Source organism: Meriones unguiculatus (assembly GCF_030254825.1).
Source record: "Meriones unguiculatus strain TT.TT164.6M chromosome X unlocalized genomic scaffold, Bangor_MerUng_6.1 ChrX_unordered_Scaffold_31, whole genome shotgun sequence".
In the NCBI taxonomy this organism is placed as follows: domain Eukaryota; kingdom Metazoa; phylum Chordata; class Mammalia; order Rodentia; family Muridae; genus Meriones; species Meriones unguiculatus.
In genome coordinates, this window is record NW_026843707.1 from 610,129 (window position 1) to 754,307 (window position 144,179).

The 144,179-nt window shown below is 39.0% G+C and overlaps 3 protein-coding genes and 2 pseudogenes across 15 annotated transcripts; 4 read left to right on the forward strand and 1 right to left on the reverse strand.

Moving 5' to 3' along the window:
- The first annotated feature begins 27,050 nt into the window (after positions 1-27,050).
- Positions 27,051-29,759, forward strand: LOC110540584 (large ribosomal subunit protein uL10-like; annotated as a pseudogene).
- A 1,656-nt stretch (positions 29,760-31,415) lies between these two features.
- On the forward strand, positions 31,416-41,130 carry LOC110540581 (zinc finger protein 182-like). 4 transcript variants are annotated; one of them, XM_060376789.1, is made up of 5 exons: positions 31,416-31,877; positions 32,196-32,336; positions 36,880-37,006; positions 37,239-37,331; positions 37,902-41,130. In XM_060376789.1, exons 2-5 carry the CDS (start codon positions 32,322-32,324, stop codon positions 39,545-39,547), a joined length of 1,881 nt encoding a protein of 626 aa, XP_060232772.1. In that variant the 5' UTR covers positions 31,416-31,877; positions 32,196-32,321; the 3' UTR covers positions 39,548-41,130. The 4 variants fall into 4 exon arrangements, with proteins under 4 accessions (XP_060232772.1, XP_021483013.1, XP_060232770.1 ...); XM_021627338.2 differs by having other exon boundaries at positions 31,418-31,877; positions 36,867-37,006; positions 37,899-41,130; XM_060376787.1 differs by having other exon boundaries at positions 31,419-31,877; positions 37,899-41,130.
- A 362-nt stretch (positions 41,131-41,492) lies between these two features.
- Positions 41,493-44,535, reverse strand: LOC110540583 (sperm acrosome-associated protein 5-like). The gene is made up of 4 exons (XM_021627340.1): positions 44,391-44,535; positions 43,826-43,984; positions 41,694-41,772; positions 41,493-41,589 (listed from the first exon to the last, which is right to left on the reverse strand). The coding sequence occupies exons 1-4, from the start codon at positions 44,533-44,535 to the stop codon at positions 41,493-41,495; spliced, it is 480 nt and encodes a 159-aa protein (XP_021483015.1).
- A 1,349-nt stretch (positions 44,536-45,884) lies between these two features.
- On the forward strand, positions 45,885-48,525 carry LOC110540582 (TBC1 domain family member 20-like; annotated as a pseudogene).
- A 3,680-nt stretch (positions 48,526-52,205) lies between these two features.
- Znf182 (zinc finger protein 182) lies at positions 52,206-109,425 on the forward strand. Of its 10 annotated transcripts, none has more exons than XM_021627337.2 (6): positions 52,206-52,382; positions 52,626-52,742; positions 53,688-53,713; positions 94,734-94,878; positions 95,029-95,163; positions 103,639-109,425. In XM_021627337.2, the coding sequence occupies exons 3-6, from the start codon at positions 53,699-53,701 to the stop codon at positions 105,264-105,266; spliced, it is 1,923 nt and encodes a 640-aa protein (XP_021483012.1). In that variant the 5' UTR covers positions 52,206-52,382; positions 52,626-52,742; positions 53,688-53,698; the 3' UTR covers positions 105,267-109,425. The 10 variants fall into 10 exon arrangements, with proteins under 10 accessions (XP_021483012.1, XP_060232785.1, XP_060232787.1 ...); XM_060376802.1 differs by having other exon boundaries at positions 53,696-53,713; XM_060376804.1 differs by having other exon boundaries at positions 52,626-52,738.
- The last annotated feature ends 34,754 nt before the right edge of the window (positions 109,426-144,179 follow it).

Consider the following 144,179-nt stretch of genomic DNA (forward strand, 5'->3'; position numbering starts at 1 on the left):
TCAGTCTAGCTCATGTAAAGTCAACAACAGAAAAACTGACTGGCACATGGCTACAAAGCAAACTCCAACATAGCCTTATCTACATAGTAGAAACCTGAATAAAAAGCACATCCCCCAACCATCCTTATAGAACCTAACAAAAACAAATTCTGAAGTGGACATAGTACCATGAGTGTGTGCACATGCACATGTAAGAATACACACAAAGAGAGACAGAGAGACAAGGAGAGAGAGAGAGTCCTATAATTCCCAGTTCATGGTAAGCAGATGGGAAATGTCAGTCTCAGCAATTTAAGGAGACCAGGCCTAAAAATGAAAATGTATATGAATATATATATATGTACATATATGTTTGTGGGTATTTACTGTAAATTTATTTTCACTGTAAACTTGATGAGATTCAGAAAGGCCCAGGAGATTAGTATAGGCATATACTCTGTGTGTATATATAAAGGCTTTTCCAGAGGTAATGAGATTTTTGAGGACTTGGGCCTAATTAATACATGAATATCCTGATGGTTCATAAAATGAAGGCATTATTGAGAGGTAGTAATAGGTAAATAATGGAACCTTTGAAGGAAAATAGTCACTATGTGATTTACATGGGACCAGATCTTGCCATGACTCTTTCATGTTCTTTTTTTCCTTAACCTTCTTGAAACACTGAAGAAAATTCTCTGGAATTTCCATCTGTTACATTCTGTGCAGCTCATGTTTATGGCAAATGCAAGCTTGAACTGAGTCATCTTAAACTGTGAGCTGCAAATGAGGCTTTTCCCTCAAAACTGTTTTCCACACGTTTTGTCAGAGTGAAAAGGACACTATCTGATGGAGTGTAGCTGAATATTAGAACACTGGTGTGTGGCATATAGGAGACCATGAGTTAGATCTCCAGAGGCACACACATACACACACACAACACACGCACACACTATTACCAAATAAACTAAACCTAGAAGGCAAAAAAAAAAAAAATAGCCAGTAATCTATCATACATTACTTCTGTCCACAGTAGGCCACAGTGAGAGCAGGAATGCTAAGTGTAGGGACATGTAAATCCTGGATCCCCAAAATCAGTGAATTTGCATCTGCCGCCTGGGAAGAGGTAGTAAAGGAACAATAAGGAAGGGAAAGGGAGAATTGAATCGGGACAGGAATCTCCAGCTACTAGAAAGAACATTGTAAAAACATATTTTCTGTGCCTGGCAAAAATGTCTCAGTAGAAAAAGGCACTGGCTACCAAGCCTGCCAACCTGAGCTCAATTCCCTGGAGTCACTTGGTGGAAGAAGTAAACTGATGGCATTAAAATGTCTTCTCACCTCCCCTCATGTATGCCTTCAAATTGTTTTTTTTTTTCATTTCATTTATTATTTAGTACAATTTATTCACTTTCTTTCTTGGGTATATTCCTCTCCCTCATCTCCTTCCAGTCCCACCCTCACTCCCTGTTCTCCTCCTACACACTTCCCTTAGTCTACTGATAGAGGCAGTCTTCCTCCCCTACTATCTGACCCTAGTCTATCAGCTCTCATTAAGACTGGCTACATAGTTTTCCTCTGTGGCCTGGCAAAGCTGCACCCCTCTCTTCCTGGGAGAGGTGACCAAACAACTAGCCACTGAGTCCATGTCAGAGGCAGTATCTGCTCCCCTTACTAGTTAAGGCACATTGAGACTGAGCTGCCTATGAGCTACATCTGAGCAGGGGCTCTTGGTCCTCTCCATGCATGGTCCTTTGTTGAAGCATTGGTCTCTGCAGGGCCCCCTGGACCCAGATTTCATGGCTCTGTTGGTCTTCAAAATAAGTTTTCTGTCATGAATCAGTAACTCTGAGGCACACTTCCTGTGGCTGCCTCATGTGTCAGACAATCTGAATTTCTTGTTTTCAAGGAAAAGTAAAAGCAAATCTTCACTGTGTCTTTTCTATGTGGTCTGTTTGTATTCTCACGGAGAAAAAAAAATGGCACTTGATTTCTTCTCTGCCAACTCTCTTCTGCATACTTTACCTAGCTTTCTCTCTCTACTACCCCACTTCTAACAGGACTCTTAAGCCTCTTTTCCTATATTCCCTCTCAGTGAGGTCACCTTACCTTGGAAAGTCAACCCAAACCAGATATCAGCAGCATAACCTAGACACATTAAATTATACCTTGCCTATCATTCATACTTCTTTATATCCTTCTTATCATCCCAGTGAAACTGAATCTCAACCCCACTACAGATGCTAAAAAGTTCCAGAAGCTGTGGCAAGGAGTTTCAGATCTCTCTGGGTCTCCAGCTCCCATCTAAGGTAGGATGAGAGATATGCTAGGTACCACCTCCACTTGGGCAGGGATATTTGTCTAGAGCACCACATTCCCATTTCTCTTCCAGCCCTTGGGAATCACTCCACAGATTAGGTGTTGGTTGAAAAGAATGGCAGTACAGCAACTGTGTCTCTAAAATGCATCCTTCCATCTTCAACAGGTCCACATAAGTGTAAGAGTTGTCAATAGTTGAAATGTCTGTTAAATCCTTAACTATCAGTGACCCTCCAGTTTTACAGTAAACTCTGTCAAGGTTAAATATTCAATCATCAATTTGTCCATTTTCTAGAACTTAGTTAACTTTTCTAACACCAGTTGTCTGTGACTTTCATATATTGTCTTGGACTAGTGCTCAGCTTCTACCAAAGTCCTATTTTTCATGCTATTGATTCTGATCTCATACAAAATGTCAGGCCATCATTCATGCTTCTTTGATTTGAATTCAAACTTCATTTTCCATTGTAGTCTTCCCTTGTGAATACTGTCAGCACTAAGCATCTCCTACCATCATTGCCCTTTTGCTTTGTCTTCAAAATTGTGCATTGTAGTAAACAGAATAATGTCTTCCTGAAAAATTTCCATGTCCCAAAACCTAGAATCTGTGGAAATATTACCTGACATGGCAAAAGTTTCAGCTTTATTGGAAGAGTTTTAAGAAGGGAGATTTTTTTTTCCCCAGATCATCTGGATGGTCACAGTTTAATGAAGGATCCTTATAAGAGGGAACAATAGTCAAAGGACTTAAGAAAATTATTAGTAATTCCTCCAGGAAAATCTTTCACTTATGTGCTCCCATCTGGATTTGTATTAACTCTTCTAACTTAAATCTGCCTATGATTTTTTTTCAGCTAAGGCACATTTTGTCTATTTCTTTATAGTAAAGCCTACACTCTTTACGACAGATTCTAGGATTTTAAGTGTGGAAAACTAACAACAGTTTTGAAGTTTATCCCTCACATTTGTAAAGATCTGTTCACTTTTTCATCATCAAGACAATTTGCATGTAAAACACTTCTTATATTTCTGAACTCTTCCCACCAATGATTTCAGGTCTGTGTATCTGCTGCAGGCATCAGTTAAGTGTTCCTTGTTAGAACACAGGTCTGCATCATTAGGCCAGAAACCATAACATGAATCATACCATCTTCTTGCAAATCTCTCTGGGACAGAAAGTTTAGGAACAGTCAATGTTATAACATGTATGACTTTATATCTCTCAAATTATCTATAACTGGCTCCCCCATGCTCTTTATCATGTATGCTATTTGGAGCCAAATCATATTATATGAAACCTCCCAGCACACCTAAAACAGTATAAAAAGCAAGGCTTTTCCTTTGTTCTGTCTGGAGATTCCTTAAGGATCAAAGGATCCTGTTTGAGCATGCTCCTCTGAATTCCTCCCAACAACCTTCTCATGATCACCTACCCTTTTTCAATAATATTTCTGTCTGGGTTTTAAAAAGAAGCTTCACCTTCCCATTAAGGTCTCATTGTGCTTAGATCTTCTTATATTGTGTTATTTAAATCTACTGCTTTGCTTCCCACCTCAAGGCTCAACACTGGAACTGAGGCCTCTAATTTTTAATAAAAATCACCCCAGAAGGACAATAAAAATTATGTGTTAGCTTCATTTCAGAGCAGCCCACTGTGGTTTTACTAAAGACTCCACATCTATGCTGTATGTAAAAAAAAAAAAAAAATTCAAACTTATGCCAACTGTCTTGCCCTTTGTGCCCCTTCTCCTGTGTGTACCAGCTCCTGTCATCAGTTAAGGATTGCATCCTGAATGTTCATTTGCTTCCATCTGAGAGCAGGCCTTGGTCAACTCTTCAAACATCATTTCCCCTTTGGTATATTTTGTGAATTGTGGAATATTGTTAACTATATCATTAACAGGTTTCTAATCTGTAGTTCAGATTTGGATCTAAGACAACATTTCACTCAAAACTTCTCTGAAATGACTTTAGAACTGATACATTCCATATTAGTGTTCCTCTGGTTTGAGTGTCTCTCTTTGTCTCTGGTATTTTTGACATACATTCTTTTGGGGTTTGAGTCCCAGAAATTTATAACATCATTAGAATTATACTGTTTTGTGGATATATATACCCAACCTTTTAAACTGTTATCTCACTCCAGGTTCACCTCCAATCTTTCTTCTTGGGTGAAAAATCAAATCCAGGGCCTTGTTCATGCTAAGCAAAGTACCCCACCATTTAGTTACACCTCTGGACCACAACTTTTTATTAAGTCTTCTAAAATATGTGCTACTTAGAATTTACCTAGAATCTCTGCCTCTTTTGACTCATTTAGCTTTGATAGAGGCTGCAGAAGAGCAAAATGCATACTTTAAGGTGGGCAGAAAGCCTTAGCTCTGAGTGACAAAGAGGAGTGGATCCTTTGGGGAATAGTGCTTCTGAGCCCCATAGTCCTTAGGTAAGCACATTCCATACAGTGTACCTGGGCTACATTACAAGGTTAGGGAATTTTATTTTGTACTTGTATTGAACCAAGTTCCTTATGATTACAAACTCTCTGCTGTAATGTTCAACTATACCCCCAGCTCTGAATGCTTTCAATTGGAATATGAACAAAGAAGGGGATTCACTGACTCCCTCTTTGTACTTGCCAGCTAAAAATATTATAAAATGACTGGGTGTATTGTTTTATCTATCTTTTAACCCCACACATTCCTGTCATCTAACCATTCTCTTATTAATATTTTTAGAACTTACGCTATTATACTCCTGAGACACATTAACCTCTAGATTTCGTATTATTTTGCCAAATTGTGACATCACACTATATTAGGATTATATAACAAGTTGGTACTTAACACGTAGAAAAGTTAGGGTAAGATTTGTAAGATCCTTAAGTGTTTGCAAGGATTCTTCACTGAAGCCATTGGGATGTGTAAGTTCCCTTGGGAGGAAGTTCTAAGTTTAGTTTAGTTTAAAATGCATAGCATAATTCAGTTATAGCATTTATTTTTATATTGGCTTTGATAAGTTGTGATTTTGAAGTTGATTGTCAAATTCACAGGAAAAAGATGTCAACAAACTTTTTCTGTACAGGGCCATTTAGTTTCTGTGGCAATTAGTCAGATCTGCTCACTTAGAGTAAAAACAGGTATGGACAATATGTTAACAAATGAGTATGACTTGTCCCAGTGAAATTCTATAGACACCAAAAGGTATATAATTATAATTAGTCACAAATTCTGATTTTTTTTCTTGCTTTTTATTTTCAAACAGTCTTACTCTATAACACAAAGCTGACCTGGAACTCATTATGTAGCCCAGGTTGGCCTCAAACTCACTAGAGTCCTCATGTCTCAGTCACCTGAGTCTTAAAATAATAATCACATGAGAAGGCTATCACTTGAATAAATAGGAAGTGTAGAGCAAGCTGCTTCTAAAACTATAGAAAAGACAGAGATAGTTGGCTTCCTGGACAGTGCCCCAAATTTTCTCTATAATGTTGGAGCACCACCTTCTGGCTCAAACATATCTGACAGAGTTTTCTGTGAAGTGTTAAAGGGACACCACAGATCCCTATAGTTAGCACCCCCTGCTAAACCACAGGCTGTGCCTGCCAGAAAACTATGTAGGCTGCCCACAGTCCTCTTCTTTCTCTGTTCCCCTAGACTCACTCATTCAGTCTCATCCCTAGCACTGCAAGAGATCACCAGTGTTTTATTTAGGATTTCTACTGCTGTGAAGAGGCACCATGACCATGGCAACACTTATGAAGGAAAATATTTAACTGGAGCTATCGAGGAGAAGTTTAGTCCATGGTAGGAGATGTGGCACCATGCAGGCAGACATGGTGCATAAATAGCTGAAAATTCTATATCTTAATCCACAGGCAACAGAAGACTGAGTGCCATACTGGACATAGCTTGCTCATATATGAGACGTGAAAGCCTCCTTCCATAGTGACACACATCCTTCAACAAGGCCCCACTTCCTAATAATGCCACTCCCTATGGGCCAAGCATTCAAACAGATGTGTCTATGGAGGCTATTACTATTCAAATCACCATAACCAACTAGTGTTTCCTTTACCCCCTGACCACATCTCCTGTGGATCCACAGACCATCCCCCAAGCTACCCCCCCACACACACTCATCAGAATCTTAGCCTCCAACATCAGCAGGAATTCCCTGTGAACACACAAACTGAACAGGAAAGTAAAACAGGAAATATACAGCCATCATACTCTCCAAAAATCCAGAGAGGAAAAAGAAACCAAGGGATAAAACACTCACCCAACAAAAAACAAACCCAGAAATCAGCACGTAGACCTATGATTATCAAAATCCCAGATAATTTAAACAACTCCCTTCATCCTATCAGAACACCATGGATTAAACCTGGATTTCAACAACAAAAATAACAGAAGGCCTACAAATTCATAGAAACTAAGCTCTACTCGACTGAACTACTGGGTTAAGATAAAAATAAAGAAAGTAATTATATTTTCCAGAACTCAATGAATGGATACACAGCATTCACATCAAAAAGATCATGCATTATGATCAAGTAGGCTTCATTCCAGAGATGCAGAGTTGTTTCCATATTCAAAATATGATAATTGTAATCCATCACATAAACAAACTGAAAGGAAATAAAAATAAATAATGATATCACCAGATGTAGAAAATGCCTAATACAAAATCCAACATCCCTTCATGATGAAAGTTTTCAAGAGATAAGGAATACAAATAACATACCTCAACATAATAGGGTCAGTTTACAACAAGCCCATAGCCAACATCAACTTCCTGGAAACTCAAAGCAATTCCACTAAAACTAAGAAGAAAGCAGGGTTGTCCACTCTCTCAAAACCTATTTTTTAAAAAAAGTACTTAAAGTCTTAGCTAGAGCAATAAAACAACTGAAGGAGATCTAGGGGATACAACTGGAAAGACATAAGTCAACTATCATTATTTGTGGATGATATAATAACATACATAAGTGACCCTAAATAATTCAGCTGGGAAGTTCTACAGCTGATAAGCACTTTTAGAAGAGTGATGGGATACACGACTTACAAAAAGTAAATCAGTAGTCCTTCTACATACAAATGACAAATTGAGAAAGAAACCAGGGAAATGGCACCTTTCAAACTAGCTTTTCAAATAATATAAAATATATTGGGGTACCTCTAATCAACAAGTAAAAGACTTGTATGATAAAAACAGCAAGTCTTTGAAGAAAGAAAACTGAAGGAGATATCAGAAGATGGAACAATCTCCCATGTTCATAGGTTGGTAGGATTAACATAGTAAAAAATGGCCATCCTACCAAAAACAATCAGATTCATTGCAATCCCCATCAAAATCCCAACAGAATTCTTTACCTACCTTGAAAGGCCAATACTCAATTACATATGGTAAAACAAAAAACCCAAGATAGTTAAAGAATCCACAACAATAGGAAAAAACCTTCAGGTAACATCAAACCTAATTTCAAGTAGTACTCCAGAGCTATAATAATATAAACCAAATGATATTGGCATAAAAACAGACATATTGTTCAATGGAATCAAGTTGAAGACCCACCCATAAATCTAAACACATATGGACACCTGATTTTTTTAATAAAGAAGTCAGAAATACACAATGGAAGAAAGCATCTTCAAGAAATGGTGCTAATGTAACTGATTATCTGCATGTAAAAGAATGAAAATTAATCTATAACCTGTCACCATGTACAAAAAACAATTCCAAGTGGATTAAAGACCTCAACATAAAACCAGATACACTGAACCTGATAGAAATGAAAGTGAGGAATATCCTTGACCACATTGGCATAGAAGACAACTTTCTGAACAGAATACCAATGGTTCAGGCAAGATCAACAATTAATAAATGGGACTCAAAGAAACTGAAAAGCTTCTGTTAGGCAAAGGACACTCAGTCAAATCAAACAAAGCAACAGCCTACAAAAATAGGGAAAGATTTTTATCAAGTCCACATTTGGTAGAGGAAAAATATCCAAAATATATAAAAACTTTTAAAAAGATATAAAAAAAACCCGAACTATCTAATTAAAAAAATAGAGTCATATCTAAATAGAATTCTGAATAGAGAAATCTCAAATTTCTGAGAAACACTTAAATGCTCAATATCTTTAGCCATCAGGGAAATGTGAATCAAAATGACTCTGAGTCCATCTTACAGGTGCCCGAATGACTAAGATCAATAACACAAATGATGTTGCATACTGGTGAGTATGTGTAACAAAGGGAACACTCCTCCATTGCTGGTGGAAGTGCAAACTTGCACAGCCATTATGAAAACTGTTATTGATGTTCCACATAAACATGGGAATCAATCTACCACAAAATCCAGCTATACTTAGGAGTGGTATAGCTGGATCTTGAGAAAGAACTATTCCTAATTGTCTGAGAAAGTGACAGATTGATTTCACAGTGGTTGCACAAGTTTACAATCCCACCAGCAATGGAGAAAGGTTCCTCTTTCTCCACATCCTCTCCAGCATGTGCTGTCACTTGAGGTTTTATCTTAGCCATTCTGATGGTTGTAAGGTGAAATTTCAGGAATGATTTGATATGCATTTCCCTAATGATTAAGGATATTGAGCATTTCAGTGTTTCACTGCTATTTGATGTTCCTCTAATGCGAATTCTCTGTTTAGCTCTGTATCCCAGTTTTAAATTGGATTTCTTGATTTGTTGCTGTTTAATTTCTTAAGTTCTTTATATAGTCTGTATATTAGCCCTCTGTCAGATAAAGGGTTGGTGAAGATCCTTTCCCAATTTGTAGGCTGTAGTTTTGTTCTGATGATAATGTCCTTTGCTTTACAGAAGCTTTTTAGTTTTATGATGTCTCATTTGTTAATTTTAGAACCTGTGCTGTTGGTGTTCTGTTCAGGAAGTTGTATCCTGTGCCAATGAGTTCTAGGCTCTTCTCCAATTTTTCTTCTAACTGATTTAATGGGTCTGGTATTATGTTGAGATCATTGATGTACTTGGACTTTAGTTTTGTGCAGGGTGAAAAATATGGATCTATTTTCATTTTTCTGCATGTAGATATCCAGTTGGATGAGCAACATTTGTTGAAGATGCTATCTTTTTTCCTTTGAATGGTTTTGGCTTCTTTGTAAAAAAAAAAAAAAGTATCCATAGGTGTGTGGGTTTATTTTTCTGGGTCTTCTTTTTGGTTCCATTGATCCACCATTCTGTTTCTATGCCAATACCATGCTATTTTAAATGCTATTTCTCTGTAGTACAGCTTGAGATTAGGGATGGAGATACCTCCAGACAATCTGTTGTTGTACAGGATCATTTTGGAAATCCTGGGTTTTTTTTGTTTTTTTCCATGTGAAGTTGAGAATTTTTCTTTCAAGGTCTGTAAAGAATTGTGTTTGTATTTTGGTGGGAATTGCATTGAATCTGTAAATTGCTTTTGGCAGATGGCCATTTTCACTATGTTAACCTTACCGATCCATGAGCATGGGTGATCGTTCCATCTTCTGATATCTTCTTCAATTTCTTTCTTGAGAGACTTTAATTTTTTTTCTTTTTTTTAATCTTTTAAAAATATTATTTGCATACTCTATGAAATATTCAATATAGTGAGATAAATAACTGATATTCTTGCTCACAAACACACCTATACATGACAAAGATGTACATATATTTTGCACAATGTAATAAACAAATGGAATGAGAAAGAATTTCTTTATCTATGGTATGTCTTCTTTTCAACTTTTATGGTTAATTCATTTTTTTATTTTTGATTATTATAATTTAATCATTTTGTATTCCAGCTGTAGCCCCCTCCATTTTACCCTCTCACTCCTGTCTTCACTCTCTCTTTTCCTCCCATGCCCTTGCCCAAGTCTACTGTTAAGGGAGGTCCTCCTCCCCTTCCCTCTGACCCTTGCCTATCATGTCTCATCAGGACTGGTTGCACTGTCTTCCTCTGTGGCCTTGCAAGGCTGCTCCCCCATCCAGGGGAAGTGAGCAAAGCGCCAGCCATTGATTTCACATCAGAGACAGTCCCTGTTCCCCTTACTAGGAAACCCACTTGGAGACTGAGCTGCCATGGGCTACACCTGTGCAGGGGTTCTAGGTTATCTCCATGCATGGTCCTTTGTTGAAGTATCAGTCTCAGAAAAGACACCTGGGCCCAGATTTTTTTGGTTCTGTTGCTCTCCTTGTGGAGCTCCTGTCCCTTCCAGGTCTTTCTAATTCATGCTCTAAGAATGAGTGGCAAGATCATTCTAATTATTTAGGGGGGTAACCCTTATCAGTCTTACCCTAGAAATGGTATGCCAAAATTCAATCTATTATATTTAACTATTATTTATCTTTTTTCAAACAGGTCTTTTACTTGCTGGTTAGAGTCACACCAAAGTACTTTATGTTTTTAGTGGCTATTGTGAAAGGTGTTGTTTCCCTAATTTCTTTCTCGGCCCTTTTGTCTTTGATATATAGGAGGGCTTCTGATTTTTTTTTTGAGATATCCAAAATATGATCAAGTACACAACAAAGACATTCATTCAACCATGTTCATAGCAGCTTTATTTGTAATAGCCAGAAACTGAAAACAACCCAGATGTACCTCAACAGAGGAATGGATACAGAAACTATGGTACATTTACACAACAGAATACTACTCAATAATTAAAAACAAGGAAATAGTGAAATTTTCAGGCAAATGGTGGAATCTAGAAAAGATCATCCTGAGTGAGGTATGGTAAAAGCAGAAAGACACAAACAATATATATTCACTTATAAGTAGATACTAGACCTATGAGATAGGATAAACATAGTAAAATCTGTACAGCTAAAGAAGCTAAACAAGGAGGACCCTGGGTAATATGATTAATCCTCACTTAGAAAGACAAATGGAATAGACACTGTAAGTAGGAGAAAACAAGGAACAGGACAGGAGCCTACCATAGAGGGCCTCTGAAAGACTCTAACTAGCAGTGTATCAAAGCAGATGCTTAGACTCATAACCAAACTTTGGGCAGAGTGCAGAGAATCATATGAAAGAAGGGGGAGTTAGTAAAACCTGGAGAGGACAGGAACTCCACAAGGACCAAATATATCTGGGCACAGGGGTCTTTTTTGAGACTGATTTTTCCAACCAAGGACCATGCATGGATATAACCTAGAACCCCTGCTCATATGTAACCCATGGCAACTCAGTATCCAAGTGGGTTTCTTTAGTAGGGGGAACAGAGACTGTCTCTGACAAGAACTCAGTGGCTGGATCTTTAACACCTCCCCTCCATGAGGGAGTATCAGCCTTGCTAGGCCACAGAGGAGGACACTGCAGACAGTCCTGATGAGACCAGATAAACTAGGGTCAGTTGGAAGGGGAGGAGGACCTTCCCTATCCTATCAGTGGACTGAGGGGCAGGGAGGAGATGAAGGAGGCAGGGTAGGATTGGGAGGGAATGAACAAGGGGGCTACAGATGGGATACGAAGTGAATAAACTGTAATTAATGCAAAAAATAAAAAATTATTTAAAAAAATGCAGCTATACCATCCTACCACAAGGACACTTGTTCAACAATGTTTATTGTGGTTTCGTTTATAATAAGCAGAAATTAGAAAAACAACAAAATAGATAAAGAAAATATGGCACATTTACACAATGGAATATTACTCAGCAGTTTAAAAAAATGGCATCATGAAATTTGCAGGTAAATGGATAGATCTAGAAAAAAATCATTGAGTAAAGTAACCTAGACCCAGAAAGTTAAATATATTATGTATTCACACTTATAAGAGGATCTTAACTGTTAACTAAATGATAACCAAGCTACAATCTGAAGAGCAAGAGAAGTTAGGCAAAAAGGAAGGGTCTAGGTGGTGCATAGGGATCTCCCTGGAAAAGGGAAATAAAATAGATTTTTATAGATGAACTAGGGGCAGGTAGGGACAGGAGAGAAAGGCATCAGGTGTGGGGGGGTTGGCTGGAGGACAAGATTAGGAAGAGACATGGCTGGAGTCAGGGGGCATTTGGAGGGTGGTGTGAAAGTTTCCACTCAATGCATAGGAAACTTCCTGGAATATGTGAAGATGATCCTAGAAATGGGGGATATTGAATCTCAACTGGCCATCTCTTGTAGCCAAGTAAAACTTCCAGTGGAGGGACTGGGTTGCATTTCATTGAGTTGTTGGCCAAGGGTGTCTGCGTAAATTCTCAAACAACCCAGACTTAGGCAAATAAAAAGGTTTTCTCTCCAAAAACCGATAGCGGGTCCCCATTGTGTGTGGGGACAGCATCCACACAACTCACTGAACATGGAAAAGTTGATCTGATGTCTTCAAGAAGCCTTTACCCCTATGTTCTAGTCTCTCATGCAGGAAGATACACTGTAGGCTGCTGAAAGAAAAATGTGGCCACTAACCCAGCCACAAAACCTTTGACATACAGTCTGTCCTGCCTAAAAATATGCTAGGGCAATAATGGCACCGAACTTGAGAGAGTAGCCAACAAATGTCTGATTTGACTTATGCCCTACTCCACTGGAAAGAACACATTCCCAACACCGCTTGAGTAACAAAGAACCAGAGGATAGATAGCCCAGAGACCTAGGTTAAACCAAATATAACTTGTCTTAAAAAAAAAGGATTAATGATATTCTGCTATACTCATAGATCAGTGCCTTATCCAGTCATCATCAGAGAGGCTTCTTCTACCAGTACATGGGAACAGATGCAGAAACCCACAGGTGGACACTATGATGACAGAGAGTCTAAGTTAGATGCAGCTCATCAAATCCCTCCCTTCAAGGCTCAGAGAAGCCTGTGAAATAGAAGGCGGATAGATTGTAAGTGTCAGAGGGGATGGAGGACACCAGGAGAACACAGTCATATGAGCAGACAGAGACTGAAGCAGCAAGCACAGGGACTACACAGGTCTGCAGCAAGTCCTTTGCATATATATTATTGCTCTTAGCTTAGTATTTTATGGGACTCCTGAGTATGAGAATGAATGGGTTTTTGACTCTTCTGGATGCTCTTGGGACTCTTTTACTACTATTGGATTTGCATGTTCAACATTGATTATGAACATTTTGCTTCATTTACTACATATTATCTTGTCATGTTTGGTTGCTCGTTTTTATTTCCTATTCTTTTTTAATGAAACAGAAAAAAAGTGGTTCAGGAGGGGAGGAGAGAAGGGGAAGGAAGGTGAGAGAGGGGAAACTATAATCAAAATGAAAAAAATCTATTTTCAATAAAAATACAAAACGAATGAACATATATTCCACATAGCTAAAGAAAGAAAAGACAGCCAGTTCCCCAAATTTAGACTAGTATAGATGATAGTATTTTTTAGAATGAATATTTTTGTAATTTTTTTTATTAATTACACTTTATTTAATTTGTATGTACCCTGTGGTTCCCTCCCTCATCCCCTCCCAATCCCTCCCTTCCTTCTTCTTCTCCACACATGCCCCTATCCAAGTCCACTAGTAGTGGAGGTCTTCTTTTCCTTCCTTCTGATCCTATTCTGTTAGGTCTCATCAGGAGTGGCTGCATTGTCTTCCTCTGTAGCCTGGTAAGGCTGCTCCCCCCTCAGGGGGAGGTGATCAAAGAACAGGCCAATCAGTTCATGTCAGAGACATTCCCTGTTGCCATTACTATGGAACCCACTAGAAGACTGAAATGTCATGGGGTACCTCTGTGCAGGGGTTATGGGTTATCTCCATGCATGCTACTTAGTTGGAGTATCAGTCTCAGGGAAGACCCTTGTGCTCAGATGTTTTGGTTCTGTTGTTCTCCTTGTGGGACTTCTGTCTCTCCAGATCTGACTATTTCCCACTTCTTTCATAAGTTTCCCTGTGCTATGCCCAAAGGTTGGCCATAAGTCACAGCATCTGCTTTGATAGTCTGCAGGGCAGAGCCTTTCAGAGGCCCTCTGTGGCAGGCTCCTAATTTGTTCCCTGTTTTCTCCTTCTGATATCCATCCTCATTTACTTTCTGGATGTGGATTGAACATTTTAGCCAGAGTCCTCCCTCTTGATTAGTTTCTTTAGGCGTACAGATTTCAGTAGGTTTGTCTATTATTATTTGTCTATATGAGTGAGTATATACTATGTGTGTTTTTCTGCTTCTGGGATAGCTCACTCAGGATGATCTTTTCCAGTTCCCACCATTTACCTGCAAATTTGGTGATTTCCTTGTTTTTTTTATTGATGATTAGTATTCCATTGAGTAGATGTACCATACTTTCTGTATCCATTCCTCAGTTGAAGGGCATCTTGGTTGTTTCCAGCTTATGGCTATTACAAATAAAGCTGCCGCAAACACGGTTGAGCATCCTTATTGTGTACTTGAGCCTCTTTTGGGTAAATGCCTAGAAATGGTATAGCTGGATCTTGAGGAAGAGCTATTCCTAATTGTCTGAGAAAGTGCCAGATTGATTTCCAGAGTGGTTGTACATGTTTACATTCCCACCAGCAATGGAGGAAGGTTCCCATTTCTCCACAACCTCTCCAGCATGTGCTGTCACTTGAGTTTTTATCTTAGCCATTCATTGGTGTAAGGTGAAATCTCAGGGTCATTTTGATTTGCATTTCCACGATGACTAATGATGTTGAAAATTTCTTTAAATGTTTCTTTCCCATTCAATATTCCCCTATCAAGAATTCTCTGTTTACCTCTGTTCCCCATTTTTTAATTGGATTACTTGATTTGTTGCTTTTCAACTTCTTTAGTTCTTTATATATACTGAATATTAGCCGTCTGTCAGATGTAGAATTGACGAAGTTTGTTTCCCAATCTGTAGGTAGTCATTTTGTTTGGAAGAGAGTGTCCTTTGCTTTACAGAAGCTTTTCAGTTTCATGAGGTCCCATTTATTGATTGTTGTTCTGTGAGCCTGTGCTGTTGTTATTCTGTTAAGGAAGTTATCTCCTGAACCAATGATTTCAAGGCTCTTCCCCAATTTTTCTTTTAACAGGTTTAGTGTGTCTGGTTTTATGTTTTATGTGGATCACATTGATTGATTTCTATACATTAAACCACTGTTGCATACCTGGAATGAAGCTTACTTGGTCATATTGGATGATATTTTTGATGTGTTCTTGTATTCGGTTTGCAAATATTTTGTTGTGTATATTTGCATCAATGTTCATAAAGAAGATTGGCCTGAAATTCTCTTTCTTTGTTGGGTCTTTGTGAGGTTTAGGTACCAAGGTGACTGTGGCTTCATAGAATGAGTTTGGTAGTGCTCCTTCTGTTTCTATTTTGTGGAATAGTTTGAAGAGTATTGGTGTTAGCTCTTCTTTGAAGGTCTGGTAGAATTCTGCACCAAAACCATCTGGTCCTGGGTTTTTTTTGGATGGGAGACTTTTGATGAATGCTTCTATTTCCTTGGGGGATATAGCACTATTTAATTGAATAACCTGGTATTGATTCAACATTGTTAAGCAGAATCGATCAAGATAATTGTCCATTTCATTTAGATTTTTAATGGGATTTGTGGCATATAGGCTTTTGAATTAAGACCTAATGATTGTTTGGATAGCCTCATTGTCTGTTGTAATGTCCCCCTTTTCATTTCTGATTTTGTTGATTTGGATAGTGTCTCTTTGCCTTTTAGTTAGTTTGGTTAAGGGTTTGTCTATCTTGTTGGTTTTCTCAAAGAACCAGCTCTTGGTTTCATTGATTCTTTGAATAGTTTTATGTGTTTCTAATTGATTGATTTCAGGTCTGAGTTTGATTATTTCCAGCTGTCTACTCCTTTTTGATGTATCTGCTTTTTTTTCTAGAGTTTTTAGGTGAGCAATTAAGTTGCTTGAAGAAGATGTCTTGAATTTCTTCTTGAAGGCACTTAGTGCTATGAACTTTCCTCTTAGCACTGCTTTCATTGTGTCCCACAAGTTTGGGTATGTTGTGTCTTCATTTACATTGAGTTCTAGAAAGACTTTAATTTCTTTCTTTATTTCTTCCCTGACCCAGCTGTCATTGAATAACAAGTTGTTCAGTTTCCGTGTGTTTAGGCTTTTTGTTATTTCTGTTGTTGTTGAAGTACAGCTTTAGTCCATGGCGATCAGATAAGATAAAGGGCATTGTTTCAATCTTCTTGTATCTGTTGAGGCTTGCTTTGTGACCAAGCATATGGTCTATTTTGGAGAAGGTTCCATGAGGTGCTGAGAAGAAGGTAAATTCTTTTGTGTTTGGGTGAAAGGTTCTGTAGATATCTGTTAGGTCCATTTAATTCATGACCTCTGTTAGAGTCATTGTTTCTTTGTTTGTTTTCTGGTTTGTTGACCTTCCTTTGTTGAGAGTGGGCAGTTGAAGTCTTCTACTCTTAATGTGTGGGGATCTATGTGTAGTTTCAATTTTATTAATGTTTCTTTTACAAACGTGGGTGCCCTTGTATTTGGGGTATAGATGTTCAGAATTATGGTGTCTTCTTGGTGGAGTTTTCCTTTGATGAGTAAGAAATGACATTCCCCATCTCTTTTGATTAATTTTTGTTGAAGGTCTATTTTATCAGATATGAGAATGACTATTGCTGCTTGTTTCTTGGGTCCATTTGCTTGGAAAACTGTCTACCAACCCTTCACTCTCAAGTAACATCTATCTTTGTGACTTAGGTGTGTTTCTTGTATGCAACAGATTGTTGGATCTTTTTATGTATCCATTCTGTCAGTCTCTGTCTTTTTATTGGAGAGTTGAATCCACTAATGGTAATGAAGATTAATAACCAGTGGCCATTAAATGCTTTGACTTTGCTGTTGGCTATGGTAACGTGTTTGTGTGCTTGGCTACGTTTGGTTTTGCTGTAATGAGGTTATTTGTTTCCTGTGTTTTCCTGAATGTAGTTAGTTTTCATGGGTCCTATTTTTCCTTCTAGCATCTTTTGTAATGCTGGATTTGTGGGTAAGTATTGTTTGAATTTGTTTTTTTTTTCTTTTCCATAATTTTATTTTTCTCATTAGTTACATTTTGTAATTCTGTATCCCAGCTGTATCCCTCATTCCCTCCCCAATCCCACCCTTCCTCCCTCATCTCCTCCCTGCCCCTTTCCAAGTCCACTAGTAGGGGAGGACCTCCTCCCCTTTCATATGACTCCCTTTTGTCAGGTATTTTCAAGACTGGCTGCAAAGTCCTCCTCTGTGGCCTAACAGTACTGCTCCTCCCTTGGGAGGTGGGGAGGTCAAAGAGCCAGTCATTGAGTTCCTGTTAGTAATAGTACTTGTTCCCCTTACTATGGGAAACCAATTGATTACTGAGCTATCACGGGTAACATCTGAGCAGAGTTTCTAGGTTTTATCCTCTCATGGACTTTGGTTGAGTGGCCATCTCAGAAAAGACCCTGTGCCCAGATACGTTTGGTCCTTGTGGAGCTCCTATCCTTTCCACATCAAACTCCCCTTCTTTCATATGATTCCCTGCACTCTGCCGAAGGTTTGGTTGTGAGTCTTAGTATCTATTTTGGAGCACTGCTAGGTAGAGTCTTTCAGATGCTTTTTGTGGTAGAATCCTGTCATACGTTCAATGCATATCCCATTTGTCTTTCTAAATGAGGATAGATCATCATACCCCGTGTCCGCTTTCTTGATTATCTTCTTTAGGTATACAGATTTCATTATGTTTATCCTATCTTTTAGGTCTATATAAGCGAGTATATTCCATGTTTGTCTTTCTCCTTCTGGGATAATTCACTCAGAATGATCTTTTCTAGATCCCACCATTTGCCTGCAAATTTCATGATTTCCTCCTTTTTGATTGCTGAGTAGTAATCCATTGTGTAAAAATACCACAGTTTCTGTATCCATTCCTCTGTTGATGGACATCTGGGTTGTCTCCAGGTTCTGGCTATTACAAATAAAGCTGCTACAAACATGGTTGAGCAAATGTCCTTATTGTGTACTTGAGCAAATTTTGGGTATATGCCTAGTAGTGGTATAGCTGGGTCTTGAGGAAGCGCTATTCCTAATTGTCTGAGAAAGCGCCAGATTGACTTCCAAAGTGATTGTACCAGTTTACATTCCCACCAGCAATGGAGGAGGGTTCCCCTTTCTCCACAACCTCTCCAACATGTGTTGTCATTTGTGTTTTTCATCTTGGCCATTCTGATGGGTGTAAGGTGAAATCTTAGGGTCGTTTTGATTTGCATTTCCCTAATGGCTAATGACGTTGAGCATTTCTTTAAGTGTTTCGCTGCCATTCTATATTCCTCTACAGAGAATTCTCTGTTTAGCTCCGTTCCCTATTTTTTAATTGGATTACTTGTTTTGCTGCTTTTCAGCTTCTTTAGTTCTTTATATATACTGGATATTAGCCCTCTGTCAGATAGAGGGTTGGTGAAGATTCTTTCCCAATCTGTAGGCAGTCGTTTTGTTTTGATGACAGTGTCCTTTGCTTTACAGAAGCTTTTCATTTTCATGAGGTCCCATTTGTTGATTGTTGCTCTTAAAGCCTGTGCTGTTGGAGTTCTGTTCAGGAAGTTGTCTCCTGTGCCAATGAGTTCTAGGCTGTTCCCTACTTTTTCTTCTAACAGATTTAGCGTGGGTCTGGTTTTATGTTGAGGTCTTTGATCCATTTGGACTTTAGTTTTGTGCAGGGTGATAAATGTGGATCTATTTTCATTTTTCTGCATGTAGACATCCAATTAGACCAGCACCATCTGTTGAAGATGCTATCTTTTTTCCATTGAATGGTTTTGGCTGCTTTGTGAAAAAATTGAGTGTTCGTAGGTACATGGGTTTATTTCTGGGTCTTCAATTCGGTTCCATTGATCCTCCTTTCTGTTTCTATGCCAATACCATGCAGTTTTTATTACTATTGCTCTGTAGTACAGCTTGAGATCGGAAATGGAGATACCTCTAGATGATCTGTTGTTGTATAGGGTTGTTTTGGAGATTCTAGGTTTTTTGTTTCTCCATATGAAGCTGAGAATCTTTTTTTCAAGGTCTGAAAAGAATTGAGTTGGTATTTTGATGGGAATTGCATTGAATCTGTAGATTGCTTTTGGCAGGATGGCCATTTTTACAATGTTAATCCTACCAATCCATGAGCATGGGAGATCTTTCCATCTTCTGAGATCTTCTTCAATTTCTTTCTTCAGAGACTTGAAGTTTTTCTCAAACAGGTCTTTCACTTGCTTGGTTAGTGTCACCCCAAGGTACTTTATGTTATTAGTGGCTATTGTGAAGGGTGTTGTTTCCCTAATTTCTTTCTCGGCCCTTTTGTCTTTGGTATACAGGAGGGCTTCTGATTTTTTTGAGTTGATTTTGTATCCAGCCACTTTGCTGAAGATGTTTATCAGCTGAAGGAGTTCTCTGGTTGAATTTTTGGGGTCACTCATGTATACTATCATATCATCTGCGAATAGTGACACTTTGACCTCTTCCTTTCCAATTTGTATCCCCTTGATCTCCTTTAGTTGTCTTATTGCTCTGGCTAAGACTTCAAGTACTATGTTGAAGAGATATGGAGAGAGTGGGCAGCCTTGTCTTGTCCCTGATTTCAGTGGGATTGATTTAAGTTTCTCTCCATTGAGTTTGATGTTGGCTGTAGGCTTGCTGTATATTGCCTTTACTATGTTTAAGTATGTGCCTTGTATCCCTGATCTCTCCAAGACTTTAAACATGAATGGGTGTTGGACTTTGTCAAATGATTTTTCCGCATCTAAGGAGATGATCATGTGGTTTTTCTCCTTCAGTTTGTTTATGTGGTGGATTACATTGATGGATTTCCGTATGTTGAACCACCCTTGCATGCCTGGGATGAAGCCTACTTGGTCATGGTGGATGATACCTTTGATGTGTTCTTGGATTCGGTTTGCAAGTATTTTATTGAGTATTTTTGCATCAATATTCATAAGAGAGATAGGTCTGAAGTTCTCTTTTTTTGTTGGGTCTTTGTGTGGTTTGGGTATCAAGGTAACTGTCGCTTCATAGAATGAGTTTGGTAATGTTCCTTCTGTTTCTATTTTGTGGAATAGTTTGAGGAGAATTGGTATTAGCACTTCTTTGAAGGTCTGGTAGAATTCTGCGCTGAAACCATCAGGCCCAGGGCTTTTTTTGGAGGGGAGGCTGTTGATGACTGCTTCAATTTCCTTGGGGGATATAGGGTTATTCAGTCTTTCTATCTGATCTTGACTTAATGTTGGTAGATGGAATCTATCTAGAAAATTGTCCATTTCGTTTAAATTTTCAAATTTTGTGGCGTATAGGCTTTTGTAGTATGACCTAATGATTGTTTGGATTTCTTCAGTGTCTGTAGTTATGTCCCCCTTTTCATTTCTGATTTTGCTGATTTGGATAGATTCTCTCTGCTTTTTAGTTAGGTTGGCTAAGGGTTTGTCTATCTTGTTGATTTTCTGAAAGAACCAGCTTTTTTTTCATTGATTCTTTGAATAGTTTTATTTGTTTCCAATTGATTGATTTCAGCCCTGAGTTTGATTATTTCCAGCCTTCTGCTCCTCTTGGGTGTATCTGCTTCTTTTTTTTCTAGGGTTTTCAGTTGGGCCATTAAGTTACTTGTATGTGATGTTATAAATTTCTTCTTGAAGGCACTTAGTGCTATAAATTTTCCTCTGAGCACCGCTTTCAATGTGTCCCATAAATTTGGGTATGTTGTACCTTCATTTTCATTGAATTCTAGGAAGTCTTTAATTTCTTTCTTTATTTCTTCCTTAACCCAGCTGTCATTGAGTAACAGGTTGTTCAGTTTCCATGTGCGTGTCGGCTTTTTGTTGTTTCCATTGTTGTTGATGTCCAGTTTTAGTCCATGGTGGTCCGATAGAATACAAGGTATTATCTCAATCTTTCTATATCTGTTGAGGCTTGCTTTGTGACCAAGTATATGGTCTATTTTGGAGAAGGTTCCATGAGGTGCTGAAAAGAAGGTATACTCTTTTGAGTTTGGGTGGAAAGATCTGTAGACGTCTATTAGGTCCATTTGATTTAGGGACTCTGTAAGTGCTTTTATTTCCCTATTTGGTTTCTGTCTAGTTGATCTGTCCTTTGGTGAGAGTGGGGTGTTGAAGTCACCCACTATTAGGGTATTGCCATCAATGTGTGGTTTAAGCTTTAATAATGTTTCATTTATAAATGTGGGTGCTCTTGTATTTGGGGCATAGATGTTTAGAATTGTGATGTCTTCTTGGTGAATTTTTCCTTTGATGAAAATGTAGTGCCCCTCTATGTCTTTTTTGATTAGTTTTGGTTGAAAATCTATTTTATTAGATATTAGGATAACCACTCCTGCTTGTTTTTTGGGTCCATTTGCTTGAAAACTGTTTTCCAGCCTTTTACTCTGAGGTAATGTCTATCTTTGTTGCTTAGGTGTGTTTCTTGGATGCAGCAGAATGTTGGTTCCTGTTTCCGCATCCATTCTGTTAGTCTGTGTCTTTTTATTGGAGAGTTGAGTCCATTGATGTTGATAGATAATAATGACCATTGAATGTTATTTCCTATTATTGTGGAGTTGGCGATGTTACTGTGAATCATTGCTTGTTTGCTTTTGACTTTTGTTGGAAATTATCTTTAACCTATGTTTTCTTGGTTGTATTTCTTTTCATTGGATTGGAATTTTCCTTCTAGTATCTTCTGTAGGGCTGGATTGCTGTTCAAATATTGCTTAAATTTAGTTTTGTCGTGGAATATTTTATTTTCTCCATCTATGTTGATTGAAAGCTTTGCTAGGTAAAGTAGTCTAGGTTGGCACCTGTGGTCCCTTAGAGCCCGCATGATCTCTCCCCAGGCTCTTCTGGCTTTCATAGTTTCTGATGAGAAGTTCGGTGTGACTCTGATAGGTTTGCCTTTATATGTTACTTGGCCTTTTTCCCTTGCCGCTTTTAGTATCTTTTCTTTGTTCTGTAGATTAAGTGTTTTGACTATGATGTGGCGTGAGGAGTTTCTTCTCTGGTCTAGTCTATTTGGTGTTCTGTAGGCCTCTTGTATGTTTGTGGATATCTCTTTCTTTAGGTTGGGAAAATTTTCTTCTATGATTTTCTTGAAAATATTTTCTGGACCTTGAACCTGGACTCCTCTTCTTCTTCAATTCCTATTATTCTTATATTTTGCCTTTTCATGGCATCCTTGATTTCTTGGATGGTTTGTGTTTGGGATTTTTCTGATTTTATTTTTGCTTTGAGAGAAGTATCAATTTCTGTGAGTGTATCTTCAGCACCCGAGATTCTCTCTTCCATCTCTTGAATTCTATTAGTGATGCTTACCTTTGAGATTCCTTCTCTTTTCTCTAAGTTCTTCAGTTCCAGGGTTTTCTCAGTTTGTGTTTTCTTTATTGATTCTAATTCTGTTTTCATGTCTTGCAACATTTCCTTCATCTGTTTGAGTGTGGATTCCTGTGTCTCCAAGATGGACTCTATTTTTTTGTTTGTTTCCTCTCTTAGTGCCTCTGCTTCTGCCTCCAATTGTTTGGCTGTATTTGCATGTGTTTCTTTAAGAGATTCTTCATTCACCTCGTTTGTCTTTGTTTCTATTTGGGAGGCCAAATCGTTAAGGGATTTTTTTGTATCCTCTTTAACTCTTTGAATCTCTATGACTATTTCTCTGAGAGATTTTTTGGTTTCCTCTTTATGTGCCTCAAATAACTGGATAATCATAGCTTTAAAATCATTTTCTTTTTCTGTTTCTGCTGAGTTGGAGTGTCCAATAATTTTGGGGGTTGCCGGTGCAGCCATGATATCTTGATTTGCGTTGGTTGTGTTCTTTCGCCGACCTCTGGCCATTTGGTTATCTGTCGTGTTCACTGTCTGTTCCTGGATTCTGCAGGTCAGACTGGTTTTTCTCTGGTATCTGGAGAATTCTTCAGGAGAATGAAGGTCTAGTGAGGTCTAGTGGTTTCAGTGTGTGCGTTGGTTATTCAGCTATACCTGTAGAAGGAAGTTCGCAGGCGCAGAAGGGCAAATGCGGGGTAGCGTGTGTTTGAGCGTGTGCTTGTGGGTGTGTCCTAAGGGACAGGGTGTTGGTGAATGAAGAGGCCTTCAGTGTGTGAAAGGGGTGCTTTGCAGGCACTGAAGTTTTTGCAGGCGCTAAGGGATCGCAAGCGCTGTTGAATAATGAGTGCGCGTATTGATTTTACCAGTCTGCTGGTCTTTGGTGTCTATTCAGCTGGTTTTCTGCCACTGAGGGGTTGGATGGCCCATATAGTCACTGGCTGGGCTGCCCTGTGTAGTCCGCGCTGCCACTTGCAGGCTTGGGATCTGGGAAGGGTTGTACTGTGGGTCTGAGTCTCTGTGGCTAGTACTGTATTGGGCGTGCGCTCTGGCGGGATGGAGTTTCAGTGGTGCGTGCACTCCTGCAGAGCCGGGTGGTGGTGGTAGTGGGGAGTGTGTTCCGCGGGTCAAGAGCTAGGCGAGAGGGCTCTAGGTCGGGTGTTTTCTCCTCTGAGTGGTGGCATTCAGCAGGCTCTCCGCTGTGGCTCTCCACTGCGGCTGCGGGGTCTGGAGCCCTGCCTCCGCCCGTCTTGGGTCCCAGGCACTGAGCTTTGCGGCTTTGGTATCCAGGAAGAATTAATTGTATTGTGGATCTGAGTCTCTGTGGTTAGGGCTCAGTGGATGGAGCTCTGTGATGGGGCCTGCGCTCCTCCTGTGAGGAGGTTTCTGGGGTTATTGCGCTCTGGCCACTTGGGGCGTGAGCTCCGCTGCACTTCCTGCTGTGGTCTAAGCCGCGGGATCACATCAGCAGGATGGGGGAGGGGACGATCCTCGGGACCGGAGGGCCCCAAGCGGGACGTGTCCCAGGAGGGGGCGGGTGTTCAACTGGTGGTTACAGCAGACCGCTGCTGTAAGGGGCCCGGAGCACTGTCTCTGCTGCCTTGATCTCCTGGATGTGAGTTTTGTGCTCAGCTGCCTGGTGCTGTGTGCGGGTTTCCCCGCAGGAGGCCCGGACAAGGGAAGTGCCCTATTTCCTTCCCGGAGAAGTCCGAGCCCGATCTAAATCTACTAGCACTCCACGCTTCTGTGGTGGCCCCTCTCCTTTAGAAAGCCCCACAGTCCAAATTCTAGCTTTGATTGACTCTCCACTCACCAATTACGGAGATTCATGTCTTCTGCCTCTCCAAAACGGTGTGCTCTGCTCGCCGCCATCTTGGAGTCCCCTTGAATTTGTTTTGTCATTGAATATCTTGTTTTCTCCGTCTATGATGACTGAGAGTTTTGTGGGGTATAGTAGCCTGGGCTGACATCTGTGTTCTCTTAGGGTCTGTATGATATCCATGCAGGCCCTTCTTGCTTTCATAGTCTCTGTTGAGAAGTCAAGTGTGATTCTAATGGGTTTGCCATTATATGTTACTTGGCCTTTTTCTCTTGCTGCTTTTAGTATTTTTTCTTTGTTCTGTATACTTACTGTTTTGATTATTATGTGGCAGGAGGATTTTCTTTTCTGGTCTAATTTATTAAGTGTTCTGTAGGCCTCTTGTAGTCTTATAGGCCTTTCCTTTAAGTTGGGGAATTTTTCTTCTATGATTTTTTTGAAGATATTTTCTGGGTCTTGGAGCAGGGAATCTTCTTTTTCCTCTATTCCTATTATTCTTAGGTTTTGTCTTTTCATATTGTCTTGGATTCTTGAATGGTCTGTGTCAGGAATTTTTGGATTTAACATTTTGATGGATACATTGATTTCTTCCATTGTATCTTCTACACCTGAGAGTCTCTTGTAGTCTGTTGGTTATGCTTACCTTTGTAGTTCCTGTTTTCTTCCCTAAATTCTTGCTTTCCATGATTTCACCCATTTGTGTTTTCTTTAATTTTTCCAATTCTATATTCAGATTTTGAGTTGGTTTGTTTATTTCCTTCACCTGTCTGACTGTATTTTCCTGTTTTTCTTTTCATTCCTTCAACTGTTTGTTTGAACATTCCTCTGTTTTTTTTTATTTCTTTCAGTGATTTAATTATTTCTTCTCTGAAGGCCACAAACTGTTTGGCTGCATCTTCCCGTATTTCTTCACAGATGGCCATAATCTGTATGATTTTATCTTCTTCTGTTCCTTTAACTATTTTATTTGTTTACGCTATTATCATCTTCATCAGCATAGATGTAAGGTCACCTTCTTGAATTTCAGTTGTGCTAGCGTGTCCAAGGCTGCTTGCCCCTTGTTGGCTGGGTTCTGGATATGCCATATTGCTCTGTCTTTTGTTGGTTGAGCTTTTATGCTGAACTCTACCCATTGGGCTGTTTTAGGTGTTGGCTGTTAGTTTCTGGTGCTTCCTAGAATCCTGGGGTAGGGAGAATCCCCATAGCAGGAAGATGATTTTTTCCTGAAGGAGGCCTCCTCAGCTTTTGGGGTATGGTCACTGTATAGCCAGTGTTTCTCAGGAATTACCACTGCTCACCTCAAGCATACAGACCTGAGTAGTAGCTGTGGTCTTTGTTAGTCATGGTGGTTCTCCTCTCACCTGTTGAAGTCCTGCAGACTGCTGCCCTGCTGCTGGGTTTCTCATTCTGAATTTAGTGAGCTGCTGCTGTTGTTAAACTGTTTTCCAGGTACAGTCCTCTTAAAGAACCTGCTGATTCCCTTGCTGTGGGTTTTTCTCTCAAAAGGGATACTCAATTTGGTACCCTGGGGCACACAGTTCTGTCTCGGAAGGTGAGTTGAGCACACAGCAAATCTCTGGGCCAGAGGCTGAGTGTTCTGCTCTGGGCTGGACACTATGTGCCCAGAACTGGGATGGCTGCTCTGGTCCGGAGGCTGTGCACTCTGGTCTAGGATGGTGGCTGGGGGTGTTGCTCTGGGCCTGAGCCTGTGCACTCCTCTCTAGCCTGGCAACTGAGGGCTCCACTCTGGTCCGGAGGCTGGGCTCCTCACTCTGGGCGTGTGTCTCGGTCTGGGATGGCAGCTGGAGCACTGCTATGGTCCGGAGGCTCTGCATTCCAATCTGGGCTGGCAGCTATGTGTCCCCTTCTGGGCCAGAGGCTGTGCGTGCCTCTCTGGGCCAGCAACTAAGGGCTCCACTCTGGGTCAGAGGCTTGGTGCCTCACTCTGGACTAGAGACTGTGTGCCCCATTCTAGGCTGGCAGCTCTAAGGGACTGTAAGTTAGATTAGACCATGCAGGGCCCATGTCAGTCAGTAAGGGATGCAAATATGCCATCACCCTTGTGGATACTGCCACAAGCCTCTTATAAGTTTTTCCATGATGGCATGTAACAGGAGAAGCCATCATCAAGGATCTCACCCAACTCAGTGTTATGTATAGGCACCCACAGAGAATTGACAGTAACAGACACAGTCATATCACAGACACTGATGTACAGAACTGGGCTGAAGACAACTAGGTACAACAGTACTTCTACTTGCCTTACAACCCTACTGAATCTGGGTTAACTTAAAGAAAAAAAAAATGGGTTATTAAAACAACAGCCAGAAAGATTAACTACAGACAGCAACCTTCACAGGTGGAAAGGATATTCCTAGAGGCTGAGCCATCTGATTGCTAAATGATATCCCTGTGCCAGAGGTAGGAAACCTCCCTATGAGTGGTTGGGAAGAGAGATATCTGAGAACCCACAATTCATAAAAACTATTGCCACTGATGTTGGTTGCATGCAAAAACTAGATAGTAAGACATACTTCGGTTGCAATACATGCAGAAATAAATCTTGGACTTAGCTGGAAGCTCCTTCCTTACAGGATAGCTTTCGTGATTCCAGACAGTGTTATACATGCTGCTGAAATGTTGTTACTAATAGTCCAGCTTGGCAACAAATTAGTGCACCAATGCTGTAATACCAGACAAGATGTTTGTATTTGTGCAATAGAAGCATGGCTATCATGGGTACAATCAACAGTTTTCCATTTGGTCTTGCTCCACAGGAAGAAGTTCATATCTGTAAACCAGGACAAAAACCTGTGACCATGGAGATCATAGGTTCCAGTGAGGAAGCCACTGCCATTTTTTGTTAAAGGGAGGCAATGTGCCTGTCAAACTCTTTTTAAACACTTGTGCTTATGCTCTAAATTATTGTTAGTCTCACCCACAACCAATCAATAGAAGTGTACTTCCTTGATGGTGTGTCTCAGAGACACATACCCACTGGTAATGCTCTTAGGAACTGTTGTTGCTTGGTGAGACAATACTACACTATAAACGGACATCTATATCACTCCCTCCAAGGCTCAGGGAACACTATAGACGAGGGGATCAGAAAGGATGGAACAGTGAGAAATAGTTAGCGTGTTATATGGCTATTTCTCCAGAACTGAAACATCCCCTCCAGTAGGAGAATGAAAATTCAGGAAGCAAACTAATTTCACACAACAGGCAATGCTAAAACTTGAAAGATTTAGCAAGATTTAGAAAAGCCTCTCTTCAGAGTTGTAGAAGCAGCAAACTGCTGGAACAGGAGACTTTGATCAACTGAGCTACGCAGAAGATGATTCTTGGATCTATTGAATTGCCCAAAAATTATTCAGAGAGCTCCAGATAGGCATCTTTTGTGAGTCATTATTTATGTTTGGATGGGCTTCCTGATGATGATGCACTTAAGTCATTCCCCATCCTTTAACTTCTTTACCCATTTTACTGTTAGTAATCCAATAAACACTCATTTTTTGACCAAATTGGACTTTGAAGCAATCATTATTTTGATATATAGTGGGTTCCCTTTTTGGGGTGAGTAAAAGTGTGTGTGTGTGTGTGTGTGTGTGTGTGTGTGTGTGTGTGTGTGTGTTTTGAATCTTTCTAGGAAAAGTCTCTCACACAACCCTATGGTCTCTAGTAATTAATTCTACCAAGCTGGTTTCACTTAAGCATTCATATTCCTGCTTGACTACACAGAGGGAGGCCACATAAAATAAACGTGTAACAACAGCACAAAGCATTCTCATGCCATGTGACATTCTTGATTCTGAATTTCACTACTTGAGGCTTTCCAGGATTGTCTTCTCAATTTGAGTGACTGACTAAATGGTCTCCTGTCCAAATCAGAATTATTTCCAGAAACTTACTATTTTCCCAGTCATCATGCCATTCTTGAGGGAGTAGGTTAGTTATCCCAAAGAGTAGTTTCCTGATTGAAAATTATTAATTTTCCTGATTTCTCTTTCTTGTTCTAAAATATGAATGATATCTTTTTGCTCTGTTATAACACAGCTTGAAGACCTTGAGAGATCCTAGTGTTATTATCTTGGATTATCTAGCCTCCAAACCTTGTGCCAAATAAATGTCTATCATTTAAAACTGTCTAGTCTGTGTTATTTTGTTATTACCACAGAAATGTACTAAAATAAAGATTCTATACTGAGTGAAAGAAGTTAAATACAAAAAAGCTAGTGTGTGATTTTGCTTTTATGAAATGTTCATAGTAAGCAAACCCATAGTGACAGCAAAAAAAATATGTTGTAGCTAGGATCTGATATCAGGGATGTGTGGAAATTGGTTGTTTGATAGCTGGGGATTTTATCTTGGGTGATGAAGACAGTCTGGAACTAGAAAATAAAAATGTGCAGCATTATGGCTGCAGTAAATGCACTGAGATACATGTGTTAAAATGGATAACATAGTAAATTGCATGACATATGTGTTTTTTCAAATAAAATAATTGCTTTTCCACCAAGGAATCCTCATTAGAGTGACATCATCTTTAAATCATGTGTAACAATCCCTGGCTGTCCACCATGGTGCTCAGGGAAGTCAGGGAGTGCTAGAAACTTCTTTCTTAAAACCATCCAGATTTTTCTTTCTTAGAACCATCCTAAATGCTTCATTGTAGGAGCAAAAGATGTGGACTCGAAGCTGATTTGGAGGGAAGACTATGGTGCTGATAAGCAAGAACACCATGTTACAACAAGGCCATCCAAAGGCATTTGGAAGATGAGACAACTCTGGAGAAACTGTTGCCTCATAATCAGGGTAATATGGGCCTTGTGTTCACTGAGAAGGCACTACCTGCCACCTCTGAGATTGCCCCTATTCACATCAGATCAGCCTAGATCACTGATCTGAAGCCCAAGAAGAGACTCTTCTAGGCCTTAGGTCTCATCACTGAAATATCTAGGTGCGCCATTAAAATTCTGAGTGATGCACAGCTCATAAAGGCTAGAGACAAATAGGAGCCTGCAAAGTCACCCTACTGAACTTGTTGAACATCTCCCCCTTCTCCTTTGAGCTAATTATTCAGCAGGTGTTCAGCAACAATGACATCTATCACCTCAAAGTGCTTAACATCACAAATCTATTTTTTCATTCTTATTTCCTAGAAGGCACCAATAAATGTTGCCAGTGTTTGTCTGCACATTGGTTATGGGACTGTTGTTTCAGTGCTACATGCTATCACTGATGGACACAAGTGGGTCCTGACTATGGAGACTGAGAACACCTTCCTACTTATTGAAAAGGTCAAGGCCTTCTTGATGGATCCATCTGCATTTGTGGTTCATTTTCCTGTGGCCTGTGCTGTTGCTGCTAATGCAGCCCCAGCCGAGGTTGAAGAAAAGAGCTTATATAATAAGGATGCAGGAATTGGTCTTTAATCATCAAAAAACAATGAACTCATTTGACTTTATGTGAGAAACATGGAAATAAAAGCTTATTTGTCTTTAAATGTTTCTTTGGGTTTTTTTTGGGGGGTGGTGGTGATAAAACTCTTTACATGGTATATAAATGTACTCTGCCATTGAGTTCTGTCCCCGGATAACCCTCCCTGCCTTGCATAGTTTTCATATGAGGTAGTAAATGTATATACTGGTCATGAAGCAGAATGAGCAGTAAGTTAATGGCAGTACAACTGAAAAAGGGGTGAATTAGAATGATTGGCAGAGTGGGAAGGAGTGAGAATTGTGAAGGCATAGCAGGCTAAAATGCGGTTGAAAGTGTCACTCACTTTGGCTCTTGTGCTCCTGGAAATCAGGGATGACTATGAAATTCCCTACCTTTTTACTTTTGTGTTCTGGCAAGAGGCTAGCTGTACAGGTCCCCATCTTTTCCACTTCTGGTTGCCATGACAAAATACCAGCTTAAACACCAAGAAACTTGCTTTCTTACAGTTCTGGGGACTGGGAAGGGCAAGACCGACATTAGCTGATTTGGTTTGGGGTAAGGGTTGTCTTGCTTGCAAACAGCTGCTTAATACTGCATCGTCACAGGACTTAATTTTTGTGCAAATAAAAAAATAAGCAAGCTCTTAAGTGTTTTAAACAAGCTCTTAAGAGTTTTATTATCTAACTCAAATTACTTTCCACAGATCTCACCTTCAAATAATATTGCATTGAGGGTTAAGGTTTCAAAATATTAATTTTGTGAGGATATACAGTGCATTTTCCTATATTCTGAAATAAGACCTGAGTCCATCCATCCTCATGATTCAAGTATGAGTGCTCTATCTATTGATGTGCCTCTGTAAAAACCCTAACTCTTCTTCCTTGTCTTTAGTATATTCCTCATTAATAAAAGTTTTCCCTATTGCAATAGCCAGGAAAAAAAAAATCACTTAGTTGTCCCTTGCATGTTCAGTTGCCTTTCGCGTGGAGTGTGTCTGGTACAGTCTCCTGTTGGTCCCTCCAAGACTCTAGAAGACCCTGAGATGGGTGCGACAGGACTCAGAGCCGGGCTTAAGCACTTTCCCAAATCTCTCTGCCGCAGGTTCCCAGGAATGTGGACATGCAGGGGCGAGGGTGGCTCCCCCTAGTCTCTAAGATACAAGTTCATTCTCCTTGCCTGCGTTTCTGTCTCCGACTGTCACTTTCTTTATGTGCCCCTTTCTCTGAGCACAGATTCTTACTATCCCTGGACATATCTATGTCTGCATCTTGGTATTTCCCACAGAGGATCATACCAATCTGAGGCTTCTTCACAACTAGCCTAAAAGTACCTACCTCTCTATAGTGGCATTTCTCTGAAAGAACCACCAACTCCATCATTTCTCCCCATCTCCACAGTAGTGTTGATCTTTAAAGGAAAGCTTTGTTCTCTGCTCTGATTCCCTTTTACCCAAATATTTCCTAGGAAGCGTGGAGGCGTTCCAGCTCTCCCTCATCTCCACAGTGGTATCTCCGTAGCCAGGGTGGATGGTGAAGAGGAAGAGGCGGGGGCTGCTCCAAAAGTCGTCTGTCATTGGTGTGCCTTTGTACAAAAGGCCCATTCTTTTCGCCAAGTGTTCAAATTCCTCACTAAATCTCACCTCTTCTAAACATTAAGAGGAATATTTTTTTTTTCTCCGCTGTACGGAATGGCAAAGGCTATAAAGATGTCCGCTCCCTTAAAAACTCAGCTTATTGGCGTATCCATTTTTCCTGCCTGCAAATTCAATCCTTGTGGTAAACAAATATTTAGGACTGCTAGCGCCGTCGGCTTCAGAAGGGCTACTGCGCATGAGCAAGTTTAGTGACTGACAGTAACTAAGGCGGGGTAAAGGACTAAAAGGTGGCTATCACAGGAAGTTATGACTGATTTAGGAAACATTAAAGACACTTTGCCGGCTTAAGAATTTAGATTTTAATATGGGAGAAGGGAGTGAAGGAGACTAGAGTTCACTCAGCGTAAGTGAGAGGGCTGGTACTCTGCAGGCGGAGACGAGCGAGTGTGGACTCCGCAAAGACGCGATTTTACGCGGTGAATACTTCGGGAGGGGCTCAAAGACAAGTATCTAAAAGGTGGGGAAAAGGCTGCAAGCAGAGTGTTGGAGATACGTTGAATGAGTGATAGTGTGTGTGGGAGCTTTGGTCGAGGCGGGCTGTAGAGTTAATGTTGGGAATATCTGGGGTTTGTGATGGCGAGCTGTGGAGTAGTAGTGTAAGTGATGTGGGGCTCTGTGGAGTAAGTGCTTGAGGGTTTTAAGTCAGCGTTGGGAAATCCGTGAGAAAGGTACAATGGCCTATGAAATCCATGATAGAGCTGTGTTGCTGGGTGATGGAGATCCGTGGGGGAAAACAAATATCCTTTCTGTTTTTTGTTTGTTTGTTTGTTTTTAGCTATACCATGGCCATTTTACCAGATGGCTTTTGTGGATTTCTGGCATGGTGATTTGGTGAACTTTCAATCTGTTTATCCTTGCCATATGAAGATCTTCCCTTTTCTTCTCTCCACAACAGTTAATCATGACTGAGTCCCAGGTAAGTTACCTGGTTCTTGCAGTTACCTTCTGCCCATATTAGGATGTAAGCAATATTGTAGAGTGGTAAAGACTATAGAATCTGCAGCTAAATTGTTCTTAAAGGATTTATGAGCTAACCAAAGCTCTCTGTGCCTTAGTTTTCTTAACTGTAAAATGGGAATGGTTAAGATGATAATAATATTTGCCTTGTATGGTGATTGTGAAGTTCAACTGAGTTAATATGTACAGTCTTGAACAATGCTTTGATGCATACATAATAAACTTTATATGAGTATATCATTTATTGTATTATTTATTCTATAATGCAGATAGAGTATAAACACAAAATTTAAGGATATAAATAAGACCAACACAAGGGTGATATATATATATATATATATATGTATAAGTGCATCATAGAATTTTATATTTTATGTTAAGATACAGTTACTTTTCTGAGATTTCCATAAGCCACAGCATAAAAGGAATGAAGCATATTCACTTGTTTTATTTATCTCACACTTACAGAGAGAGTGAGTCACTTCCATAGATGCACGGATTTCCTAATGTTGTTCAGACAGTCCTTCAAGCCCTATTAGAAAATTTAAAATAAATGCAGGGCTAATATGTTCTGTTGTGACTTAAATTATTTTCTTTTCAACCAAAGGTGTCTTAATAGAACAAAACTAAAAGGGATGTGACTGTTCAGGAAAGCCAAACCAAGCTTACACAAACATGTTCTAAACTACAAATGAATAAAAATTTGATGGCCAGAAAAATGATATAAGCCATATGTCCTTCAAATTCTTTTCCAAAACATCCCCCCATTTTTATTATCTAGAAAAAAAATAAAATAAAAAACAAACCTGAGAAACCCATAAGATTGTCCTTTTACTTTTAGTCTCAGAATTCATGGCATCCATTGACATTCTTTCCCTTCTCTTCTTTTACAAGTCTATTGTTTCATCCTTTTTTTCTTCTTCAAATAAAAGCAGGATAAGAATTGCACCAGAAACTCAACTTATTTAATGAGTGTAATCACACATGCTTATTGTCCCAATTTTCAGGAGGCTAGGGCAGGATGATGAAGAATTTGAGGGTAGCCTGGGTTACCTAGTGAGTTCCAAGCCAGCCTAATCTATGTAACAAGACTGTGTATAAAAAACAAACAAAAAAAAAAAAAAACAAGGGTTAATTCAATACCTCTCACAGAGAGAGAGAGGGAGGGAGAGATAGACAGAGGAAGGTGAAGAAAGAAAGAGAGAGAGAAGGCACATTGAGGGTGTAACACAGTGGTAGTTTGTCTAGCATGCAGTGTGCCTTGGATTCAATCCTCAATGCAGGAAATAAACTCTCGAGGAATTTGCCATCTAGGACTTGTATGTAGTTTATTTGGCAGAGTGCCAGAATGGTCAAGAGGTCCTTTGTTCTTCTTACAGGAAAACAATAATAAGAAATAAAATAAAAATAAAAGGGAAAATATCTCTTTATAACATATCATTGGTCATTGCAGACCCATTTGAATTTGGTTAACCTCTGCCCACTCTGCCTTGTTTTTTTGTTTTTTTTTTTCCTATAAGTACATATATTTCTAAACGTAATAGTTAACATGTATTCCTTTTATTAAACATTTACTCATTAAATAAAGCTATTTTGCAACTCACTGTCTTCCCTTTACACTATAGTATTGGTCACAGCAGTACAAAGTAAACATCCCTAACCTGAAAATCTAAATTGCCCAAAGCTTTTAAAATAACAGCTTAGTGCTTTGTGGATATGATGTCTTAAGTCAAAAATTGCACAGCTTACCTTACATGATGATGTATCATGGGCAAAATGCAAGCATTCTGAAAGTATTTTATAAAATGTCCTTAAATAGTATATAAATGACACAAATATTGTATATACATTCATTATATATATATGAACACATGAATTTCATGCATACATTTGAATTTCATCCCTAAAATATCTTATGTGAATTTTTAAAAAAATCTCAAATCTAAAATACTTCATTTTCTCAAGCACTCGGATAATGACTACACAATCTGTAGTAATGATGATGATAAAATGCATGGTGGTACTAATGGTAATAGGAGTGGTGCCAAGTGAGCTCATATTATGTACAACACTATACTGAAGAAATACTTTCTATGCATAGTCAACTTTAATCCTCATAATAACAATATGAAACTGACACCACGATCTTTCACATCTTATAGGTGAAGGATAAAGTAATAAGCAAATGGTATAGATTTACACAGCTGATTGATGGCACAGTTTGGATAGTCCCTACTAAATGAATACTTGTTTACAGATGTTTTAATATCAGGACACAGAATGGGTTTTGTTCTTTGTTTTTTTTTTTTTTTTTTTTTTTTTTTTTTTTTTTTTTTTTTTTTTTTTTAAATCATTGTGGAGGATAAAAACCAGGGCCTCCTATGTGCAAGGCAAGAATTCTACTACTGAGCAAAACATCTTGATCATATAGATTTTGTTTTGTTTTCTTTAATTTGTTTATTTTATTTTTGAGATAGGGTTTCACACATGTAGTCCAGGCTGGTCTTGAACTCAGGATTCTCCTGCCTCAGCTTCTTGAGTACTGAGATTATATGCTACCAAAGCTGGCTCACATAGGAATATATTTAAACATCTGATTTACTGACAAACTTCATGTTGAAGGAGCTCTGTATAATTTCTGTTAGTGTAGTGGGGACCTCTTGTCATCTTTGTTTTCAGAAATGAGCATTTGTAAAATGTCTGTTTGAAAAGGTAGATGTGATGTGAACTTGCATAGGTATTGCCAAACTGCATTTTGAAATGTTAGTACAAGCTGACAGCTTCCCTGATAATGAGTAAAAAGACCATTGTGAATCTTCTTGTCACAGTTTTAGGATTTGCAATATGATAATTGAAAATATCTTATGGTTTAGTTTGTGTTTATAATACAGCTGAACAACTTTATGTTTTGCTCTTTTTATATTTCTTTTTTGAAAATTTTTCAAGTATTGTTTACTTTTTCCAGTGGGGCTTTAAATCTTTGTCTTTTTTTTCTTTTTTTTTTTTTTTGCGGGGTGAGAGGAGGTTGTTTTTCAAGACAGGGTTTCTCTGTGGAACAGAGCCCTGGCTGTCCTGGACTCACTTTGTAGACTAGGCTGGCTTTGAATTCACAGAGATCCTACCTCTGCCTCCCAAGCGCTGGGATTAAAGGCATGTGCCACCACCCCCACCTGTCTTTTTATTTTTAAACCTTTTGTGGAAATATAACTTAAACAAAAATCTGATGAGGTAACTTTACTGAAATATAACAAATAGAAAAGCTTATACAGTATATAGTTTTATGATCTTCTACAGACTTGGATCAAAAAAAGAGTAGAAAATAATGTGCCTCTTAGAAGTTTTCATGCCATTTAAAATCAAGTAACTACTTTCTAATTTCTATCATCATAAATTTTTTCTCTTCTTGAATTTTACATAAATGGAAATATACTTATTATTCTTTTGGATATGACTTCTTTTGTTTGTCATGATTTTTTGTGATGCTGGGAATGGAACCCAGGGCCTCACAAATGTTAGGTAAGCACTCTTCTACTGAGCTATATCTCTCTCTTACCCATCATGTTTTAAGTATACAATCTTGTTAATTTGGGTATCATTAGTTTGTTCTATTTCTGTTATTTTATACCATTTATTACATAAGTCACAACTGCTCTTCAAATCTACTGCTGATAGATATTTTCTTTTTGCTATCATAAATAATATTTCTATAAATATTTTTGTTTTGGTTTGGTAAACTATGTGTACATTTCCATTAGCTATATACCAAAGAGAAAGGTTGCAACTTAATAAATGACAAGCTTTTCAGTTTTAAAAATTCTACCAAGTCATTTTCAAAATTGTCAGTACCACTTTGCTCTTACCAGCAAGGTATGAAAATTTGTATTGTTCCACATCAAATGCCAACATTTAGGTTGTTAGTCTTAATTTTAGCTGTTCTATTGAAAAATACTAGTATCTCTATGAGGCTTGCATTTCTCTGAAAACTAATGCTGTTAAGCATTTTTTTTTGTATAATTTATTCACCATTTGGATACCCTCATTTATGATATATGTATTGAATATTTTTCTTTTTACTATTGGATTATCAATATTTATCTCATTTGTTCTTAATAGTTTCTATAGTATGAAGTTCCTTTGCTTTAATTAGATATTGCAAATCTTGAAGAAGGCTATTGTACTGCTGAGGATAGAGTTCTGGTTCTATACATGCTGGTCAAGAATTCTACCACTGAGCTATACCCATAGTCCCTAAGAAATATTTTTAAATGATAAAGCAATACCTTCTTTTTGAAGAATATTTTATCATAAAGAACATTATCACTTCACTTAGCCTGGTCTGATATCTCTCTCTCTCTCTCTCTCATACTCACACACACAACATATACTTCACATGTACAATTATAATATGTCAGCTTTTAAAAGTATAAGATTTACTAACATTTGGAGAGAAGTAGTCACTTTATTTTATACCAAACTAATTGAATGAAAGTATGCGATTACAGGGATCAGTGTCATTCGAGGATGTGTCTGTGGACTTTACCCAGGAAGAGTGGAAACAACTGGACCCTATTCAGAGGAGCCTATACAGAGATGTAATGCTAGAAAATTATAGCCATCTTGTCTCTCTGGGTGAGCATGGCTTGTTGAGTAATTCGTAGTGTCCCCAGTAGTGTAAATTTCTCTCTCTAAAGTATTTCAGTAGCTTGGGTTCTGGGGATTAAAGTTATTATTACTTCTTAAATAAAGAAGATGTTAATTTATGTGAAATGAAGCCTTACTAAAATACATCTTACTAATGTGGGGGGGGGAGGCTGAATGTCACAGAGAGAGTACTCAAGTCTTGTATGATTTTCCATTACAGGGTATCCTATTACCAAACCAGAAGTGATCATATCTTTAGAGCAAGGAGTCCTTGGAATCATAAAGAGAGAAATCCCAACTTCAAGTTGCACAGGTGAGAAGGGAGAATTGGAAGATGCTAAGAGCAAGACTCCAGATGGTGAAGGTTTTACATCTTTAAAATCTCAAAAACATATTCCTAAATGTTATATATACACCACTCCAAATTGTTAGTTTAATATATTTGTCTCATGGTAACCTTTGAATGAGATGTTAAGAAATTGGGCCCTACTCTGGCCTATAACTTCTACTTTTTCCATTCACTTCAATCATCTCCCACCTTTCTGAAATGATCTTTGCATTCTGGGTGTCCCTGTCCCAATCATGGATTGACTGTTGTTCCAGGATCCCTTTCTGAATTAATAGTTCTCTGAATCTAGTTTTAGTTCCTCCAGGTTTAGCCTAATTTTAAAGAGTCATGTCATTTATATTTATTGTTATTTTCCTGTTCCAGTGTCTATTGAATTGTCTTGAGTTTTGTTCCTTCAAGCTCTTAGTGTGAGAAAGACACATACTTAGAATCTCTTTATGGGCAACAGTGGGAAGAAAATAAAGGCAGCACTATAGGAAGCCTGCTTATAATTAGCTATATTTATAGAGTCTAATTTCTTATTCTTTTTAGAAGATGGGCAAGCTGAAGACCACCTGGAGTGGTATCAGAAAAACGAAAATATACACCTGGAGCAGGCTATATCTATTATTGAGAAAAATTTGACTGAAGAAAGAAGTTATGAATATAATGGATTTGTAAGCCCAGTTCCTCAGAACACATGGCTAGTTTCTTCAGGACCCACACCCTATATGAATAACTCATTTGGGAAAAGTATTACAGATAATTTAGGTTTACTTAATCCTACTAGTCTCAGCTTTTCAGCTCAGAAGTGTTATGAATGCAATAAATGTAGGAAATTATTAATTTCTGGCAGACATGAGGTAAATGATGCAATGAAGTCCCATGACCATAATGTGTATGGTAAAGATTATATTTATAACTTTGTTCAACATGACTTGCCCCAACTTGGAGACAGAACCTATAAATGTCCTGAGTGTAGAATAACCCTCAATCCGAGTCCATTCCTTATTGTTCATCAGATCACTCATATAGGAGAAAAGCCTTCTGAATGGGCAGGATGCAGAGAAGCATTCAACAACACAGCACACCTCAGTCTTCATCAAACAATGCACACAGGAGACAAGCTCTTTGACTGTAATGAATGTGGCAAATCCTTCAGAGAGGAATCAACACTGCATATACATCAACGAACACATACAGGTGAAAAACCATATGTATGTACTGAGTGTGGCAGTGCATTCCAAGAAAAGACAAATCTTATCATACATCGGAGAACTCACAAAGGAGAGAAACCCTATAAATGTACAGACTGTGAAAAAACCTTCAACCAAAAGGCACATCTGAATGTACATCAGCGAACACACACAGGAGAGAAACCTTTTGAATGTACTGATTGTGGCAAGTACTTCAGAGAGAAATCAACACTGAATATACATCAAAGAACTCATACAGGAGAGAAACCATACATATGCAATGAGTGTGGCAAAGCCTTCAGAGAAAAGACAAAACTCATTATACATCAGAGAACTCACACAGGAGAGAAACCCTATGAATGTTCAGAATGTGGGAGAGCCTTCAACCAAAAGGCACACCTCAGTGTACATCAGAGAACACACACAGGAGAGAAACCTTTCAAATGCAATGAATGTGGCAAAGCTTTCAGAGAAAAATCAACACTGCGCAGACATCAAAGAATCCATACAGGAGAAAAACCTTACGTGTGTTCAGAATGTGGAAGAGCCTTTACCCTTAAGCTGAGTCTCAGTGCTCATCAGAGAATTCATACAGGGGAAAAAACAGATGGATGTACTGTATGTGGAAAAGTCTTCTCCCGGAAGTCATACCTCATGTTACATCAAAGAGCTCATACAAGAGAAAATTTTGAAAAGTCATATGAATGCAATGAATGTGATAAAGCATTCTTTCAAAAATCATATCTCATCATTCATCAGAGAGTCCACACAGGGGAGAAACCCTATGAGTGTAACATATGTGAGAAATCTTTCTCCCAAAAATCATATCTCATTATTCACCAAAGAACCCATACAGGAGAGAAACCCTATCAATGTGATAAGTGTAGCAGAGCCTTCAGAGAGAAGTCCAAACTCACTATGCATCAGAGAACTCACATAGGGAAACCCCATGACTACCCTGAATTGGAAAGAAACTTTTCAGAGGTCAAAATTCATCAGAGATAAGAGAACTTAGAGATAAGAGGAAACAAACAACTGAAAGTGGAAGATCTGTCATAGTAAAGTCAAAGAAAGGGAAACTGTAAAAGGTGATCGGGAAGTTGTGCTTTAGTTGTGCTTTTCTGAAGACATGACTGACAGCTGTGCTTAAAATTCAGTACCAGCCATATCAGGGGAAGAGCATTCTGAGTAAAAATAATAGGAAGGTCCTCTTAAAGCAAAAAAAGAAAAATCTTTACCTTTGTACTTTTGTATCATGGATCTATTGAATTACCATTTCCCATCAAATGGGTGGCTCAATGCTAAAATCTGTTGAAGTCTTGAATGTATGAAAGCAGTCAGCAGGAAAACAAACCTCATCATAAGAATGGGTATAAGTATTAAAGGAAATCTAATTAATTTCAATATGCATAGTTCCTCAGAGGTGAAGTAAGAGAAGTATGTATGTTTCCAAATTTAATATCAAACTCACAGAAAATATAAAAAAGCTTATTAGAAATAGTGGTTTATCAAACAATTTTAAGTTAAAGATTTAAATATAACCATTAAAGGAACAACAAAGAACATGTTATTCAAATAATAATAATAATAATCAGAACAGTGTAAAAAATATCACTAATTTCCACTTCAGCCTTATCTAGGAGGACTGTATGCTTCCAAGCAGTACTGCCTAGTAGGCTTTAGAAGACCTGTTTTTGAAGCATCAGGGTTTATTTCTGCTGCTTTTGATAAATGCCTACCACGTTCATATTTTTGTCAATAGCCAGCTTGGACCTGTCATAGAGATGTGAAATTTGTTATCTATACTTGTTGGGGTGAAATATGGGGCAATTCCAGTTGCTATTTCCAGTTTGAAGGGGTTTTGAATTCTCCTTGCCATGCAGTGACAGCTAGGTGTTTTAATGAGCATCTGTATTTATTTTTGATGAACACTAAACGCAAGACTTTGGGTAGCTGAGTAGCCACCCCTTATCGTGGACTACAAAGGACATGAGCAATACTTCATGAAAATAGCTACTTCCAATGGACTGGCCAGTGAACTGAGAGCAAATGGTAAGTTCTTAATACCCTGTGTTCAAGACACAGACTGTAAAAAGAAATTATTACTTTGTGTGTCCTTCAAATTCTTTGCCTAAATTACAAGTCTGTCATTTTCAAATTTGGATTGTGGTAATGGAAAGTTGGGGTTTAGAATGGTAGTATGTGGGAGGATGTGGAAGAATGTGAATATTTTAACTTCTTAGATCACACTGTGTAAGCTGTATTTAATTTAATTCTCCCCTAAAGAGACTGTAAATGTCTTAAATAAAGACCATATAGTGACCTCACCTGAAAATGATACTTTTAAAGGTAAGACATCTTTCATATCCTTACACCCAACCTGTCTGTCTTCAAATCTGTAACTGACCTTTTTTGAGCCAGGTTCTCACTGTTAGCCAGGCTGGCCTTAAGCTTGTGATTCTACTGCCTTTGCCACCTGAGTGTTGGTATCACATGCATGTACGACTACATGCATATCTTTAACAGAATTTTATGCCAAGCACTGTCTGTGTTTTCCAAATATCAGTTCATTAAATTTTCCAAATGAACCGTATGAATTATTGCTTTCATTATCATCATCATTACTCAAATTTGGAAAAAGTCAGGAAAAAAAAACAGTGACTCTTTAAAGGAAGCACAACCACTAAGTAGTAGATTTGATATTTAACCCAAAAGGATTCTAAGCTCTTGCTTACATCCTCTCCAACCTCCAGTGACCTTGTATCTCCAGATTAGATATATAAAGCTGTGTAGGAAAGGATTGAATGGAAGTATTTTCACACACTGGAAAACATGAAGAAAGTCAAAGCATCTGACAAGTAATAGCTCTTGCATTATTTATAGATGTCATCTTTTATTAAACCCATAAAAGAAAAAAAATTGAATCTCTATCCTTATGAAATCTGAGTCACTACCCAATATTGCTTGGGCCAGTTTTCAGATGCACATCACACCCCTTGAGCCAGTCAGATAAATCATGACCAGCACAGTGCCGAGTCCAAGAATCCCTGGGAAATGAAAAGAGGAAGGGCAAATGAAGTGGACAAGTTGATGGAGCAGTACCATCACTATTTGTGGCTGTCCAAGGTCCAGACCATCCCCCTGAACTTACCAGGCCTTCATACTCTTACGTGAGGATACAACCTTCTTGGCACACATGATGTCATCCAGAATATGGTGGTTGAGCAGGTCTGGGGGTGGGGAGAAAAGGATGGGGTAATATGGTACACTAGTGACATAGTAAAGTGTTTGAAGGGCCTACGGTTTCTGGATTCCTTAGAGCCTAAATAACTATAATGTTGGCAAATTGTAAATGACTTTCATTCTTTGCTGGATGGTCATGAACTATTTTAACTTCCATGTTGCCTGGTACTATACAATCTTAACCCATGCTGAATGGTCCTCTTTGGCTTTGGTCATGTTGGCTGGTTATGAATAACCCCAACTACTGCAATGAGGTTCTGGACATCCTCCAACTCCACACTGGCCAACACTGGATGACATCAACTGTCATCATATCTAGGGTTGAATGATGTCGACTGTAATGTTGGTTATTCTGGCTTCATCTCACCTACCATGTGGCTAATTTGGAACCTACTTTCCATATTAGTCAGTCTTGATGATTTCAAAACCTATGAGGTTATGTCCTTGATAAATTCAGCTCCTGACTGTTATAATTGAACACAATCAAGACTGAAGACTTAGCTCAGCAGTTAAGAGCACTTGATTCTCTTGAAGATGACCCAGGTTCAGATCTTAGAACCTACATGGTGGCTCACAACCATCTATAACTCCAATCCCAGGGCATCTGACCTTTTTATGACCCATTTACAGTCATGGGGCATGCACATAGTACCCAAACATACATGCCCATGAAACATTCATACACATAAAATGTAAATAAATATTTTACAAATAAAAATAAATGACCGTAATCTTCATACTTCATACTGACCAACTTCATTCAGTTTCACCCATCAGAGTACATAGTCATGCACGCTCTGAACTGCCCTATCCTGTAGGCCAGGATGACATTTATTTACCACTTGCATAATTATTTAACCACCACGTTGAGGCCAGTCCTGGAAAATCTTATTTTTATTATTTATATGGTTGTGTGAGTATATGCCACAAGTGTGGGGGTCCCCATAAGGCTAGGTGAAGGGATCAAATCCCCTGGAGTAGAGTTAAAGGGGCTTGTAAGCCATCCAACATGAGTGCTAAGAAATGAACTTGGGTCCTCTGGAAGAGCAGTAAGCACTTAACCACTTAAGCTATCTCACCAGCACCCTAGATAATCTTTACTACAAATGTGACTAGTTAAAATTTTGACCTTCATTTTAGATAATTCTAAATTACCTTAATGGTCTATGTTATATCACACTGAACAACTTTAATCTTCATTTTACCTACTTATGAAAAAAAAAACACAACTCATTATTCACTTGCCCTGTCTAAGTCCATCTGAGGTTCTGGACAACCTCAACCTTCAATCTTGACAATCTTGGTTGACGTCCTCTGTCATGTTCTCAAGACTTAGATGACCTCAACTTCCGCTTGCCCTGGCCTCAGATAACCATGGTCTCCATTTTTGTCCTGTTGTAGACAACCTCAGCCATTTTTTTGGCCAACCTTAGGAGAAATTTCAACTGCTATTATATTTTTTCCTCAAAAATAGCACATTTTTGTCTGGAATGTTTTTTTTTTTTTCATTTCCTTCCCAGGGCAGTTTGCTTTTTCCTTTTTCCTTCCATATTTATCCTCCTTTAATCAGGGCCTAGATAGTCTTCACCCCAAAGCAGGGCATTCTTCTCCTCTATTTCACATGAGCAATGTTTCTTATTCCCTAAATTTCAATAAAACTGCAGTTTTCATTTTAAGTGAGGCTGGGGTGGGGTGGGGGACATTTGCACTATTTCTGAGCTAAATAACCCCTTGGTGTAGACTGGTTAAAGATTCAGGAAGCTTTCTCCATCAACAGAGAGATTTTTTTTTCCTTTCCCATTAGTTTTTCTTCTTCAACAAGAGAGTAAGATTTAAAAGATATTGCTGACAGCTGTGAATGTACACACCTTTAATCCTAGCATTCGGAAGCAGAGGCAGGAGGATCTCTGAATTTGAGGCTAGTTTAGAAAGAAACCCTATCTCAAAACAACAACAAAAATACAATGCTTTCTGTGTATAATATGTATATTTGGGATAGGGGGCAGACAGTGCTGCTGTGTGTGCCCAGGGATTTCTTACCATTACAATTCATGTGGCAGAGGTTCTGGGTGGGTGTGACACCATTGTTACACCACCAGGCAGAGTTCAGCTGGAAAATGCCATATTCACTGCTGCCATCTGGATTGTGGTCCACAAAAGAGGTGTCAAAGCCACTCTCATAGTGTGCCACACACAGCCCTGGGATAGAGAGAGGGTAGTTAGGAGGTGGGCACAGGCTAGGAAGGAACAATAAGGAAGGCTAGGAGAAGAGGGGAGAAGACAGGTATGACTGTCATCTTAACTGTGAAGGAGGTGGTCTTAGATTGGTTGTGTTGTATAGATTCTGGCTCTCTATTGTTGATGTTCGTGGTGAATGGTGACAATCATGATGATATTGATGGTAATGGTGGTATTAATGGTAGAGACAAAGATCATGAAGACAGTATTGATGATGATGGACTTTACAGTTTAACTAAACTAGTCATAATGAGCTGGTGACTGAAAATAGCATGTCTTTGTTCAAAAAGGATGAAAAATTACAAAAGGTCTGAGTGAAGTGGGTAAATTGGGGTATAGATAAGACTTGGGGCAACAAGAATCTTACAGTCTCCAACAGTGTAGCCTTTGAAGCCATTGAGGCCAGCCTTCTCCAGCTTCCTTGCCAGCTCACAGCGTTCATAAATCTTGGCATCAACAGTGACAACGAACAGTGTGGCAAAGGTCACTACTACAGGGCCCCAGGCCTGCATGACACCAAAAATCCCTTCTATATAATTTGTTGCCTCAGGCTCATCCTGTGATGATCAAAAATAGGGACATTCTGGAACTCTAGGCTCTATGAGCCCCAGTCTGAACTGTAGATTCTGGAACACAGGAACTAGATGGCTAGGGACTATGCCACTTTCCTTAATTCCAATTCTCTTAGAGACCAAGAGGCACAGAGAAAGAAAAACACTAACATATACACAAAAAAATGAAGGGAGATAAAAAAGGGAGAAACTCAGAAATATCAGAAAGATGTAGGGAGAGACTGCATATACACAAAAGATGTATAGAACTTGAATACTTGTCCTCACAATAGGGCCACATTCCTCTACATTCTTTAATACTTCCCTACCTTGTCCTATGCTTGCTAATTATACTTTACCTTATGGCTACCTCCTTTTCTTGTTGCCTCTATTACCCCATATTTTGAGTGGTCAGTTCTGTCTTCTACACTGTGTTTACTGTCACCTCTAATTCCTCATGCTGTGCAGAATATGACCATCATTCCCTTCTTCTACCCCTCACTGCCTTTATTTACTTATGGTCTTAGTCTTTTTGTACTAAAGTAGAATACCCAAAACTATGTAATTCATTTAGAACAGAAATGTATTTCCTCATAGTTTCAGAAGCTGTTAAGTCCAAGATTAGTGTTGACATCTGATTATGTTCTCTTACTTTATTCTAACATGGTGGAAGACAGAAGGGCAAGAGTCAACTCATTTCTGCAAGCTCTTTTGGTAGTTGTCTTAGTTAGGGTTACTATGGCTGTGATAAAACGCTATGACCAAAACAACTTGAAGAGGAAAATGTTTATTTGCTTACAGTTCCGTGTAACAGTTCATCATAAAACAGTGAGAACAGGAACTCAGACAGGGCAGGAACCTGGAGGCAGGAACTGATGCAGAGGCTATGGAGGGGTGATGCTTACTGGCTTGCTCATTGTGGCTTGCTCAGACTGCTCTCTTGTAGCATCCAGGACTACCAGTCCAAGGATGCCACCACTCACAAGGGACTAGTTCCTCCCATCAATCACTAATTAAGAAAATGCCCTGTAGGCTTGTGTACAGCCCAATCTCACGGAGGTATTTTCTTAATTGAGATTTCCTTCTCTCAATCAGCTTTGGCTTGTGTCAAGTTGACATAAAACATTTCAGCACACTAGTCATCTTAATTTATTCATGAAAGTGGAGCCCTCATGACCTAAACACCAATGGCCTATCATCAAGGCATTGAGGATTAAGTTTCTGGCACTTGGATTTTTTTTAACATTTATTTATTTATGTGTATGTAAGAGAGGTGGGGAGGGAGAAAAAGAGATAAAGTTTATATGACTATGAATCACTTCATGATGGCAGAGTCCCCCAAAACTAGTCCACGCCAAAGGCATACTTCTGAACACTGCTACATTGAAGACCAAGCTTTTCAACAAGCTTTGGGGTGACTTTTAAAATCTAAACCAGCCATTCCTTTACTCATGCCACATATCCTCCTGCATTCTTTTCACTCTGCTGCTCACTCATCTTCTTTCCATTACTTTTTATTTCTTTTTGTGCTCCTTCACTCCTCCAGCCCCTCCAAATTTGGATTGTACTCACCATTTATAAACAACTCTGGCAGTCCCAGGTGTCCTCTTTGCTCACATTCATGTTTTCTAAGCAGAAAATGCTTATATACTCAGATACTGTCCAGAAATTATGTAGAATAATAAATTAGTAAATAAATAAATAAGAATATCCATAATAGAAGTTGTGGATCCAACTTTGGGAACTTGTGATCTTGAGCAAGTACTAATTTCTGGAGGTTTTCTTATCTAACAAATGGGAGCAATGGGACTACTATGGGGACTATTTAAGGCACTTCAGTATGTCCTTCACACAGTGTATGGCACACAGGACACACTTATTTCGTTTCCTGTGCCTGGTGTCAGAACCTCGACACAGGCTTTCTTGTTCCTTTAAAATATGTTCTTCACCAAACCAGCCTGCAATTAATTTCTGAATTTCAATTTTCTCTATTAAAAATTATATGTTAGCAGTAGCGTTTTCTTTTTTTCCTACTTCTTTAAGCATACTTTCTGAACACTGTGCTTCCCTCACCCCCAACTTTTTGTGCTTTCTCATTTTTTTCTCTAAAGACACCCTTCCCACCATGCTTGTCTGCTACATGTCTGATCTCCATACCAACTTAAAATAGCCTTTTCTGGAAAAATAAAGTGTGTGTGTGTGTGTGTGTGTGTTATTTAAGTGATGATTAAAATCACTTAGCACCTCCCTATAACAGATGTTGTTCTACATCCTCTACAATTATGAATTCATTTGTCACCACCACCTTTGACACATGATATGAGGAAATAGTACAGAGAAATTAAGGGCTGTGCTTTATGTTACACAGCTGGCTGGGGAGCTTGTGTTCTACCCAGATAGAAATCTTGTGTAAGGTGAAAAGACCATCAGAACCATTGTTAATTAAAACAATGTGAGTGAGGCTTGCTGAGGGACTAGCCTGCCAGGGACAGAACTGGGGATAGGTCCTGTCCTTGGTTGGAACTGTGCCTCAGGCTCAGCAGTCAGTAGGACCAGGGCCTCCAGAGATGGCCCTCTTGCCCTCACAGAGTGACAGCTCCTGGCAGGGCAGGGAAGGCAGACTTAATGCAAAAAGGGAAAAAAAAGGTGGTGGTGACAGGGCCTGGTTAAATATTCATTTTCCTGCTAGAAAAAACTGGCTTAAGAGTTGTAGGGGAAAAAATAAAACAGAAAAAGGGCAACCACAGAAACCACCTCACCCCCAACAATTGGCCTAGGGAGATTAGGTTGCTTAGCTACTGGTATAAGAAGGCCCCGATCAGAGTCACCTAACAGCCTCCATGGACACTAGCCAATCCCAATCAAGGTTATGTAGCCACAGTAGGAATTTGCCCTCCCTGGCTTTAAAAGGGACCTTCAACTCCCCTCCAGACTGTTGCCATGCTGTGAAGGTGGTGGCCCCAGCATGCTGATATTCAGAATAAACACCTGTTGTTGTTTGCATGTTACTTGAGCTTCGGGTCACTCTTTCAGTGTCTTCTGGACCCTAACAGTGGAGATACACCAGGCTCTGAACAGTGATCTTGCAGACATGGCTGCCCTCCAGTAAATGGCTACAGTGAGGAAGGGCTCCTCACTGATGAGATCAGATGCTAAGTATGGCCTAAGCTCCTCAATGTTAACACTAATGAGCCACCACCTGTGTCAAGGAACAAGGACTACCATCAAGTGCTGCTGGACATCAGGCAGGGTCACTTTGGAGCTTCCCTCCCAGTATGCCAGATGAACAGAGAGAAGGAAGAGCTGATCGACATCATCCTCTTCATCTTGGACTGTAACCCTCATATCCACTACTACCAGGGCTACAAAGTGGTTAGTTTTCTGCTGGTAGTGGGCAAGATGCTAGCAACATCCCTGGTAGAAAAATGTCTACCTATTATCGTTGGGATTTCATGGATCTCACAATGGACAACACCAAACATATCCTAAACTATCTGATGCCCGTCATTGACCAGTTGAACCCAGAACTCTATGACTTCATGCAGAGTATTGAGGTGGGGACCATCTTTGCCCTCAGCTGGCTTATCACCTGGTTTGGGCATGTCTTTTTGGACCTCTGGCAAATTGTGAGGTTATACAACTTCTTCCTGGCCTGCTACTCGCTCATGCTCATTTACTTTGCAGCTGTGATCATGCTGTACCAGGAGCAGGAAGTCCAGAGAGAACAGCAGCCTCTACTTTCAAAGACTTTGAGCTGGAATCATTCCAGAAGAGGCCAGACATGGTGCTGCAGCAGTAGTTTCTGAGACTTCTGAGGCCTGAGGTTCAAACAAAAGATTTCCTGACCAAACCAAGGACCAACCACTTTGTGAAGCTGGCAGTGACAGGAGCAGCAGCACTAGCAGTAGTGAAGAGTAGGCCTTTAAGTTCTAGCTGCAGCTATTCCCCTAAATTCAGCTAAAGGAGCCACTTTCTCACCCAGCGCACCGAGCTCTCATTTCCAGAAAGAGGATGGAATTTCTGTGATTAAAGGGTTTCTGTCAGAGGTGTTCTCTCGGCCACCCTTGGTAACTTGTCTTTTGGCTTTGGTGGCTAGTGGCAGAGCTGACACTGCCTGACACTGGGATTAGTGGACCTGAGTGTTCTCTGCTCCTTTCCCCCTGTTTGAAGTGGCTCTCGAGCACCTGACTACCCATCTCACTGCCTAGAAGAAAGTTGGGCCCAGAGATGACCACCTAACAGCATTACATGTCTTGTATATCTTAAACAATGCAGGCAGGGACTGCTGAACAAAGTCCAGCCTTGGAATGAAAGCAAGGGGAGAGAACTCTAGCCTGGGAGCCAGCTGGGCTCTCCTAAAAGTAGCTCTATTAGCTGGTTAGAGTCAGAGAAAGACATGAGATGGGTTCTAGTTAAATTTTATGATTCCATCCTAGATTTTGCATGCAAAGGGATGTTAATCATCTAGATGGACTGTGTCTCCCTATTCTTTCTCTTCTACAAGCCATGTTTTTGTATTACCTACAAAAACATTTAAATTCTACTTTTATGATTGTATACCACACCTAACAGCAAGGACTCTCACTTATAAAAATGTTATTTATGCATATGTGCAGATGCCCACAGAGGCCAGAGGTGGGCTTCAGGATCCCTGGAGCCTAATGTGGATACTGGGACCTGAACTATGGTCCTCTGGTAAAACAGAAGCAGTAAGCGCTATTAAATGCTGAGACATCTCTCAAGCCTGTTCATGGGAGAAGCTATCAGATTAATGAGCTTCTTTTGGGTTAATTTTTTTTCCTTTTTTGAGGTGAATAGAGCACAGGACCTTGCACATTTGAAGCAAGTGTTCTACCATTGAGCAGCCCCAAGTTTTTTAAAGTAGTCTTTATTTTTGAGACAGGGTCTACCTTAGTTACCCTTGAACTTTTGATCTTCCTGCCTCAGCTCCCAATCATCTGGGATGACAGGATGGCACCTGTGATATGCTCCCTGCTCAGTTTAGCCAAAGTTGCTTTGTGAGCAGCCTCATGCTTCAAGGTGCCACTTCCTGTCCTATTTTTCTTATTTTCCACTAATTTCCTACCTGGCCTGTCCTTTTGTTGATCTCCTCACTGCTGATCACAGGCTGGGAATGTCCTTAGAAACTTGCCAGCACGTAGACAGGCTTTGGCAGGAAACCCACACCACCAGCCCCACTTACCCCTGAGCTCCTCCAGGAGAGGTGCATGGGACTGATGGGATATCGTGGTCTTCCTAGGATGGCTTAAAAGTGAAGCCAGGTGTGTTTTATGGCAACTGGCTTGAAAACAAAAGTGCATTTTGCTGCTTTAGAGTGTGTAGTGGGAATTATCTATCCTTTCAGTTTCCTGATCTTTCCTGGGCACTCCTCTAGTCATGTCATGTCCAGACCTCACATGTGTCTCCTCCCCATCTCCTTGTCCCCTATGTCCACTCTATACAGTAGGGCACTGCATGCCAAGCACCTATGAAGCCAGAGCATATAGGAGGTGTCCAGGCTGAGTTACACAACACACTTTAACCAAGTCAAGCTGGAGTGGTAAGCCCTTCTCCACATGGGACCCCTGACTAGGGTAAGTGATTCACCAGGATTAATTCAGGACAAAGGAAAATTTTCCAGGATCCAGAGTTACAGGGTGACAAGTACTGCCAGTCTACCGCAGGAGCTTGTCATCTATGCCCCTAGTCTGTTGGAAGTGTGCTGGCTGAGGGAAGGGTCATGGGCTCAGGGGCCAAGCCACAATTCTGCATCCAATCAATCAGGTTGCACTGGCTTGTGCTGAGTTGAAGAGATTCAGTTGACCACAACAGGACTCCCCTGCTACTGAAAATAAAGCATTGTCAATTTACCTTCAGCTATTTACTTATTCTGTAAAAAATATGTGTAGATGTTTTGTACAAAGCCCTGTGTGAAATAAACATCCTTATGTGGTTCCTAAAAAAAATCAATGTGAGTGAAAGAAAATATATTAGTTCCCAGAGTAAAGTGCACTGCACGTTGTTGTCCTGGAAGAGTATCTGAGGTCATTATATGCATATTATATTATATAATATATATTCATACAGATGTCATATTATATACATGTGGGTATGATGAAAACCCATTTATTGGAACTGCTCTGTAGCAGCTCATAGTGTGCTGTTAGAGTGAAAGCTAATAATGTACAAAAAAACAGTGTTAGTTCACAAGTTGAAGCACTAACCCACTTCTAGGTTGCTTTGCCACCTGAGATATCATTGGTCACTGTTGCCAGGGGCCCAGGTTAAAAGGACCCCTGCCTCTTCATGTGCTCTCTCTCTCTCTCTCTCTCTCTCTCTTCTCTTGTTCTCTCCCTTTTTGTCTGTCAGGCCACCCCTTTCCCCTATCTCTGTCTCTTTGTCTTTGCACCCATGGCTCACTCAGGCCCCTAACCCTCTTCTGTTTTCCTTCCCCTGAATCAACTCTTTCGGGTAAGATTGGTTGTGTGCGTGGAATTTTTATATAAATGCTAACAAACAGAGAGGAAAATTGTAAGTAGGTGAGAAGAAACTCTTCAAGCATTACTTTACGGAAGATCAGCAGGTGGTCCCCTAAACTGGCATAGTCTTTGTGCAGACTTCTGATTTGTGGACCCTTAGTTCTAGAAGTATTTGCATTAATCACAGCCATTTGCTTTAGGCAATTACAGCCTTGTCTCTTAGCACCAATAATAAATTGCAGGGTGTTCTGGAGTTCTCCAAGTTTTGTGGTAGCAAATGTGTGGTACTAACTTTCCTAAGAAACCTGTTTGAGGTTGTCCTGTCACATGCTTCAGCCACCACCTGACTTGCCACCAATCACAGAGAAAAAACAAAATTTGCGAAAGTAGCCTGCCTACGATTTCTGTCTGGGAAATAGGCCCATAGCCAGCTGGTGGGTAGCACCAAGAGCTGAGGTTTTTATTTGGGCTATCCCACACCATTAAAAAAAAAAAGAAAAAAAATTATTGAGTAGCAGTGAAGTGGACAGTAACTAACTGCTTGCAGCTTTAATTTTAAGCTCAGTATTACGTTGCTTCATCTCTCTTAATAAATAAAATATGAAGCGCTGTCCCTGTTTGAGAAAGTCCTACACCATGTAGTCAATGCCCACATCTCCTCATTCTCAAAACAGTGACAGATTGCTTTCTCTGGAGAGGCAAAGGCACAGTTAACCACCACTTAATATTAAGGTACTCTTCTAAGTGTGTGCTTGTGGCCCCATGTGCTTGTTAATTCTTCAGCTTGTTGTCAAGAGTCCTGTAATCCTTTCTACGCTAGAATACAAACTCCCAGTTCTAGGAAATGGATGGAGCCAGGGTCTTTTTCCTAAACTCACAATGAAAGCACTTAAAGTATCCAGCCCTGCATTGTCTTGTTAATTACGCCTGCAACTCCGTGGCTGCCCTCTGAGTTCGCTGCACGAAATTTCCTTCCTGTTAGAATATTTTTCTCCACCGTATTAAAAAAAAAAAAGGTGGCTGGCGTCTTAGAAACTCCGATCTTTGTAAAATAAACACCAGCTTTGCACGCTATTCACAGGCGTAACAGAAACAACAGCTGCAGAAATCGCTCCCCATAAGTGACGTCACCGACACAGCCAGCTACCTTCTGCGCCTGCTTTGGGCGGGGTTGCCCTCTCGGCGCCATGTTGACTATTGGTTGCTGAGGTCTCAAAGGGATCTTTGAGCATGCGTAGAACAAGTCGCCGTCCCACAACCAGAGACTGCTACTTTTCTGGGCGGTTCTCTGTAAAGGTTTCCGGAGCAGCCTGCAAAACATCTGGTTGAGTAAGCTCGAGGGTCTAGCACCTGGGGTCGAAAGCTGAATGGTGGGGAGTTCTGAGGGATGAGTGAAGGGAGGTTCGTGTGTGTCATTGATGTGAGAGACTGGGAGGTGGGATGATGGGGGCTTGAGAGAGCAGTGAATTGGGGTCTGCAGACTTAATAGTTATGAGGCTAGTTATGATTAAGTGAGTCTTATTAAACTTTGGCTTTTACACATTTTTCAGCACACTGATCTCTTCTGTTTAGACAGTCTCCCACGTCTCGGTCTGCCAGTGTACCCCTCGCGGAAGACGCTGGAAAGGTGCTTGACTGAATCAGCTTCTAAAGATTTCTTTGCAGCACCTGGCTAGAAGGCCCCAGTAGGTGAGGGGAAAAAAATCTTTAGAGCCTTAGCGGCCTTTGGACAGTTTGGGGTCTGGGAGGGATAGACAAGTATTAAACTGGGTGAATTGATGTACCATTGAATAATAGGTGAGGATTTTTTGGAGCTTAAATAATATTTGAGTTATAATTTAACTGGAAAATAGAAGGGAAGAAAACAAGAACTAATTTTACCCTTTATTTCAATGTTCTGTCCAATTTTAGTCATATAAAAGCTATGTCTGACTGAATAGTTAAAATATAATTTGTACCTTTAAAATTGTGTGCCTGTGGTTTTTCTATGCCTTTTTCATTTAGAAATTTCTAAACTTTGAATTGAACTGCATGTACCACAAAGGATGTAGGTAATAAATGTACAATTTTATACATTATTTTAACAACTATATATCATTATTTCCTGAATTTCTACTTATTATCATAATATAAATTATGTAGGATTGCTTAAGTTTGCCATTATTAAAATCATTTCTGTGTATCTCAGTGGTATAGTATTGCTTAACTTTGCCATTATTAAAATCATTTCTGTGTATCACAGTGGTATAGCATGTACAAGGACCTAGGACTAGGTTCTAGAACCTACTAGGAAAAAATATATTTATAAGCCTTTTTGTTCATAATTCTTATGACATAATGAGAATATATAGGCTTGTCTTAAAACTTATAATTGTTGCTGAATGTGGTAGTGCACCCCTTTAATTTTAGTACTTAGGATACAGAGACAGGCAGATCTTTGTGTGTTTAAGGCCAGCCATGGCTATGTAGAGAGAACAAAACAAAAACCCTTATACTTGCTCAAACTCTATCAGAGAGTGGCCTCTCATGTGAGGGTCTTTCTGACAATTCTGAACACTGTATATCTAATGGCGTCTACTCTTATATTCTAATTTACTCATTCCGGCTCAACCTTCATACATCTGTTTTCTCAAGAAAAGCAGGAAATGGCCAAACCCCAGGTAAGTCTGTGTTTTATATTTTTATCATAGATGTGATGAGGTATTATAGACATAAGCACCACAAAAGAGGAAATTGTAAATTACTGGGATCAGAGAAAATGAAAAATAACCAATTAAGGTCAAGTTATATAGTTGATGCATCGAGTATGTATGGGTAACAAATATAGATACTTTGTTATTATTATTATTTTTTTTTGCTTTTTCAGAGACAAGGTTTCTCTGTCTAGCCCTGGCTATTCTGGACTCACTTTTTAGACCAGGCTGGCCTCAAACTCACAGAGATTCACCTGTCTCTGCATCCCAGAGTGCTGGGATTACAGGGTGTGCCACCACTCCCGGAAATTTCTGAGTTTTCCTTAGATCTTGTTTGTGTCTATATATGCTCTCCTGTCACAGCATACATTGTATGTAGACCAGAGAACAACCTTTGAGAGTCAGTTTTCTCCTCTCCACATGTGGTCTTGGAGATTGAGTTCAGATCTTAGGTCTGACAATAAACTAGTGAGCTTAGTCATCTTGACATCTTTGCTCCAGATTTTTAACAAGAGAGTTGGGCTCCTCTGCATATAGCACCCCAGGATGAAGAGAATACCTTGGACACTATGTACCCTGGTCTTTATAGTATTTAGACGTATTAAGTGTCTGTCTCATGGTGATTTATGTCTATTATCCCAGCATTCTGAAAATTAAGACGGAATTGCTGTGAGTTCATAGGCACCTGGGCTACAGAGGACTACCAGGCCAGCCAGGACTTTGCAGTGAAAATATGTTCAAAATTGAAAAACAACAATGAAAAGTTCTGTCTCTTTGAGAACAGGGACTCAACAACAGCAGGACCAGCATTCATACCAAAAGTAGGAGCCATGAGACCTACACAGTGGACACGGATTAAGGACTGGGCCTGTGGTCACCCTTTTACAGAATAAACAGAAGCAACAAAGTGTATAAGCTAAAATGCTTTAGTTGCACCAGTGCTAGGACTGCACCTGTGCCATCTGCCTAATATAACTAAAGTGCTTCTTGGTTTGTTATGCAGGGTCAGGATATCCCTTCCATACCCTAGATGGCCTGGAGCTCCCTATATAGACTAGACTTGTCTCAAACTTGTAGTAAATCTCCTGTGTTTTTCCATCCTCACCGTAGACCAATGGTGCATCTTAATCCTGCCCCTTATCCCCAGCAATATGGGACAGCACGAATGCCACAGTAGGCACACAGAGGTCAGACAACAGGTGAGAGCAGTTCTCTCCTTTCACTCTTTAGGGCCTGGGGACAGAACTCAGGTGAGAAGCAGCTTTACCTGCTGAGCCGGCCCCAAATGCATCCTTTAACAATTCTCTCACCAATTTAGAACCTGCTCTAATGGAAATCTTGGTGTCTTACTTCCTTGGGTCTGGAGCCCTTTTCTACTGTCTCTGAATGACCCTTCTGAGTTTCAGTCCTGTAATAAAATAGCATTTGGTCTTCTAGTTCTCCTTCCAGGCTTCCCTTTCTCACACCCACCACTTAGCCCTGGGTCAGCTTCTCCTCACACTCCCATCTTCCCATCTGGTTCGTACAGTCTTTCCCTCTCTTCCGGCCTCACATGGCTCTAACCCTCTCTTTTCCCCTCTCCGGGTCCCCAGAAGCGTTCCTTTCATCTTCTGGCTGGAGGGGTGGCCCCCTATTTCACTCGGCAACACATCTCTCTTGGGACCTTCTGAGGCTCAGCAGTTGGAGGAGGCGTGGCCTACCTAGATGCTTCTTAACTTACAGTGATGTTACATCCTGGAGTTATGTCAACTCAAATTTGAAATTTCATTTAATGCCCTTGTCCTACTAAACATCATGGCAACACAGTATACTATGCTGTGTATAGGCCATTATGATATTGCTTACTGGGAGCTGTTGCTCAATCATGGGAGAATAGAATACTACTTATCTTTAAATCAGAAGAAATAAAAATTCAAAGTATGGTTTCTGTTCAGTTTACGGTATTTTTGCACCATTGTAAAGTTAAAAAATTGTCAGTTCTTTTGGTAAGATCATTTTTGAGTTTCCAGTTTCTCTTTGAGACTTCTGGCAGCTATATGGTATTGTAACCAGTACCTTGGCTTGCCTTATTTTGTTAGGATACTGCATACAAAGGCCTCAGGGGAAACCAATGTTTTCTGGAATTATACTTTAGATCATAGTTGTGTCTTCATGTAGAATTGTCTTCAATAATATACTGATAACAAATGTGTCCCTGTTTTCCTGCAGTTATTTCCTATAACATTCCATAAAGAGAATGGAGACAGAATAGTTTGGGAATGAAATCCCTTTAGGGAAGCTATTCTCTTTCAAATGATTTTCCCGAAATAATCTCCTTAGTTTGATTTTCAATTCTTTTCCATCCAAAAGACAATTTCCTCAAGATATTAACAACCTACTATCTTTTTCTTTTTTTGCTCAGTATTCAGTTTTTTTTAATTACAGTAAAATCTTGCTGTTGTACAAGTTAACAGATGTTAACACAAGTAGATTGATATAACTAACTAACCAGTGAAATGGAGAGTAGTTTCATCTCCCTGAAAAGTGTCTTGTGCCGTTTTTTTTTTTTTTTTTTTTTTTTATAGTTCTATTATCTCCCATCGCGCAAACTCAGGCAACTATAGCTCTATATTCTGTTTCTTTACAGTTTTGCTTTTCTCAAGTGTGTGATATAAATTGGGGTCACATATAACCTTAGTTGGAAATTATATATTTGCTTTTAAGGTTATTGATTTACATACAGTTTGAAGAATATGTACATATATACAGTTTGAAGACTAATACAGAGAGGACCTGTATACCTGTTAGATCTTTCAGAACTATAGTACAATATCACAGACATTTACATGATCAAGCCTAAAATATTACATCACTTTAAGCCTACCTCAAGGCTACATTCACTGTTACCTAACCCCCAACCCCAAACCTAGACTCCTGGAAATTCCTATCTGTTCTCTATTTCAGGTCTTTAGTTGTTTTATGAATATGATATAAATGAAACCTCTAGTAACAGACACTCAGTCTACACAAAGTCCTGTCCGACCTCTCACTTCAGGTCAGTGAGTTATCCTCTGGCATGATGGCCCATAGCTGTAATCCCTGCTGAGATAAGAGGACCATGAGTTCTGGGTTACCCTGAGCTACATAGCAGGATCCTGTCCCCAAAATGCAAATGCTAGGGATGTAGCACTATGGTAGAACACCTGCCTAGCATGGGCAAGAACCTGGGCTCAATTCTGAACACTACAAAAATATATTGGTGGTATCTGTCTCTGTTCTTTTTTTTTTTTGGATTTTTTTTTATTTTTTATTAATTACACTTTATTCATTTTGTATCCCTCCACAAGCCCCTCCCTCCTCCCCTCCCGATCCCACCCTCCCTCCCCTTTCTGCATGTATGCCCCTCCCCAAGTCCACTGATAGGAGAGGTTCTCCTCTCCTTTCTGATCTTAGTCTATCAGCTCTCATCAAAAGTGGCTGCATTGTACTCTTCTGTGGCCTGGTAAGGCTGCTCCCCCCTCAGGGGGAGGTGATCAAAGAGCAGGCCAATCAGATTATGTCAGAGGCAGTCCCTGTTCACATTACTAGGTAACCCACTTGGAATATTCAGTATAGTTGTATATATTTACTGGATACTATACTGGCTCATGTGTTTGTTAACTTGATGCAAACTAGAGTCACCTGGGGATAAGGAGGTTTAATTGATGAAATGCTCCAGGCTGATTGACCATATGGCCATTTTCTTGATTAATGATTGCTGTGAGAAATCCCATCCCATGATGGATGGTGCCATTTTTCGGTAGATCATCTTGAGTTATAAGAAAGCAAGGTGATAGGGAGCAGACACAAAATGATGCTATTTACCTATTGTGAAATGCTTATCGAATCCAACATGTCTATCATCTCAAATACTTATTTAATCCTGTCTAACTGACATATTCTATGCTTTGATCAATATCTCCCTAATCCCCTCCAGCCTCTGTTATCTTCCATTCTGCTCTCTGCCACTATTGAGTTTGATTGTGAATCTACTTACATATGAGTCTAAATTCTACATGTAATAGAGAATATACAGTCTGTATGTCTTCTTAATTTCATTTAGCATAGTTTCCTCCAGGTTCATCTACATTGTCATAATGACATAATTTCCCTTTTTTGATATAGGGTATTACTGCGTAAACTTGGCTAGCCTGAAACTCCCTATGAAGACCAGGTTGTCAGGCTGTCCTCGAATTCACAAAGATCTGCTTACTTCTGCCCCCTGAGTGTTGGGATTCATGCACTACCACACTCTGCCTTTCCCCACCTCTGTTTTTTTGGGTCCTTCCTTCCTTCCTTCCTTCCTTCCTTCCTTCCTTCCTTCCTTCCTTCCTTCCTTCCTTCCGTTTTTTGAGACAGGGTTTCTCTTAAGAGTTGAATGGTATTCCATAAACACTTTATGTATCTATCTCATGATGGACACAGTTTGATTCCCTGTCTTGAGTATTGTGACTAGTGCTGCTGTGAACTTGGGAATGTAGATGTCTCTTGAACATAATTCAAATCTTTTGTCTACACTTAGAAGTCAAATTACTGAATTGTATGGAAGTTTAATTTTAGCTTTTTTAAAGAAATATTTTCATTATTTCTATAATGGCTGTACTAATTTACATTCCTACCAGCCATGCTATCCTTGTTAATCCTTGTTATCATTCATAGTTTTGATAACAGCCATCCCGAAAAATAGGAGATAACTCATGGTTTTAATTTGTATTTCTGTAATGATTAGTGATTTTGAGTATTTTTTCACATACCTGTTGGCTATTTTTGTGTCTTTTTTTGAGACAGTGTTGCAGGTCAGCAATGAACTTGCTATGTAGCTTAAGCTTGCCTCCCAAGAGCAGCATTTACAGGTGTGTGCTTGCTTATGTCTTTTTTCTAAGAAGAATATGTTGAGATTACTTGTTTTCAAGCGGAGTTGTTTGCTTGCTGTTGAGTTCCTTGTCTTTTTTTTTTACTATTAATAACTTATCACAAACAATCACTTTTAAATAATTTAAATACAACTTTTAAGTATTGCCTTCCAATCCACAGGTTTGTCTCTTTACTTTGTTAGCTATTTCCTTCCCTGTGCAGAAGCTTTTTCGTTTAATCCTACTTAATTATTATTTCTGTTGTTGAGCCTTAGGGATTAAATCTCAAACCAACTACTGATGTGTTTTACTCTTGTGTTTTGTTGACTGTTTTTTTTTTTTTCTTACTTTTTAAGGTCTTGATATGTAACCCAGGTTGGCCTGAAACTGACTATATAATCCATTCTGGCCAGGAACTCTTGGTCTTCCTGCCTCTTGGCAGATGAGTACCATATACTCCAATGGCCAGTTCCTGTGTTTTCATCTAGGAGTTGTCTGTTTTATTCTGTTGATTTGTGTATTGGTCTTCCACCACTACTACAGTGCCTTCATTAATTTTAATATAAAATCTCTTAACTTTATTCCACCATGCCAGAATTGATTGGCTATATGTATTCCTTTCCTTTTGATTTCTTCATAAATTTTATGATGATCTTGCTTACATGTTTTAGAATCTCTTGCTAGGACTATGATAGAAATTAAGTAACATTGAAAGCCATTTTAGGAGAGTTGACATCCATGAATACAGTATACTGCTCCATTTATTTAGACCTTTAATAATCTCATTGATGTTTTATTCCTTTCAGCATACAGATCTTATGCATTTATTTTGTCCTGCTTAGATTACCTAGAGAAGAAACCACAGTTGATACAGGTATAGTTCAGTCATCAATAACACACACACACACACACACACACACACACACACAAAGATTAAAGATTAAAAGTTTTGAGTTTTGGGTAGCCTAAACTATATAAACTTATCTTCTCACAGCTCTAGAGACTGGAAATACAAGATCAGGTGCAAGCAGGGCTGGTTTCTGGTAAGGTGTCTTCTTTACTTGTTGGTGGCCACTTTTCTGTGTTTTCCCCTACATAGCCTGTCCTATGTGTACACTATAGGGGAAAGGGGTCAGGGAACTTCATTGCTCTCCTTCCTGTATGGACTCACTCCTGTCAGGTGAAGGGTCTACCTTTCTGACTGCATTTGACCTTAGTCTCCTTAGTCCAAATCCTGCTATATTGGGGATTAGTATTTAGGTGTATAATGTTTTGAAGGACACAGTTTTCAGTCCATAAATGATGGTCTTTTAATAGAATTATTAGCACATATTATACATTGTAATGGGTTTGACACTGTTTTCTGCTTTAGTTTTACTATTAGTGTAATGCCTCATGAGATTGAAGCTAATCTTTTCACTTCTATTTTCTGGGAACTAGAGTGAATTCTATTTTAAATAATTCATAGACAGTCTTTAAACATTTTCTTTTAATTGTAGGCTAACTAAAAATATTCAATTTCAGGGGCTGAAGATAATGGCACAGTGGTAGAACATTTCCCTAATGGATAATTTCTGGGTTATATCCCAAAACTGCAAAATAAATAAATAAATGTTCAACTTCTATATTAATTCCAGATATATCCATGTTGACTTTTCCATCTTGGGTGAGCTTTGGTTTGTGAAGATTGGGTCCCTTTATGAATTTAATGTATAGTTTTGTTTTGTTTTGTTTTTAACAGACGTCTCTTGGCCTCTCTATTTATAATTTCATTTCTTGTATTAGCAATTTATGCCCACCTTTGTCAGTCTTGCTAAGGCTTTGTAAAGATTTTATGCCTTTAGATTTATTTTGTTAAGTTTTATGTATATGAGTACTTTGCCTGCCTGCATGTTTGTGTACCAGCGTGCCTGTCCAGTGTTTACAGAGATCAGAAGAAAGCATTGGATCCCCTGGATCTGGAGTCACAAATGGTTGCAAGCCTTTATATGGGGCCTAGAAACTGAAATGAGGGTCCACTACAAGAACAGCCAGTGCTTACAGCCACTGAGCCATCTCTCAGTCTCTTGTGATATTTTAAAAATAATCATTCTTTATTGATTTGTATGTGTTATTTTTTTCTACTTTAAATTTTGTTTTTTATTAAGTCTTCAGTTTGTTTTGTGTTAATTTTCTTTTTCTTTCTTTTTTAATTTTCTTAAGGAATAAGCCTAGATTATTGATTTAAACTTTCTTTCAAGGGTAGGGTGGTGAAACAGTAAAGGCATCTGCTGTCAAGCCTGACACGAGTTTAGTTCCTGAGACATCCCTAATAGAAGGAGAGAACAGGCTCAAATAATATTTTTTAATTATAAATTCTTTTCAAGGATAGTTGAATTGGTAGAATGCTCTTGTAAATAACATATAGTTGGGTAACTAGTCTGTTAAAACTATCATAACTAAGACTAGGTGCCTTAAACAATGAAACTTTCTCTTTTCACAGGTCTAGAGGCTCGGAATTCCAAGTTCAAAGTCATCTCTGATTTATTATGTGATTAAGGCCTGCTCTCTACTTGTATATTTGCTGTGAACTTGCTATTCACTTCACACTGTTCCTCTTCTTTTGCTAGTTCTTTATTGGCTTTTCTTTCATACCTTCCTTTAGCTTTCCCTTTTTCTTTTATGACAGTGCTGGGGATTGAGCCCAGGGTTTTGTGCTTGCTAGGCAATTACTCTACCACTGATCTTCAGCTGTACCCTTCATTTAACTCTTAGTTACCTCTATAAATATCCTATCTCCAAATATCATATATGAATTGGTCTCCAAATATATGAACTGGGAAGCATACAATTAAGTGACTAATACTGGGCAATATTTTTAATCAATTTAGAAAATTTCATTTAATTGGTATATTGTAGTCTTTATACCTTTAATTGTAATTGGATTTTAGTGTTCTGTTTCATTATTCATTCACTGTTTTTTTTTTTCAGTTTTGTTTGGTGGTAGTTCCTCTTGCTGCCTTTAAAAAATTATTTAAATTTTTTTTTTGTATGATATAGTTATTTGTCTCTCTGTATGGGGTAAGAAATAAACCCAGAACCCTCCTAGGTCTAATATAACTCTACTATTGAGTATCATGGGTTTAGCTTGTATTATGTTTTTTTTTTTTTTGGATGGGGTCTTGCTATGTTGCTATGTAGCCCAGTGATTTCAATTGTATTAAGTTTGTCTAAACTTGTTTCCCTACCCTTACATACTTGAAAAAAAATGCATGCTCGGCTTTTTAGTCGGGTGTTCTATATGTGTCAGTGGTTAGTTGGTGGTATTATTTGGCTTTATACTCTTTTCTTTGGTTGGTTGTCTTTGTTTTGAGACAGTCTTACTATCTAACCCTTCAATGGTCTTGAACTCACACGTCCGCCTGCTCTGCTTCCTGAGTGCTGGGACTAAAGGCCTGTGTTGTTTTTCTGTCTACTGGTTCTTTCCATTTCAAGCTGTTTTGGAACTTAATATACAGCCAGGGGCCTCAAACTTGTGATCATCCTGCCTCATCTGCTTCTTAAACATTGAAATTGCAGCTCAGTACCACCATGCCTGGCCCTTGGTTGTCTTTTATACTATATCTATTGACATAGTTTCTTTTGTGTTTGCTCTAGAGATTATCATGTGTACTTAACTTTATATAATATAATTAATGTTAATATTTTTACTTCTTTAGCTGGATTATGAACTTGGCTATTATATAAGTTTCCTTATATACTTAGGTCTCCTTTCTGTTTTGGTTGTCATACATGCATTGACAATTACACTGGACACTACTACAGTGTAATTGTCTCTTTGTTTGGTTTAGGGTGTTGTTTTTATGTGACGTTTACTGTTTGCTGTCAGGTCCCAAATTCCTAGATTCATTTTATCATCCTGCCTCAGCCACTCAAGTGGGTAGCCAGCCATGTGCTACCTACATCTGTCTTTACATTGTTAAAAGTATTGATTTTAACATCTACATATTCCAGCTTTTGTGTGAATCCTAAGGAGAAAGTTGATTTTTCTCTTTATGATAGGCAGTTAACCCACTTGAGTTCAGACTACACATTGTAATCTGCCCAGTGTAGTTCAGGGTCTTTTGTTGTTGTTGTTGTTGTTATGTTTTTAATGTTTATTCAGTTTTCAAACCTTACTAATATAAAATATACCCATCATGCCTGCCTAATAGCCAGTTCTGGCATGTGGGCTTCCCTTAGTTCAGTTCTCACAGTTCTGTTTCAGACTAGCTGCACACATGAATAGCTTGAGGATGAGCCAGGAGCTGATATTGATTTTATGAGGTTACATTCCTAAATTCCTCCTCCCTGTAATTTCATGTGTACTTTTATGTTCCCTGCAGCTCCACTTTACTATCTTCTATGGAATGTTTAAAAAGAGGGAGGGTCTCCTCCCTCTTTTTAAACATTTAGTGGGGTGTGTTTTGTTTGCTTGTTTGTTTTAATTTGAACTTGAGTTCTTTCTCCTGAAAGTGGTTGTATATCCAAGTCCTGTTGTGAACAGTTATTAGAAGGATGTGGTAGGGTGATTATAATGTGCCCTTAATAAAGTACTCTTTTACTCTGGTGGATGGCTTAATGTCAAGTTCCTGCTCTTATCTAGTACTCTCACCCAGGAATCTTTGTTTATATTGGTTGGTACCCAATGGCTCTTATCTGAATTGTGTAGTATATTCCCACCAAAATATCTTCACAAGTGGAAGAAGTTATATTCAAGTTTGCCAGTTAGGTGAGACACAAAATCCCTATGGCATAACAGAAATGGAACTTAGAAGAAGGCATTATAATATCTCACAGTATTAACAAGAAAGACCATCTGGGATATAACACAGGTGCAGTGCAAGAGAAAGTGAGGATCATGTGGGCCAAAGCCTTTAGTAGGTTTGGTTCAGGGTATTATCTAGTTAGGTTTTGCTCATAGAAGTTTCAACCTGGAGGTTTAAGTGAACAAGAACAAGATTCTTGGAGTCACGCTGTGACTGAGAGGTGGTCACAGTACCATATCAGAAGTCCATGAATTATGTGGGGTCAGTGGACTGACTAACTCCAGTAGGTTGTACCTACCTGTCCCATTGAGGGGTGGCCACTAAAAGTAAGGTAGAGAAATTGTTAAGTAGAATTGTGTTGCTAGCCTTGAGGAATTCAGAGGAGGTAGAGTGTTAGAAGCTGTATGGAAAGTGACTGAGCCCTTATTCTGGTATAAGAAAGTAAAAATGGACACCCAGCTACCATAAAATTATAGGAATTTTCTACTCCAAAGAGAAGCTGTGCTTTCTAAGGTAGGATTCTTTTATGGCAGATTTACACCTGCAGTATTTGTGCCTAGCCACAATAGGAGTTAATGTTCTTAGCCGGCAGGAATGAAGAGTATTTCCCATGTGAATGCTTGTTATATAGGTCTCCCATGAAGTGTTGCCCATTTGCCAGCACAGGCAAACTCAGTTGGAGAAAAAAAGCACTTTCTCTGCTGCAAACTCCCAACTGATCTCCTTTGCTTGTATTTCCTTCTTGTCTGATGTTGGAGAAACACCTGTTGATCTAGGGAAAGGCTGAGCCACCTACACAGTTTTGTTGGGGTTTAGAGACGTGGTCTGTATGCCTTCTTTTGTTGGGAATGGGCAGTCATAACATGTTCTAGCAATTTTGTGAAGTCCTTCTATCCCTAAACAGATTGCTTTCTACTTCTCCTTTAAGTCTTTTTGGGTGCCTCTTGTGTACTTTCAGGGCACATAGTTAGACTTAATGTAGTTATTAAATGACTAGAGTAAGGCCATCTTCCTACATCACAGTGGAGAATTTCATTTACCTTCTTAAGTGCATGTGATTAACAATCAGATTGAACAATCCTAATCTAAAAATCTGACATCTGAAATGCTCCAAAATCTAATATTTTTGAGTGCCAGTATTATAGAATTAGAAAATTCCATACCTGATTTCATGTGATATAATGGCTCAAAATCAAAATGCATGTACACGAAAATATGGCAGAAATTAAGATATAGGTATGTTGCTAAAATGCCTTCCCTGAAGTAAATATAAATCAGCATCTACTCCTCTTCCCAAGGTCAAAACAACAAAGCAAGGTGCAATTCTGCTGAAGTTCACTCTTGGAGAACCAAGGAATTTTATTGGGTTACTTACAGAGATGTGAACACTTCCCCCCCCCCTACTGGCTACACTTGGAAAACCTAACTCCAACAGGGATAAGGGCTTCCTTGCAGTCTAGGTGCATAGATGGATGCCCAGCTCTAGTCTTTCCCTTCTTCTATATACTCTACCCCTTCTCCCATGCCTAGTGCAGAGTCCCCAGGAAGTAGGGAACAGGTAAATACTCAGTCAAGAATCTCTCTCATGCCCTACTCTGCACCTCTGTGGGGAGGTGTAAACCATCAACGAACCAACTAACCAACCTAGGTAGGATGATCTTTTGCAAGGGAGTCACTGCTGAACTCTTCAATATGGTAGTTACTTGGACAGTTACTTATATATTGTGCGAGTGTGTGGGGTCTTGTATCTGTCTGTCTTTCTGTCTCTGTGTGTGTTTGTGTGTGTGTGTGTTTTCATGAGTGCATTTTATATTTGAACTTCGGTCTCATCCCCAAGGTATCATTATGTATGTTAAAATATTCTAAAATATCAAAAACAAAAGACTCAAACTCTTGTTATTCCACGTATTTCCTGTAAAGATATAGCAAACCACTGGAGACTGTGGTCTAAACAGCAATCTATTTTTATTCACAGTTCTGGAGAGTAGCATTCCAAAATCAAGTTGCCAGCAGGGTAATTTTCTGCTGAGGCCTCTCTCCTTGGCTTGGTAATGTTTGTTATTTTGCTGTCTTACACAGATGCACACTAATAATAACAATAAATAAGTAGGAATTTTGACTAAATTGTAGTTACTGCACATAATACTATTATACAACATGTAATTTATTTTAATTTGGCTTCCAGCTTATATGTATATGCATGCGTATGCACACTTCTATATACTTTACTTGACTTCATACAGTATTGCATGAATCTTTCTGGTTATTCTTTAGTCCACATTTGTGTCTCACTGTTTTCTTTTCTAGCACTGAATATATATTGGCTTCTAGCATCAATATATTGACTTACTTGCTTAGCATTATACAAAAACTAGACTCAGAATTCCTGGAACTGTATCACTGCAGAAAGAGAACTTACTTAGTACAGTATATGATTTGCCTACATACCTTCTGTCTGCAGTAAATATAGAGTTCCAAAGTTCCTTAGACTAATTATTTCCTGTGTTTTCTATATAATGACCTTATATATTATTTATCATATTGTTAGATTTAAATTTTTAGTTTGTATTATATTTACATTTTATTTCTTCCCAATGTCATCAATTTAACTTTATAACTTTTTATATAAAATGTTAACATAATTTTAAAATTTTTAATGCATGGGTGTTTTACCTTCATATGTTTCTGTGCATCACCTGTGTGCCTGGTGCCCAAGTAGACCAGAAGAGGACATGCTGAATCACACAGTTACAAGCCACCATATGGGAGCTGGAACTGGAACTTAGGTCCTCTGCAAAAGTAGCCGGTGTTCTTACCAGCTGTCTCTCCAATCCCTTAATGTATTTTTAAAAGACAAAATTATATAAAAAGACAAAGAATTGTCACTACTCCATCACTTCTGTTCCATTTTTACTCTGCCTTTGAGATATCTGGTCTTGTTAATGTTCAGTTTTTGTTTTTAATGTTTCTTTGGGTTTTTGTTGTTGTTTTTGTTGTTGTTTTAAAGTAAGAATCTGGATAGATGGCTTAATGGATAAAATGCTTGCTGAATAAGCATGAGGACCTGAGTTCAGATCCCCAGAATCCATGTAAAAGCCATGCATTATGATGAACCTCTGTAACCCCAGCATCAGGAAAACAGGCAGCTAGAGAGGGGTTTGCTGATCAGAGGGATCACAAGTTCTAAGTTTAGTGAGAGACTCTGTCAATATGAGGCTTGGAGATACAGAGGCGACTTAGCAGTTGGTAGTTTGTGGTGTTTTGTAGATGGTCTGTTGCTGTTGTGTGTGTCCTCAACAAATGACTTTGCTCAGTATGCACTGAACAGCATAGAAAACATGGTATAGGAAAGGAACAAGTAATTCTCTACAGAAATCTTTAACAGATTTTACAAAGGGATGAGTTGATTTACTGACTCCAGACAACCCTAGATAGCAATCAAGACTACAGGCAGATAATTCTGGGTTAGGGACATGGAAAAGCATATAACTTCAGATTCAAACTATGCATTTAGCTTAGGTTATAAAAGTTCATGGGAAATCCGAGGCATAGTAAGGTTGGTTACATTGTTCTCTTAAAGGCAGGTTACTTAAATAGGCTGAGTACATAGTGGGATACTAGATTTAGTACATAGTCTTCTTGAATGATCTTGAGGTGTATTTTTTAACTTGGCTGTAAAGTTAAAATTGTTTGTAGTCAGATATTTTCATAAAAACGTATCAACACACAGACATACGGATAAATGTTTAAAAATGGGATGGATAGAAATTAAAGAAGATACCTGAAGTTGGCCTCTGGCTTCTACACACACATGTGCATGCACACATATATATCATACATAGGCATGCATGCCCACATACACAAACAGAAAACAGATGAGAGGAATAGATACAACTGTTAGTAGAATGCTTGCCTTTTATCCACAAAGACCTCGTTTCAATCCCATAATCAAATAAAACTGGCCATGGTAGCATATCCCAGCACTTGGGAGGTGGAGGCAGGAAGATCAGGAGTTCAAGGCAAGCTTGGGATATATAAGATGCTGTGTACTATCTAGTTTTATGCCAACTTGACACAACCTAGAGTTAACTGAAAGGAAGGAACCTCAATTGAGAAAAATGCCTCCATGAGAACCAGCTATAAAGCATTTTCTCAGTTAGTGATTAATGGGGAATGGCCCAATCCACTGTGGGCGGTGTCACTCCTGGGTTGGTGGTCCTGGACTCTACATAAAAGCAGGCTGAGCATCCTACTAATTAGCACCCCTTCTATGGCTTCTGCATCACTTCCTGCCTCCAGGTTCCTGCCCTGTTTGTGTTTTTGTCCTGACTTCCTTCAGTGATAGATTATAATGTGGAAGTGTAAACCAAATAAACCCTTTCCTTCCAACTTGTTTTTGGTTGAAGTGTTTCATCACAGCAGTAGAAACCCTAAACAGGACAGAAGTTGCTACCAGGACAGTGGGGTATTGCCTTGAGAGACCTGACGGTGTGCTTTGGGAAGATTGTGGAAGGATTTTGGAATTTTGGACTAGAAAAGGCATTTGTGTTGAGAGCTCAGTGGGGATATTCTGTAGGAGTTTGAAAGATAAGAATGTTGAGGGTAGTGTAGAAGATAGGGGCCTGGCTTGTAAAGTTTCTGGAGGAAGTTTAAAGACTCAGTCAGAGCCATTTGTTATTTTGAATTAATATTCTGTGGTTCTGGTTAGCTGGGGCTGAAGAATTAGCTATGATTAACAAGATACCAGACTACTAAAGGGTTTGAAACCTTTATGTTACTGGGACAACTGATGCTGATTAGCTGGAGCTAAGAATTAGCAGCGATTAAGAAGAAAACAGCATCACAGAGATGAACTCTTCTGGGAAGTGTTTCCTGAGAGTCAGCACACGGAATCTGTGTTGCACATGTGGCCAAGATTGTACTTGTGCTGGCAGCTGAACTTGGTAGTGTAAGAGTTATTCATGATTTGAAAGCATGAAGGGCTGAGCAGCTGGGGCTTGGCACTGTGTGGTAGGGCTGTAGTTCCTCAAGAGAGCCAAGAGAAGATATTACTAAAACTACAGAAGACCCCAGCATTTAGAGATACCAGTACCATGGTATCACAAAGAACACCAGAAGTAGTTGAGAAATCTAGAAGATCGTGAATGAATTCCAAATAATTAGACATAAAGTTGTTTACACTTTTGGAGTTTGGTTTTGCTTTTTTCAGAATGTAAGTATGCCCTGGTTCTTTCCTCATAAGGTTAAAAAAGTATTTAATTTATTTTGGATTTTACTGGAGCCCACAGCTGAGAGACTTTGAATTTTAGAGACTGAAATTTTAAATGTTTGAATTTTTAAAGGCTAGGGTTTAAAAAATTCGGAATGTTTATATTGTAATGTTGCTGTTAATGTGTGATTGCAAGGAAGAACAAGAAGGGAAAGGTTATGGTTTGACAATGATGTGTTTGTGTGTCAAGGGTCAGTTGTGCTGTCTAGTTTTATGTCAACTTGACATAAGCTAGAGTTATCTGAAAGGAGGGAATCTCAGTTGAGAAACTGCCTCTGTAAGATCCGACTGAGCCCATTTTGGGTGGTGCAATCCCTGGCTAGTGGTGCTGGATTCTATATGAAAGAGGCTGAACAAGCCATATGAAGCAGATCAGTAAGCAGCCACCCCGCATGGCCTCTGCATCAGCTTCTGCCTCCAGATTCCAACCCTGCTTGAGTTCCTGTCCTTACTTCCTCAGTGATGAACATTAGTATAGAAGTGTGAGCTGAATAAACCCTTTCCTCCCCAACTTTCTTTTGGTCATAGTGTTTCCTCATGACAATAGATATCCTAACTGGGACACCTAGATTCCAAAAAAAAAAAAAAGAAAAAAAAAACAGTTACTTTTAGTTGCATTTTTGTTATACAACATGTATTATATGTCTACTTTGTACTATAAAGGTTATTTTGTACTTTGCATTATCTCTTTAATATTATTCTTATTTATTTTTATAGGTACATAGTACTATATTAGTGGCTACACTCCTTTGTTTAAACATTGTATGAGGGTATTTAAATTGTTTCCAGTCTTTTTCAATTAAGAGTAGTTCTACAATAAATTACTTTTTGCATATGCTTGTGCCTTTTTGTGCAGGTGTATCTTCTATATAAGTTCCTATAAGTGGCAGTACAGGAAGGTAAATAAGTTTGTTTGGTGAGCTATTGTCACATTCCTTTCTACATTGTCATATTCCATTCTATAGTGATTGTCCTGTTTTCCATTATTACCAACCATGCATGATAGTGTCATCAATGCACCAACACAGTACATTGTTCACTTGTAATTAATTCATCTCCTAGGAACAAAATAGCATCACTCTAGTTTTTATTGGTTATTCATGAAGCTAAATATCTTTTTGCATATTTACGAACTATTAAAAGATTTTTCATATTTTGACCAGGCATGAGGACACATGTTTTTAATCTCAGCACTTGGAAAACAAAAGTAGGCAGATCTCTGTGAGTTTAAGGCCAGCCTGGTCTACATAATTCTAGGACAGCCAGTATATATAGTGGAACTCTGTCTCAAATTTTTTTTCTATCACTTACTTGCTTTTTTTTCTCTTTAAGAGTTTCTTATACATCAATGATACTAACTTTTAAAAAATTATTGCATTTATTTGTTTATTTTGTGCACTCATATGTCTGTGTGTATGTATGTAGGCACTTGCACTACGGCATGCATGTGGATCTCAAAGGAAAATCTGTGGTTGTCAGTTCCCTACTTCTGTTGTTGGGTTCCAGGGATAGAACTTTAGCCACCAGACTTAGCAGCAAGCACTTTTACCTACTGAGCCACCTTATTGGCTAGATATAAACCTTTTGCCTAAAATATATGTTACAGTAATTTTTCTCCTTTGTTATTTGTCTATGGATTTAAGTCTTTGGAAAAAAACGACTTTAAAAAAATATGGTTATATTTAGTCAATCTTTCATTATATCTGGATTTTTCTTCATGGTTAGAATATAAAGTCAGGTCATGAATGCACTAACTTGTATACTCTTCAATTTTTGTAGTATCTTATTTTTTTGTATTTGTTTGTTCTTGAACACAGGATTATATACAGATATAAATTAACTTTTTCCAAATAATTCTCCTGTTTTAGAGCCATTAATTAAAAAGTAAGTTTTATGTGCTGGGCACAGTGGTCCGTACTATAATCCCAGCACTCAGACAGCTGAGGCAGGAATGTAGGGACTTTGTGGCCAGACTAGGCTACATAACAAGACTCTGTCTCCAAAACAACAGTTTTTTTTTTTTTTTGACTCAGTACTTTAAGATTGGTTATTTTACTTTTGTTACAGTATTTTTCTAACTAGTCTTATAACATGTTATAAAATGTCTGGCCTCATATGTGCCAGATGCCCATGCTGTCTGAAACTCTTCCTGCTGTGGCATATATCACCATACTGAACCTTGCCCTTAATTTTTATATACTTTTATATTTTGTATATGACCTTTTATGGTGTTGGGTGTTGAAGTTATGACCTTGCACATGTTAAACAAAGACTCTACCACTGAGTACTTCCAGTACTACATTCTTTAGCACATTTAAAAAGTTTATTTGCTCCTCATTACATTTATAAATTACCTTAAACTACATCTTTGTGACTTTGTGTCATCCTGTGATTGTATGTCTGAGTCATATTATTAGAGGGTACAATCCGTACAGGCGACTATCCTTCTCAACTATCCTTCTTAGGGATTACTAAGACTGCTGTTGGATTTGATAATTCACTGGGTACACCAGAACTCACAGAAAGCTGCACAGTGCTGACTTATTGTGCAGAAAGCTTACTAATTGTAATCAGCTATGCGAAGAAGCATTTAAGGCATAGTCTAAGAAGTATCACACCATTTACCTGCAAATTTCATGATTTCCTTATTTTTCATTGCTGAGTAATATTCCATTGTGTAGATGTACCACAATTTCTGCATCGATTCTTCAGTTGAAGGGCATCTGGGCTGTTTCCAGCTTCTGGCTATTACAAATAAAGCTGCTACAAATGTAGTTGAAAAAATGTCCTTATTGTGTACTTCAGCCTCTTTTGGATATATGCCTAGGAGTGGTATGGATGGATCTTGAGGAAGTGCTATTCCTAGTTGTCTGAGAAAGCACCAGATTGATTTCCAGAGTGGTTGTACAAGTTTACATTCCCACCAGCAGTGGAGGATGGTTCCCCTTTCTCCACAGCCTCTCCAGCATGTGTTGTCACTCGCTGGGACCTGGAAAGGATCATCCTGAGTGAGCTGTCCCTGAAGCAGAAAAACACACACAGTATATACTCACTAATACAGACATGTAATATAGGATAAACCTACTAAAATCTGTACATCTAAAGAAACTAATCATGAGAGATGACCCTGACTAAAATGCTCAATTACCATCCGGAAAGGCAAAGAGGAAGGACATCAGAAGAAGAAGAAAACAGGAAATAAGCTAGAAACCCGCCACAGAGGGCCTCTGAAAGGCTCTTCCCTGCAGACTATCAAAGCAGATGCTGAGACATATGGCCAACTGTTGGGTAGTGCATGAAATCTTATGTAAGAAGTGGAAAATAGTAAAATCTGGTGTGGACAGGAACTCCACAAGGAGAACAACAGAATCAGAACAACAAAATCAGAACACAAGGGTCTTCCCAGAGACTCATATTCCAACCAAGTACCAGGCATGGAGATAACCTAGAACCCCTGCACAGATGTAGTCCATGGCAGTTTAGTGTCCAAGTGGGTTCCATAGTAATGGGAAGAGGGACTGTCTCTGACATAATCTGATTGGCCTGCTCTTTGATCACCTCCCACTGAGGGAGGAGCAGCCTCATCAGGCAACAGAAGATGACAATGCAGCCACTCCTGATGAGATCTGATAGACTAAGATCAGAAGGAAGGAGAGGAGGACCTCCCCTATCAGTGGACTTGGGGAGGGGCATGTGTGAAGAAGGGAGTGGGTGGGTGGGATTAGGAGGAGAGGAGGGAGGGCCTTATTGGGGATATAAAGTGAATAAAGTATAATTAATTAAAAGAAGTATCACATTCAGAGCTGCCATTTTCTTCTCCCTGTGGAGTCAACATTATTTTGACAGCACTGTGCAATAGCACTTTGGGAGTATTGCCCATTGGGTAGCTTGGGTGAGTTTCAGTGTTCAGAATTTTTATTACGGCTTCATTTAAGCATGCCTGATTGTTCCTGTGGCTGGTCTCCACCTCCAGCCCCTTTGGTAGTGACTCTTATCTTCCAGTGTAAATCATAACATAGTATCCAGATGGATAGGGTTCTCATACAACAAAGACACTCCTATGAGCATGAAATCTTAAAAATTACTGCTATAAAACCAAGGACTAAAGCCAGACAACATTTTAAAAAGATTAAACTAGTTTTACTATATGTCATTTTAAAAAGGAATGTCATCATTTGTGTTTATAGGAAGGGTTTTTCAATTTTCATATAACATTTCACATTTCTTTGAAAAATCTCTGAATATTTTTCCTTTTTGGTATTTTTCTGCTGTTTATATAATTTCACTAGCATTTGTTTTCATATAGGAGAATTAATTGACTACTTATATAGTTTTTCTGATATCTTCAAATATTTGCTTAGTATTGTTGATTCTTCATATACTCTTATATGGTTTACAAATAAAGTTGTTATTTATTTTTAGTTTTACTCTTTTATTTTCTCATATCTAATTGCAATAGCTAATTCCTACAATACCATATTTCATAGTAATGATTACTGTGTATTTTGCTTTGTTCCTGATGTTAGTGGAGATAGCCCTAGAATTTTCTCATTAAGTGAAATGTTGACTTCAGGATTGACTTATATCTTTAACATTCCTTGAAAGGTCATATATTCAGTGTTGTCTTAGTTATGGCTTCTATTGCTGTTACAAAGTGCAATGACCAAAAACAACTTAGGGAGCATAAGGTTTTATTGTATTTTATACTTCCACATCATAGTCTGCCATCAAAGGGAAGTCAGGGCAGAAATTCAAGGCAGGATCTATAACAGAGGCAGGAGGGCTGCTTACTGGCTTGTTCCCCCTGGCTTGTTTTGTCTGCTTTCTTATAGGTCCTCAAGCCTAGAGATGATACTAACTCACAGTGGTCTGGGCCTTCCTACATCAATCAACGAGCATCAGTTCAAGAAAATACCCATAGCCTTGCCTACAGGCCAGTTATATGGAGGCATTTTCTCAGTTGAAGGTCTTTCTTCCCAGATGATTATACAGTGTAGAAAGTTGAATTATTCTTTCTAATTTAATTAATGCAGGAAAATTTTATGGCAGTGGTGTTCTTTAACCAGATAGTTCCCTAGTGACTGACAGAGAGACTATGATTTATTATTAAGCTTAATAATATCTTTAATACCTTTAAAACCCATGTAAAAGCCAATCACTTGCCAATCTGATGACTCCCAAGCAGCTTTTGCTTCATGTGTGCTTACAACTACATGCTCATCACCATCTTGCCTCATGGTGACTCCTCTCTCTCCAGCTTCCTCCTCTCCTGCTACATCTCCTGCTGCCCTATCTCCTTGCCTCCCTTTTCTTCTTCCCAGTCATAGATTTCAGCATCTTTATTTAGCCACTCAGGGATAAATGGACAGCATCCCTTTATCATCACTTGGTTAGAGGAGATAGTTCAACATTCATAGCAATGCCCATACCAGGGTGGTAACCAGACATCAAAGCAATGAAATCAGCATTTGAAAACACAGTTGGAGGGTCTCCACAAGGAGAGCAACAGAACAAGAAAATTTGAACACAGGGAACGTCCCAGAGACTCATACTCCAAAAAAGGACTATTCATAGAGATAACCCAGAACCCCTGCACAGATGTAGCCCAGGGCAGTTCAGAGTCCAATTGGGTTACATAGTAATGTGAAGAGGGACTGCCTCTGACATAATCTGATTGGCCTGCTCTTTGATCACCTCCCTCTGGGGGGGAGGGGAGCAGCCTTACCAGGCCACAGTAGAGGACAATACAGCCACTTTTGATGTGAACTGACAGACTAAGATCAGAAAGGAGAGGAGAACCTCCCCTATTAGTGGACTTGGGGAGTGGCATGCAAGCAGAGGGAGGAGGGAGGGTGGGATTGGGAGGAGAGGAGGGAGGGGCTTATGGGGGGATGCAGAATGAATAAAGTGTAATTGATGAAAAATTTTAAAAAAAAGGTAAAAAAAAAAAAAAGAAAACACAGTTGGATATTCCTCCCACAATATAATGTACAAAATTGACATGAAATTAGTCAATACAAGTTTAAGTAACCCTTGGTTAAGTAAATGACCCTGAATTCTGATCTCTTTCCTTTGGGGGATTGGTGTTTAAAATAAGAAATGGCTGCTAAATTTGTTTCAGTGTTTTTCTTTTTTGAAAAAAGCTTGTGTGTTTGGAGGTCAGTGGAAAAGTTCTTGGAATCAGTTCTCTTCTTCTCTGATGTGTCTCCTATTGATAAAGTGAGACTTGATGGTAAGAGCCATCTTTTCTTCCTTTCCTTTCTTAAAAAAATAAGAATTATTTATTTATTTGTTATTTATTTATTTTTTTATTTATTTATTGGAAATATTTATTTCCCAATCCCAAAGCTCCCTCCTTCCAACTTTATATGGGTTCCAGGAATTAAACTCAGGTCACCAGGTTTCTGTGGCAAACATGTTACCCTCTAAGCCCCATTTCAGCAATTTTTTTCTACTAAGATATTAAAATAAATCTTACAAATTGTCCCTCATTTGTAATGGTTAGGATCAAACCAGGGTCTTGCACATGCTGTCTTACTCAGTGTTCTATTGCTATGAAGAACCATATATAACCATAACCATATATAAAGGGAAACATTTAATTGGGGCTGGCTTACAGTTTCAGAGGTTTATTCTATTGCAGTCATGGTAGGGAACATAATAGCATGCAGACAGATATACTGCTGGAGAGGTACCTGAGATTTCTACATCTGGATCCACAGGCAGCAGGAAGAGAGTGACACTGGGCCTGGCTTAGGCGTTTGAAATCTTAAAGCCCACTCCCAGTGTCACATTTCCTTCAACAAGGGCATGCCTATTCCAACAAGGCCACACCCCTACTCCCTCCCAAGTAGTGCCATTCCCTGATGACACATGCTAAGCAAGTGCTCTACCACTGAGCTATACTTTCAGACAGTACTCTATTTAAATGATAAATAAACTAATGAATTTTTTTGGGGGGTTGGGGCACCATTGTATTCCTAGAATAAATTTCATTTGGTCATATTTTATTAATGTGGTCTTATTCTGTATATTTAGAAGTTTCACAAGTGAAACTGGTCTGCTATTTTCCAGTTTAGTACAGTCTTAAATCCACTTATGTACCAATATGTTTGATTCATATAAACAATGTGGAAGCTTTTCATTGTCCTTTCTCAGGAAGAATTTTGGTAGCGTTAGAATTGTCTTTGAAGGTTGTGTAAGATTTGTATGTGAAGCCTTTGGAGGTTAGTTCCATGGTAACTTTATAAAATACTCCAATCTGCTTAATCTGACTTACTTTGCCAGGATGAACTGTAGTCATTTGTATTTTTTTAAATATCCATTTCATCTAAATTCTGAAATTCATTTGCACTGAAATATGTGTGACAGTTTTTAAAACTCTGATTTATTGTTCATCATCACTTCTCATCTATAGTATATATTTGCACTTTTTCTCATTAGGTCAGCTAGTGGTTTATTTATATTTGTTGTTCTTTTAAATGTAAGATTTTGATTTTACTAGTATATTATTGGTAAATTTTTTAACATACTGCTTTTCTTAAATTTAATCTCTTAGTTCTTTTATTAAGTCTGATTGTCCTTGCTTTTGTGTTTTTTTCCCCTTGATTTTTTAATTGGAAAAAATCCCTTTTTTATTCTTACTGATTTGGTGTTTAAAGCTTTGAATTTTCCTTTATTCACTCCATTTTGTGTCTCATGGAGTTTGATGTGGCGTTTTTCTTACTCGTTTTAGAAATGTTGTAATTTTGGATCATTATTCCTTTTTCCCAAAGAATTAATAGAAGCTTGCTTTAATTTCAAAGTAGAAAATCTATTATTACCATTTTTTATTTTACTACATTTTTGTGAGAGTGTTTTTATACTATATCTATAATAATAGAACTTACTGATTTGTCACTCGATGTATTACTGAATATGTAACTTAGGTCTTCAGTAGTCATTTTTTTTTACACAAAAGTCAGATGACTTTTATGAGAAGTACTCCCTCTTTGTGGTTCATTTTCTCCTTGCGTGGATATTCATAAATGTTTTTACACATTGTAAAATTGAGCATTTGAAAATTTTTGTATGTGTTGTTTAATTCATTTTGGCTTTGAGGTTTGAATTCTGATGTCAGGATCTCTGTCTCTCTGTGCTGAGAATTGAATCCAGGATCTTGTCTATACTACCATCACTATAGTTTCAGCCCTTGACTGTTTTTAATTCTTTTTTAATAGAATTTCACATATGCGTACTGTATCATTTTTCCATTCCCTCTCCTTCCAACCCTCCCATAGCCTCTCACTCCCTCTCAAATTCATGGTCTTTTATTCTTTAATTTAATATTATTACATATCACTATGTATTATACATGTACATATGTAAAAGTATACATATAAACATTAAAATGCAACCTACTGAGTCTATTTAGTGTTGTTTAGTTGTTGTATGTGTTTAGAGCTGACCATTTGGGATTGGATAATCTGTCAAGAGCTTTGTTCTGAGGGAAGGTTGAATTTTTCCTATCTCAGCAGCCATTAATTGCCTATAACTCTTTATTTAGGGATAGGGCTTTGTGAAATTTTCCCTAACCACACTGACATGCCAATTAGTGTTCCATTTTTTTTCTTCAGATATGTTTAGGCAGCCATTTTGTTGAGATTTCTTAAGTGTGGCTAAGATTCTGTCTCACAGTAACATCCTATCCTGGTTTTCTGGCTTTTATAATTCTACCCCCTCTTCTGTGATATATCCTGAGCCTTAGGTATACCTTAGGTATATATATATATTTTGTATATTTATCACCGATAGGCACGTTGCAGTTGGCTGGCTGTTCTCTCACATGTGGCTTTCTATAATCATGTCTATCTGCTGCACAAAGAAGTTTCTTTGATGAGGAATGAGAGGCTATAGTCATCTCTGGGTGTAAGAGTAAATATTTATAATGTAGTCAGAAATTATACTGGTTTAAAGAAGTAACTAGGTTTTCCTCTAGGGTCCATGACCTCACCAGGCATGCATTTTTATCTTTTGAGCAGGCATTAAGTCCAATTAGATGGCTGTTGGTTCCTCCCAGGATACAAGTGCCACTACTGTACCTTTAAGGATGTCTTTTTCTTCTAGTCATTTGTTGGGTTGCTAGTTTTTCTTTGGCAGCTTGCATAGCTTCTTCAAGTATTATGAAAGTTGGCTCTCAGGGAGGAGGTTTCCAGGCAAGATCCAGCTCTGTTCTTCCAAGACTTGTGTGCTATCTTCAGCAGCAGAGGCGAATTTTCAATTTCTGGGAGACAATAAAGGAGTAAGACAGTAGCCTACATTGTTTTAGAGGTCTCTTCAACTCCGCTGACCAGCAACTTGAAAAGAAGTCTCCCTTGCCTGGCACTGGGGTTTTTGTTTGGGTGAACATATGTATGCTACATATATGTATAAGCTATATATATGTATGCATACATATACACATAGAGATGTGTAATTTTAAGTAAACATAAATGATTCTCTACAGATTTTTCAAAATTCCTTACTAGTATTTCTTTCCTCTTTCCTTCTCCCTCTGTGTTGTCCTTCTTCCCACCTCCCCTGTTAAAGTGCTCTTCCATTTTTCCCATTTTCCTCTTTATAACACCAGTGTCCTACCTCTCTCTCTAGAGCTTCTACTCACAATGCTTGTCCCATCCCCCTGCAGTCCTTTCCTGTTATCTCAATTAATTCTAGGTTATATACTCACATCTAAAGACTGGGAGCTGTGGTCCACAACTGAGATGCTTCGCTATCTGGGTCTGTGGTACCTCACTTGGTATATTTTCTAGTTCCATCCATTTTTCTGCAAATTTCATGATTTCATTTTATTACATGTAAATAATATTTCGTTGTATATATGTACTACATTATTCATTTATCTATTGAAGGATGTTTGTTTTTATTTCCTAGATATTATGAGTACAGGCAGAGCTGAGCAACTATCTGTGGAGTAGGATGTAAAGTTCTTTGAGCATATATATGCCAAGGAGTGGTATAGCTGGGTCATATAATAGATTTAGTTTTAGCTTTTTTGTTTGTTTGTTTGTTTTGTTTTGTTTAGAATTCTCCATACAGAGTGGCTGTACCAGTTTGCAATCCCACCAACAGTGAATGAGGGTTTCTTTGCCAGGCTTTGTTGTTAATTGTTTTCTTGATCTTATCAATTTTGCCTATGGTAAGGTAAAAATCTCAGTTCAGTTTTAGTTTTCATTTCCATAATTGCCAAAGATGTTAAACACTTTGAGGTATTTCCTACCCGTTTTTATTTCTTCTTTGGGGAATTCCCTGATTAGATTCATAGGGCATTTTCTTTTTTATTTTTTCTACTTGTTTTCTTGTCTCTGTTTTTTTTGTTTTGTTTTTTAGTTCATTATATTTTGATACTAATCTTGTCAGACGTTTAAGGGGCAAAGTTTCATGCCCACTCTATGAGCTTCCTTCTTTTTTGATTAACTGTTTTGTTTACTATACAAAAGATATTTAGTTTTATGAGGTCTTACTTGTCAGTTGTTGGTCTTCATTTTGCAGCAAATGTAGTCCTATTCAGAAACTCTCTTCTAATACCTATGCCTTATAGAGCACTGCCAATATTTTATTCTAGTAGTTTCAGCAATTTTCATATTGAGGTCTTTGATCCACTTGCAGCTGATTTTTTGCTGGGTGATAGACTTAACTCTAATTTAATTCTTTTATATCTGGCCATCCAAATTTTCCAACACTCTTTGTTGTCTTCTCTCCAGTATGTGTTTTTGGCATCTTTGTCAAATATCAAGTGCTATAGTCACATGCACTTATGTTTGGGTCTTCTGTTTTGTTCTGTTTTCTGTTTCTTCATGTCTGTTTTGGTGCCAGTACAATGCTATTTTTATTACTAAAACTCTGTAATGTATCTGGGAATCTGGAGTGGTAATCGCTGCAGAATTGTTTTTTTGTTTTGTTTTGTTTTGTTTTGTGGTTGTGTTCCAGTATAACCCAGGCTTGTTTTGGCTATCCTGGATCTTTGGAGGTTCTATATTAATTTTATTATTTTAACATATTTTATATTGTTATAAAATTATATTATAATATAAAATTATATATAATTTATATATTATAAAATTATATATAATCATATTATAATATAGATAATATATTTGTATTAATTTTATTATTTTTTTTCTATTTCTGTGAAGAATGTCAGAGGTTTTGAATTAGGATAGAAGTAAATCTGTAAAGTTGATTTGGGTAGGATAGTCATTCTTTTTACAGAATTTTTTTAAAGACTTATTTATTAATTATGTATGCAGTCTGCATGTATATCTTTATTCCAGAAGACGGCACCAGATCTTATTGTAGATGGCTGTAAGTCATCACTTGGTAGCTGGGAATTGAACTCAGGGCCTCTGGAAGAGCAACCAGTGCTCTTAACCCCTGAGCCATCTCTCCAGCCCAGGATGGTCATTTTTACAACATTAATTCTACTAGTCCATGAACATAGGTGGTCTTTCCATTCTCTAATGACTTCCTCAATCTCTTTGTTCAGAGATCTGAAGTTTTCATTGTAAAGGTTTTTTTTTATCTCCTTAGTTAGGTAATTCCTAGATATTATTTGAGATTAGTATGAATGGGAATGTGTCCACGATTCCTTTCTCGCTGTATTTCTCCTTGGTATGTAGAAAGGCTTCTGAATTTTTGTAAGTTGATTTTGTTCTTTGCCATTTTGCTGAGATTATTGATCATTTCTAGATGTTTTCTGGTAGAATTTTGGGAGTTTTTTGCATATCATCTTATGTATACATCATATGCAAATAGGGATGATTGATTTCTCTTCCTATTTGTATCTTTTTAATTACCTTCTCTTCCTTTTTTTTTTTTTTTCTCTAACTACTGCTTTGAATACTATATAGTGGAGGACAACCCTGTCTCCTTCCTGATTTTAACAGAATTGCTTCATGTTTTTCTCTATTTGGGATAATGTTAGCTGTGGGTTTGTAATATATAACCTTGATTATGTGGAATTATGTTTCCTTCAGTCCTACCATTTCTAGAAGTTTTATCATGAAGAAATGCTAGATTTTGCAAAGGCCTATTCTTAATCTATTTAATTGTTCATGTGATTTTTGTCTTTAATTCCATTTTTTGGTCCATAACTCACTGTATAGACCAGGATAGCCTTGAATTCAGATATCTCCCTGCCTCTTCCTCCCATGTGCTGGGATTAAAGTATGCACCACCACACCTGGCCTAGAAGATTTTTTTAATGGGTCTCTTTAAGTTGGTAGTCTCTATTTAGTCTGATTGTGATGGCTTAGATTAATCTGGAAATTTGTCCATTTCTTTTAGATTGTCAAAGGAATATGATTTTTTTAAGTATTCCCTTATTATAACCATCTATGCTTATTCGAAGTTTTGCCCTCTTTACAGTGCACCACAGTTCTACTTTTTCTTTTGCTCTTAATATACTTTGATCCTATTGTGGATGGAAGTTATTTGTATGATTTTAATCTTTTTAAATATATTGAGACTTATTTTGTGATGTAACATACCTGGAAAATGTTCCATGTGACTAAGTTAACAAGAAGCTCTTACAAAGACATTTTGCTAAAATTTCAAAATTCTGATGGATATTTCTATAAGTTCTTACAGCTTCAGCCCTATCTATTTGGTAGTGGCTAATTATGGGAAAGTTAATAATTAGATTAAAATTAAAGTTAGCATATGGTAAAAATATAATAGAGCATTATACTTTTATAGTCTCAGAAGCTTGACTAAGTTTTAATAAATTCTAATTTAGGTGTATTACCTGGACAGTTTTTATTTTAATTAATAATTCATTCATTCATTCATTCATTCATTTTCTTTACATCCCACCGGCAGTTTCCCCCCCCTCCTCTCCTCCAAATATTTAACCCCCATCGACCTCTTCTCCCTTTCTCTTCAGAAAAGGGGAGGCCACTCATGGATATCAACCAGCCTTGTCATGTCAAGTTGTAGTAAGACAAGCACATCTTCTCCTATTGAAGGTAGAAGAGGCAGCCCAGTAGGGGGAAGGGGTCCAAAGGCAGTCAACAGTGTCAGAGACAAACCCAGTTCCAGCTGTTAGGAGTCCCACATGAAGACTAAGCTACATGACTGTTAGATATGTGTAAGGAGCCTAGGTGTGTTCCATGTATACTCTCTGGTTGGTGGTTCAATCTCTCTGGCACCTATGGGCCCAGATTAGTTGATTCTGTAGTTTTGTTGTATTTTTGACCCCTCTGGCTTCTATAATCCTTCCTCCTACTCTTTTGCATGATTCCCGTAGGTCTGCCCAATGGTGTGCTGTGGGTCTCTGCATCTTTTTCCATCAGTTGCTGAGTAAAGTCTATCTGATGACAGTTATGCTAGAGTTCTAACCGGGCAGTTTTAAACATATAATAATAAATTCTATTGGCTTTGATATGATCATATTAGGAAAAAGAAAGCACAGGTTAGAAAGATGGCTCAGTAGGGGGTTAAGAGTGCATATTTCTCTAAGAGAGGACCAAAGGTTAAGTCTCAGCATCCATATAGGGTAACTTACAACCACCTGCAACTCTAGCTCCAGAGAATCAAACACCCTCTTCTGGCCTCTGTGTGCACTGTCCTTACACTTACAGACACCACACACACACACACACACACGCACACACACACACACACGAGAAAAAGAAAACGCTTATCTGTTAAAAATTATTGAAATTGTTTTTCTTTAATATATCAATGGAATCCCTTCTCCCAAATCCTATTGTGGTGTTGAAGTATAGATTTAAAAAAAAAATTCCGTGTACACCTGAGAAAATAATCTATTTTTTAATTATTGGGTCTAGCAGTCTATACATTTCTGTTACGTCTGATTGCTTTATACCTTTGTTCAGTTGGTCTCTTCCTCATTAGACTTCCAATTGACTATAATTAGTCAAGTAGTACATTAATATATTCATTATTTTAGGGCTGCTTAATTTCTATTCTGTCAACTTTTGCTTTATACATTTTTCGATATATTGTTTGTTTTATATATGCTTAGATGTCTTATATCTTCATAAGAATTGGCCATTTTTCAGTAATGTATCTCTTTAGAAGTATTTCACTTACAGTCTTTTTTCTATTCCTTTTTTTAATTTTTTTATATTAATTACAGTTTGTTCACTTTGTATCCAAGATATAGCCCCCTCCTTCATTCCCTTCCTATCCTACCCTCCCTCCCTCATCTCCTCCTATGCCCCTTTCCAAGTCCGCTGATAAGGTGGTTCTCTTCCCTTACATCTGACCCTAGCTTATCAGGTCTCATGGGGCTGGCTGCATTGTCCTCCTCTGTGACCTGGCAAGGCTGCTCCCCCCTCAGGAGGGGGGAGTGGTCAAAGAGCCTGCCACTGAGTTCATGTCAGAGATATTCCCTGTTCTCCTTACTAGGGTACCCACTTGCAGAATGAGCTGCCATTGGCTACATCTGAGCAGGAGTTCTAGGTTATATACATGAATGTTCATTGGTTGGAGTATCAGTCTCAGAAAAGATCCCTGTGCCCCAATACTTTGCTTCAACTTACAGTCTTTTTTATCTGTTATTCAGTAGAGCCAGCCGTGCTGGTTTTTTTGGTATCTATTTCTATGTTTGTTTTCTTTTTGTTTGTTTGTTTCATTTTCATCCTGTTTATGTATTTGGACCAGATATTAGCTTCTTGAACATTAACAAAACAAAAAGAAGGCAACAAACCAAACACCAAAATACCTCTGTTAGTCTTTGCATATTGCTTCTGTGCTATGCTGCTACTATGATATTCAGTTATATTTGTACTGATTCTGTGGTCTAGCCTTAAGTAAGATATTAGACTCTCTTTAGGCCACTTGTATGTGTCTACTTTTGGCTATAGTATCTAAGACATCCTATATTCCCCTGCACATGATGTACATGTTTGGTTTTAAATATCCTCCTTTCAAAGACTCTTCAACTTCAGTTATAGACATTCTGATATATGTTATCTATTTGGATGTCATCTTTTGCCTCAGGCCTTTTCTTTAGCTTATTAATTTGCCTTATAGTCTTGTATTTTAATTTTAAATTTTATCCTGTGTGTCTCTCGTGTATGTTTTTTCATGTGTGTGTGTTCCTGGATGTGAGTATAGGCACACATGAGCCATAGCATAAGTTGTTAGTTCTCACCTTCTGCCTTCTTTGTGGCTGGATCTTTCTTTTGTTGTTCACTGCTGCATACTATAGTCCAACTGGCTCACAAGATTTCAGGGATTCTCCTCCCACTGTCTCCATCTCCAGCAGAGAATGCTGGTCAAATGGAGGCTAAGGGCCTGCGTGCCACCTCGGCAGGAGCCAAAATGGTTCAGAAGTACCTGGAAGAGGGGAAACAGAGGGAACTGGAGGATATCTAGTGTGTCCATCAGGAGCAGCTGTCCTCCCTGGCACAGCTCACCTGAAGGCTCTTGCCAGTTTGACCAACAAGGCTGAGGGCTTAGACATGTCTCTAAATAGCCTGGAAATGAATCACGCAGAGGAGGTAGAACAGCTGGCTGTGGACCAGAAGGAGGTGGAGAGCCTCGGGGGCCAGCTGAGTAAGACTTAAGATCCTTTTAATGAATAGTTGTATTTAATGAATAGCTGTATTAATGGGGGCACCACAATGAGGGCAAGTGTTCTATTACTCCTGTTGTAGTCAGCCAGTGCTGTATTTGGTCCTCTAACCACTGATATGTATTCTATCTCTGTAGTTGTTTACTTTCTCATTATTAGCATAAGTGGCATCATCCAGCAGATAACTGCTTGAGCCTGGCTTCTTTCATTTAGCACAGTACATTTACTATCTGTATTATCACTTGTTTCATTAATTATTTCATTTCTGTTGCTGAATAATATGACATGTGGATACAAGCTTGTACATTTGCTGACTGAAAAGTATTTAGGTTATTTCATGTTTGAGTGATTAGAAGAAATGTTCATTTATAAGCTTTGGAGGCTCTATGATTTTCATTTCACTGGAGTAAATACACCTCGGAATGTGATTACTAGGCTGTTAAGTAGTATATGCTTAACTTCAGACACACTTAGAAAAAGGTTTTCAAAGGCCTGTGGTATTTCTTCCTTCATATCTATAACAACAGAGATCCAGCACTGCTCCATAGCTACACTACTTGATACTGTGAGGTCTCCTATTCTAACAGATGTTTGGTGGCACCTCATTCACTGTAGTTTTACTTTGAAGTTCCCTGATGACTAATGATGTTGAACAATTACGGATTTATTTGCCATTTATATGTCTTGTTTGGTAAAATACTTCTCTTTTTTGTTTTGTATTTGCAAATAGTTCTTTTTTATTAATTAATTTATTTATTCACTTTACAACCTAATCATAGCCTCCTCCCACCTCTCCTTCTTGTTCCATGCTCCCTTCGCCCTCCCCTGCCCCTCAAAAGTCGGAGCCCACCACCACCACCCCACCCCAGCATATCAAGACTGAGTGCATCCTATTCCTTGGTGGACTGGCAAGGCAGCCACACCGAGGGAAAGTGATCAAAAGCATGCAACAGAGATCATGTCAGACTCCCCATACTAGAGAACCCACATGAAGATCAAGATGCCCTTTGGGTACATATGTGTAGGGGGCCTATGTCCAGTTCATGTGTGGTCTTTGGTTAGTGCTTCAGTATCTGCAAGCCTCCATGGGTCCAGGTCAGTTGGCTCTGTTGGTCTTGTAGAGTTTCTGTCCCCTCCAGTTCCTTCTATCCATTCCCCTACTCTTCTACAAGACTCCCTGCACTTTGCCAAATGTTTGGCTGTGAGTCCTAGCATCTGTTTTGATCCTTGCTGGGTGGAACCTGTAAAAGGAAAGCTATGCTAGGCTCCCATATGAAAGCATAGTAGAGTGTCGTTAATAGTATCAGGGGTTCGCTATCTCTCTTGGTGTGGGTCTCAGGTTTAGTCAGGCATTGGTTGGATATTCCCTCAATCTCTGTTCTATCTTTATCCCTGCACATCTTGTAGTCAGGGTAAATTTTGAGTCGAAGTTTTTGTGAGTGGGTTGGAGTTAGTCTCTGGCCTCTTCATTCTCAATGACACTCCACTATTAGGAGTCTCAGCTAGAGTCACCCTCATATCCTCCCAGATGTGTACAGTCTCCTAGGTCTCCAGCTTGCCTCAGAGATGCCCTGCTCATGAATTCTGTTCTTTCTGCAAACCCTCTGTCTGTCCCCCATCCCCCACTCTCCCTATATCTGATCCCTACCCTCATTTTTCTTAGTACTCCCTCCCCTATCCTGTTTGCTCTCTTCAACCACTTCCTCTGTCTATTCTATTTCCCCCTGCTGGGTAAGATTCAAATATCTTCCCTTGGGCACTCCTTGTTACCTGGGCCTTCTTTGTTAGCTTCTTTGAGGCTATGAATTGTAGATGGTTATCCTGTGCTATATGGCTACTACCTACTTATAAGGGAGTGCATATCATGTGCATCTTTCTGGATCTGGATGATCTTTTCTACTTCCGTCAATTTGCCTGCAAATTATGTGATTTCCTTATTTTTAATAGCTGAGTAGTATTCCATTATATAAATCTGCCACAGTTTCTTTATCCATTCTTCAGTTGAGGGATATCTGGGCTGTTTCCATTTTCTGGCTATGAACATAGTTGAGCAAATGTCCTTATTGAATGATGGGGCATCTTTTGGATATATGTCCAGGAGTGGTAAAGCTGGGTCTTGAGGTAGAGCTATTCCCAATTTTTCTGACAAAGAACCAGATTGATTTCCAGGTGGTTATACAAATTTGCACTCCCACCAGCAATAGAGGAGTGTCGTCCTTTCTCCATATCCTTGCCATCATAAGTTATTACTTCAGTTTTTTATATTAGTGATTCTGACAGGTGTAAAATGGAATCTGAGAGTTGTTTTGATTTGCAATTTTCTGATGACTAATGATGATGAACATTTCTTTAACTGATTCTCAGCCATTTGATATTCCTGTGTTTAAAATTTGCTATTTAGCTCTGCCCAACCCTTCTTTTATTGGATTTAGTTAGTTGGTGCTTAATTTCTTGAGTTCTTTGTATATTTTGGATATTAGCTTTTAGTCAGATGCACAGTTGATAAAGATCTTTTCCTAATATGTAGGCTGACGTTTTGTTCTGTTGACAGTGTCCTTTGCTTTACAGAAGCTTTTCAGTTTCATGAGGTCTATTTATTCCTTGTTGATATTAGAGCCTGAGCTTTTGGTGTCCTGTTCAGGAAACTGTGTCCTGTGCCAATGAGTTTAAGGCTAATTCCCATTTTCTCTTTTAAATATTTTGTGTTTCTGGTTTTAAATTGAGGTCTTTGATTCACTTGGACTTGAGTTTTGTGCAAGGTGATCTGTTTGTGTTTTTCTACATGCAGACATCCAGTTGGACCAGCACCATTTATTGAAGATGCTTTTCTTTTTCCATTGTATGGTTTTGGCTTCTTTATCAAAAGTCAAGTAGCCATAACTGTATGGGTTTATTTCTGGGTCTTTAATTCAATTCCATTGATCCACCTGTTTGATTCTATGCCAATACCATGCAGTTTTTATTACTGTATTGTTCTGTAGTACAGATTTAAGTCAGGGATGGAAATACAGGTAGAAATTCTTTTATTGCATAAGATTGTTTTAGCTATTCTGGGTTGGTTTTCCATATGAAATTCAGAATGGTTCTTTCATAGTCTATAAAGAATTGTGTTTGAATTATGATAAAAATTGCTTTGAACATATAGATTGCTATTTTCAGTATGTTAATCCTTCTGATCCATGAGCATAGGAGATTTGACCATCTTCTGATATCTTCTTCAGTTTCTTTCTTCAGACTTGAAGTCCTTGTCGTACAGGTCTTTCACTTGCTTAGTTAGAGTTATACCAAGATACTTTATATTATTTGTGGCTATTGTAAAGGGTTATATAGCTATAATTTCTTTCTCAGCCTTGTTTGCTGTTTATATACAAGAGGGCTACTAAATTTTTTAAATTAATTTGTATCCAGCCACCTGGAGGTGTTTATCAGCTGTAGGAGATCTCTGCTTGAATTTCTGGGGTCACTTATATATACTATATCATCTGCGAGTAGGGATACTTTGAATTCATCCTGTTTGTATCCCACTTGAACTCTTAAGTTGTCTTGTTGCTCTAACTAGGACTTCAAGCACTGTACTGAAGAGATACAAAGAGTGGGCAACTTTGTTTTGTCACAGATTTCAGTGGAATTGCTTTAAGTTTCTCTTCATTTAACTTGATGTTGGCTTAACTTGGTTATTGGCTTGCTGTGTATAGCCTTTATTATGTTTAGGAATGCATCTTGTATCCCTGATCTTCCCAAGACTTTAAATATGAAGAGGTATTGGATTTTGTCAAAAGCGTTTTTCTGACCTAATGAGATTATCATGTGCTTTTTTTTTTTTTTAACCTGGTAAGTTATAGATTACATTGATAAATTTTTTTGTACATTGAAGTATTCCTTGTAATGAAGCCTACTTGATCATGGTGGATGATGTTTTTTGAATGTTCTTGGATTTGGTTTGAGAGTGTTTTATTGAGTATTTTTGCAGCAATTTTCATGAGGGAGATTGGTCTGAAATTCTTGTTCTTTGTTGAGTCTTTGTATGGTTTAAGTATCAGGGTGACTGTGGCTTAATAGAATAAATTTAGCAATGTTCCTTTTTTTTCTATTTTGTGGACTAATTTAGGGAGTATTGGTATTATGTCTTCTTTGAGAGACTGGTAGAAATCTACACTAAAACCATCTGGCCTGGCCGCATAGGCTTTTTCCTTTTTTTTTTTTTTTTTTTGGTTGAGAAACTTGATGACTACTTCTATTTCCTTAGGGGTTATAAAACTGTTTAAACTATTTAATTGATCTTGATTTAACTTTCATAAGTGAAATCTTTCAAGAAAATCATCCATTTTGTATAGATTTTCCAATTTTGTGGAATACAGGATTTTTCTTTAAAAAATATTTTATATTAATTACAGTTTATACAATTTGTATCCCAGCTGTAGCCTCCTCTCTCATTCCCTCCCAATCCCACCTTCCCTCATCTCCTCCCTGCTCCTCTCTAAGTCCACTGATAAGGGGGGTCCTCCTCCCCTTCCATCTGACCCTAGCTTATCAGGTCTCATCAGGACTGGCTGCAATGTCCTCCTCTGTGGCCTAACAAAGGTGCTGCTCCCTTGGGTGGGGAAGGAGATCAAAGGGATCACCACTGAGTTCATGTGCCAGACAGTCTCAGTGCCCCTTACTAGGAGAACCCGCTTGGTTGCCTCGCTGCCATGGGCTACGTCTGAACAGGGGTTCTAGATTATATCCATGCATTGTCCTTGGTTGAAGAATCAGTCTCAGAAAATACCCCTGTGCCCAGATATATTTGGTCCTTGTGGCACTGCTCTCCTCTCCAGGTCTTACTAACTCCCCCTTCTTTTATATGATTCCCTGCACTCTGCCCAAAGTTTGGTTTTGAGTCTCAGCATCTGCTTTGATACTCTGCTAGGTAGAGTCTATCAGAGGCCCTCTGTGGTAGGCTCCTGTCATGTTTGTTGTTTTCTCCTACTTCCAGTGTCCATCCTACTTGTTTTTCTAAGTGAGAGTTGATCATCTTACCTGGGACCTCCTTCTTGTTTAACTTCTTTTGGTGTACAGATTTTAGTATGTTTATCCCATCTTATAAGTCTAGTATCCTATTATAAGTGAGTTTATACTGTGTGTGTCTTTCTGCTTCTGGGATACCTCACTGAGGATGATCTTTACTAGATCCCACCATTTGCAAATTTAATACAAATTTCATGATTTCCTTGTTTTCAATTGCTGAGTAATATTCCATTATATAAATGTACCACAGTTTCTGTATCCATTCCTCCATTGAGGGAGATCTGGGTTGTTTCCAGGTTCTGGCTACTACAAACATGTTTGAGAAAATGTCCTTGTTGTGACCTTGAGCATCTTTTGGATGTATGCCTAGGAGTGGTATAGCTGGATCTTGAGAAAGAACTATTCCTAATTGTCTGAGAAAGTGCCAGATTGATTTCCAAAGTGGTTGTACAAGTTTACATTCCCACCAGCAATGGAGGAGGGCTCCCCTTTCTCCACATCCTCCCCAGCATGTGTTGTCACTTGAGGTTTTGATCTTAGCCATTCTGATGGGTGTAAGGTGAAATCTCAGGGTCTCAGGGTCGTTTTGATTTGCATCTCCCTGATGGCTAAGGACATTGAACATTTCTTTAAGAGTTTCTCTGCCATTCTATATTCCTCTACAGAGAATTCTTCGTTTAGCTTTGTACACCATTTTTTAATTGGATTGCTTGATTTGTTGCTTTTTAACTTCTTTAGTTCTTTATATATTCTGGATATTAGCTTTCTGACAGATATAAGGTTGGTGAAGAACCTTTCCCAGTCTGTAGGCTGTCATTTTGTTCTGACTATAATGTCCTTTGCTTTACAGAAGCGTTTTAGTTTCATGAGGTCCCATTTATTGATTGATGCTCTTAGAGCCTGTGCTGTTGGTGTTCTGTTCAGGAAGTTGTCTCCTGTGCCAATGAGTTCTAGGCTCTTCCCCAATTTTTCTTCTAACCGATTTAATGTGTCTGGTTTTATGTTGAGATCTTTGATCCACTTGGACTTCAGTTTGTGCAGGGTGGTAAATATGGATATATTTTCATTTTTCTGCATGTAGACATCAGTTGGACCAGCACCATTTGTTGAAGATGTTGTCTTTTTTCCATTGAATGGTTTTGGCATCTTTGTCACAAATCAAGTATCTGTAGGTGTGTGTATTTATTTCTGGGTCTTCTATCAGTTCCATTGATTCACCATTCTGTTTCTATGCCAGTACCATGCTGTTTTTAATTACTTTTGCTCTGTAGTACAACTTGAGTTCAGGGATGGAGATACCTCTAGATGATCTGTTGTTGTACAGGATCATTTTGGAAATTCTGGGTTTTTTGTTTTTTTCATATGAAGTTGAGGATTTTTCTTTCCAGGTCTGTAAAGAATTGTGTAGGTATTTTGTTGGGAATTGCATTCAATCTGTAGAATGCTTTTGGCAGAATGGCCATTTTCACCTACCGATCCATGAGCATGGGAGATCTTTCCATCTTTGATATCTTCTTCAATTTATTTCTTCACAGGCTTGAAGTTTTTCTCAAACAGGTCTTTCACTTGCTTGCTTAGAGTCACACCAAGGTACTTTATGTTTTTTGTGGATATCTTGAAGTATGTTATTTCCTTAATTTCTTTCTCGGCCCTTTGTCTTTGGTATACAGGAGGGCTTCTGATTTTTTTTTTTTTTGAGTTAATTTTGTATACAGCACTTTGCTGAAGGTGTTTATCAGCTGAAGCAGTTCTCTGGTTGAATTTTTTTGAAGTCTCTCATGTATACTAACATATCATCTGCAAATAGTGATACTTTGACTTCTTCCTTTCCAATTTGTATCTCCTTGGTCTTTAGTTGTCTAGGACTTCAAGTACAATATTGAAGAGATATGGAGAGAGTGGGCAGCCTTGCCTTGTCCCTGATTTCAGTAGGCTTGATTTAAGATTCTCTCCTTTGCGTTTGATATTGGCTATAGGCTTGCTGTATATTGCCTTTATTATGTATTATGTATGTTTGTGTCTTAAATACAGGTTTTTGAAGTAAGACCTAATGATTCTTTGGATTTCCTCAGGGCCAGTTGTTATGTCCCCTTTTTCATTTCTGATTTTGTTAATTTGGACATTCTCTCTCTGGCTTTTAGTTAATTTGGCTAGGGGTTTGTCTATCATGTTGATTTTGCAAAGAACCAGCTCTTGATTTCATTGATTCTTTGCATTGTTTTCTTTGTTTTTTAAACTCATGATTTCAGCCATGAGTTTGATTATTTCCTGCCATCCACTCCTCTTGGGTATTTTTGCTTCTCTTTGTTCTAGAGCTTTAAGGTGTGCCTTTAAATTGCTAGTATGATAACACTCTAATTTCCTTTTGAAGGCGCTTAGTGCTATGAACTTTCCCCTTAGTACTGCCTTCATTGTGTCTCATAAGTTTGGATATGTTGTGCCTTCTTTTTCATTGAATTCTAGAACGTCTTTAATTTCTTTCTTTTATTTTTTTCTGTGATACAGGGGTTACTGAGTAAACAGCTGATTAGTTTCCATGAGTTTGTAGGTTTTCTTGTGTTTCTGTTTTGTTGAAATCTAGCATTAATCCATGGTGTTCTAATAAGATACAAGTGGTTATTTCAATTTTCTAGTATCTGTTGAGGCTTATTTTGTGTCCAAGTATGTAGTCAGTTTTGGAGAAGGTTCCATGAGGTGCAGAGAAGAAGGTATATTCTTCTCAGTTTGAGTAAAATGTTCTGTAGATATCTGTTAGATCCATTTGATTCATGATATCTGTTAATTTCATCATTTCTCTGTTTAGTTTCTGTCTTGATGATCTGTCCATTGGTGAGAGTGGAGTGTTGAAGTCTCCCAGCATTAATGTATGGGGTTCAATGTGTGATTCAAGCTTTAGTAATGCTCCTTTTATGAATGTCGTTGCCCTTGTGTTCGGGGCATAGATGTTCAGAATTGAGACGTCATCATGATAGATGTTTTCTTTGAGAATGGTCTTTCCCCATCTCTTCAGATTGATTTTGCTTGAAAGTCTATTTTTTTTTAGGTACTAGAATGGCTACTCCAGCTTGCTTCTTGCTTCCGTTTACTTAGAAAAATTTTTTCCAGCCCTTTGCTCTAAGATAATGTTTATCTTTGCTACTGTGTTTCTTATATGCAGCAGAATGATGGATCCTGTTTTTCCATCCATTCTGTTAGCCTGTGTCTTTTTATTGGGGAATTGAGTTCATTGGTGTTGATAGATATTAATGGCCAGTGATTGTTAATTCTTGCTATTTTGATGTTGGTGGTGGTAGAGTGTATGTGTGTGGTGTGTGGGGGAGCTTCCCTTCTTTTGGTTTTGTTGATATGGGATTATTTATTTCCTTTGTTTTCTATGGTGTTGTTAGCTTCCTTAGATTGGAGTTTTCTTTCTAGTTTCTTCTCTAGGGCTGGGTTTATGGATAGATGTTTTTTAAATTCATTTTTTGTTGTGGAATATCTTGTTTTCTTTCACTATAGTGCTTAAAACTTTTACTGGGTATAGTAGTCAGAACTGACATCTGTGGTCTCTGAGTGTCTGTTAGATATTTTTCCAGGCCCTTCTGTGTTTGAAAGCTTCTTTTGAGAAATTGGGTGTAATTCTGATAGGTCTGCATTTATATGTGACATGGCCTTTTCCCCTTGCAGCTTTTAGTATTCTTTCTTTATTCTGTACATTTAGTGTCTTGATTATTTATATGGTGGGAGTACTTTCTTTTCTGATCCAATCTTTTTGGTGTTCTGTAAGCTTGTATGCTTATAGTATCTCTTTTTTTTTATGTTGGGGAAGTTTTCTTCCATGATTATGTTGAAAAGAATTTCTGGGCCTTGGAGGTTGGATTGTTCTCCTTCTTTTATTCCTATTATCCTTAAGTTTGGTCTTTTCATAGTGTCTCCGGTTTTTTGGATATTCTGTGTCAGAAACTTTTTAAATTTAACATTTCTTTGACTGATGTATATCAATTTCTTCTACACCTGAGATCCCCTCTTCCATATCTTGTATTCTGTTGTTGATACTGTAGTTCCTGTTCTCTTCCTTAGGTTTTCCATCTCCAGGATGGCCTCAGTTTGTGTTTTCTTTATTGCTTCTATTTTCATTTTCAGGTCTTGGACAATTTTATTCATTTCCTTCACTTTTTAATTGTATTTTCCTATATTTCATTAATGAGTATATTCATTTCCTTCACCTGTTTGAGTTGTATTGTATTTGTTGAAGGGATTTATTCATATCTTCTTTTAAGGCCTCTATCACCTTTATAATGTTGGATTTAAGGCCGTCTTCTTTTGCTTCAGCTGTGTCAAGGTTTCCATGGCTTGCTGTAGTAGGGGAAACCTTGCTGTAGTAGGATAGCTGGGTTCTGGTAATATACTTTCATGGCATTTGTTGTGATTTTTTACACTGGTCTTTAGCCATCTGGTTGTCCCTGGTGTTGGCTTGATGTTCCTGTTGCTAACAGGACTCCTCAGGGAGGCAGGTAGAACCTTAGGCCTATAGTGGATCTCAGAGAATAGCAGACTGCTCACTTCTGCTATCTAGGTATTCTTAGGGATCTGCAAGCCTGTATATTGATCTCCTGGCTGTGTCCCCGGTAGCCAGAAGAAAGGCTGGCCAGGCTCTAACCTGGCTGTTTCTGGGTTCTCACAGGCCTGGATGATTCTGGGACAGGCAGGCCTCTTCCAGAGGGAAGGTTATAGACCTCTGCTGGCTGTATCCTCTAGTAGGCAAGAATAAGGCTAGGCAGGTTCTAATGGCTGTTCCTAAGGACCCATTATTCCTAAGGACCTGCAGGCCTAGATGATCGTGGGGTCCATAGACCTCCTCCAAACTGGAGGTTATGGACCTTTGCTGGCTGTGTACCCCTGCAGACAGGGAAAAAAGTGCATATAGCTCTTATATCTTATTTTAGTTTTTATACACTTAGAAGTACTTTTATATTATCAGATATTTGATCTGTAATATTTATTTCTCTTGTTATCTTTTCATTATATTTAAAAGTGAGCATCAAAAACAGAGTGAGTATCTTTGGAATTTTTGTGTTACAGAAAAATACTTAACTCATCAAGGTTTAAAGATGTTTATCCCATACTTATTTTCCCTACAAGTACTATGAATTTAGATACTACATTTAGGTCAGTGATAAATTTTGAAGTGTAATTTTTAAGCTGTAGTTATCTCAGAATCACTCGTTTTCAGGAAACAAGTCAGGAACTGAAGCATACTATGGAGGAATGCTGCTTATGGGTTTGCTCTTTCTACCCTACTCAGGTACTTTTCTCATAGACCCAGACCCATCTGTATAGGGATGGTGGTGCCACAGTGGCCTGGGCCCTTCTACATCAATTAGCAATTAAGAAAATGCAAGACAGATATGTGGCTCAGTTTGCTGTTCCCTCACATTATATACTTATAATTCAGGGATTGGCATTTTAGAATAAAAAAAGCTTGCTATTTCAGGAACTAGTGACATTTGAGGATGTAGCTGTGGATTTCACCCAGGAAGAGTGGCAATACCTGAACCCTCCAGAGAGGACCCTGTATAGAGATGTGATGCTTGAGACCTACAGCAACCTCATTTCTGTGGTTAAGGTGACTTCCACAGGTAATATTTGATGGCTGTTGTATTCAGCGGGGAGCCTTTGCTTGCTTGATATCACATTTTCCTTTTCTTAAAGGAAACTCAAAATATGGGCTAAATTGGTTATGTCAAGTGACAAGTTCCTTGTGCTGACCCTAACTTCTTCTGTTTCAGGCTCTGAGGACCAAAGAGGTATCTACCAGTTATCATCCTCAGAACAGCATGTTACTAAACCAGATCTCATTATCAAGCTGGAGGTAGAAGAACCAGACCCCGAAGATGGGGAAATTCAAATTCAGAGCTTCCCAGGTAGTATCTTAATACAACCCTCTGTCTTGTTTTTCTTATAAGCTAGATCAGATTCAGGGCTTTCCTTTCCCTTCCTATTATTAACATCAGGAGGTTTGTCATGCACACTTGTCTCTGTTTTATGCTGTTAGTTACTGATAATTACTGCTTAGGCCAGTTAATTCACTAATCATTGCAAAATGGTGAATTTTTATTTTTTATTTTTGAGAATTTTGTACATACGTACAATGAAACATGATCACACTTACCCAGCCATTTCCCACCTCCTATCACTCCCATAGGCCCCTCAACAGATCTTCCTCCCAACTTCATGTCTTTTCTTTTGCTTTCAACCAAGTCAATTTAATGCTGTTCATGTGTTCATGGACGTGGGGAGACTCAAAGTAATCAGAAGGCATACAGAAAGATCTCTGTGAGTCTATATAATGATACCTTAAAGAGAGAGAGAGAGATTGTTTGAGAGAAATTGTCTCTTATTTATTATTTGGTTTGAATGAGCTATATATTTTATAAAAAAGACAGGCAAAATGATTGAGGTTTTGTTATCATTATTCAAAATATTTTTTAGTGGGACTGGAAAGATGGCACAACAGTTAATACTACTTGCTACTCTTCTAGAGAACTTGAGTTTGATTCCTAGCACCCATATCAGTAGATTCACAAACACCTATAACTCCAGCTCCTGGGAATCTCAAACCTACTTGTTGCCTCTGTGGATACACACACTCATGTACACACTAGTGTACATGGATACATGCACATAAAAATAAGTAAATTTTTTTAATTTTACTTTTTATTAATTACAGCTTATTCACTTTGTATCCCCCTGTAGCTCACTCCCTCCTCCCCTCCCAATCTCACCCTCCTTCCCCCTTCTCCACCCATTTCCCTCCCCAAGTCCATTTACAAATGAGGTCTTCCTTCCTTCTGATCCTATTCTATCGGTCTCATCAGAAGTAGCTGCATTGTCATCTTCTGTGGCCTGGTAAGGCTGCTCCCCCTCAGGGGGAGGTGATCAAAGAGCAAGCCAATCAGTTCTTGTCAGAGACAGACCCTGTTCCCATTACTATGGAACCTACATGGACACTGAACTGCCATGGGCTACATCTGTGCAGGGGTTCTAGATTATCTCCATGAATGGTCCTTGGTTGGAGTATCAGTCTCAGAAAAGACCCCTGTGCCCAGATATTTTGGTTTGTTTCTCTCCTTGTGGAGCTCCAGTCCTCTCCAGGTCTTACTATCTCCCCCTTCTTTCTTAAGATTCTCTGCACTCTGCCCAAATTTGGCTATAAGTCTCAGCATCTGCTCTGATACCCTTTAGGGGAGAGCCTTTCAGAGGCCCTCTGTGGTAAGCGCCTGTTCTGTTCCCTGTTTTTTCCCTCTTCTGATGTCCATCCTCTTTACCTTCCTGAATGGGGATTGAGCATCTTAGCTAGAGTCCTCCTTCCTGATTAGCTTCCTTAGGTGTACAGATTTTAGTATGTTTATCCTATATTATATATCTAATATCCACTTATGAGTGAGTATATACCCTGTGTGTCTTTCTGCTTCTGGGATACCTCACTTAAGATGATCTTTTCCAGTTCCCACCATTTGCCTGCAAATTTCATGATATCCTTGTTTTTTATTGCTGAGTAATATTCCATTGTGTAGATGTACCAAAATTTCTGTATCCATTCCTCAACCGAGGGACATCTGGATTGTTTCCAGCTTTTGGCTATTACAAATAAAGCTGCTACAAGCATGGCTGAGCAAATGTCCTTGTTATATACTTGGCATAGGAGACAACTTCCTAAGCAGCACACAGCACAAGCTCTAAGAGCAACATTGAATAAATGGGACCTCATGAAACTGGAAAGCTTCTGTAAAGCAAAGGTCACTGCCCTCAGAACAAAAAGACTGACCACAGATTGGGAAAGGATCATCACCAACTCTATATCTCACAGAGGGCTAATATCCAGAATATATAAAGAACTCAAGAAGTTAAACAGCAAAAAATCAGTTAATCCAATTAAAAAATGAGGTACAGAGCTAAACAGAGAATTCTCAATAGAGCAATATAGAATGGCAGAGAAACACTTAGAAATTCTCAACGTCCTTTGTCATTAGGGAAATACAAATCAAAACGACCCTGAGATTTCATCTTACACCCATCAGAATGGCTAAGATCAAAAACTCAAGTGACAATACATGCTGGAGAGGATATGGAGAAAGGGAACCCTCCTCTACTGCTGGTGGGACTGTAAACTTGTAAAACCACTTTGGAAATCAATCTGGCGCTTTCTCAGACAGTTAGGAATAGTGCTTCCTCAAGATCCAGCTATATGACTCCTAAGCATGTATCCAAAAGATGCTCCATTATACAGCAAGGACATTTGCTCAACTATAAGTCAATTTTTAAAAAATATTTTTAAATGATTCTTAGTATCACCTGACATGTCATTGCTATTATTTCTCCAAGGATTCCTCCTTCCTTTAGTAAAAAATAATTTTTAAATTTTTTTCTTTATTATTATTATTTATTAAAATTTATTCACTTTGTATCCCTGCTGTAGTCCCTTCCTCATCTTGTCCACCTTCCCTCCCTCTTCCCCCTCTATGTCCCTCCCCTAGTCCACTGATAGGGGAGGTCCTCTTCCCTTACCATCTGATCCTAGCCTATCAGGCCTCATCAAGACTGTCAGCATCATCTTTGGGCAAAGCAAACAGAAGAAAAGAGCCCAAAAGAAGGCACAATAAACAGAGACCCACTTTTTCACATACTCCTGAATCCCATAAAAAACACTAACCTGGAAGCCATAATACATTTACAAAGGACCTGTACAGTAAAAAGAGAGGAAAAAAAAGTATGTTTATATGTATATATAGAGTAAGATAAAAATAAGAAAAAAGGAGGCCTGATACAACATTATGAGACAAGAAACCATCAAAGATGCTATTCAGTTCATTTTCTGCTGGCCATATACTTCTGGGCTTGTAGCCTACCCTTAGGAGAGACTCCCTTGGAGAAAACTAAGTTTACATTTTTGTTTGCAAGTAGTTATCACTTGGATATTGCTTATGAGTTAAATATGGGGGTTTGTGTCCACTTCTTTCAGCCCTAGGACACCGATTGGTGCAGACCGATGCAGAACTGTATGCTGCCTCAGTCTCATGTTGACTTATAAGGCCTTGTTTTGTTGCTATCATTCATCCAGTCTAACTCTGACTTCCAAGGTGTTCCCTGAGCTCTGAGAAAAGGGATTTTATAGAGACATCCATTTAGTGCTGAGTGTCCCAAGGTCTCCTATTCTCAGAATAATATCTGTATGTGTTCCCATCTGCTACAAAATTAAGATTTTTTTGGATGATAGCTAACTATTGAGTATAGCAGAATATAATTATCAGTCACTTTATTGCTGCTTTTTTTTTACAACAGTGTTATTTGGTTTTACACTAGGTCCTTGGGTTATCTAGTCTAAGTTTTTTGTCTTGTGTTATTCTTCTCTCTTATAGTACATCTCAATCACAGTTACCTTTCCCTTTCTCCTCCTAGCCCCTCCCCCACTTCCCTTCTCTTCTAGATCCATTCCCCCTCTATTTCCTTTCAGAAAAGAGTAAGTCTCCCAAGGATATCAATGGAACATGGCATAACAAGTTACAATAAGAATAGGCATACACCCCAGGCAACCCAATAGGAGGAAAAGGGTTCTCAAAGTAGACAGAAGAGTCAGGTACAGCCTCTGCTCCCACTTTTAGATATCCCATAAGACCAAGCTACATAACTGTAACATACATGCAGAGAGCCTAGATCAGGCCCATGCAGGCTCCCTGGTTCTCATATCTGTCTCTGTGAGCCCCTCTGAGCCCAGGTTAGTTGATTCTGTGGGTTTTCTTGTGGTGTCCTTTTCCCCTCTACAATTTTTCCTCCCCTTCTTCTCTGAGATTTCCAGAGTTGTGGGTCTTTGTATCTGTTTCAATCAGTTGAGGTATGGAGGTTCCAGTCTACAAGTATAACAGAATATCATTAGGAATATTTCTTTGACCTTTTTTTTTGCCAGTTGTGTTTGGTTCTGTATAGGTCTCTGAGCTTTCTAGCGTCTGGATCCTAGCTATCCAGGCAGTGTCAAGTGTTGGCTCTCTCTTGTGGTATGGGTCGCAAGCTAGACCGGTCATTGGTTGACAACTCTCACAAATTCTGTATCACCTTTAACCTCAGCACATCTTGCAGGCAGAAGCTCTTATCACCACAAACAGTCTTGTGTATGGTTTGCCTCTTGTGGAGTGGGTCTTAAGTTAAATCAGCTGTTGGTTGGTTATTCCCACAAGCTTTATACCACTGTTATACTTGCATATCTTGCAGGCAGGATACCATTGTCAGAGGGGGTTAGGCTGGTTTGATTTTTTTCATTACTTCTTTGGTAGCATGGAGAGTATCTTCATGTACCAAAGATACTAGCACATAGTGGTGAAGTCTTCATGTAGGCACCAACGTGACTTTTTCATGTTTGGTGAATTGTATAGGTGTTGTCTTCAGTAATGGGCCCTTGCAGTCAGTTTGTGGAGGTCAACCTATAATCTTGGCAACAGGCTGGGTTGTTTGGGAGTTCCAATGGGACCTGTTTGGCCAACAACTCAGTTATAATCTAATCCCAGTAATAGAAGCTTCATTTGGTAACAAAAGATGGTCAGTTGAGGGTCTACCTCCCCCCTACTTTGGTGATTCTGTGTATGTTGCCTTCATATATGTATATATTTTAGGAAGCTTCTGCTGTGTTAGGTTTCCATCCTGTCCCTCAAATGGCCCTTAATTTTAGCTGTCTCTCCATATTTCCTCTCTCATCCCCTTCTTCCTTTGCTCCTCCACTTGATTTTCCCATTCTAGTCTCCACTTCTCCCCAATTCATCCATCCATACGTGTTCTATTTCCCTTTCATAGGGAGATCTATCTGCACACGCACACACTGTTCCATACTCTATACGTGACATCTGTAGTTAGACTGTACCATTATTTTCACTGACTTAACAGCTAATAATCAAATAATCAGCAAATATATACGATATTTGTGTTCTGGATCTGGGTTACCTCACTCAGGATGATCTTTTGCTCTAGCTCCATCTATTTGCCTGTAAATTTCATGATTTTATTTTTTAAGCCAAGTAATACTCAGTTGTATAAATGTACTAAATTAGTCTGTTGAGGGACATCTATATTGTTTCCAGCTTTTGACTATTACAAATATAGCAGCAATGAGCATGGTAACTCCCTTTTTATGTAATGATTGTATCTATTTTTGAATGAAGTAATCTTTCCATACATAGAGAACCTTTCTATTAGGTTGTGTAAAAACTCAGGATAGAATTAAATGGGGGTTGAAACTACTACTTTATCCAAAAATGTATCTGTCTGTTTATATTTATCTATTTGTATGTATGTGCGTGTGTGTATACGTAGATGTGGATGAGTGGTGTCTTTGGGAGCTCCCTTGTTTTGTCTTTTGATTGTATGTGTACGTGTGTGAGGTTCATAAAATCTGCCTACTTTTTCTGCCAAATGTGTGCACGAATTTTGCATGCTTCTAAGTTTAGTAAGTTTAATAAGTGATAAGCAGTCCGGAGTGTTTTATTGACCTTCTTAATGAGGACTCTAGCTTCTAGCAGGCCACTATTCATTGCTAAGACATTAAGTTAAAAGGAACTAAGGTTTTCTTTTCACAGCAAGAAATGGTCAAGTCTGAGTTAAAGAGACACCCCAGCATAACTGATTAAGACCTTCTGCTGTTGAACAATAAAAGTTTTTAGCCAGAGAGCTGTTTTGGTGGCAGAAAAAAAAAAAAAAAAAAAACAGAAGGCATGGACAACTCAATTGATAAAACTTCAGACCCTGAATCTGAAAATTCCCTGCTACCTTTCTTTTCCTTTAGAGGCTCTTGTGACCACTGGCCCTTGGGAGTTAAACTGTATATAGACTTAAGCTGCATATAGAGTTGAACTATATACATAGAGAGAGTTAAAGTGTATATGGAGAGAGCCCCAACTAGCAAGGCTACCAGCCTAAAATATTAAGAGTTAAGGTATAGAGAGAAACACCAGCCACCAGCTGGTCATTGCCAACGCTGTAACCCACCTTGGTTTACCCTGTGTGCTGGACCTGGCCTCTAGCAGGTTCCATTGTTCAATGCTGGATGTCCTGGGACTCACTATGTAGAACACACTGACCTCTAACTCACAGAAATCTCCTTCATATGCCTCCTAACTCCTGAGGTTAAAAATGTGCACCACCATACCCGGCCCTAGGCACAGTTTTATTTGCCCGTTTTCACTTAGTAGTTGAGAACACATCAAATATATGTTTGTATATGTATAAAACATGTTTCTTTTATAGTATATGCTATGTGGCTCTACATAACTCATAGTAACAATAAACATTTGGCTTAGCAAACATTTTAAAATTTTCATTGGTGTCATATAAGTTCTGTTTTAAGTATTCGAATCCCCCTGAATATCCATTTTGGTGTTTTATAGGTAGGAATATTATACAAATAGATTAGATCAGATGAAAAGCTGAGTCAGGATTTACTCCTGGTCTAGATATTCCAGGTGACCTAAACCACAGGGCCCATACTACTTCTGACCACCTAAGGAGGTTAAGATTTAGCATATCCTAGAAGGGGGTTTGACTCCTAAATGCAGCTTGTGAAGCCTCTTCCTGTGATTCAGTGTTCATCCCTTGCTAAGAACTTAATGCTTTTCTATCTAGTGAAAGGAAGTCACAGGAAAGAAAACTACAACCATGTGACCTATTTTAAAATTCATTGTTACTATAGTAAATCCTAGTATAATGAAATTTAACTAGAAACTTGAGTAGTAGCTCCAATTATTTCAACTCTTCTTTATGCTTGAAGATTTTCATATATAATCTGAGAAATTACAAAGGCTGGAAAGGTAGCTTGATGGTTAAGAATACTCTTGCAAAGGACCTAGGTTCAGTTCCCAGCACTCACATGGTATTTCACAACCATCTATAATTCCAGTTCCAGGGAATCTGACTCCCTTCTCTGACCTTTATGGGTACCAGGCACATGCATGGTATACCTATATGCAAGGAAACACATAAACACATAAATAATTTAATCTTAAAAAAGTAAACTAAAAAACATAATTCATACATATGTGTAAAATTTTACTATATTCTGTTGGATTTGTAGCACCATTGATTTTAAGATGTGCCACTAATTAAGTTATGACATGTTGACAGCTTTGATTTTAGGCTACATTTATGTTTAATACCATTTAACAAAGGTATTAAAATTTGTAATATTTTACAGATGATGAAATATGAAGTAGATTTACAGTTTAACTATCTAAATGAGTGGTATAGGTGATTAAGTACATTAGATGTTAATCAAATTTTAAATTATATAAGAAAAGCAAAGTAAGCTTTTGTAAAATGATAAAACTGCCACTTATAGGTTATATAGATTCTGGCTTGCTCTCTCCCTTCTCTTGTACTCTCTCTGCTTCAGTCTCTTTCCTGGGCCACCCTCCTACCATGTTCTTCTGTATCTTCTCCTAGGCCTTCCCACTGTCTGTCTCTGTTTATCTCTATCTTTCTCTCTCTATTCTCATAGCCCACTCAGACCCTTAACACCTCTCCTCTTTCCTTTTCCCAAATAAATCTCTTCATATCAGAAAAAAAATATAGATTTTGTATATAGCAAAATATAGAAGATGGGAGGAAATATAGATAATGAAACAGCATAAAGTCATACAGTTGAAATATTCACAGTTTGTAAGTGAAATAGAGTAGACAATAATGGAGAAAGTGCTGTTGAAAAACTATCTATGTTGAGGGAGGTACATTTGTGAAACCTGCTTGAGAAAATAATTGGTTTTGTTGTGCTCAATATTCTAGATTTTCTGTCATGGATCCAGGATTACTAGTATTGAGTTTAGAAAATGCAGTGCTACATTTTTCCCTAGATGGAGGTAATATATAAGTCATGTATAGTCAGAAGTTAATATAACTAAGCCAAGTGTGGTGTTACTGCCTTTAACCCCAGCCCTCAGGAGGCTAAGGCAGGAGTTCAAGGTTAGCCTAGTCTAAATGGCAAATTTCAGACCAGCCAGGTCTACACAGTGAGACCATATCTCAGAAGAAAATACATGTAACTAAGAATTAAGGGTGAGAGATGAAATAAAAGAGTATGGGAAGTTTTTCGTGGTCATAAAAATGGCAGTAAATGAGGATATACTAAAAGATCATCTCTCTCCCTTGACACTCTGATAAAATGGCTTCATAGCCTCATCTCAATCACAGCAAAAGCTCTTAGAACGTGCATTTAGATGGAGACAAGCCCAGATTAGGATCTGTTCAATATCAGGTGGCTAGTAGAAATAGGCAGTAACAGTTGAGATCATAACATTTCTGAAAAAAGCTATTCCTCATAATGAGTGTAAACATGATTTTCTGTGCTTTTTTTTTTTTTTTTTCAGAAGTCTGCCAAGTTAATGAACAGCTTGAGAAACAACATTGGGATAACCAAAATAAGTATTTGTTGATGCAAGTTGGATTCCCTGATGACAAAATAATTACCAAGAGTGGCCAGAACTATACTGAATTTGGAAACACATTCCATCTGAGTACAAGCCTTGTTGTTCCAATGCAAAGATCCCATAAATTTGAATCGTTTAGAAATAATATGGTAGATAATTTAAATTTACTTAGTAGAAGCTCTACAGAAAATAAACATGATACTGAGTGTGCAAAATTATTCTTCCATGCAGAATATGAAAAACCTAATTTCATAGTGAACTCCTGTGGATATAAAGAATATGAAAAAACCTTCAGGAGAAAGAAAGGCCTTAGCCTTCATCAAAGAATTAAAAATGGAGAGAAACCTTTTGAATGTACTGCATGTCAGAAAACCTTCAACAAAAAGTCACACCTCATTGTACATTGGAGAACTCACACAGGAGAGAAACCATTTGAATGCACTGAATGTGAGAAAGCCTTTAGCCAAAAGTCTCAGCTCATTATACACCTCAGAACTCACACAGGAGAAAGACCCTTTGAATGTCCAGAATGTGGCAAAGCCTTCAGAGAGAAGTCAACTGTCATCATACATTACAGAACTCATACAGGAGAGAAGCCTTATGAATGTAATGAATGTGGGAAAGCCTTTACTCAGAAATCAAACCTCATTGTCCATCAAAAAACTCACACAGGAGAGAAAACCTATGAGTGTACCAAGTGTGGGGAATCTTTCCTACAGAAACTTGACCTAATTATACACCATAGTAGTCACACAGGTAAAAAGCCTCATGAATGTAATGAGTGTAAGAAAACATTTGGTGATAAGTCAACCCTCATTACACATCAGAGAACTCACACTGGAGAGAAACCTCATAAGTGTACTGAATGTGGGAAATCTTTCAATGAGAAGTCAACCCTCATTGTGCACCAAAGAACTCACACTGGTGAAAAGCCCTATGAGTGTAATGTGTGTGGAAAAACTTTCACCCAAAAATCAAATTTGGGTGTGCATCAAAGAACTCATTCAGGAGAGAAACCGTTCGGTTGTAATGAATGTGAGAAAGCCTTCTCTCAGAAATCTTACCTCATGCTACATCAGCGAGGGCACACTGGAGAGAAGCCCTATGAATGCAGTGAATGTGAAAAGGCATTTTCCCAGAAGTCCTATCTCATTATACATCAAAGAACTCATACAGAAGAAAAACCCTACACATGTAATGAGTGTGGAAAGGCCTTTCGAGAAAAGTCAAAGCTCATTATCCATCAGAGGATCCACACAGGAGAAAAGCCGTATGAATGCCTCGTGTGCTGGAAAGCTTTCAGCCAGAAGTCACAGCTCATCATCCATCAGAGAACACATACAGGAGAAAAGCCCTATGAATGCATAGAATGTGGCAAAGCTTTCAGGGAAAAATCCACATTCACTGTACATCAGAGAACTCACACTGGAGAGAAGCCCTATAAGTGTACAGAATGTGGTAAAACCTTTACCCAGAAATCCAACCTTATTGTACATCAGAGTACCCATATAGGAAAGAAAGCCCATAGAAGAGGCCACACCCATAAGTCAAAGTTCACTACACAATAGTCAACAAAGCAATAGTGTCTTTCAGATATCTGAAAGAAAAGATCTATTAATTTAATGTTTAAAAAGAATGACCTGAATTCTAGCCTAATCATTGGAATAAAGTCAGCATTTCCTTTCATCTTTTTTACCCTAATGCAAGTGGAAAAAGAAGCAGATATGTGATTCCTTTGGAAACTGCTGCACTTATAGGCCTGCCAGACTAAGAGGCAAGACATTTAAGGTCTTCAGAAGTGAGACAGCATAGCTAAGAACTCTGTTAAAGATAGAGTTACACCCTAAAGTCCATTACTGTGACAAAGACCTTGTTGAGGCCTGAGGAGAAACAGGTAGGCAAATCTTGTATTTTCAGAAAGTAATCTGACAGATTTTAGGGGGAACTGGGACAAATAAAGGGATATAGTTGGTCTTGTTTACTGATTTGGGGAAAGTAAAGTCTGAAAGAACTAATACATGGTAAGAGGTATCTCAGCTGTTTGAAAATCTTATCTGTCTACAATATGGTCCTGACATCTTCCCCACAAGAACCTTTGACAAATAGGAAGTCCAGGGACAACCTTTCTCATTCAAATAAAAGCATTTAAAAGTAATCAAAACCAAAAATAAATGTCCACTTCTAGGAATACATATACTCAGATGTGTACAAAATGATCAAAACACAGGCATTTGTTGATGCACTGTCTTAAAATAAAAGATTAGAGGCTGTTCAAATTGCATAACCTGGATTCTGCTTCCTGAAACTGATATATTCATACAGCAGACTCCTCAAAGACAAAAATGGACAAAAAGAACATGGATATCATTTCTCTAGTGATTTGAGATAATCCCCAAGTTACATTAGATAGGAAAAAGAAGGTGCAGCACAGTGAGTTTGATGTGCTACCATTTTTACATAAAAAGGGGGAAATGGTAAGTACAGAATTGATTATATGTACATTTTTTGTTTGTTTTTCCTTTCTGTTTTTGGAAAGGAATATAAGAATCTGATTACCATTATTAACTTACAGAGGGAAAGGGGACAGTAGGTGACTAGGGAAGTGAAACTTAGAGACACCTTTGTATTCTTTTAAAGCTGTGGAAAATAAAACAGTGTGGAAATGCTACCTTTTTGAAAAATAAATCTTTAAAACCACATTTTATTCCTTTAATGGTTACTCTAGATACAGAATTCATAATACTTACTGTATAGAAGCTTGAGAGAGTTTAATTTATTTTCAGTATTCACTGAAATTGAATAACCAGGCAAACAGGGAAACAAAAAGTTTTCAATCAATTACTAATATGTGTAAGTATTTTTTCCTTTAAGCATCAATTAAAGTAAACTGGGGTCACCTGGGATCATATTACATCTGCCAAAATAACTGAAACTAGAATACATCTCATATTTAGGGTACACATTGACACCTGTGGGAAGTTATTACAGTCCACTGATATCTTCTCAAATCTTATTTTCAGCTACTCCATATACACACACTGATTTTACAAAAAGCATAAAATACCAATTCAACGAGAGGTAGAGTAGCCTGTTCCAGATATCACACTAGTGCTGGTGACACATATTTTCCAAGATATGAGATGAAATTGAGACCCATAAGAAAAATATAACATTTGCTGCAGAACAAAGGTCTTGTTTGTGAATTACTATATTTGTAGCGCTCTTGCAAATGTGGCTATTCATTGAGTCTTTGTCTAGCATTAGTAGGCAACGCAAGCTACATAAAACCTGGAGGTCAGCAGGGCTTATATTGATCAAAACAGATGAATTAGGCTTGAGTGTGTTTGCAAAACCACTCATTTTTTAAGAGTGTGTTTGTGTATGAACATGCATGTATGTATATATGCATGTTGAAGCAAGGGAGTCACTCCAATTTTTTTTTTGTCTGTGCATGTCCATATTTATTTTACAGAGTCAAATCCTAAAAGTTAAATTGCTTTGGTAATAGATTTCTAAATTGCATTTAGAAAGATTAATACAAGTGCTCTCAATAATTCTCTCTCAAACAGCATAACCCAGTAAAGCAATCTTTAATGCGTATATATTAGCTTAACTTGGGTCCTCTGTAAAAGCTCTCTTAACCACTGAGCCATCTTTTGAGCTTTTTAAAAATTCCTTACTTCTAAAAAAAGAAAATAATAAGTAATGGGCTCAGGTTGGATTGGAATACAAGTCTTTTAATGGTGGCTATCAAACATGGAGCTTTCTTTGCATATGTGAAGTGCTCTCAAACTCTGCTGCATCCTTACTTTATTTTTGAGCTCTGTAAAACATATATTTCCAATTCCAAGGAATTACAGGGCTGGCTAGTTTGTTCCTAGTCTACAGAAAAATACCCAAGGGAACTAGAAATAACTATTTGATCTTTTTCCCAGTATAAAGTAATCTCCATTAAAGATCAATCTGCAATAAGGTGAGGGTTCACAGTGTACCTTTTCCTTTGAATCTTGGGACAGCTTGCTATTCCACAGATGGCAACTTGTTCTAGCTACATGTGGACAAACAGGTGATGGAGGCATAGACTGAAGAGGAAGGGATGAGGATAAAAGGCAGGATTTAAATGTGATGAAGCTAGAGGGAAAGAGAGGAGGGTAATGAAGCACCAAGCGTGAGTAAATGGGGTAGTAAATGGCAGAGTTTGGAAGTGAAAGGGGAAAGGAGGGAAAAGAGGCTATATCCAGTGGGGTAAGGTACTTGAGAAAAGTTGAGCATAAACATGGGTAGTAATTGAGGGTGAACGTGCAGAGCAGATTATATTGGAAGTAAGGGAAGGTGAGGTAAAGCAAAAGTTCCTGCTAGATGCAGTTGATGGAGAACAGTGCCAGTGAGTAAAGTGGTATGGGCCATCAAAGTAGACAGTGCTTGAATGAAAGAATGACGGGTACTTACAGGTAATAAGGAAATGTGGTATCAAGAGTTATAGTCATAGGGCCTTGGGTTAATGATAAGCAATTGGTGAAACCTGAGAGAATCCCATTATGAGCACAGGTATATGAGATGGAAACAACTTGTACTCTGGACTCAATGCTCAACAAGGGGAACTCTGCTCTCCATGTCCTTGCTTTTATTTACACTTAACATATCTGAGGCCATCACATATAAAAAAGGAGCAGAGAATAAAAATTTGAATCTCTAAAGATGGGAAAAAGGCAAAGACTCTGTAAATTATTAGAACAAATGGATTGAGCAAGGTTGTTAAATACTAGCCCAAACTTTAGAAATTATCTTTTTACTATCAATAACCATAAAAAAGGTAATTCACTGGGGGAACAGAAACACATAACGAGGTTATTCATTGAGATTCTTGAAAGGCTTTGAATGAGATTAATCTATAAATGTCTAGAATGCATTAGGAAAGGGGTGATAATATCTGGAATAAAGTGAAAAGACCATGTATCAGATCCTGGGAGTGAGGAGAGCTAGGACCCACTCTCAATCCTAAGCAGAATATGGTGTGCTTAACTGAAGATGCCCTGTCACTGAAGGAATTGGCTTCAGTATGTTGGAAGTAGAAGAGCCCAGTATCCTTTAAGGAGGTATTATGGCAAAGGATTGATACCCGCAAACCAGCTAAATCTTTCTTCCAGTTACCACCCCAGTGTTTTTGGTGTTCTTAGTGTGCATCCAGGACTCTTCCTCAACCTGAAGAACATGTCTGCATTGAGAACTTGTCACCCTTACATAGACATTAAAATTTTGAGAGCACTGATGTACACTTCAAGTACTCTCGTGGCTAAGAAAGGGACACCTTCATGGCCCACACAACACAAACAGCCATTTCCATGTATGGCAATGAGAGAACAAATGGTTCCTCTGATGGCCACAGAAACAGAACACACACACACACACACACACACACACACACACACAGAGGCAAGAAACCAGCTACACATGTGGGCCCATATATCATCTCTCCTAATATTTTTACTAGTGTAGATGTTGTCCTCAGCATCCAAGATAAGTGGAATGTCTTAACTATGAAAACGTAAAGTAGGCAAAATGGAGGAAAACAAATGTACAAAGATGAATCCAAGAAAGTGGGTATTTCTACGTTATAACAGTATGTAACAGTTCCCTTTTACTGATTGTATATTTTCTTTTAATTTCAGTCAACTCTGTTCTGAAAATATTGAATGGAAAAATTACAAAAATGCTATTTTAAATTGAGTACCATTCTGAGTAACATCTTCTTACCAAGCATTTCCCTGCTACCCTGCTACTACCTGTTATTCACTTAGTATGTAGAAGATCATAAATAATAACCCAGTAAGCCATGTGTAGTACATGCCTTTACTTTCATCTCACAGGAGGCAGAGGCAGGCCGAACTCTATGAGTTCAAAGTCAGCCTGGTGAGTTCCAGAACAGCTGTGTAGAGAGACCCTGTCTCAAAAGGAAAAGAAAGACCCAGCAAATCACAGGAACATGTTTTTCTATGTTAAATAAAATCAGGCAATTTCCATTATTCTAAATCGCCCTTGTGTTAAAATTCTTTAATTAAATTATGAACATATTATAAATAGATGAGTATACAGAGCAGGGGTATCTGACTAACACTAAAATAAACACTTCCTGTGTGTAAAACTGATATCTCAAGATCATATCTCTTTGTTGACTGGCTAGAAATCCTTAAACTCACTAAACTGCAGTATGGACATTTGTTTTTAATTTCTCACTAGTTCAGTAAAAAGTTTGTACAATGTGTTTTGATCATATTTACCCATCCCCCAACTCCTTTCAGATCCAAAACACCCAACTTTGTATCATTTTTAAAACACCCATCAAGTCCAAATTAGGATAGCCACATATTCTTGGATGTGTGGCATTCCAATGAACCACGAGCCATGGATGACAATGAGAAAATAGTATCTTCTGGACACAGCAGGGCAGTTGCATATTTGAACCTACAAAGACTAAATTCCAACTTGGAGAGAGGAAGTAGGCATGAAGTCTCACCCCAGCTGAGGAACTATTATTTGCAATTGATAACTGCTAAAAGGAGGGAGAATCCATTTTCTTTAAGAGTGTAGTCCCTGATACCTTGATTATGCTCCAGTGAAAGGCCACACATCCAAGGAAGCGTTTGTTTTGTGTTTTGTTTTGGGTTTCCCTTTCTTTCTTTCTTTCTTTCTTTCTTTCTTTCTTTCTTTCTTTCTTTCTTTCTTTCTTTCTTTCTTTCTTTCCTTCCTTCCTTCCTTCCTTCCTTCCTTCCTTTCTTTCTTTCTTTCTTTCTTTCTGGCATAAGGTCCTCACAGTTCATCAGATAATTGGCAAGTTGATCATAAAAAGCCTCAAAGGGTAGTAGAATCAAGAATGCTGCAGTAGCAGTATGGCATGGCATTGTTCTGTACCATGATGCACTCCACTTTTATGGATTCCCCCTGTGTATCACTAGAATGGCCAAGCAATAACACCAATATGTTGGTGAAAGCACTCAATGAGGATTGACTTCTAAGTGTCTGAGGTGTCTCAACTACCTGAGAAAGGTCAGTCCCCCACTTCATTTCCATTATGTAGGTTCTGCACCTTGTGAGACCTATGGCATGAACATGAGAGGAAATAACATACCACCCTGTAGGCTGAGCTGCTCTGCCATAGAACAGACAGTAATAGGAAAAGTTCCATGTGTGGGTTACTGATTTGGAGGACTGAGAGAAGAAAGAATAATGGCAGGTAGGTGAGCTGATAAGGCAGGAGTGATAGGCTAAGGCTTGGCCTCTACACAGCTGGTCACATTCAGTTAATGGTTGCAGATATCCTGTTTTGATTCCTTCCCTGTAGGAATATCAAGATCACATACTTGGATTATGCAACTAATGAATTAGACTAGATTCAAGGAATCTTATACTTCTACCCATTCAAGGGCTCAGGGAGGTGGATATCATATTAAATTCAACTAGGAGATGTATACTGAGCCTTAGGACTGCATTTTAACAGAAAGCCATTCAGAGAGGGGGTTGATGCCCAACCTCCTTCAGAGACCAGACATAGCTGCCACAGTGTGGGTGGAGACAGTATCATCCATTCTGCAGCATTTTGGGCCAATATACAGAAGAGTAAAAGGCAACCCCCATGAGGATTTGGGCCATAGTCCATGTTGCCTTATTAGTATGCTCTCTGTGACATCACATGAGTGGCTGAAATCTTTAATGTCAACTATTGTTTTCTGTTGAGTTTACACAAGAACTTACGATGCCTATTCAAGACAAAGAAATCCCTACAAAGCAATGCTTTGTGGCATACATCAGACAGCATGCACCATAATGACTGAGTCCAGACTGGTGGAACTCTGGACTCAGTTTCTTAAGGAACTCTGGACTGGTGGAGGTCCTCCACAAGGACCCCCACCAGTATTTTCATGGTGGGAAATACTATCACTGTCATCATATAAGGCAATGGGCCACACCCTATTGAGTCCCATTTAAGTCACACTTAGATATAGCAAATGGCAGCCAGCCTTATAACCAAGATGCTCATAATTGGTGCAATCATTAAAAACCCGAAGCTAAAAATAAGTTCATCTGAAAAGAGAAAAAGGATGACTGGAGATTGCAAAGGAGGTGGATTTGATAAGACTGTGCATGGATATAAATACTAAACAAACTCCATTATCATGGAGTACATGATACTAACATGATACTAACATGATACATGTTAGTAAAATGTTTTCAGTAGGACTCAGTGAGATGGTCCACTGGGTAAAAGCTTTTGCTAGCAAGCCTAAAAACCTAATTTATTCCCTGGACCTCAAATGGTGGAAGGAGAGAACAGACTCCTGCCACTTGTCCTCCAATATCCCCAAGGGTACACCCTGGCAAGTATGCACCCACACTCAATTAATTATAAAGAAAAACTCCAATGTATCCAATTGCACATCAGATTGTCAAAGAATAAGCAGAGCACCTCCCACAGATCCCCAACTTTACCTCTAATGGATGCCACAGACTTTCCCCTCCTAACTTCTCTCCACCAACTCTTTTCCTTTATCCCATCCACCTCCAAATCCCTTAAAAAACACAAACAAAAACAAATAAAGGACACTCTGACCAGGGAAACAGGTAGGCTAACTGCAAACCTTCACCTTTCCTGTTCCTCCAAATCAAATCCCTCAGTCTCATCCCCATCTCTGCAACAGACCACACATACACACATATTCTGATCTAAATGAAATCCCCAAATAATGGGGGTGACAGAGCCCCCACTGGTCATCTCTTATGACCAAATGAAGATTCCAGTACCAAGTTTGGTTAACATCTAATTAGGTTCTCCGCCAAACAAATGGGAATACAAAATCTACCAAGGCTGTTGTCAAGACTATATAGGCTGCTCTAAACAAGTATAACACAAGGCCCCAATGCTGAAGACAACACTTATACAACTCACTGAACATGGAGAAGGTGAGCTGGTGCCACCTCTGTTTCCAGCATCTTTGTTACAGAAAGGTACACTATCAAAAGAGAAACAAACAGTAAGCAAGCCACAAAATCTTTATCTGCAATAGTGTACTACCTGCAAGATATGCTTGGCTGGACAGGTGGTGATGGTGCAAGCCTTTAATCCCAGTACTCAAGAAGCAGAGGCACATTGATCTCTGTGAGTTCCAGGACATCCAGGGCTGCACATAGTAAACCTGTCTCAAAAAATAAAATAAAATAAATAGCAATGGTCGCACAAATCTTGTGAGAGTAAAACAACCAATAACTGATTTTATTTAAGTCCCACTCAACAAGATGCAACTCATACCTGACACTTCTTCGGTGACCAAGATCCTGAGACTAGATAACCCGGAGACCTAGGGCAAAGCCAAATAATGCTGATCTAAAAGAAAGCTATGTATACAATTATAAAATGATACCCAATGATATTCTTCTAAACTAACAGATCTCATAGATCAGTGCCTTGTTCAATCACTATCAGAAAAGTATCTTCCTACAGCAGATGGACAAATACAGAGACCCACATCCAGACATTACAGAGAGTGAGAGATCTTGCAACACTTAGCCCTAAATGGAATGTCTCCATCAAATCCCTCTCCTCTGAGCTCACAGAATCCCATGCAAGAGGAGGTGGAAGGAATGAAAGAGCCAAAGAAGATGGTGTACACCAAGAAAATAAGGCCCTCTAAAACCAACATAAGCAAAGCTCATATAAAGTCACAGAGACTGAAACAGCAAGCATAGGGCCTGCATGGGTCTACACCAGGCCCTCTGCACTTATGACTTCCAGTTTAGTGGGTTTTTTTTTAAATTACACTTTATTTACTTTGTATCCCTCTCTAGTTTCCTCCCTCCTCCCCTCCCAATCCTTCCTTCTTTCCCCTTCTCCACACATGCCCCTCCCCAAGTCCACTGGTAGGGAAGGGTTTCTTTTCCTTCCTTTTGAGCCTAGTCTGCTAGGTCTCACCAGGAGTGGCTGCATTGTCTTCCTCTGTGACCTGGGAAGGCTGCTCCCCCCTCAGGGGGAAGTGATCAAAGAGCAGGCCAATCAGTTCATGTCAAAGACAGTCTCTGTTCCCATTATTATGGAACCCACTTGGAGACTGAACTGTCAAGGGCTACCTCTGTACAGGGGTTCTAGGTTATCTCCATGCATGGTCCTTGGTTGGAGTATCACTCTCAGGGAAGACCCCTGTGCTCAGATTTTTTGGTTCTGTTGCTCTCAGAATGGCTAAGATAAAAAACTCAAGTGACAGCACATGCTGGAAAGGTTGTGGAGAAAGGTGAACCCTCCTTGACTTCTGGTGGGAATGTAAACTTGTACAACCACTCTGGAAATCAATCAGACACTTTCTCAGACAACTAGGAATAGCGCTTCCTCAAGATCCAGCTTCTAGGCATATATCCAAAAGAGGCTCAAGTACATAGTAAGGATATTTGCTCAACCATGTTTGTAACAGCTTTATTTGTAATAGCCAGAAGCTGGAAACAACCAAGATGTCCCTCAGCTGAAGAAGGAAACAGAAAGTAAGGTACATTTATGCAATGAAATACTACTCAGCAATAAAAAACAAGGAAATCACGAAATTTGCAGGTAATTGGTTGGAACTGGAAAAGATCATCCTGCGTGAGCTATCCCAGAAGCAGAAAGACACACACGGTATATACTCACTCATATAGACATATAATATAGGATAAACCTACTAAAATCTGTACACCTAAAGAAACTAATCAAGAAAGAGGACTCTGGCTAAAATGCTCAATCCCATCCAGAAAGGCAAAGAGGATGGACATCAGAAGGAGGAGAAAACAGGGAACAAATTAGGAGCCTGCCACAGAAAGCCTCTGAAAGGCTTTGCCCTGCAGACTATCAAAGCAGATGCTGAGAGTTGTGGCCAAATTTTGGGCAGAATGCAGGGAATCTTATGAAAGAAGTGGGAAACAGTAAGATCTGGAGAGGACAGTTTAGTGTTTTTATGGGATTCCTGAGCATGTAAATGAGTGGGTCTCTGACTCTTAGTACCTTTCCTTGAGCTCATATCCTTCTGTTCTGTCTTGTCTGACTTTGATGTGATGATTTTTTTTTGGTTTATTATATTTTATATTATTTTTTAATGAATGAGTGATTGTATACCTAGCCATTAGGATAAGGATTAATTAAAAGAACTGTCATTTATATCTCCTGGGAGAGGGTGAAATCAGTTTTCTCCGGTGGAATGACACTGGGTCAACCACTCCAGGGTAAAACTCATATTTGGGTACAGATAGCCAACAAATAATTTAATCCGTGTGTGTGTGTGTGTGTGTGTGTGTGTGCGTGTGTGTGTGTGTGTGCTTTTATTTGGTTACAAGTAGGGTTTTTTGGTACTTTGTTTTGTTTGTGTGGGGGTGATATATTTTACTTTCTAGGTTTGGGGCATTTTGATTTATATTGGGTTTTTGATTTTTTTTTAAGAACATAAAGTTAAATGTATATTATTAGGGGGAAGAAAGGATCTGGATGAACTTGAGGAAGGGGAATGTATGATCAAAATACATTTAAATTTAAATTTGATTTAAGTAATAAATTTTTAAAAAGAAAAGAAATATCCTGTCAGAATTTAAACATAGTTCACTGATGAAAGAACTTTCTTATGGTTTTTAAGGTCCTGGGCTCCATCCCTAGTTATGCAGATAATAAGAATTTGTTACCAGAAATAGATATTTCAGCTTTGGAATTTTTTATTTTTCAAATTTAGGAATACTTACCTAGGCTTTACTATTTGAGCATTCTTAATCTGAAAACACCCAATGCTCCAAAATTTGATTTTAATAATTCAAGAAAGGGTAACAACAAAAAATATTAACATATTAAAGCTAGGTATGATGCTGCACAGAGGCAGGCAGATATCTTTAAGTTCAAAGCCAGCCTAGTATACAAAGTGAGTTCCAGGCAACCAGAGCTATATACTGAGATCCAGTCAATAACAACAACAACATATATATATATATATATATATATATATATATATAATGCCAGGGCTAACATAACCAGCTTGGGACCTCTTCCTTGAATCATATTTGTTACTTTCAAAGGTGATTTTAATATTGTATTCCATGGAATTGAGCACTGGTTGTTCCAGGAAGCAATTCAGGCTTTGGTGTTGCTAAAAAGACAGATATTTGATCTTGTGGAGGAACTGAAGTGCTCTGTGCACTGGAGGTTCTCTACATGTGATGGCTAGTTTTATGTCAACTTGACATAAGCTATAGTCATCTGAAAGGAGGTAAGCCCAATTGAGAAACTGCTTACATAAGATCAAGCTGTAAAGTGATTGATGGGGGAGGGACCAACACTTTGTACATTGGTACCATCTCTATGCTAGTATCCTAGGATCTATAATAGAGCATGCTGAGCAAGCTATGATGAATGTCTTAGTCACTCCTTGCTCTAAAGAAACACCGTGAACAAGGAAATTCTTATAAAACAAAGCATTGAACTGGGGTTTGCTTATAACTCAGTCTGCTTTAATAATGGCAGGGAGCATGGCACAGATCATGGTGGCATGCATGGCACTGGAGAAGTGGCTGAGAGCTACATCCTGATATTTAGGCAGAGAGAGGGAGAGAGAGAGAGAGAGAGAGAGAGAGAGAGAGAGAGAGAGAGAAACAATAAACAATACTGGGTCTGGCATGCGCTCAAAGCCTATGCCTAGTAGCAGGAAACTGTAACACCTATACATATCTATCAGAAGAGTGAGAAAAGTACAATCTCTGCCAAGCTAGACTGAATTCTGCCAACTTAATCTTAGTACACATGGTGAGTGGTTTTAGCCTCCACCTCCTTTAAAGACCAGGCCAGAGAAACTTCACTTGTGCTGGACCTCCATCTTATACCTAATAACTGTTTGCCCTAGACTCAAAATTCTAGAAAGATGACTCCACAGGAAACAACCCTGACTCAGTCATCCACACCCACAAATATATGGCCATGACTTGTTAAGATATGGCCAACTGTTTTTTGTTTTGTTTTGTTGGGGTTTTTTGTTTGCTTCATTTCTGTGACTTGCTTACATACATACCCCAAAACTATTTTGATTAGCCTTAACCACTTAAACTTGTTAGAACAGACCAGTTTTTGATTGTTTGGATAGAAACTGAAGGTCTTCTTGTAGCTTTAACCTTTAAAAGAACCCTTCTTCACACCCCTCCTTCATGGCAATCTCAAACTTGGCTCAGACATTGTTTGTCCTGCTAGCAGCTAATTGAAAATTTTAATTATACTTAGATTGAGTCTATTGACTTTTCCCAGGGGTCACAAACTCTATAAGACTCTCATGCAATTGGAATTGGAATTGGGACATCAGGAATTAATAAAGGTTAAATATAAGTATAAAGAGACCCTGATAGTGTCATTGTCCAAGAAACACGAGAGAGCTCATGGGCTCTCTTCCCACAAGGGAAAAGGCTAGATGAGGACACAAGAAGGAGACAATTGCTTGAAAGCCAAAAAACGTGTCATTAGAAACACACACATACACTCACCAACCCCCACATGCAAGCAAAACATAATCAGATATTGAGGTATTTGGAGTTTTCAGATTAAGGCTGCTCAACTAGGAAAACCCAGGTAAATATTCTAAAATTTGAAAAATAAAAAAATTCTAAAGCTGAAATATCCATTTGGGGTATGAGATATCCAACCTGTAATATGTAGTACATGTACATAACTGCATGTGTAGAAAGAGGCAAAGTGGAGAGGATTATCATGAAGTTAATGTGTCAAAGTATGAATGACTGAATCTGGTTCAAGAGAATACCTTGGCCTGGAACTTTCCCTGTTTTCCAGCAACCAAGAAGTAGGTGCCTCTATTCTTTCCCACATTTCCTGACATGATATGCTTAGCTGCCTCACCACAGCCCAGGAATAGTGAAACCAAGTAACTATTCACTAAAAAACCTTGAAACTTTGAGCCCAAATAAATCTCTCATCATTTGAGTTTCTCAAGAATTTTGATAAAGTTACAAGTTACCAACATATTCCTCAAGATTTACTTTGCTTGCATTTGAGCTTGCTCCTATTCCTACAATGTACTTGAGGAAGAAAATGGGGACCTGTTCATCACCTGCTTCCAACTCACATTTCATCACTTACCTTTTGGGGATCTGACAATCTTATGAACTTTGACTTCAAAGGCTCCACTGGGCCAAGAGTCCAAATTTTCACATTCTTATATGAGTGTTCACTTTCTTACCTGAGTCTCTCTGTCCATTCTTTTAGCACCTTCTAGAACTCTTTTGTGCTGTCACCCCTCTTACTTCTGCTTTCTCCATTGTTTTGTCCACATAGTAAATCTTGCATTGAAAATATTTTTTTTCTTTGAGACAGGCATTCACTATATAGCCCTGACTGCTATGTAGACTGGGCTGGCCTTGAACATACAGAGATCATCCTGCCTCTGCTTCCTGCGTGCTCACGTTACAGATGTGAACCACCATGTCTGGACTAAGAAATATATATATATATATATATATATATATATATATATATATATATGCCAGGAATGTGGTTGAATTCTTGGTTAGCTCTTGCAAGTTTCTGGTTCAATCCACAACTTTTTTGAAATTTTTTTCCTGTCATAAAAAAATGAGTTGAATGTTTATGCTTAACTGTTGATTTATTAATAGGGTCTCTAGTCCAGGCTTGCCCCACACTGTGTAGCCAAAAGGGCTACATCCTCAGTCACCAATCTTCATATAATTGGATGATTCATACTATATTTTCATAATTTAAACATCCTCTCTGGTTGTCTTTTATTTCCCCATTTTCACTTCTCAGACTAGCTTTAACATTATCTTATTCTGTTTTCAAAACATATGAATGATAAATGGTTCAACCTTTTATTTTTTTTGAAACAAGATCTCATTGTTTAGTATTGGATATCCTAGACTAACCCTAGCCCCCAACCAAACTTAAACCCTAAACCTCACAACCTTAACCCTAACACTAACTCTAACCCTAACCTTTATAAGCCTAACCAAAATGCTAACCCTAACCCTAACCCCAACCCTAACCCCAATAATAACCCTAACACATAACCCTAACCCTGAACCTAACTCTAAACCTAACAACCTTAACCATGACCATAACAATAAGCATAACCCTATCCCTAACCATAACCATAACCCTAAACCTAACACTAACCCTAAATATAACCCTAACCCTACACTTAAACCTAACCATAAATATGACCCTAAACCTAATAATCCTAACCATAAATGAACAGTAACCATAAACCTAACAATAATGCTAGTCATAAACCAAACCCTAAGCTTATCCCTAACCCTACCCCTAAACCCTCACCATAACACTGATCATAACTGTAAACATAACCCTATGTCTAACACTAACACTAACAACCCTAACCCCAACCCTAAGCCTGACTGTAACCCTAACCCTAACCCTATCCATATCTCTAATCCTAACCCTAAACCTAAAACTAAACCTAACCCTAAACCTAACTCTGACCCTGGCCCTGACCATGAACCTGACCCTAATCCTCTAACCCTAACCCTAACCTAACTCTAACCTTAACTCTAACCCAAACCCTAACCTTAACAAGAATAACCTTAACAATCCTAAACCTATCCCCAACCCTAACCTTAACCCAACCCTAACCATAACCCTAACAATAATACGAAAAGTAACACTAAACCTAACATCACAAACCCTATACCTAACCCAAAACATATCCTGAGACCAAACCGTAACACCTAAACCTAACCCTCAACATAACCCTAACCATAAGCCAAACCCAAACCCTAAACCTAACCATAAAACTAACAACCATAACCATAACACTAACCCTAAGACTTAACCATAACACCCAACATTAACCATAACCTTATTCGTAACCCTAAAGTTGACTCTAACACTAAACCTAACCCTAAACCTGACAACCCTAACCCTAACCATATCCCTAAATCTGACCATAACCCTAACTCTAACACTAAAAACACTAACCCCAACACAAACCCTAACCCTAAATGTAACCTTATTCCTAAACCTAACCCAAACACTAACCATGACCATGACCATGACCCTGACCCTCAACTCTCGAACACTAACCCTAACCCAAATCATAACACTAACACTAACAACAATAACCTTAACAATCATAACACTAAACCAAACTGAAACCCCTAACCCTAACACTAAACATAACCCTAAACCTAACAGCCTTAAACCCTATCCTTAACCCTAAACCTAACAACCCTAACCCTAACCCTAAACCTAAACCTAACACTAACCCCTACCCTATCTCTAACCCAAACCAAACCCTAAAGGTAACCATATCCCTCAACCTAATCGAAAGAGCAACCATGACCCTGACCCCAACTCTAGAACACTAACCCTAACCCTAAACCTAAACATGACTCTAAACCTAACCCTACCCCTAACCATAACCCTAACACCTAACCCTAAACATAACCCTAACCCTAACACTAACATTAAACCTAACACTGACCCTAACCCTAAACCTAAGCCAAACCCTAAGGCAAACCCTAAATCTAACCTAACCCTAATTTTAACCCTAACATTAACACTAATAACAATAACCTTAACAACCCTAAGCCTAACAACAAGCCAAACACTAACTCTAACCATGACCCTACAACTTTAACCTTAAACCTAACACTAACCATAGCCATAACCCTAACCCTAACCCTAAACCCGACAGTGACTGTGAACATGACCCTCTGACCTTAACCCTAACTCTAATTCTAACCCTAAGCCTAACCATGAACCAAATCTTAACCCTAACAATAATAGTAACAAAACCTTAACAACACTAACCCTAACAACAACCCTAACACTAACCATAATCTTAACCCAAAACTAATCCTAAACCTAATGCCAACCCTAACCCCTACCCCTAACCTTAACCCTAGCAACAATAACCCTAACTCTAGCCCAAAACCTAACCCAAACTTAACCCTACCCTAACCTTAAGCCTAATACTAACACTAACCCTAACCTTAACTCCTAACCCTAAACCTAACAACCTTAACTCTAACCCTAACTTTAACACTAGCAGTAACACCTAACCCTAAAGATAAAACTAACCCTAACACTAACAATATTAACCCTAAACCTAAACTTAACCTTAACCCTAACCTTAGCAACCCTGACCCTGACACTGATCCTTACCCTGACCCTGACCCCTAACCCTCTAGCCTTAACTCTTGCCCTAACTGTAACCCTAGCCTTAACCCTAAACCTAACCCTAAAAATAACTCTACAACTACCACTAACCCTAACACTAACCTCTATCTCTATCCATAAGCCTAACCCTAACCATAACCATAACCATAACCCTAATTCTAACCCCTAACCCTAACAAAAATAACCTTAACAACCCTAACGCTAATGCCAACACTAATCCTAACACAACCCTAACCCTAACCCTAAGACCTAACACTAATCCTACCCTAACCCTAACCCTAACAACCCTAACCCTAACGCTAACCCTAACCCTAACACCTAACCCTAACACTAACCCAAACCCAACCCTAACACTAACCCTGACTCTAACCCCTAACCCTAATGCTAACCCTAAACCTAACCACCCTAACCCTAAACCTAACCCTAAATTCTAACCCTAACCCTAACAACACTAACCATAACCTTAACCCTAACCCTAAACCTAACCTCTAACTCTATCCCTAATCCTAACCCTAAGCATAACACTAACCCTAATTCTAACCTCTAACCCTAACAAAAATAACCTTAACAACCTTAATACTAACCCTAACACTAACTCTAACCCTAACACAACACTAACCCTAACCCTAAAATCTAATCCTAATCCTACCCTAACCCTAACCCTGAACCTAACAACCATAACCCTAAACCTAACACTAACACTAACCCAAACCCAACCCTAGCACTAACCCTAACTCTAAACCCTAATCCTAAACCTAATCACCCTAACCCTAAACGTAAACCCTAACCCTAACCCTGAATCTAACAACCATAACCCTAAACCTAACCCTAACACCTAACACTAATACTAACCTAAATCCAACCCTAGCACTAACCCTAACTCTAAACTCTAACCCTAACCCTAAACCTAACAACCTAACCTTAACCCTAACCCAAAATCTAAGCCCTAACCCTAATAACAATAACCTTAACAAACCTAAAACTAACCCCAACCTTAACCCTAAACCTAACCCAACCCTAACCATAAACCTAACTCTAACCCTAACCCTAAACCTAACCATAAACCTAACCCTAAAACTAGCAACAATAACCCTAAACCTAACATTAACCCTAACCCTAACATATAATCCTAACCCTAACCCTAAACATAACCCTAACCCTAAGCCAAACTCCAAACCAATCCTTACCTTAAACATAACCCTAATAACGCTAATAACGCTAATCCTAAACAAAATCATAAACCTCACCCTAAACCTAACCCTAAACCTAACAACCCTAACCCTAACAATAACACTAACCCAATCCCTAACCCTAACCCTAAATCTAAACCTAAAACCAACACTAACCCTAACACTGACCCTGATACTGATTCTCTAACCATACCGTAACCCTAACCCAAACCCTAACCCTAAACCTAACAACCCTAAAACTGAAACATAACCCAAATCCCTAAACTATTCCTAACCCTAACCCTATCCATAAACCTAACCCAAAGACTAACCTGACCCCAAATCTCAAACACTACCCTAACCTTGACCCTAAACCAAACCTTTAACCCTAAACTTAAACCTAAGAGCCCTAACCCTATCTCTATCCCTAAGCATAACCCTAAACCTAAACCTAACATTAAACCTACCTAATCCTTAAACCTAACCCTAACCCTAACCATGACACTGACCCTGACCCTAGCCATCTAAACCTAAGCCTAATCCTAACCCTAAGCCCACCCTAAACCTAACCCTAACCCTAAAACTAACCCCTAAATCTAACCCTAAACCTAAAACCTAACCCTAAACTTATCAACCATAACACTAAACCTAACCCTAATAATAAATAACCTTAACCCTAACTTTAACACCTAACACTAACACTTAACCCACCCTAATACTAACCCAACCCTAAGCCTAACCCTAAACCTCAACCCTAACCCTACCACTACCACTAACCCTAAACTTAACCCTAAACATAACAACACTAACTCTAACCCTAACACCTAACCCTAACCTCTAACCCTAATTTGAATCCCAAGTTTTAACCTAACAACCATAACCCTAACTCTAACCCTAGCCCAAACCCTAAGCCCTAAAACTAACAACAATAACCTTAATAACCCTAACCCTAATCCCAACCCTAACCCTAACCCTAACCCTAACCCTTACCCAACCATAACCCTACCCCTACCCCTAATCCTAACCCTAAACATAGCAACCCTAAACCTAACCCTGACCCAAACCCTAGCCCTCACCCTAAACCTAACCCTAAACCTAACAACCCTAACCCTAACAGTAACCTAAAATTAACCATACCCCTAAACCTAACCCTAACCATGACCCTAACTATAACACTAACACTAACCCTAACACTAACCGTAACCTTTAACCTCAACCCAAAGTCTAACCATAAACCAAACAACCCTAACAACAACCTTAACCCTAACCTTAACCCATAACCTTAACAACAATAACCTTAACAAAACTAACCTTAACCCTAATATAGAACCCTAATACTAACCCTAATCTTACCCATAACCCTAAACCTAACAACCCTAAACCTTAACCCTAACCCTAAACATAAACATAAACCTAACTCTGGACCTAACAACCTTAAGCTTTACACGAAAGCTAACCCTGTCACTATCCATAACCCTAACCGAAAACCTAACGTAAAACTAACCCCAACACTAAACCTAACAAGACTAACAATATCCCTAACCAAAAACCTAAGCCTAACCTTAAACATAACCCAAAACTTAACCCTAAACCTAATTCTAACCCCAAACCTAACAACTCTAACCATAACACCTAACCGTAACACCTAACCCTAACCATATCCCGAAAGCTAAACCAAACCCTAAACCTAACAACCCTAACACTCTCCCTAACCCTAACACTACCCCATCCCTAACCCTTAACTTAAATCTAACCCTGAACTTAACCCTAACCTTGACAATGACCCTGACACTACCCCTCTAACCCTATCCCTAAACCTAAACCTAGACCTACCAATATTGCTAAACCATACCCTAATCCTAGCCCTAACCCAACACTAACCCTAACACTAACAACAACCATAACCCTATCCCCTAACCCTAAGCCTAACTCTAAATCTAACAATCATAACTTTAACCCTAATAACCCTAACACTAACTCTAAACCTAACCCTAAAACTAAGACCTAACTCTAAACAAAAATATAACCCTAACCCAAACACTAACCCTAACCCTATCTCTAACCCTAACTGTAAACCTAACTTTAACCCTAACCTTATCCCTAACATTAACCATAACACTAACCCTAAACCTAACACCCTAACCATAACACTAGCACTAACCATAAACTTAACCCTAAACCCAGCAACACTAACCCTAACACTGAAACTAACCCTAGCATCTAACCCTAATCCTAAACCTAAAACTAAAAATAACCCTAACCCTGACCAATTATCCTGACCCTAACCTCTAACCCTAACCCTAACAACACTATCCTTAACAACCCTAACCACAACCCTAAACCTAGCCCTAACTCTAACCCAACCCAAACCCTAACCACAATCCTTACCCTAACCCTAAACATAAATCAAAACCTAACAACCCTAACTCTAATGTTAAAAATAACTCTAACCTTAACACCTAACCCTAATACCTAACCCCGATTCTAACCATAACTATTACCTTAACCCTGACCCTAACCCTAAACCTAACAACCCTAACACCAACCTTGTCCCTAAACATAACCCTGATCCTGACACTAACCCTGACTCTAATAATCTAACCCTAACCCTAAACCTAAACCTACCCCTAAAGCTATCCCCTAGCCCTAAACCTAATGGTAACACTAACCCTAACCCGTGGAGAAAGGGGAACCCTCCTCCATTGCTGGTGGGAATATAAACTGGTACAACCACTTTGGAAGTCAGTCTGGCGCTTTCTCAGACAATTAGGAGTAGTACTACCTCAAGACCCAGCTATACCACTCCTAGGTATATACCCAAAATTTGCTCAAGTACACAACAAGGACATTTGTTCAACCATGTTTGTAGCAACTTTATTTGTAATAGCCAGAACCTGGAAACAACCCAGATGTTCATCAATGGAAGAATGGATACAGAAATTGTGATATTTTACACAATGGAATACTACTCAAAAATCAAAAAGGAGGAAATCATGAAATTCGTAGGCAAATGGTGGGATCTAGAAAAGATCATTCTGAGTGAAGTATCCCAGAAAGAGAAAGACAAACATGGTATATACTCACTTATATCGACCTACAAGATATGATAAACATAATGAAATCTATACACCTAAAGAAGATAATCAAGAAAGTGGACATGGTGAAGATGATCAATCCTCATTTAGAAAGACAAATGGGATGTGCATTGAACATATGACAGGAGTCTACCGCAGAAGGCATATGACTCTACCTAGCAGTGTTTCAAAGCAGACACTAAGACTCATAACCAAACCCTCGGCAGAGTGCAGGGAATCATATGAAAGAAGGGGAGTTAGTATGATACGGAAAGGATAGGAGCTCTACAAGGACCAAATATATCTAGGTGCAAGGGTCTTTTCTGAGACTGACACTCAACCAAGGACCATCTATGGATATAACCTAGAACTTCTGCTTGGATGTGGCCCGTGGTAGCTCAGTAACCAAGTAGTTTTTCAAAGTAAGGGGAACAAGGACTATTTCTAACAGGATCTCAAGGGCAGGCTCTTTGACCTTCCCCCCCCCCAGGGGAGAAGCAGTTTTGTTAGGCCACAGAGGAGGACTTTGCAGCCAGCCCTGAAGATACCTGATAAAACAGGGTCAAATGAAAGGGGAGGAGGTCCTCCCCTATCAGTGGACTTGGAAAGGGGCAGGGAGGAGACCAGGGAGGGAGTGTGGGGTTGAGGAGGGAATGAGGGAGCAGGATACAGCTGGGACACAGAGTTAACAAAATGTAACTAATAAGAAAAATAAAAAAAAATATAACCCTGATACCCCTAACCCTCATCCTTACCCTAACCACTAACCTTAACCCTAACCCTAAGAATAACAACCCTAATAACCCTTACCCAACCCTAACCCTATAATAATAACCTTAACAACTCCAATCCTAACCCTAACCCTAACCCTAACCCTAACCCTAACCCTAACCCTAAACCTAGTGCAAACCCCTAACCCTAACCCCAAACTTAAGCATAACCTTAACTCTTAACCTAACCCTAAACCTAACAACCCTTACCCTATACCTAGCCCTAAGCATAACCCTAAACCTAACATTATACCTAACAAATATAACCCTAACCCTAACACCTAACACCTACCCTAACCATAAACCTAACCCTAACAACACTAACCTTAACAACCCTAACCCTAACTCCAACCCTAACCCTAACCCCAACCCTAACCAAACCAGAACCTAAACCTAACCCTAACCCCAAACCCTTACACTGATGCTAATCTTAAACCTAACAATGATAACCCTAACCTTATCCATATCCCTAAACATAACCTTAACTCTAATGGTAAACCTAACCTTAAGACCTATCCCTAACACCTAACCCTAACTCTAACCATAACACTTACCCTAACCATAACCCTAAAAATAATTTAAATCTAACAACCTTAACCATATCCCTAACCCTAACACAAAACTAAACCATAAACCTAAACCTAACCCTGACCTTGACCCTTACCCTAATCCTTTAACCCTAAACCTAACCTTAAAACTAAACTTAAACTCTTTTTAGTAATTTTGGGTGAAAGTGTATTTTAGCAGATATTAGAATGGCTACTACTGCTTGCTTCTGGGGTCCATTGCTTGGAAAATTGTCTTCCAACCCTTTACCCTCAGGTAATGTCTATCTTTATGACTTAGGTGTGTTTCTTTTATGCAGCAGATTGTTGGGTCTTGTTAACACACCCATTCTGTTAGTCTGTATCTTTTTATTGGAGAATTGAGTCCATTGATGTTGAGAGAGATTAATGACCAGTGCCTGTTAGATCCTTTGATTTTTATGTTGGCTGTGGTAGTAAGTTTGTGTGCTTGGCTACTTTTTGTTTTGCTGTAGTGAGGTAAATTATTTTCTGTGTTTTCTTGAAAGGAGATAATTTTCTTGGGTTTTATCTTTCCTTCTAGTATCTTTTGTAATGCTGGATTTGTGTGTAGGTATTTTTGAAATTTGTTTTTGTCATTGAATATATTGTTTTCTCCATCTATGAGGACTGAGAGTTTTGCTGGGTATAGTAGTCTGGGCTGACATCTATATTCTCTTAGGGTCTGCATGATGTCCGTCCAGGTGCTTCTGGCTTTCATAGTCTCAGTTGAGAAGTCATGTGTGATTCTGATGGGTTTGCCATTATATGCTACTTGGCCTTTTTCCCTTGCAGATTTTAGTATTTTTTCTTTGTTCTGTATACTTACTGTTTTGATTATTATGTGCTGGGAGGATTTTCTTTTTTGGTCTAATTTACTGGGTGTTCTGTAGGCCAACTGAATTCTTACAGGCCTTTCCTTAAAGATGGGGAAATTTTCTTCTATGATTTTGTTGAAAATATTTTCTGGGCCTTGGAAGAGGAAATCTATTTCCTCCATTCTTATTATTTTTAGGTTTTGCATTTTCATGTTGTCTTGGATTTCTTTTTTTTTATCTTTAACCTATTTAATTGTGTGCATACACATGCTTAGGTGCACATGTGGAAGTCAGAGGGCAACTTTTTTATCCAGTGCAATAGTTTCATTGATTCTTCTGGAATTTTCCTTTTTTGAAATCATATTTATTTATTTATTTATTTATTTATTTATTTATTTACACTCTATTCACTTTGTGTCCCCCCATAAGCCCTTCCCTCCTCCCCTCTCGGTCCCACCCTCCCTCCCCCTTCTTCATGCATGCCTTTCCCCAAGTCCAATGATAGGGGAGGGCCTCCTCTCCTTCCTTCTGATTTTAGTCTATCAGATCACATCAGGAGTGGCTGCATTGTCATTGTCTGTGGCCTGGTAAGGTTCCTCCCACCTCAGGGGGAGGTGATCAAAGAGCAGGCCAAAGAGTTCATGTCAGAGGCAGTCACTCTTCCCACTACTATGTAACCCACTTGGATACTAAATTGCTATGGGCTACATCTGTGCAGGGGATCTAGGTTATTTCCATGCCTGGTACTTGGTTGGAGTATGAGTCTCTGGGAAGACCCCTGTGTTGAAATACTCTGGTTCTGTTGCTCTTCTTGTGGATGGAGTATTACTCAGCAATGTAAAAGAAGGAAATCATGAAATTTGCAGGTAAATGGTGGGACCTGGAAAGGATCACCCTGAGTGAGCTGTCCCAGAAGCAGAAAGACTCACACGGTATATACTCACTCATATTTACATATAACATGGGATAAACCTGCTAAACTCTGTACTTTTAAAGAAACTAATCAAGAGAGAGGACCCTGACTAAAACGCTCAATCCCCATCCCGAAAGGCAAAGAGGAATGACATTAGAAGAAAAAGAAAACAGGAAACAAGTTAAGAACCTGCCATAGAGGGCCTCTGAAAGGCTCTACCCTGCAGACTATCAAAGCAGATGCTGAGACTTATGGCCAACTGTTGGGCAGAGTGCATAGAATCTTATGTAAGAAGTGAGAAATAGTAAGATCTGGAGAGGACAGGAACTCCACAAGGAGAGTCTTGGATTTCTTGGCCTGTCTGTGTCAGTAATTTTTTAGATTTAACATTTTCTTTGATGGATACATTGATTTCTTCCATTGTATCTTCCACATAGTCTACTGGTTATGCTTACCTCTGTAGTTCCTGTTTTCTTCCCTAAGTTCTTTCTCTCCACAATTTCCTCCATTTGTGTTTTCTTTAATTTTTCCAATTCTATCTTCAGACCTTGAGGCATTTTATTGATTTCCTTCACCTGTCTGACTGTATTTTTCCTTCACTTCCTTCAGCTGTTTGTTTGAACAATCCTGTTTATTTTATTTCTTTCAGTGATTTAAGTATTTCCTCTCTAAAGTTCACAAACTGGCTGCAACTTCCTGTATTTCTTTACAGATGGCCATAATCTGTTTCTTAGGAAAGGAACAAAAAGAGAAATTAAAGTCTTCCTAGAATTCAAAGAAAATGAAGATACAACATACCCAAACTTCTGGGACACAATGAAAACACAAGAGGAAACTTCATAGCACTAATTGATTTCAAGAAAAAATTCAAAACGTCTCATTCAAGCAACTGAATAGCTCACCTAAAAGCCCTAAAAAAAAAAAAAAAAAAAAAAAAAAAAAAGCAGAAACACCAAAAAGGAGTAGATGGTTGGAAATAATCAAACTCAGGGTTGAAATCATTAATTAGAAATTAGAAACAAATAAAACAATTCAAAGAATTAATGAAACCAAGAGGTGGTTCTTTGAGAAAATCAACAAGATAGACAAACCCTTAGCCAAACTAACTAAAAGGCAAAGCAACACTCTCCAAAATAACAAAATCAGTAATGAAAAGGGGGACATAACAACAGAAACTGAGGAAATCCAAACAATCATTAGGTCTTACTTCAAGAATATATGCCATAAAATTTGAAAATCCAAATGAAATGGACAATTTTCTTGATCGATTCCACTTACCAAAGCTGAATCAAGACCAGGGAAATCAAATAAATAGTCCTATATCCCTTAAGGAAATAGAATTGGTCATCAAAGGTCTCCCATCCAAAAAAAAAGCCCAGGGCCATACGGTTTCAGAGCAAAATTCTACCAGACCTTCAAAGAAGAGCTAACTCCAGTTCCCTTCAAAATATTCCACAAAATAGAAACAGAAGGAACACTACCAAACTGATTCTATGAAGCCACAGTCACCTTCATACGCAAATCTCAGAAAGACCCAAAAAGAATGAGAATTTCAGGCCAATCTCCTTTATGAACATTGATGCAAATATACTCAACAAAATAATTGCAAACCGAATACAAGAACACATCAAAGATATCATCCACTATGACCAAGTAGGCTTCATCCCAGGTATGCAGGGGTGGTTCAATATATGGAAATCCATCAATGTGATCCACCATTTTAACAAACTGAAAGAAAAAAAAAACATATGATAATCTCCTTAGATGCTGAAAAAGCATTTGACAAAATCCAACATCTATTCATGTTTAAAGTATTGGAGAGATCAGGGATACAAGGCACATACCTAAACACAGTAAAGGCAAAATATAGCAAGCCTATAGCCAACATCAAACTCAATGGAGAGAAACTTAAATCAACCTCACTGAAATCAGGGACAAGGCAAGGTCGCTCTCTCTCTCCATATCTTTTCAACATAGTTCTTGAAGTCCTTGCTAGAGCAATAAGACAATTAAAGGAGTTCAAGGGGATACAAATCAGAAATGAAGAAGTCAATTTATCACTATTTGCAGATGATATAATAGTATACCCGAGTGACCCCAAAAATTCTACCAGGGAACTCCTACAGTTGATAAACACTTCAGCAAAGTGGCCGGATACAAAATTAACTCAAAAAACTCAGTAGCCCTCCTGTGTACAAAAACAAAAGGGCTGAGAAAGAAATTAAGGAAACAACACCATTCACAATAGCCACAAAGGAAATAAAGTGCCTTGGTGTGACCCTAACCAAGCAAGTCAAAGACTTGTATGAAAAAAATTTCCAGTCTCTGAAAAAAGACTTAGAAGAAGACATCAGAAGATGGCGAGATCGCCCACACTCATGGCTTGATAGGATTAACATAGTAAAACTGGTCATCTTATCAAAAGCAATCTACAGATTCAATGAAGTTCCCATCAAATTACCAACACAATTCTTTACAGACCTTGAAAGAAAAATTCTCAACTTCATATGGAATAACAAGAAACCCAGAATTGCTAAAACAATCCTCTACAATAAGAGATCTTCTGGAGGTATCTCCATCCCTTATCTCATGCTGTACTATAGAGCAACAGTAATAAAAACTGCATGGTACTGGCATAGAAACAGAATGGTGGATCAGTGGAATCAGATAGAAGATCCAGAAACCCAACCACTAATGAACACCTGATTTTTGAAAAAGGTGCCAAAATCATACTATGGAAAAAAGATAGCATCTTCTACAAATGGTGCTGGTCCAACTGGATGTCTACATGTAGAAAAATGCAAATAGATACATATTTATCACCCTGAACAAAACAAAAGTCCAAGTGGATCAAAGACCTCAATATAAAACCAGACACACTAAACCTGTTAGAAGAAAAATTGGGGAAGAGCCTTGAAATCTTTGGCACAGGAGACAACTTTCTGAACAGAGCACCAATAGCACAGGCTCTAACAGCAATAATCAATAAATGAGACCTCATGAAACTGAAAAGCTTCTGTAAAGCAAAGGACACTGTCTTCAGAACAAAAAGACTGCCTACATATTGGGAAAGGATCTTTACCAACCCTATATCTGACAGAGGTCTAATTTCCAGAATATATAAAGAACCCAAGAAGTTAAATAGCAACAAATCAAGTAATCCAGTTAAAAAATAGGAAACAGAGCTAAACAGAGAATCTTCAGTAGAGGAATATCAAATGGCAGAAAACACTTAAAGAAATGTTCAATGTCCTTAGTCATTGGTGAGATGCGAATCAAAACGACCCTGAGATTTCACCTTACACCCATCAGAATGGCTAAGATGAATTACTCAAGTGACAACACATGCTGGAGAAGTTGTGGAGAAAGGGAAACCCTACTCCACTGCTGGTGGGAATGTAAAATTCTATAACCACTTTGGAAATCAACTTGGTGCTTTCACAGACAATTAGGAATAGTGCTTCTTCAAGATCCAACTATATCACTCCTAGGCATATATCCAAAAGACCCTCAAGTATACAATAACGACATCTGCTCAACCATGTTTGTTGCAGCTTTATTTGTAATAGCCAGAATCCGGAAACAGCCCGGATGCCCCTCAGTTGAGGAATGGATACAGAAATTGTGGTACATCTACACAATGGAATATCACTCAGCAATAAAAAACAAGGAAATCATGAAATTTGCAGGCAAATGGTGGAAAAGATCATCCTGAATGAGGTATCCCAGAAGCAGAAAGACACACAGGGTATATGCTCACTCATAAGTAGATATTAGATATATGATATAGGATAAACATACTAAAATCTGTACACCCAAGGAAGCTAATCAGGAATGAGGACTCTGGTTAAAATGCTCAATCCCCATTCAGAAAGGCAAAGAAGATGGACATTGGAGGAGGGAGAAAACAGGGAACAGGACAGCAGCCTCTGAAGGGATCTACCCTGCAGGTTATCGAGGCAGATGTTGAGACTCCTAACCAAACTTGGGGCAGAATGCCTGGAATCTTATGAAAGAAGTGGGAGATAGTAAGTCCTGGAGAGCACAGGAGCTCTACAAGGAGAGCAACAGATACAAAAAGTCTGGGCACAGTGGTCTTTTCTGAAACTAATACTCCAGCCAAGGACCACTCATGGAGATGGCCTGGAACCCCTGCACAGATGTAGCCCATGGAAGTTCAGTGTCTATTTGTTTTCCATTGTAATGGGGACAGGGACTCTCTCTGACAGGAACTGATTGTCCTGCTCTTTGATCATCTCCCCCTGAGGGGGGAGCAGCCTTACCAGGCCACAGTAGAAGACAATGGAGCCACTACTGATGAGACCTGATGGACTAGAATCAGAGGGAAGGGGAGGAGGACCTCTCTTATCAGTGGATTGAGAGAGGGACATGGGTGGGATAGAGGGAGGGTAAGATTGGAAGGGGAGGAGGGAGGGAGGTACAGGTGTGATACAAAATGCATAAACTGTAATTAATAAAATAAGAATAATAAAATTTAAAAAAGAAAAAAAAACCTAAACCTAAACATGCTAACAGGAAACTTAATGGTAACCCTATCAACAATAACACTAACAACACTAAACATCACTAACCCAAACCCTAACAACAATGACATTCCTAACCCAACCCTAACCCTTCCCTTCCCTTCCCTTCCCTTCCCTTCCCTTCCCTTCCCTTCCCTTCCCTTCCCTTCCCTTCCCCTCCCCTCCCCTCCCCTCCCCTCCCCTCCCCTCCCCTCCCCTCCCCTCCCCTCCCCTCCCCTCCCCTTCCCCTTCCCCTTCTTCCCTTTCCCCTTTTTCACCTTCCCTTCCCCTTTTCTTTTCTTTTTTTCTTTTCTTTCCCCCTTTTCTTTCCTTCCCTTTCCGTTTTCTTTTCTTTTCCCCTTTCCTTTCCTTTTTCTTTTCCATTCCTTTCCTTTCCTTTTACTTTTTCTTTCCTTTCCTTTTTTCTTTCCTTCCCTTTTCTTTCCTTTTTTTTTCTTTCCCTTCCCTTTCATTTCCTTGCCTTTATCCTTATATTCCTTTCCTTTCTTTTTTTTCTGTTCATTTACGTTCCTTTCTTCTTTAATTATTTCCTTTTGTTTCCTTCCCTTTCTTTTCTTTATTTCCCTTTCCTTTAATTTCCATTACTTTTCCTTTGCTTTCCTATATATTTCCTTTACCTTTCCTTTCCTTTTTTCCCTTCCCTTTTCCTATCCTTTCCTTTCCTTTTTCTTTGCCATACTTCTCATTTTTCACTTCCTTTACTTTGGTCTCATTTTATTTCCTAACTGTAACCATAGCCCTAGCCCTGAACCTAACCCTAGTCCTAGCCCTAGCCCTAGCCCTAGCCCTAGCCCTAACCCTAACCCTAATCCTAACCCTAGACCTAAACTTAACCCTAAACCTAGTCCAAGCTCTAGCCCTTGCCCTAACACTAACCCTAGCCCTAGCCCTAACACTATACCTAATACTAACCCTAACCTTAAACTTAACCCTAACCCTAGACCTAGCCCTAACCCTAACCCAAAACCGAACCCAAACCCTAATCCTGAACCTAACTGTAACCCTAAGCCTAACCCTATCCCTAAACAAAGCTCTGACCCTAGCCCTAGGCCTAACCCTAACCCTAAACCTAACCGTAACCCTAGCCAAAGCCCTAACCCTAAATCTAACCATTACCTTAGCCCTAGCCCTAATGCCAATATTAACCCTAACCCTAGCCCTAGGTCTAACCTTAACCCTAACCCTAACCTTAAACCTAAACCTAGTCCTAACCCTAAGCCTAACCCTAGCCCTAGGCCTAACCTTAACCCTAACTCTAACCCTAGGCATAACCTTAATCCTAACTCTAACCCTAACCCTAAACCTAGTCATAGTTTCAACCCTACCCATAACCATAATCCTAGCCCTAGCCCTAATGCCAACCCTAGCTCTATACCTAACCCGTACCATACCCTAGCCCTAACCGTAACCCCAAACCTACACCTAACCCTAGCCCTAGTCCTTGCCCTAAACTTAACCCTAACAATAGCCCTAGCCCTAACGCCAACCCTAACCATAACCGTGACCTTATACCTAACACCAACAATAGTTGTAACCCTAAACCTTACCATGTCCCTACACCTAGCCCTAACCCTAGCCATAACCCTAACCCTAAAACTAACCCTAGCCTTACCCCTAACCCCTAGCCTAAACACTAACCCTAACCTTATCCCTATCCCTAACCATAAGCCTAGCCAAGCCCTAACCCTAACCCTAGCCCTAACCTTAACTTTAAACCTAACACTAAACCTCACCCTAAACCTAACTCTAGCACTAACCCTAGCACTAGCACTAGCCCTAACCCTAAACCCTAACCCTAAACCCAACCTAACCCTAACTCTAACCCTACCCTATCCCTAACCCAAAACCTAACCCTAACCCTAACCTTAACCTAAACCTAACCCTAGCCCTAAACCTAAACCTAACTCTAAACCTAGCCCTAACCTTAACCCTACCCCTGCCCCTAGGCATAAACGTTACCCTTACTCTCACCCTCACCCTCACCCTAACCCTGCCCCTACACCTAACCCTACAACTACCCATAACTCTACCCCTACCCCTGACCCTGACCCTGACCCTAACCGTGACCCTAACCCTAACTTTAACCCTAACACTAACAATCACCCATACCCTCACCCTAAACCTAACCTTGCCCCGACCACTAACCCCACCCCTACCCCTACCCTTACACCTAACCCTAACCTTACCCTAATCCGAACCCTACCCCTACCCCCAACCCTAACCCTAAATCTAACCCTAATCCTAATCCTACCCTTACCCCTACCAATAACCCTACATCTAACCCTATCCTTACCCTTATCAGTACCCTTTCCCCTAACCTTAAACAACCCAAACCATATTTCTACCCCTAACACTAATCCTACACCTACTCCTACCAATACCCCTAAACCTAACCCTAGCCCTACCCTTACCCCTACCCCTAACACTAACACTAATCCTAATTCTACATCTACCCCTAACTCTACCCCTTTCCTTATCCCTACCTCTACTCTCAACCCTACCCCTACCCCTAACCCTACCACTACCCCTAACCCTACCCCATCCCTAACCTTACCCTTACTCCTAACCCTACCCCTAGCCTTACACCTAACCCCTACCTGTAACCTTACCCCTACCCCAATCCTACTCCTACCCCTTCCCCAACCCTAATCCTAACCCCTAAACCTAACCCTAACTCTAACCCTCACCCCAAACCTAACTCCTAACCATAACTGTACCTCTATCCCTATTTCTCCCCCTACTGCTAACCCTACGCTTAACCCAGCCCTAACCCTAAGCCTAACCCTACCCCTAAACCTACTCCTACCCCTACTCCTAACCCCTAACCCTAAATCTAACCCTCACCCTCACCCTAACACTAACTCTAAACCTAACCCCTAACCCTAACCATAACCATAGCACTAACCCTAACTGTGCCCCTATCCCTGGTTCTACCCCTACCCTTACCCCAACCAGGAATCCTACCCCACACCCTAACCCTACACTTCCCTTAACCCTACCCCTACCCCTAACCCCAACCCTAACCCTAAACCTCACCCTAACCTTTACCCTCACCTTCACCCTCACACTAATCCTAACCCTCAACCTCACCCTCATCCTAACCCTACCCCTAACCCTAACTCCTAACCCTAAACCTAACCCTACCCCTACCATTAACCTTACCTCCACCTCTACCCCTACCCTTACCCCTAAACTTCACCCTCACCCTCATCCTAAAACTAACCCTAATCCCTAACCCTACCCCATTACCCTAACCCCTAACCCCTAACCCTACCCCATAACCCTAACCCTACCTTAACCCTAACCCTAAACCTCACTCTCACCCTAACATTAACATTAACCTACCCTTCCCCTACCCCTACCCCTGACTCTAATACTACCTCTACTCCTACCCCTTCCCCTAACCCTAACCCTAACCTTACACCTACCCCTAACCCTAACCTTACCCCTACCCCTACTGCTACACCTACCCCTAACTCCTAACCCCACCCCTACCCCTACCCCTCACCCTCACCCTAACCTTGGCCCTTACCTTCACCCTACCCTTAACTGTAATCCTTTCCCTATCCCTACCCCTCACCCTCACCCTCACCCTAACCTCTAACCCTTACTGTTGTAGGTGGTTATTAATATTTACTATTGTTTTATCTTCTTGTAAAGCCTGCTGCTAATCTTAAACAGCTGTATAACCAAATCACCACACAGAGACTGGGTTTTTAGTTAACCTAGAACACAATGCTGGGCAATATTTACTCCCTCCTAAACCTCCAAGCCCTCAGTTTCCTAACATTTAGATTTCCCACATTATACTTGCTTTTTGTGAAATCTTAGGTCTGGTTCATGCTCCAAGTCCTCCAAGCTCTCTCCTCCCACTCTGCTCCTCGTGCACTCCTCTCCTCAAGCTCCTCCTCCTCGAGCTCCTCCTCCTTCTCGCCCCTTCCTGTTCTCTAGCTCCTCCCCTCTTTCCTGTCCTCTGGCTCCTCCCATTGCACAACATTGTATCTAGTTGCTTTATTTGTGTCCTGTTTACACAAGAGTTGAGACAGGATGCTTATAGTGAGTATCACAATGCAATATCCAGAATGAAACCAGAGAGTTGGGGGTGGAGAAATCAGCATTTGAATTAACAAGGGTAAGGCATATACATTTTAAAAGAACATTATACCAACACCTTACCTTACCCCATAACCCTAACCCTAATCCTAACCCTAACCCTAACCCTAACCCTAAACCTCACCCTAACCCTAATATTAACCCTAACCTAACCCTATCTGTAACCCTACCCCTTCCCCTGACTCTAACACTACCCCTACTCCTACCCTTACCCCTACCCCTAACCCTACCCCTACCCCTAACCCTCACCCTCACCCTCACCCTAACCTCTAACCCTTACCCTACCCCAAAACCCTAACCCTAAACCTCACTCTCACCCTCACCCTAATCTTAATATTAACCCTAACCTAACCCTAACCGTAACCCTACCCTTACCCCTGACCCTAACACTACCCCTACTCCTACCCCAACCCTAACCTTAACCTTACCCCTACCCCAACCCCTAAACCTAACCCTACCCCTATCCCTAATCCTAACCCTACCCATAAAACTAACCTTACCCCTACCCATAACCCTACCCTTAACTGTAACCCTAACCCTACCGCTACCCCTACTCCTTCCCCTAACCCCAACTCTAACCCTAACCCTCACCCTCACCATCAAACTTACCCTACCCCTACCCCTAACCATAACCCCTAACCCTAACCCCTAACCCTACCCCTACCCCCACCCCTACCCCTAACCCTACACTTAACCCTACTCCTACACCTATCCCTAACCCTACCTCTAACCCTCATCCTACCCCTACCCCTACAACTAACCCTACCACTACAACTAACACTACCCCTACTCCTAATCCTATCCTAACGCTACCTCTAACGCTACCCCTACTCCTACCCCTAACCCTAAACCTCATCCTCACCCTCACCCTAACCCTAACTGTAACCCTACCCCTACCCCTAACCCTCTAACACTAACCGTAACCCCTAACCATGACCCTGACCTATAACTCTGACCCTGACCTATAACTCTGACCCTGATCCTGACTGTGACCCCTAATCCCTAACCCTGAATCTGACCCTGACCCTGACCCTGAACCCTAACACTGACACTGACCCTACCCCTGAACCCTGGGCCCTGACTCTGACCCTTACCCAAACCTGACCCTAACCTTGACCCTGACCCTGATCTTGACCCTAACCCCTAACCCTGACCCTGACCCTAACCTTACCCTGACTCTAATCCTAACCTCTGTGTCCCTGTTACCCTCTGATTCTCTGACCTTCTATTCCTCTAACCCTCTAACCCTTAACACTGACCCTGACCCTGACCCTAACCCCTTACTCCTAACCCGGACCTTGACTCTAACACCTAACCCTGACCCTGATCTGTAACTCTGACCCTGACCCCTAAACTCTAAACCTGATTCTGACCCTGACCCTAACCCTTAACCCTACCCTGACCCTGACTCGGACACCTAACTCTGACCCTGATTGTGACCCTGACCCTAACCTAATCCTGACCCTGGTGCTGATACTGATCCTGACCCTAACCCCTAACTCCTAACCCTGACTCTGACCCTAACCCCTAACCCTGACCCTGACCCTGATTCTAACCTAATCCTGACCATGACCATGACCCTAACCACAACCCACAGTCAACGCCATTGCCCATGAACAGAGCTTTCACCCACAACCTCTCTTATGCCTGCACCACACCCTGTCCTGACTTCCCAGGCACCCGCACTCTCTATCACCCTGTCCTTCAAGGGCAAAATTCCAAGCACGGGTTTTCTTGCTCACTTGCATGCTTCTGAGTCAGCAGGTTTTCTTCCTTTAGGTAAAGCTGAAATGCCAGTTCACACTCTCAAACCAGTGGACTTCCCTTATCTCCCTGAAGAATACTCCAGATACCAGAGAAAGACAGTACCAGTCTTTCCAGCAACAAACAGTGAAGGTTATGGATGGCCAGAGGTTGGCAGAAAATCACATACAACAAAAATCAGGACATTATGGCTTCCCCAGCAACCCCGCAAATCAATGGATATTCCAATTAATCAGAAACACACGAAAATGATTTTAAAGCTATGCTTATCCAGTTATTAGAGGCAAATAAAGAGAAAATGCTCTCAAAGAAATAGCCACACAAATGGAGGCTCAATTAGAGGCACAATAAGCAGCATATAGAGAAGAAACAAACAAAAAACAGACCGTCATAGAAAGACAGGAATCCACATTCAAACAGATGAAGGAAATGGTGCAAGGCATGAAAACAGAATTAGAATCAATAAAGAAAACACAAACAGAGAAAACTCTGGAGCTGGAGAACTTAAAGAAAAGATCAGGAACCACAAAGGTAAGAATCACCAGAAGAATTCAATAGATCAAAGAGAGAACCTCTGGTATTGAAGAAACACTTGCAAAAATTGATACTTCTCTCAAAGAAAGAGTAAAATAGGAAAAGTTCAAAACTCAAAACATCCAAGAAATTAAGGGAGCCATGAAATGACAAAATCTAAGAATAATGGGAATTGATGAAAAAGAAGATTCTAGGCTCCAAGGTCCAGAAAATATTTTCAAGAAAATTATAGAAGAATATTTTCCCAACTTAAAGAAAGAGATGTCCATAAACATACAAGAGGTCTACAAAACACCAAATAGACTAGACCAGAAAAGAAACACATCGTGTCCCATCATAGTCAAAACACTAAATCTACAGAAGAAAGAAAAGATATTAAAGGCTGTGAGGGAAAAAGGCCAAGTAACATATAAAGGTAGACCTATCAGAATCACACCAAACTTCTCAACAGAAACTAGGAAAGCCAGAAGGGCCTGGCCAGGTGTCATGCGGACTTTAATAGACAACAAATGACAACCCAGACTACTATATCCAGCAAAGTTTTAAATCAACATAGATGGAGAAAACAAAATACTCCATGACAAAACTAAATGTAAACAATATCTACACAGAAACCCAGACCCACAGAAAATACTAGAAGAAAAAATCCAATCCAACAAAAACAACTACATCCAAGAAAACATAGAATATGGATAACTTCACAACAAAAAATTAAAAGAAAAGAAGCAATGAATCACAGTAAGACCACCAACTCCACAATAAAAGGAACTAACATTCATTGGTCACTATTATCTATCAACATCAATGGACTCAACTCTCCAATAAAAAGACACAGACTATCAGAATGGTTGCAGAAACAGGATCCGACATTCTACTGCATCCAAGAAACATACCTATGCAACAAAGATAAACACTACCTCAGAATAAAGAGCGAGAAACATGTTTTTCAAGCAAATGAACCCAGAAAATAAGCTAGGGTAACTCCTAATATCTAATAAAATAGACTTTCAATCAAAATTTAAAAAAAAAATGAGGGGCACTTCATTCTTATCAAAGGAAAAATCAACCAGGAGGACATCACAATTCTGAACATCTATGCCGCAAATACAAGAGCACTTACATTTGTAATTGAAACATTATTAAAGTTGAAATCACATATTGATATCCAGACTTTAATAGTGGGAGATTTTAACACTCTACTCTCATCAAGGGACAGATCAACTAGACAGAAGCTAAATAGGGAAATAAAGGCACTTACACAGGTTCTAAATCAAATGGACCTAATAGATGTCTACAGAACTTTTCACCCAAATTCAAAAGAGTATACCTTCTTTTCAGCAACTCATGGAACCTTCTCCAAAATAGACCATATATTTGGTCACTAAGCAAGCCTCAACAGATACAAGAAGGTTGAAATAATCCCTTGTATCTTATCTGACCACCATGGACTAAAGCTGGCCCTCAACAACAACAGAAATAGCAAAAACCCTACACACATATGGAAACTGAACAAGTTGTTACTCAATGACAGTTGGGTTAGGGAATAACTAAAGAAAGAAATCAAAGACTCCTAGAATTCAATGAAAATGAACGCACAACATACCCAAACTTATGGGAAACAATGAAAGCAATGCTAAGAGGAAGGTTCATAGCACTAAGTGCCTTCAAGAAGAAATTTGAAACATCCCCTACAAGCCAATTAATGGCTTACATAAAACATTATAAAGAAAAAACACACACACTCAAGAGGAGTAGATGGCTGGAAATATTCAAGCTTAGGGCTAAAATCAATAAATTAGAACCAAAGTAAACAATTCAAAGAATCAATGAAACCGAGAGCTGGTTATTTGAGAAAATCAACAAGAGAGATAAATCCTTAGCCAAACTAACTGAAAGGCAGATAGAAATTACCCAAATCAGCAAAATCATAAATGAAAAGGGGGACATAACAACAGACACTGAGGAAATCCAAACAATCATTAAGTCTTACTACAAAAGCCTATACACCATAATATTTGAAAATCTGAATGAAATGGAAAATTTTCTTGATAGATTCCATTTACCAAAATTAAAGCAAGATCAGGTAAATAGATTGAGTAGTCCTATATCCTCCAAGGAAATAGAAGCAGTCATCAAAAGTTTAAAAAAAAGCACAGAGCCAGAAGGTTTCAGCACAGAATCCAACCAGACTTTCAAAGAAGTGTTAACTGTAATTCTTGTCAAACTATTCCACAAAATAGAAACAAAAGGAACATTACCAAACTCATTCTATGAAGCCACAGTCACCTTGATACCTAAACCACACAAAGACTCAACAAAAAAGGAGAACTTCAGACCTATCTTTCTTATGAACATTGTCACAAAAATACTCGATAAAATACTTGCAAACCGAATCCAAGAACACATTAAAGATATCCACCGTGACCAAGTAGGCTTTATCCCAGGCATGCAAAGGTGGTTCAACATATGGAAATCCATCAATGTAATCCACCACTTCAACAAACTGAAGGAGAAAAACCACATGATCATTTCCTTAGATGCCAAAAAAGCATTTGACAAAATCCAACACCTATTTATGTTTAAGAAAGGTTACTTTCATTGTCTTCTTGAAAGGTATGCAAAACCTTAGTTTTGTTACTGAGTTAATAATCTTGGTGTTTTTTCAGAACCCAAAAGTTGAAAAACTACTGCTCCTTGCATTTTTTGATCTATCTTGAAACTATAGGAGGCAACATGATAATTGTGGTGACCATCATTTACACCCCTTTACTGCTGAGCTCCCCCATGTACTTCGTTTTATCATTCCTGTCATTCCTGGATGCATGAGTTTCTTCTACTGTCACACCCAAGATGACTGTAGACTTTTCATTTGAGAAGAGGACCATCTTCTCTGGATGTTGCATGACACCACTGATTTCAGTCAATTTCTTCTCAGGGGCAGAAATGATTGCCTATGGCCTATGACCACTATGTGCTATTTGGAAGCTCTTCCCTGGAGCCTCTGTAGCATTCTGGTGGCAATATCCTTGGCAGGATGCTTCTCATATTCTATTATGCAAATTATATTCACACTGCAGGTGCCTTTGTGTGGACTCAATGTCATTGATCATTCATGTGTGACTTCTTTTCATTGTAGAATCTTGCATGCACTAACACTCATATATTTGTTCATTTGGTGTCTGCTAACAGTGGGGTTATCTGTATCATAATATTTTCCCTATTTATCTCCTATGGTGTCATCTTGTTCTCTCTGAGAGCTCACAGCTCTGAAGGACAACATAAACCTCTCTCCACCTGTGGAGCCCGCTCCACTGTTGTAGTTTTGTTCCTTGTTCCATGCATATTGATATAGTCATGGGATAAATCTGCATTCTCCTTTGAGAAAAATCCACTTATATTTGTCAATGTCCTGACACCATTACTAAATCCTATAGTTTATACTTTGACAAATAAGGAAATTATAATTTCCATCACAAAAATGTGGAAGAGCCTGAAAGTGGTTTTTGTTAGATTTGAATATTGCTTTTATACTGCTGGGCAGAAGAATCAATGGGTAAAGGTACTTGCTATTTCAAAAGAAGTTATGAGTTTTCTTTTCCAGAACTCATCTCAGAGTCAAAGCATGAAAGCACACCTTATTCTAGTACTAGTGAATAGGATATTTGTGTATCCCAGGGTTTAATTTTACTGCAGTTATATCTGACAAACACTGAGTAGTTCAAGATTCAGTGGATTCTTGCCTCTAGAAAACAAAGTAGAATGCTATAAATGCTCATAGCAAGTCCCTTCTGTTGGCTTTGTGTGCATATTCACAGACACAAACACCATGTATACTCACATGTATAAAACAAGCACACATACACACGCGCACGCACACACACACACACACACACACACACACACACACCATAATGTAGGCAAAAAAAAATGTTAAATCTAAAGAATAAAGAACTCAGTATTTCATTGGGCAAATAAAACATTAGCTTTTTATGAAGAAATAAGAGAGTTTGATACAGAGTACATAAATAGTGGGGTGGTGAGTATGTTTCCGATTTCATATTTTCCCTCTGAATTAGCTACACAGCACAGTGGACTAAGGGAAGGGCATGGGGAAGAAGAGGGAGGGAAGGTGGGATTGGGAGGAGATGAGGGAGGGGACCACAGCTGAGATGCAAAGTGAATAAATTGTAATAAATAATTATAATTTAAAAATAAACAAATAAAATAATGAAAAATTAAAGACAGTTTTATTTTACACTCTCATTTATTTCTATATTTGATATGTTTTTTTACTATGTAAATGCTTTCTATTAGCTTTAGGTTTTATTTAAAAATTTTATTGACAAAATAAATGTGTATTTAGACAAGAAAAATACTGAAGTCATTTATATGAGAAAACAGGTTTCTAAGTGACACACTGACACTTTATAACCTACAAATGCAGAGATGTAAACTCAGAACCTGACCTCTATGTGTTCCTGGATCATCTGACTTTATTTTGAGTCTAGTCCATTCATGTCTGCTAGCAAACATGAGTTACTTTTTAACTTAATGACCAATAAAATACATGAAACCACCTGGGATTTCTCTTGGATGATGTCACTATCCTATTTTAATGAGTTCTGTGACTTGATTAAATAGAGAAATACCCATGTAGGCCTCCTGTTGCTCTATAACAAAAAAGCTTATAGGCACAACTCTACTAGCAACACATACAGTGAGTACATGTACCCCATTCTTTACAGAGAGAATAGAAGCCAGATTAAGAAGGTTTAAAATTAGTTTTCAGGGAGTCCAAGATGGCAGCAACCAGCACATACCTTATCTGAGGGGAACAGGACCCAAAACTCTGAAATTGGTGAGTGGAGGGGCAACTGAAGCCAGAACATCAACACTGAGGCTTCTTGGGCAAGAGGGGACAACCTGTGAGCTGGGACTGTTTGGATCAATGTCAACTGTGGCTGTCTCTGGGGACTGAGGGTGACAAATACTCTACAGCCCTGCAGTTCACCTTGGCCA

Excerpts from the sequence above, each read along its gene's own strand:
- LOC110540581 (XM_060376787.1), top strand. Across the intron at positions 37,007-37,238 it reads TAGCCATCTTGTCTCTCTGG|GGTATCCTATTACCAAACCA; the intron begins GTGAGCATGGCT and ends TTTCCATTACAG. Across the intron at positions 37,332-37,898 it reads CCCAACTTCAAGTTGCACAG|AAGATGGGCAAGCTGAAGAC; the intron begins GTGAGAAGGGAG and ends TATTCTTTTTAG.
- LOC110540583 (XM_021627340.1), bottom strand. The coding sequence starts at position 44,535 with ATGCAGGCCTGGGGCCCTGTAGTAGTGACCTTTGCCACACTGTTCGTT. Across the intron at positions 41,773-43,825 it reads CTGCCACATGAATTGTAATG|ACCTGCTCAACCACCATATT; the intron begins GTAAGAAATCCC and ends CCCCACCCCCAG. Across the intron at positions 41,590-41,693 it reads CGTAAGAGTATGAAGGCCTG|GGATTCTTGGACTCGGCACT; the intron begins GTAAGTTCAGGG and ends TTCATTTCCCAG.
- Znf182 (XM_021627337.2), top strand. Across the intron at positions 94,879-95,028 it reads GGTTAAGGTGACTTCCACAG|GCTCTGAGGACCAAAGAGGT; the intron begins GTAATATTTGAT and ends CTTCTGTTTCAG. Across the intron at positions 95,164-103,638 it reads TCAAATTCAGAGCTTCCCAG|AAGTCTGCCAAGTTAATGAA; the intron begins GTAGTATCTTAA and ends TTTTTTTTTCAG.